General features: G+C 44.6%; 3 protein-coding genes across 7 annotated transcripts; 2 read left to right on the plus strand and 1 right to left on the minus strand.

Annotated features, from left to right (window-relative positions):
• Positions 1–2,301: 2,301 nt before the first annotated feature.
• ZNF639 (zinc finger protein 639) lies at positions 2,302–12,425 on the plus strand. 4 transcript variants are annotated; one of them, XM_081862670.1, is made up of 4 exons: positions 2,302–2,389; positions 10,092–10,160; positions 10,967–11,074; positions 11,274–12,425. In XM_081862670.1, the coding sequence occupies exons 2-4, from the start codon at positions 10,103–10,105 to the stop codon at positions 12,422–12,424; spliced, it is 1,317 nt and encodes a 438-aa protein (XP_081718796.1). In that variant the 5' UTR covers positions 2,302–2,389; positions 10,092–10,102; the 3' UTR covers position 12,425. The 4 variants fall into 4 exon arrangements, with proteins under 4 accessions (XP_081718796.1, XP_081718797.1, XP_081718798.1 ...); XM_081862671.1 differs by having other exon boundaries at positions 2,368–2,417; XM_081862672.1 differs by lacking the exon at positions 2,302–2,389 and adding an exon at positions 2,612–2,745.
• Positions 12,426–18,459: 6,034 nt separating this feature from the next.
• On the plus strand, positions 18,460–52,340 carry MFN1 (mitofusin 1). Its single transcript, XM_081862371.1, has 18 exons — positions 18,460–18,618; positions 22,034–22,155; positions 23,988–24,123; positions 25,402–25,564; positions 27,595–27,719; positions 29,311–29,419; positions 31,647–31,754; positions 33,791–33,944; positions 34,201–34,268; positions 38,859–38,980; positions 41,443–41,569; positions 42,262–42,366; positions 44,057–44,159; positions 44,775–45,004; positions 46,208–46,363; positions 47,877–48,073; positions 48,903–49,037; positions 50,131–52,340. The coding sequence occupies exons 1-18, from the start codon at positions 18,488–18,490 to the stop codon at positions 50,198–50,200; spliced, it is 2,361 nt and encodes a 786-aa protein (XP_081718497.1). The 5' UTR covers positions 18,460–18,487; the 3' UTR covers positions 50,201–52,340.
• A 4,785-nt stretch (positions 52,341–57,125) lies between these two features.
• On the minus strand, positions 57,126–97,220 carry GNB4 (G protein subunit beta 4). Of its 2 annotated transcripts, none has more exons than XM_081862773.1 (10): positions 96,877–97,220; positions 73,054–73,161; positions 72,289–72,327; positions 70,769–70,875; positions 69,661–69,724; positions 67,145–67,307; positions 63,265–63,331; positions 62,968–63,169; positions 61,660–61,876; positions 57,126–60,013 (listed from the first exon to the last, which is right to left on the minus strand). In XM_081862773.1, the coding sequence occupies exons 2-10, from the start codon at positions 73,108–73,110 to the stop codon at positions 59,907–59,909; spliced, it is 1,023 nt and encodes a 340-aa protein (XP_081718899.1). In that variant the 5' UTR covers positions 73,111–73,161; positions 96,877–97,220; the 3' UTR covers positions 57,126–59,906. The 2 variants fall into 2 exon arrangements, with proteins under 2 accessions (XP_081718899.1, XP_081718900.1); XM_081862774.1 differs by lacking the exon at positions 96,877–97,220 and adding an exon at positions 90,027–90,049.
• Positions 97,221–119,646: the final 22,426 nt, after the last annotated feature.

Here is a 119,646-nt window from a genome sequence, read left to right on the forward strand (position 1 = left end):
GTAAAATTAAAAGGTAAAGGTACCCCTGCCCGTACGGGCCAGTCTTGACAGACTCTGGGGTTGTGCGCCCATCTCACTTAAGAGGCCGGGGGCCAGCGCTGTCTGGAGACACTTCCAGGTCACGTGGCCAGCGTGACATCGCTGCATCTGGCGTTTACCTTCCCGCCAGTAAGCGGTCCCTATTTATCTACTTGCACCCGGGGGTGCTTTCGAACTGCTAGGTTGGCAGGCGCTGGGACCGAGCAGCGGGAGCGCACCCCGCCGCAGGGATTCGAACCGCCGACCTTTCGATCGGCAAGTCCTAGGCGCTGAGGCTTTAACCCACAGCGCCACCTGCGTCCCATTGTAAAATTATTGAAAGTTAAATTGATGTTGGACTGAAACAAAGCGGTTTTAGCAACAAGGTTAAAATGAATCTGTAAAAATAGATTGATAACAGATGAAAATATAAAGTTATAAGGTGTTAAGATATTGGATTAAGATTAAAACAAAGAGGGAAAGGATTTGCTGAACTAAATAATGTGAATTGGAATACAGAAAAGGGAGGTGTGAGGGAGTCAGGGAAATAAGTAAAGGAAGTATAAGACAAAGAAAAGATGGATTTATTTGTAAGCGTTTTTTCTTTTTTCTTTTGTATTTTGAAATTTTTCCGGTGTATCTTTGTATTTCTTTTATCTTGTTATTTTTCTTTATTAACCTTTTTTGTTCTGTAAAACCTTAATAAATATATTTTTTAAAAAAAGAGAGAGAAATGGCTATTAATGTATTGACAGCTACCCATATTATAACCTGTCATAATTGGGGAGAAATATAAGGTCCCCAACAATGTAAGAATGGGTGATCAAAACCTGAGAAATAGTAAAGTTTGTTTGTTTGTTGCATTTGCCAAAAAAGGCTCCCAGAGTGACTTACAGTCCAACATGGCCAAAGTGGAAAGAGGAAAATCTAAACTTGGGCACCAATTTCTAGACTGTTGTTCCTATATTGGCCAGCTGACACAGTTCTAAGACAGGAAGTGCATGATGGAACTGGATCTCCAACAAAGCTGGTGAAATGAGGCTGGTTTCTTATCTTTCTCATTGAGTCCGATGGAACGGCTGCCCCCCCCCCCCCGGTAACAGTTGAGGGGAGAGAAGGCTTGAGGGAAGTCTGTCACCGCACAGCTGATGGAGTGAGCTCTGCTTTTCGGCTCTCCAACTGCTGGAATTTTAAATATAGGCAACAACCGTTTTGCGTGGGGCTTACATTCCTGACCACCACCACCACCACCCCACGGGTTTGCAGAGCTGCAACCTGCCCCTTTTCCCAAGTTGCTGTGATGTGCGCATGTGCAGTCGAACACATATTGGACAAGCGTAAGACGGTCGTTGCCTGTATGATAAAATTTCACAAACCTCATCAGAGTATGAGAAGGGCGGTAATGTAGCACAGTAGCTGATTTATGGAAAAGTGGAATATGTTCAAAACGCATTGGTGCAACACAGTACAGGAAAATGCAAATATACAGGCCCTCAGGCATGTTGGAAGTCACTTATTTTTTTAATATATAAATACACTGATTGGATAAAACAGCAATATTGGAACATATTTGCACTTCTCATCAGATTTTAAAAAACCCTTAGAATAAGCAATCATTTAAATAAGTAAACATTGATAGAATTAAAACTATATACCGGTAGTTGATATATAGTTTATATATAGAGCTGGGGGTGCTCGTGTAATCTCACTGTATACAAGTTGTACAAATGACAATAAAGTATTTCAATATAACTACAGAACTCGCTCATACCGTTTCATTTTCAGCACGTGGGCAAAACAGGAACAAAACAGCTAAAGGCTTAAAAGGACTGCGATTAAGGATCACAGTTAACCCCGCTGCTGAAAATAAAAGCGTATAGGCGAGTTCGCCTAAAGGTGTGAAGAGGAGGGCAAGGGACGTCACCCTGCCTTTCCCACATTTCTCAGAATGAGGCGGCGAGAGTCCCGGCAGGTGCCTAGAATGGACTGTACCACTTCGGAGAGCAGCTGGGGGTGAGGATTTTTTTAAAAAAAAAAAATCAATGTAACATAATCAACAACAGAGAAACACAAAAACCCTCCCGCCTCCTGATGCAAGCGCCTATTTTCACCTGCAAAGAGTTGCTGTCGACACTAACCCCCGGCATCCTAGGACACCCCTCCCTTGCCTGGGCGTGTTAGAACGGCCGGTCTTACCGCGAGGCCCTCAGGGATCGGGGAGGCGCGGCGCATGCGCCCAGCTGCGTCGGGGGCGGGGCAACACGGCGCGCGAGCGCCTCTCCTCCGCCCCTCCCTCCCCTCCCCATCTTCCGTTGCGGCGGCGGCGGCGGCGTCGCGCGTGTGAGGCGCCGCTTGCGGCCTGCTGCTCAAGGTGAGTCCTGTGGCGGGGAAGGCGTGAGGTAGGTGCGGGGAGGGAAGGAAGGTTCGGCCTCCTTTTTCTTCCAAACGTCTTCCTGCCACTGGAAGGGAAGAAGGAAATACCGCTATTTATTCTTCTTCTTATTATTATTCTTATCCGTGGCGCCCCCCCCCCCAGCCACCCGCCGCAAACTCTGAGGCAACTCGGGCGCCTCAATTCTCTTCAGCTTTGTGGGGTTGTAGGAGGCTGGCTAGCTCCACACACACCCTCATCATCATCTTCATCCCAGGCTTGATTACGTTCAGACCCGTTTATTATCTCTTGTCAGAGGATCCATCCCGTTACGAACGCGCCTCTCCCCTTCTGAGGTGGGTAGCCAGTTATGGGGGGGGTGGAGGAGAGAGAGGGAGGGAGCAACCTGTGTCTTTATGTGAAACCGGCATACATTGCTACCTCGGGTTACATACGCTTCAGGTTACACACTCTGCTAACCCAGAAATAGTGCTTCAGGTTTAGAATTTTGCTTCAGGATAAGAACAGAAATCGGGCTCCGGCGGCACAGCAGCAGCAGGAGGCCCCGTTAGCTAAAGTGGTGCTTCAGGTTAAGAACAGTTTCAGGTGAAGAACGGACCTCCAGAACAAATTAAGTACTTAACCTGAGGTACCACTGTAAAGGGTAAAGGGACCCCTGACCACTAGGTCCAGTCGTGACCGACTCTGGGGTTGCGTCGCTCATCTCGCTTTATTGGCCAAGGGAGTACAGCTTCTGGGTCATGTGGCCAGCATGACTAAGCCACTTCTGGCTAACCAGAGCAGCGCACGGAAACGCCGTTTACCTTCCCACCGGAATGGTACCTATTTATCTACTTGCACTTTGACATGCTTTCGAACTGATAGGTTGGTAGGAGCAGGGACCGAGCAACGGGAGCTCACCCCGTCGCGGGGATTCAAACCGCCGACCTTCTGATTCGCAAGTCCTAGGCTCTGTGGTTTAACCCACAGCGCCATCCGCGTCCCTTGAAACCACATAGGAGCCCAGTTAATTGATGAATGGTAAATGGCAGCAGCGCGCAAGGCATCCTAATTCATGCCTGCACGCTTTATGCACCCAGGAGCGACTTAGAGAGCCGCCCCAGTGGAGCTTTTGCGTCCGATTCGGCAGGTTGCGAGGAGGCGGGCGCAGCTCGCAACCATGTAAAAAACACAAACATAGGATGGGGTGCCTGGAGGGACAACGTGGTTTGAAAGTAGCGGGGACGGGGTTTGCTGCTTTTAGGGGTGGAGATTCATTGAGGCTGGGTTTCTATAGCATTCAGTTGGGCTCTACCCATTCCTCGTAGAAATATGAGAGAAGACCTGTTTTCTGGGATTTGGGATAGGTTTATTTGGAATAATGAAAGGGCACCCATTCTAGAATCTTTTGCTTCCTTGTAACACTTGCAAGAGGATTCTTGTGCAGCATATATATCTTCAAAGCATATTAGGTGGTACTGACATGGAGAAAACTGTATCTTTTCAGATATCAAGTCATGATTGATGGACACTTTTTTTTAAAAAAAAGTTATATCTTTTAAAAAATGCTACCTGTACTGTAAGTAGATATTTAGTTCACTGTGCTAAAACACTTATCCTTGATTTAAATTTTACTTGACAGGAGACTTTTATTTTGAGAAACATTTTTTAAAAATAGTAGTCCCCCTCTGTTATTTGAGATGGAATGCTCCATTCCATTTCCTGGGATTCTAACAACCTCATTCTGCTTAATGTGTTGTCCAGATGTGCAGGTATCGATAGCAGTGTTCGAAACTCCCATTGTTTTAGCACATTTTGCGATGCAATTTCATTAGCACGAGCAGTTTCTGAACTCTGGGCACTGTACTGTGCCTAGGATTTCAGAATAAAACTGCAGAGTGGAAGGAAAGGATGACCTTTTTCTGCCTCCCCACTTCCAGCTACTCTCTGAAGACTGGAGAAGAAGAATATTAGGGGGGTGGGCAGGGGAAGGTCTAGACCATGTGAAATCAAACAAAATATTTTAGCTGAAGTTCATTCATTTTCAGCTTTGTATTCTTGTTATTAAAAAGTATGCCTAGACATTCTGTTGTTGCTCCCATAACCTGGGTTTAAGGTGCCATTTAGCGCCTAGTTTTCGTATCTCAGTTTCTAACGCTGATTGATAGGGAGGGTAATAGTCACATATCCTCCAAAACTGCTCCCCTCCACTGAGAGGGAGCTTTTGGCAATTGGGAGGGAAAACTGTCAGTCACATTTACAAGTTCCATTGAAATACAGTGGTACCTCAGGTTACAGCCACTTCAGGTTACAGACTCCGCTAAGCCAGAAATAGTACCTTGAGTTAAGAACTTTGCCTCAGGATGAGAACAGAAATCGCACAGCGGTGGTAGGAGGCCCCATTAGCTAAAGTGGTACCTCAGGTTAAGAACAGTTTCAGGTTAAGAACAGAGCTCCAGAACGAATTAAGTTCTTAACCCGACGTACCACTGTATAGCATATGGAAATATATCTGTTTTGGGAAAGAAACTAAAATTTCAATCCTCGGGAGCAAGTGCTGTTCTTATTTTCTGTTTTCTTAATTGTTTATATTTCTCATACAATCAATCTCATTCCCATTCTTTTTAAATACTGGTGCTCTGTTATTTTTAGGTCTGGTTCACACATCAGACTAAGTCAAACCATGGCTTAATATGAATGCATGAGCTCCCAGAGAGAAGAGCCACTCCTCCCCAGTTGTTTCACTGCTGCACTGAGCTAAACCATAGTTTGGACTAGATGATCCTTGGGGTCCCTGCCAACGCTACAATTATATGAATTAAACTCCTTTTTGGACTTAAACATAATATTCTTAACAACAAATGCAAAAGAAAGATAAAGAAAAGCAAAATAATTTTTCACTTGACTGATTCACTACTTGTCTGATATGTGTGCATCTTGCCATTAAATCTTCAACAGGTTTCTAAAAAAAAAGTTCACAAGATATTAAAAAGGTGGCTTGCTCTAATTTAAATAATTCGGTAGTGGCATTTATGAGTATGTATTTCATTGATCAACATCCCCTTACAACCTACTGTTCATGGAGTGGGACATGAAATCCAAGTTCAGTCAGCCATTAAGTAGATGAAAAATCTCTTGCATAGACCTATTTGGTTGGCACACATTATTCTTAAATCGGTATTTTAATTGAGTGCTGTTGTAGTCGTAGGAGAGGTACAAGCTGGAAGGAATGGAAAGCCAGCCAGAGTACAAAGATCTGCCCATTTTCACATACTGCTTACATAGTTTCGAATTTATCTTCTCAACAACGACTGTTGCTCTGTGATGAAAATTTGTGCTTTTAAAGATAAAACTGAATTTTCTGAAATTCAGATTGTGGGACAAAGGAGTCTTGGCCTAACTCTTGCAGTAGGCCCTGATCCCTGAACTTGGTGATCTAGGACCCTTTTGAGGAACACTCTCTTCATGTCTCTCTAGGCAACAGGACAGAGAGCTTTTACAGAGATGCTGTGCTCCAGAATGCATCCCTTACTTTCAAGTGAATAACCTCCAGCTGACTGGTTATTTCTGGGTTCGCCAGAGGCAACACTCTCGCAACTGTATTATCTCACGGAAATTATTCCAGTCAGCCAAAGGTCAGACATTTGAGCTGGAATGGTGCATGAGGCCATATGAGTCAACTAGTACTTGATCAGGAAGCCTGTGTTTATAAGCAGTTTCAGAGTACATTGAGTATATTGGGAAAGATCCAGGAATATGTAGGTTGTTTTTCTCCTGGGACAGCCCCTAGTGAGCATTGCAATCCAGATGTACATGCTACCACCCACCCACCCCTTTTGCAGATCCAGTGCTGCACTGTGTCAACATTGTCAATTGATGAGAAGCCAGTGCAGGTGTAAATACTGTATATCTCTACAGCAACATGAATTTTCAAACTTAATCCCCAAATTAGTTTTGTCTGGTCCTAGTTCTCCCCTTGATTAATGCCTTATGCTGATGACTAATGTGAATATGATTATAGCTGAAGTTCAGGGAACAATACTTTGGGTGGAGCAATGCCACATTTCAAAAAATACATATTATTGACTACATTGGCTTAAGAGTTACTGCAGTTAGACACATCAAGATATGCTTTCTGTTTTCAATTTTTAAAAATGTTGAATAGTGCACACTTGGTTATTTAGGACTTCAGGCATGGTAAAGTCAAGAGCAGGATTAGTAATTTGAAAATCTTACTACTACTGACTTCCCTCAGACCACCTAGTGACATGTTGGCAGGGGTGATATTTAAAACAGGCACTTTGTGAATCACTTGATCTCCTAGTTACTATACAATACCAGCTTGCATGTCACATAAGAGATAATCTCTGTGATTGAACAGAAATTCCCTGTTGAAAATATTTCCATATTCAAGAATATCCTAATTTGACTCTCGGCTCTTTTTATGAACTGTGTTGTGCTCAGCTGCTGTTGAAGTTGTTCTCCAGTGAACTTACACCCATTCACAAAGTGCCCTGGTAATATTTCTCATTTGTGAACTGGGAATGTGAAATGCATTTTTGTCTGCTGTAAGGACGATCAGCTTCAGAGAAACTCAGTTAAAACTGACCTATGTCAGGACAGACAGGGGAAGTGTGTCCTTGTTAATTCTCCCCTGCTTCTCAGTGGCTTTTGATACCATTGACCATGGTATCCTTCTGGAGCAGTTGTCCAGGTTAGGGGTGGGTGGCACCACTTTGCAATGGTTCCTGTCCTACTTGGATGGTCGTTCCCAGAGGGTGATGCTGCAGGAGTGCTCTTCTGCCCCATGATGCCTTCATTGTGGAGTTTCTCAGGGTTTGATTTTATTCTCCATGCTTTTTAACATCTGCATGAAATCACTAAGTGAGATCATTTAGAGTTTTGGAGCATATTGTCAGCAGTATGGTACTGAGACACAGCTCTGATTCTCCTTTACATCTGCAGGTGTGGCAGTGAATGTACTGAACTGATGTCTTGCCTCCGTGATGGACTGGATGAGAGCCAATCAATGGAAGCTCAATCCAGATAAGACTGAGGCACTGTTAGTGTGTTCTCTGGATCAGATGGATGGGAAATGGCTTGCTGTTGATGTGGTTCGCTTCCTCTGAAGGAGCAAGTCCACAGCTTAGGGGTGCTTCTGGATCTGTTGCTGTTGCTTGAGGCTCAGGTAGCCTCTGTGGCCCAGCTGTGCCCCTATCTGGTCTGGTATAGCCTAACTTCTGTCATTTATGCTCTGGTAACCTCTAGGCTAGATTACTGCAACATGTTATACATGATGTGCCTCTGAAGACAGTTCAGAATCTTCAGCTGGTGCAGAAGTGGCTGCTGATTAATAAACAGTGGCTGCTGGTTATTTTTCAGGCCCAGTTCAAAGTGCTGACTTTGACTTAAAATTTCTATAGTGTTAAACAGCTCTGGACCATAATAATTCAAGGACCACCTCTCCTCTAACCCAGACCCTGCAATCACAGTCTGAGGTCCTTCTTCATGTGCTTCCTCCACAGAGGATGACACCATGAGAACAGCCCTTTTCTGTGGTGGCCCCCCGCGTGTGGAATGCTTTCCCCAGGGAGGCTCTCCAGGTGCCTTTGTTACATATTTTTGTTACAACTCCCATAATCCTGGACAATCAACTGTGCCGGTTGGGGCTGATGAAAATTTTGAGTGCAATATGATGGTACCTTGTGTTCCGGACAGGATCCGTTCTAGAGACCCATCTGTAACATGACATGCCTGCAACTCGAAGTGCTGTGTCTGCGCAGGCGCGCGGCGTTATTTGGCGCTTATGCCACAATTTAGCGCTTCTGCGCAGGCGTGAGCAGCGAAACCCGGAAGTAACCCGTTCCAGTACTTCTGGGTTGCCGCGGGACGTAACGCGAAAAGACGCAACATGAAGCAGACGCAACACGAGGTATAACTGTATCTGAAAGGCCAGAGGTTATCCACACCTGGTGTGTATTATACAAGGGAGCACCTCTTCTTTAAATCTCTGCCTATGTGACTGATTAATATTTCAAAGCAAGGAGATCCTAGTCCTCAAATTGTTGTTAATTAATTCATTTGTCTCCTCCCACATGTGTCTCAAGGTAATTTACAAACAGATCATAAGAATAGTTTGTGCTTTGCATAGTTACTCTAAACTGATTAGGTTTCTTTTGCTGTTTGATTTATTTCTTCCTTCAGATGTTTCCTCTGTTGTAAGAAGTTGTGTAGTTGACAGTTCTTCAGCTTCTAATGAAGAGTCAGTCTAGTTATTTGGAAGTCCCAGTTCTTTTCCTCACATTTTATTATGTAAACCCAGGGAGGAACAATATCTAATATCTAATTAAGTCCAATTTGAAAATAACACAAGAATACACCCTTGGTTGTAAAATGTCATTCAGCAGTTTATCAAAGGCTGAAATGGTGAGAGAACTGCCTCATCTTTTTCTGTTCAGTCATATCACTTTCGATTACAAAGGTGAGATTAAAATTGTTTGACGTTGCAATGAACGTTTCATTTCTTTTCCTTCAGGGGAGGGCAGCATCAATGACAAACATGCATTTTGACTAGCTACAAAACTAAGCAAAATGTGTTGATTCCTGAGAAAGGAAATCCTTCTGTTGTGACGTGGGGTTTGTGATTTCAGCTCTCTTGACATAATATGCTGGAGACAGTTCTCTAGTAACACTTCTTTTGCTAAAGCAACAAGACTGAGACTTGAGGAGGGGAGAGCTACATTTACAGGGACAGGGAACTAGCTAGAAAGGATACATTTTGGAGGGAACAATATCAGGCAATCACAGTCCTGCCTTTTGGAGGAAACCAATAAGACAGAGGATCCAAATACAGCAGCTTAAATGAACCAATAGTAGCTGTACCCTCTGGAACCAAAAGGCAGTTACTTTACCTTAATGCAAATACAGACAATAATAATACAGATATAAAATCCTTTGACTCAATACACAACACCTTCAACAGCAAAGCAGCCACAGTGGATTCACATCTATGTTCCCCTGTTGTTCTTCCGACTTTGATCCATAGATAGTATCCTCACCAGTGTTTTCAAATAGCACAAGTGCTGCTGGCCCAAGATCTCTCAGTCTGGTTTCAGGCAATTTCCCCCCTCACACTGCAGTTGTGTGCAACACAGCCCACACGGTTCAGGAGCGGGGCCCAACCCTATGGAGAGTGTTTTTTCAAGGGAGGAAGAGAAAAGAAAGATTGGTTATTCAAGTTGCCTTGCTTGTGCAACTAGTGGATAAAACCCTTTATTTTCATTGCTAAGCTAAACTATACTAATGCCCAATTTGGGCACCTACAAATAATAAAGGCATACAACAAGGAATACCCAACAGTTCAGATAAATTACATTTAAAAATTAATTGCAGCAATCTAACACCTACAACCAGCACAAGCTAATCTAAATAGATGGGCCTTTTACCCTGAAAAATCCTGTTGTGACTGACAGGAGTCACAAGTCTTCCAGTGACACACAATCTCTAGTTTGTGGAATGATTTGTTACTTAGAGCTTTAAGACTTGGCAAATATCATCTTGCTGATCACATTGATGCACAGCAGGGGTGGTTAAATTATTGACTTGTGTTGTGCATATATATCTTCCCATCTAACTCACTGTAAAGGAGCTTCAACAAGTTTATCGTTTTTCTTTCTGTTCTTTTTTATTTCAATTTGTTTAGACTGAAGCAAAATGAATGAACATCCAAAGAAGAGGAAAAGGAAGACTCTACACCCCTCACGCTATTCAGGTAGATTAATATGTTTACCTATTTCATTTACAGAAAGCTATTAGTTATCTTGTGAACAAAGCCGGTAAATAGTCGCAAGATACATTTTGAAATGGGTGGGTAAAGAATAGCTTATTTTTCAAAACTAAGCATCAACTAGGACATATATCTTTCCCTATTCCTGTTTAATTAAAATGTACCAGTTTATTGAATATGCAAAGCATGTCTTTATGCATATAATATATGTAGTTATAATGTTGTACGTTCAGTATAAAAGCTGCAAACCTTTATGGTTCTCGATTACAGTATGACTGAAATAGAAGTTTGTCCAGGAACTATAGTGTTGTGTACAACACACAGTAATGCTCATTGGTGTCTGAAGTAGCACCGCTGCTGTCACCATAGTATCAAATAAGGAGCAAAAGGATTTCTGTACGCTTTGTTAGCATTGTTGCTTCTAAGAGAAATATGCTAAATAATTTGTTGTCTAGGCTATTCTGAGAAAAGGCAAAGTGATGGGATTGAGGAGTCAGAGCCCTCTGTCCTATAAAGCCATAACTGCCACTGAAATACCATCCATTTACAGTATTTCTGGATTCCTTTGTTAACCTTGATAATTTATTTACTGCAGGGAATTGAGCATAAGAACACAGTGTCCTTGATACTGTCATACTTTGGAAATAAGCATTGCTATATAAGTTCTAAATACTATTTTCAGCATTGGTCATCAGTACAAAGTATATCAGTTGTAGTTTCTGTACATTGCATCAGAAAGCAGCAAAATAAGTGTGTCAAGCTAACACTTGCCTTTCCTTCTAAATGTCTAGATTCTTCAGGCGTCCCAAAATACATAGACAATAGCGGCATATTTTCAGACCACTGCTACAGTGTGTGTTCTATGAAACAGCTAGACTTGAAGGCTCCTGATAATCGAGGTAAGGTTTAGCATCTTGCTTTTTAATTCACATATGTGATCTCCTTGTCCATAACTCATTAGAACTTGGATTGGTTCTAAAAACTAATATTTCTATCCATTTTACTTTGATACATTTTTGTCAGGATCATTAAAATGGCTAAAGAAAATACCTGTGCATCTGATTTTCATCCTGCATATCTTTTATTCCCTTTTTGCAGATAAACCTGCCAATAATGGGATTTTTAAAGACACATGTGAGTCTCCTATCTTCAATGACAGCTTAACTGAAGAGGAGAAACCACTGGATATTCAGACTGTAGAAATTTCTACTACTGAAGTCCAGGCTGTTGAAGTTCATGACATAGAAACTCAAACTATTTCCCCGGAGAAGCTTGAAGCGGAGGAAACGGAGGAAATCCCAGTTGAAAGCTGCAAAGTGCTTGAGAAAAACCTTCCCTTGAATGTCACCATTCAGCCAAAATGGCCTCTCTTACGGGCCAACAGCAGTGGCTTATACAAATGTGAGCGCTGCGCATTTAACAGCAAGTACTTTTCAGATTTGAAGCAGCATCTTGTCCTGAAGCACAAGGCATGTCCTGAGGGCAACATCTGCCGGGTATGTAAAGAAACGTTCTCCTCTAAAAAAGTGCTTATTGAACACTTAAAAATCCACGAGGAAGATCCCTACATTTGCAAATACTGTGACTACAAAACAGTAATGTTTGAGAACTTGAGCCAGCATATAGCAGACACACACTTCAGCGACCACCTTTACTGGTGTGAGCAATGCGACGTCCAGTTCTCCTCCAGCAGTGAGCTGTATCTCCATTTCCAGGAGCACAGCTGTGATGAACAGTACCTGTGCCAGTTTTGTGAGCATGAGACAAGTGACCCCGAGGACTTGCACAGCCATGTGGTGAATGAGCATGCAGGCCGGCTGATTGAGCTGAGCGACAGCTACCACAGCAGGCAGCAGCAAGGCCAGTACAGCCTAGTCAACAAAATCAGCTTTGACAAATGCAAGAACTTCTTTGTGTGCCAAGTATGTGGCTTCCGCAGCAGGCTTCATACCAATGTCAACCGGCATGTGGCAATTGAGCACACCAAAATATTCCCCCATGTTTGTGATGACTGCGGGAAGGGGTTTTCAGGCATGCTGGAATATTGCAAACATTTGAACACTCACATGTCGGAAGGGATTTACTTGTGTCAATATTGTGAATATTCGACAGGGCAGATTGGAGACCTCAAAATTCACTTGGACTTCAGGCATTCGGCTGAATTGCCTCACAAGTGCACTGATTGCTTGATGAGATTTGGAAATGAAAAAGACCTTTTAAGCCATCTTCAAATTCATGAAATTGCTTGATTGTTGTTGTTGTTGTTGTTGTTGTTGTTGTTGTTGTTGTGTGTCCCTGTGTCAGAATCTAGCTCAGAATATTAGAATTTAAACATGTTTTCCACATATGCTATCCTTGAATGAACTTCAAATGAATCTACTCCTATGTCACTAGGAAAGAATCACTATAGGCAGAGGCCTACTTGTGATGTAGCCCTACTTGTGTTCAATAATAAATCCTGGCTCTAATGGAAACCAGGGCTTTGAACTCGCAGCCCTGTAGGGTGAGCTGGCTGCAGACCCAACCCACCAGTTTTCTTTACACACACTATGCAGATTGCACATCAGTGAAAACAGCTGTTGAGTTGGCTTGGGAGGGGGAAGTTGTGTGTGTCAGTGAACCTGTTAATGCATAATAGCATGTGCAGTTGGTGTATGAAGATAACATAGTATAAAGTTGTTTTGTACCTATGGGGGGGGGGACAAAAATAAATACTCAGATATGTGTATGTCATTTGTGTTCCGTACTATTATCATCAAGTGGCAGGTAGATTCGTACAGGACGCCATGAAAAGTTCCACTTTGTGAGCAGAGAATATTTATATGATTGAAAAACTGTCACTTAAAATCAGGCAAGGGGAAGATTTAAGGTGATAGCATGAATATATACCTATATCTAGAGGGGGATCTGCTCATAACAGTATAGGCATTAAGTGGCAATATCTGTGTTTGAACCAAAGTGGTCTCACATTGAGATCAGGAGAAAATGTAGAAGTACTGAAGTTGAGAGCTGACTTGAAAGTTTGCTCTTGTTTTGGAAACTATGTCGATGTCAGTAAGTTGGAAAAACAGCTTCTACGCAAGTCCTCCATTTGCCACTTTCATGTTTCATCTCCTTGTTCTGCTACCATCACTCCCAAGTGAGAGTCATACACATATAGCTGAGTGTGTCTCACACCAGTGATGTGGGATAGCAGATTTTCCAGTGCTTTATTTTTATGCGGAAAACCTGTTCCATGCCACTTGCAAATAAATATTATGTAAGCCCCAGTACAGTGTAGTGGAGGGGAAGTTGTTCTGTCGGGCAAGTAGAAAGATTTGCACTGATGGAACGCTCTCCTTAGCACTACTTTAAATACGACCCAATATACACCTACAGGCTGTCCGAAAGCCTCTATAAATACATAACAGGGTAAAAAGGACTATAAAACTAAATTCTGCTCTGTGTAGACCCATTAAAATTAATGGACATTAGTGAAGACCTTCAGCGAGTGTACTGAGTTTGACTAATGTTGGATGCAACCTAAAACAACAATCTTAAAAGCCATCACAGTAGCAAATGAAACCAGCAAATAATGCAAGTGTAAAAGTAGATAGCAAAAAATACCAATTTAATTGTGTTAATGATTTGATTGTTTCTTTGATTGTCCCTGAATCTTCCCACCACACTTGCCATCCTCTCCTGCCATACCCTTTGAGAAACCCTGATGTAAGGGGTCTTCCACACTGATCTTGGAGAAGTAAAATTATGCATGCTTCAAAAACGGTGCTGTGTATATGAAAAGTAGATATATATTCACATGGGGTTAGTAATTCTCAATAGAATTGCTTTCTGGAAGCAGAGAAAGTGTTTCCTGCTGCTTGAGGAAGCGCTCTGGGACCATGGACCATTAAAGTGCAATGTAGCTCTTTGAATTCTGGACCTACTGTGATAAGACTGATGAAAGCACCATGTATCCAGTGTTCGAAACTCCCATTGTTCTAGGTGCGTTTTATGATAGGGAATTTCATTAGCGCGAGCAGTTTCTGATCCCTGGGTGCAGTACTGCACCTAAGATTTCAGATTAAAACTGCAGAGTGGAAGGAAAGGACCTTTTTCTGCCTCCCCACTTCCAGGTACTCTCTGAAGACTGGAGAAGAGACCCTCTTGAGAATATTAGGGCGTGGGCAGGAAAAGGACTAGACCATGTGAAAAACGAACATATTTTAGTTGCAGTTCATTCATTTCCAGCTTTGTATTCCATTACATTCCATTGTTGCGTCCATAACCTAGGTTTAAGGTCCATTTAGCTTCTAGCTTTCATATTTCAGTTTCTAACAGCATGTATCACCATGGGAGTTGCTGTTAATTTCTATCTTCTTAAATTATTCAGGTTTATTATGTGACCTATAAATGTTTTATATACCCAAGCGATAAATCTATAAAATTATATCCACTACGCTATTGTACCAACAGCTCTGGTAGTCTAGCAAGGTTCCATGTGGCACAGTTTGCCACTGGGCAGAAACTATTCTGCTCTGCTCAGCTCAGCTGCTTGCTAGCAGTGCAAAGCTATGCATACCTATGCAGAAGGAAATTCCATTGAGCACAATGGGACTTGCTTGGGAGTCAGTGTTTACAGTAGTGTTTAGGTTATAATGCTTTCCTGACCTGAGAGCAGCCATTCCACTGCTTCAGTGGGGAAGATGGAAAACACAGCTCACTTGCATTAGCTGAAAGATCAGCTTGATCAGGCACTTTGTGCCCCAGGAATTGTGCCAGCTGGTCATTATATGAGCAACTTAGTGCCTGGGTTTGATTCTTCCCTTTGTATCCTTTTTCCTTCACGTGCCATGTTTTTCTTATATCATAAACCTGCAGGCAGGGACTGTCTTCTTTTGATCGTATGTGAACCACTCAGGGAGCTGAAGAGCAGGGTACAAATGCACCAAATAGTTCACATTTCACATTTATCGGGTCTTTGCTGCAACATTTTTTTAAAGGCTAAGCAATGGAGAGGTCCTTGAAGAACGCAGATTGCTAGGCTGCAGCCCTATACACCATTAACCTGGGAGTAAGTCCCATCAAACTCCGAAGGACTTAACTTCTGGCATTGCACTGTTAACCACCTAATCTAGTGTAGAGTAGTGGCTAACTGTGCTATCTTTGTCTCCTCAGAAGGAAGTCCTGTTGAGTTCAAGGGACTTACTCTCAGGTTAAGTGTGCATAGAGGACTGCAGCCTTAGGGCAGCTGTCGCCAGTGTGGTGCCCTCCAAATTTTTTGGACTATAAGTCCCACCAGCATGTGGCATTATAAATTTACTAAGTCATTAAGGCTCCCAAAGACTCTTGTTGTTTTACTGCTGAGCAAACAGGCACAAGTCTATACCCTATTAATCTCAGGGTAATGGGGTCAAGCCCCACATTGGGCAAAAGATTCCTGCATTGCAGGGGGTTGGACCAGATCAGTGTTTCCCAACCTTTTTTGGGCAAAGGCACACTTGTTTTATGAAAAAAATCTCGAGGCACACCACCATTAGAAAATGTTTAAAAAATTAACTCTGTGCCTATATTGACTATATATAAAGTAACTCTCTTTAATAGGAATCAAATAAACACAAAGAAAGTATTTTATAATTACTTTATTATGAAATAGTAAGTAAACAGAAATATGAAAAATTATAAAATACTTTATTCAGTGCGCAACCTGGGCCTGTTTGGCTGAACACAAAGCTGATATTCTGGCTGGAATCGAAGAAAGACACACACGTAGCTCTTCGTCAACAGCTCTCAGTCTCTCTCTGTATTTAGTTTTTATAGCAATCATGCTTGAAAAGCTCAACTCACAGAGATATGTAGTGGAAAATGGGAGCAATGTCAAAATAGCTTTGTTTGCCAGAAGGGGGAACTCCTTGGCAGTTTCCAACCAAAAACTGTCCAAAGGTAGATCAGCAAATCTTAGCTTGAAACCACGATTTTGTCTCAGTTCAGTTAGTTCCTCCTGCTCCTGTAAAGTCATGTCCTTTCCACCAACTGATGCTGAGCTATAAGGGTCCCTAACCCAGTCAAGGCATTCAGTGGAGACTGAAGAGAAATAAAATGACAACTTCCCCTCGAGAGTTTTTAAATGTTTACCTATTATCTCACACAGTGCAGCAGTGTGAACACCTTGCCATTGCTTGGTGAGTGTGAACATTTCAAGATTGCCACTTTCCACGTGTTGATGCCAGAGTGTGAGCTGTGAGCTAAGGAGTGCTGGAGATTTTTGCACTCTTGCTCAGTTCAGCACTGTGCACACCCAACAAGTGCAGGCACTTATGGCAAGTCACAACTGACCGAGATGTGGAAGGATTTGTGTTCATGTATGGTCTGGGAATGTCGTATGAGGAACTCCAACCTGAGCGAAAACAGGCATATGTGGTTGGTATGTTTGTATTTGCTTGCAAGCTAGACCGCAGCTTGACTGTGTATGCGGCTCTACATCAGTAAAAGCACTTGGCGGAACAATCTGGCCATTGACTCTCAGCTTAACTAACCTCGCATGGCAGTTGTGCGAGGATGAAGCGGGGAGCAGAGAACTGACTCTGCAGGTAGAACATCTTTGTGCACAGGTGACACGCCACGTTAGGAAGGAAGAAGCGCTCGCTCACATCCACCTTCCTGCAAAAACCACCCAACGAGCGCCACAGGTATCTTCATTCACACGTTCAGGCGAAGCACCGCTCTCGCGCGTCGCTGGCGAAAACTCCCCCGCAGCAGCAGTAGCCACGCGCGTGCAGGGCGCGTGGCGAGTCTGGGGACGGGGGTGGGAGGATCTTGCATGCTGATAAGGTGCGCGTGTGCGTCCGTCCGCGCGGAGGGGGTGGGCTGGAGCGCTCACTGGCACCTCGCCACCTTCCCTCAGCGAGCAAGAGAGCGAGCGAGCAAGCAAGCTGCGGCTCCCTCAGCCGCGGTAGCGCCGAGAGGAAATCCGGCAAAGAGCTCCCTCAGCCAGTCGAAAAGAAGCGAAGCCGCTCGCTCTTTCTCTCTCTCTCTCTCTCAGGGAGCTGCCGCCGCCGGCGCGCTTCGAGTCCCAAAGTCGACCCGAAGTGGAGAAACGCGCGGGAAAGGCGAGCGGCGGCGACCCTTTGGCCCGCCTGTCCCTTCCGCCACCCAGGGCAGCATGAGGAGGGGCTGCTTGCCTGCTGCTGCCGCTGCCGCTGCTTCCAGCATCGGAGAAGGAGCGCAGGGATGCCGCCGAAGCCGAAGGAGAGGTGGGGAAGGCGCACCTAGGAGGCAGCTCGCTCGTGGCCCCGCCGCGCTCTGAGGGGACGCCGCTCGTCGCCTTTTCTCCTCGCCACCCGACTCGCCCGCCTCCCTCCCACGGCACACCAGGCAACGTCTCGCGGCACACTAGTGTGCCGCGGAACACCGGTTGGGAAACACTGGACCAGATGACCCTCATGGTCCCTTCCAACTCTACAATTCTATGATTGCATGAGTGTGTTTTGGAGGGGAATCTCTGTTGTTTAGTCGTGTCCGACTCTTTGTGACCCCATGGACCAGAGTATGCCAGGCACTCCTGTCTTCCACTGCCTCCCACAATTTGGTCAAACTCACGCTGGTAGCTTTGAGAACACTGTCCAACCATCTCGTCCTCTGTCGTCCCCTTCTCCTCGTGCCCTCAATCTTTCCCAACATCAGGGTCTTTTCCAGGGAGTCTTCTCATGAGGTGGCCAAAGTATTGGAGCCTCAGCTTCAGGATCTGTCCTTGCAGTGAGCACTCAGGGCTGATTTCCTTCAGAATGGAGAGGTTTGATCTTCTTGCAGTCCATGGGACTCTCAAGAGTCTCCTCCAGCACCATAATTCAAAAGCATCAATTCTTCGGCGATCAGCCTTCCTTATGGTCCAGCTCTCACTTCCATACATCACAACTGGGGAAACCATAGCTTTAACTATACGGACCTTTGTTGGCAAGGTGATGTCTCTGCTTTTTAAGATGCCTTACTAAACCAGTGTGGTACAGGGGTTAGATTGCTGGACTAGAACCTGGGAAACCAGGGTTCAAATACCCACACTCAGCCAAGAAGCTCAACATATGAATAAAACAAACAACGAAGCCTACCCCTGGAGGTCGACTTGCACCTCTGCTCCCTCGACCACTCCCGCTCTTTCCTATCTCTATGCAACGAGCCCGGGCTGAACCGAAAGGCTTTCCAACGTCCGCAGGGAAGAGACGGCACGGTGGTTGGTGGGAGGGGGTAAAGGCGGAGTTAACCGCTGCGCACGCGCAGAGGGAGTCTCTGACGCCGGCTGGCCCCGTTGCCCTGACCAGCGATGGCGGAGCGCGTGGATGGTGGGAGGAAGGCGCTCGAGAGGCGGCGGAAGTGATACCTGCCTCCTCTGGGTTGGGCGAGAACGAGGGGCGGAAGACGCCGGCGAGGCTGAGCGCGGGAGGGGGGCGAGCCTTGCTCCCGTTGCCAGGCAGGTAAAAGGAGCACGGGGGGGGGGGGGCAAGTGACCTTTGGACTTTTTTGGGGGGGGTTGACCTTTCGTCCCCCATTTGAGTTGCGGGGCTTGTTCTGTGAGGTTTTGCTTCAGGCCGGCTTATGTAATGCCAAACTGAACTTGGTCCCAGGCATTGGGCTACCTCATGGCTGACCTCCTCGGACACGTTTCTTTTATTTACATTTATTTACATTTATTTACTGCATCGAGGTTTTTTTTTAAGTAGCTGTTGTAAATCTTCTAGCTGTGGGACAGGCAGGTCGCTCGCCCCCAGTCAAGACACTTGCTCCTGGGGTGCCCTACCGAACCCCCCCCCCCAAAAAAAACCCCCAACAGAATTGGGTGCAACAGACAAATTAAAAGGCTCTTGTGCTGTAGTCGACTTGGAGCAAACCCAAAGTACGTTGGGCGCAGCTGCCAAGCCCCTCTCTTTCCTCTTCCTTTTTTTCCTAATCTCTCCTTGGGAATCTTCATTTAGGAAAGGTCAGTTGCGAACATGGTTGTTGTTGTTGTTTGTTCCTGCCAGCCTGGAATCCTGGCTCGGAAGAATGCAGCTCAGACAGGATCAGGTTGGGCCCCACCAACTCTTCTGAATCTTTCAGGGAGCTTGTTTCAGCAAAAGCACCTAATAAGACCCTCAGACTGAAATCAGCAAAGAAGTTTCGACAAGCCGCCAACTTAGAATTAATAGGGAAATTTGCACTTCCAAACTCGGTCTTAGTGATGATTTCATTTCACTTTTAAATTGTATAACCTACCACGTTTCTGTATTACACAAGGCGATTTGGGATTGGCTAACTCCCTCTTTGAGTTATCTTTCTTTTTGTCAGTTCATTCCCAGGTGGGAGTGTTTCGTGTCTCCTCTGGTTGGATCTTTTATACTTTGTCTGGATCTCATTTTAAGTCACACTCTGAACAGGAATGTGGTGTATCTTGCATTGTGGGGGAGAGGGTTTCTGGCCACGCTTCGGACAAATGCACATTTGCCAGTTAAGGCTGGGCTTCATAGAATCGTAGAGTTGGAAGGGACCCCAAGGCAGCTGTCCCATACGGGGATCAAACATGCAACCCTTCACTGCGGAACTAGGGTGGTATTCAACTAAGCTTTACTCAGAGTAGACCCAAATAAAAAAAGGTTTTCAAAAAGTGAAAAATATCCTCTAGATCTGTCACCAGTATTGCATCGGAGGGTATGCTCCCTGGCCTGTAAACGCTTGTATTTCCAATAAACATATTATTGTTGAAGATTCCATGGAGTTCTCTGCTATTTGAGGTGTATTCATTATGCAGAATAGAAAGTCTTTCATCACACTGCATTTCTGCCAAAGTGCATGCTCCATATATTGCATGGAGCTGACAGTTCCAGCAGCTCAGAGATACACACCCAGTGTTTTTCTAGGTCAGTATGGCACAGTTGAGGTGGGACTGTTATGGTTTCCTCCCTCTCTGGAGAAGCTAGTCACAGTCTGGCTACTAGTCCATTTCACTTGAGTTTGACACACTAACTTGCAAGTCACAGAGAAAAATGTGAGCCTTCACTACAAAGCACTTGAAGGCTGCAGGCACTTTATAAGACTTTCAAGAGATCATTTGTTTTATGAATATTGCCTATAAGGATCTGCACTGAAGGAAAATAGTACTGATTTTTCTAATCCGGAGAAATTAACATTTGGACAGGGGGATAAATGGAATGCATAAAATTTAATGCAACATCTGATTGGCCACTGTGAAAACAGGATTCCTGCTTTACTAATCTAATTTGCTATTTTGTCTCTATCATTTGATTAAATTTAACAGTCTAATTTCATAATAATACATATTATTTCTTATCTTTATTTTAGCAATGGTGAATTGTATGGGAAATGGTTTTTTCTGTCTCTAGGATTATACCAGCTAGTCATAAAAACACTTCATCCTGGAGTATGATTGAAATATTGTATGGCAGAATTGAATTACACTTTTTGAACATGGATACAAAAGGCGCAGAAGTTCAAAAGGCTTAAATATACACATGTTAATTGTGGATATCATGATCTTTTGATGATTGGGTTTCTCTGCAACAAACAAGGAAGCAAAGCTTGATAATGATGGTTATTTATTACATTATATTGTAAGTCACTTTGAGCTTACACATTGTGAAAAAGAGACTAATAAGTCCTGTGAATAACAGTAAAATATTAATATTTAATTTATTAGTTGCCCCTTACAAAATTTTAAGCGTATAAAGTGTAAAATTATAAAGTGTATAAAGTACCAAATAAGAACAAACAATGCCTTACAATAAAATTTGTACAAAATAGACTTAATTAAACAGCAAAAACTTATAACCCACAAACAGCAAAAACATCTTAATCCATCATGTCTCTGGGGAAAGAAATAAGTTTTTCCCTGTCGCCAAAAGGATGTTAAAGATATCACCATCCAGACCTCACTGGGGATAGCATTCCACAAGTAGGGAGCCACAACTGAAAAGGCCCTATTCCCTGTTGAGACACTTTAAACCTTCCTCAGAGGGTGTACCTGAAGGAGGGGCTAAGATGAAGATTGAAGAGTTTGAGCAGTTTCATATTGGAAGAGATACAAAACCTCAAAAATATTGGTCCGTAAAGCCATACAAAGCTTTGTAGACCAAACTCATCACACTGAATTAGGCTCAGAAATGTGCTTGGTGTTGGAAATCCAGCCTTCTGTAAAGGTACACTTAGTAGTACGGTGGTACCTCGGGTTAAGTACTTAATTCGTTCTGGAGGTCCGTTCTTAACCTGAAACTGTTCTTATCCTGAAGCACCACTTTAGCTAATGGGACCTGCCGCGCCGCCGGAACACGATTTCTGTTCTCATCCTGAAGCAAAGTTCTTAACCTGAGGTACTATTTCTGGGTTAGCAGAGTCTGTAACCTGAAGCATCTGTAACCTGAGGTACCACTGTAGTGCTAGTAGTAGAAATAATTTGCAGATACCTACAGTAAATATCCCTACTATTGGATCCTTACCTAGTACTTTGAAATTCTTGCAGTATTTTTGAACAAGCATATGGAAATTCATTTCCCACAGTACAGTACCACTGGGAAAGGCAGCAGTGGAGTATCTTTCTCAGCTGTCATATCTCCAGCTGTCAGCGCCTCCATTGACTGCCAAGAGAAGGTACCTTGGATGCTCTTGTGTGGAATGCAAAGCATTGTGGGAACATCTGGAATCCCTTCTCTCTGTGGAGGGGCCTATGCCCAGGAACGTTCATTTCCATTTGTGGTGAGAGTTGGTGAGGGGAATAAAACTCTCCTTGCAAATGACACCATTGATGTATTGCCTTGGTTGCTGAATGCATTTAGACTTGCTTGGATTGGGAGTTAAATTTCACTTTCTCTTAACTTCTGTACCATTTACTCTTTCAGTTGCATAATGGCAGACACTAATCCCTCCCCCCTGAAACACTTTGTGCTGGCTAAGAAGACGATTACTGCCATTTTTGAAGAGCTCCTGGATTATGTTACAGAAGGAACGCATTTTGTTGAAGGTTAGTTTTTAGTTGGAGAGGGGCAGGGAATATATGTTTTTGCAGGAGCAGGAAAACACTGAGAACCATTCCTTCTGTCACACAGCATGTGTAGGTAGTATCTAAGAATGCTTCACTGTAATCTGTTGATGGCAGGTTTGGTTAGAGTCCGTTTTGATTCTGCCTGGCTTGAAATACAATCGAGTTACTGTTAGCATGGTAAACTTGGGAGTGAAGAAGTTGGCAAAAATGATGATTTGTAAAACTAGAAAAGGGTTTAGCGGTTTGTTCTGCCAGTTAACTATGAAATTTGGCCCCACAAGGTGCAATGATGGCTATCAACCTGGGTGGTTTTAAAAGAGGATTAGACAGGTTCACTGAGGATAAGGCTTTCAGTGGCTACTAGACACTTTGGCTATGTTCTATCTCCACTGGAAGAGTCAGCGTGCCTCTGAATACCAGTTGCTGGAAATCACCAGTGGAGAGGGCATTGCTGCACGTGGGTCTTGCTTGTGGGCTTTATATAAAGGTAAAGGGACCCCTGACCATTAGGTCCAGTCGTGGCCGACTCTGGGGTTGCGGCGCTCATCTCGCTTTATTGGCTGAGGGAGCCGGCGTACAGCTTCCAGGTCATGTGGCCAGCATGACTAAGCTGCTTCTCGCGAACCAGAGCAGCACACGGAAACGACATTTATCTTCCCGCTGGAGCGATACCTATTTATCTACTTTCACTGGCGTGCTTTCGAACTGCTAGGTGGGCAGAAGCGGGGACCGAGCAACGGGAGCTCACCCTGTGACGGTGATTCGAACTGCTGACCTTCTGATCGGCAAGTCCTAGGCTCTGTGGTTTAACCCACAGCGCCACCCACTTTACCTTTTTTGGTTTGGTCCCATAGGGCTCATGACTTCCCTACCTGCTTTGCCTCGCTTGATTCAATTGGCTCAGCTGCTCTGATGGGCCTGGGCAAGCAGCAGTTTGCAGCCCTTCTGACAACTGTTAGTTAGCTACTTTGACACCACAGAAGAGCTTGAGCTGCCTAGGGGGCATGCAGTTGAGTACCAAGGATTTCTTTGGCAACCCATTCAGATTCTGAGATCCCTGAACAGCATCTGGTAAATGAAAACTTCCCTGAGTGCTACCTATGCTCAGTGCACTTTCAAATGTTGGTGTAAACTGCCTGATTATTTGGAGCCTTCCAAGGGCTTGCAGGAGGAAGACCTATGCTGCTTATTTAATAGGGGAAGAGTGTTGGGTCATGTAACTTTGGTAAAGATACGAAAAGGAAACAGAAATCCTTAAATGTTTTCCTATTTGGAGAACAGAAATCTAGAATCAAATCCAGTAATCAAGAAGGAACTTTTTGACATGCCTTGATTTTTGGCCATCTAGTTAGAAATGATTAGAGTAGAAATGCCTTCCTTCGTTCATGGGTGCAGGAAAATAATGTTCCTGGGGGTATTGAGATGAGGAAGAATGAAGAAGAAAAGTGGCCCTACCATTTCTATACTGTGCTGGGAAGTGGGGTTAAGGAGAGAGAAAATAAGCAGTAGCAGATGTTGGATATGGAGTTGGAAGTACTTAGAATTATAGAATTGTAGAGTTACATATGACCACATGTAGGTCTGTGATTTAATGGGTCAAGACTAATCTGCTAATCTCTGAAATATTTGGACCAGGTCACCAGGTTGCTGGCAATGAGTCTAGGGAGATAAGGCAACGCTAGAGTCGGCACAAGGGATCAAGTACTGGGTCTTGATCCCTCATTGCACTAATTTGTCCCATTGGATTAAGGAAGCACTGCTGTGCATAGTAGCCAGTTGTGTCATTGTGACATTGTCCCATTTAATGGCAGAAACTTACAAAAACCCGCAACTTGAAGATATAGCCACCAAGGATGAACTGGCAAAAATAGAGGAGTACAAGAAGAAGCTGGAAGTCATTGGTGGGGTACTCGCACGAAGACACATGAAAGTAGCTTTTTTTGGCAGGTAAGCGTTAAATGGCTCTTATTTGGGATCAGTGTGTAAAATTACGGTTGCAATCTGCCAGGAGCCTCTTCTGACCAAGTCTCATGGAAATGAGTGGTGCAAGAAGCACTGAAGCGTTCCACTGTCTCATCAGTCCCTAAAGCAACCTTGCAAGGCCGTTCAGAATCATTCATACCCATATTGCAGATAGGTTGAGTAAGGCTGAGAGATTGTGAGTTTCGCAACTACTGAGCTCAGCGGAGATGACAGTTTAGGTGCAGACCTCCTGGTTCACAGTTCACCTTTATTTTAATGCTGTTTATGGGTGGTCTTTGTTTTTAGGTCTTCTCCTCCTCTCCCCTTTCTCATTGTTTGGGAAAGTTTCAGTGGGGAGGCAATCAGGCTGCTAACACTATTTGTCCCCTCTCCCCAAGAGCTGCTCTTGCTTTGAATCAGAATTGAGATTCAGAATCTGACTTCCCGTAAGTTGTGTCTTGAACAACCTGGGAGCGGAGTTTGGATTTGATATCCCACATTTCACTCCCCTTCAGGAGTCTCAAAGCGGCTAACATTCTCCTTTCCCTTCCTCCCCCACAACAAACACTCTGTGAGGTGAGTGGGGCTGAGAGACTTCAAAGAAGTGTGACTGCCCAAGGTCACCCAGCAGCTGCATGTGGAGGAGCGGGGAAGCGAACCCGGTTCCCCAGATTACGAGACTACCGCTCTTAACCACTACACCACACTGGCTCTTTGGGAGAACAAAAGCAAAGTAAAGCAGCCTTGGGAAGTTTCCCAGAGCTGGAGAACAAGAAGGATATTTGAACAGTGGACTCAAAGAAAGACCCTTTGTCTAATGATTCCACCAGAATATAGAAGAAAACACAGTGTGCTAGTAGGTATATAATTCAGTTTCCAGAGAGGCTCTGTTTTCCTTTAAGCATAAAATCATCTTTCTGTCTGCAATGTTTGCAAAACAATACTTTAAAGCCTGTAGCTGATGCTTGGCTAGATCTCTGAAGAGTCGAATAAATGTCCAAAGTTTTATGGCTTCATTTCTCTGCCTTGTTCAACGCCCCTCCCTGAATGAATTATGTGGAATAACGCAAAACTTATGGGTGTGGGCTATGAATCGTGCCAACGTACTCAGTTGTCTTAACCTTTGCATGTCATAATTAAGCTTTAAAAATTTAAAAAAAAGAGATGTTTTGATTTCTTGGGCTAGATTTTTAATTTAGCATGGAGTGTTCTCACTCGGTTTTAAACCTGGCAGTTTAACACTGCGCTTGCCCTCCTTTGCAGAACCAGCAGCGGAAAGAGTTCTGTCATCAATGCCATGCTGTGGGACAGAGTGCTCCCCAGTGGCATCGGGCACACAACCAACTGTTTCCTCAGCGTGGAAGGAACAGATGGCGATAAGGCTTACCTCATGACTGAGGGCTCGGATGAAAAGAAAAGTGTGAAGGTACGGATTCTTGTGGCTTATAAACCGGTGTCCAGAAACCTTATTAAAAGGACTACACATGTACACTTGTTTCTTACCTGTCATCCTTTATGTTTCCCTCTGCCACTCAGAAGAATGTGTTCCAAGTTTTAAGAAGTAGTTGTCCTATGCCAGTTTTTTTCAGAATTTATTCTCTACTGCACAGAACAATAAGGGCAAAGATCTTTTAAAAAAAAATCTAAAACAGCAAGGCTTGTGTCCTCGGACTACAACGCCCATCAGCTGCATGTGCCGGCTGCTCCTGATGGGAGTTGTAGTCCAAAACATCTGGAGGGCGCCATTTTGGCAAAGGCTGATGGAGAAGACGCTAAAAATGAGGCATTTGGGAGGACAGGAGTTAACGCAGAGATTTGGAAAGTCCAATTTCTGTTACAGAAGACAAACACAAATGTCCTTACATACTTGTTAATTTCTTTCGCTTTCATTTATTTCAAGATATTTGTGTCCTGCTTTTCATGCAAACTTCACATAGCTGTTTGCATTAAAATACTAAAGTCATAAGCATCAATTAAATATGTATAATAAAACAGCAAATACAAGTTACAGTGGGGGCGAGAATCTTTTTAAAAATAAGAGTTCTCTCCTCAGAGCAAGATGGTTCTTGAGGAGCCTTGTGAGTGGCAGTCAGGGGAGGAAGAGGGGTCCAGCTGGACTACTGGAGGCTGTCAGAAGCTCGTCCTACTCTCAAGTAGGACCCTGGCAGAGACATGTTCTCTCCCTCCTGGTCGATCGTTTGGGAGCTTCAAAAGCTTTCTTCAGCCCAAACATCACAGCAACCAATGCCAACAGACATCGGCACACTTAGGGATCCGAGATTCTTCGCAGCTTGTGGAACAGACCTCAGCAACTCAGCATTTTGCCTAACCTACTTTATTTACATATAAACACACACAGAGCACTGCAACATGGCTCTCTCTCTCTCTCTAGCATCAGACAGCAAAGAGAGAAAGAACTAAGGACAATAGTCCCACTTCACGGAACACAGTAACACAAACTTCCTGTCTCCGTCACTTCCCACGCTGCTCTGTGGAGTCAAAACCTACACCGTCATGTGGAAGACAACAATCCCATGACTGCAATCATGGAGCAGGAATTCTAACAGAGGCTACATGGTGGACACCTCACTTGCCTGTTATCCAGTATGTGTTTCTGGATTTTGGGGGAAGTGCCTTAGGACCAGCGTGGGAAAGGTGTGTCCCTCCAGATGCTGCTGAACTACAACTGTCATCATCCCCAAGCTATTGGTCATGCTGGCTGGGGCTGATGGGAGTTGTGGTTCAGCAACATCTGGAGGGCCATTCATCTCCCATGCCTGCTTTGGAAGGAAGGTAAGAACGTGTGGAGCAAATGACGACAATTTGAATTTTCAAAGTAAGAGGTTATGGGTTGGTGAATCACTGAATACACACAGAGAAACGTAACTGAGGAGAGACCAAACCTCTATTATATGAAAGAGTTCTTCACTTATAGGTGAAAAGACCTAATAATAATATTTATATCCCGCCCATCTGGCTGGGTTTCCCCAGCCACTCTGGGCAGCTTACAGCCCATTAAAAAATGCAAAAATCAGACATTTTAAAATTCCCGATACAAGGCAGCCTTTAGATGTTTTCTAAAAGTCAGATAGTTATTTATTTCCTTGACATCTGATGGGAGGGTGGGCGCCACTACTGAGAAGGCCCTCTGCCTGGTTCCCTGTTACTTCACTTCTCGCAGCAAGGGAACCACAAGAAGGCCCTTGGAGCTGGACCTCAGTGTCCAGGCTGAACAATGGGGGTCGAGACGCTCCTTCAGGTATACTGAGGCCGTTTAGGGCTTTAAAGGTCAACACCAACACTTTGAATTGTGCTCGGAAACGTACTGGGAGCCAATGTAGGTCTTTCAGGACTGGTGTAACCTCCCAACACCTTATTTAGGAATGCTGGTCCTTCAATTACCATGCCAGCATAAGAGGCACCGGTCTCTTCCTAACCTGTTGATTTCTTTTACAGACTGTTAATCAGCTTGCGCATGCCCTTCATATGGATAAAGACTTAGAGGCTGGCTGCTTGGTCCACGTCTTTTGGCCAAAGGCTAAGTGTGCCCTCTTGAGAGACGACTTGGTGTTAGTGGACAGGTACAGCTCTTGAATTTTGTTGGGCATAGAAAGTTGCCGTGAGAAAATGCACCGTTCTTTTGCAACGCCCCAGGCTCTCCCTTGGCTGCACTTCCTTCTTTGCTAAGCCTCTGCACACAGGTTGGCTTGGTTTCAGCTGAAACAAGAGGAAGTCTCATGACTGGAGCTTTAAAAGGGAATCGAGCACTTGGCTGAATTTTAAGTGTCCTTGCGAAACTAAGCCCAGCACAAGTGCAGAAATGTCCCCTTTCACTTTCAGGTTATCCATTTTTTTCTTTTAAAATGCAGAGGACCTGGAAGTTGGACTTCCTGAGAGAGGTTTAACAAACAAACAAAAAACTGGGGAAAGTGATGCTTTTCAGATGGGCAGCTGTGCTGGTCTGCTGTAGTTTGCAAGTCCAGAAAATTTATTGTGTGAATTTAGAGGTCATTGCTGTTGGTTTGATCTTAATCTAGGCTTGTGTTGCTTACTTAATAGAGCATTTTCCTAGTAGTTTGTATTATGGCACTTCTTTGGTATGTCACTGGAAATCATGCGAACACACAATCATAAGTATGCTGCTTACAAGGACCGATTAGGAGAATAGGTAGCTATGTATAGATGAGTACAGATGCAAAGAAAATCTGAAATTTTACAATGGAGCCAAAGGTCAAGGGGAGTGAATGAAAAATTGTGTGTCACTGGACAGTGCAGGCAAATTTCAAGATGCCTTCAGAACAGGGATGTGTTTCCTGCTTCAATCATATATTCACAAATGATATGTTACAGTGTGGGGGAACCTGCAGCGGACCACTGTATGAGGGCTGCATCAAGACCAGGACCCCAGGGAGAGTAGTTTTACCCCTTCCCTGCCCCCTGCATGCCACAGCCCCAGTGAAAACTGAGACCCTCTCTGTCCTACCCTCCAAGCTATTTGCTCTGGAAGTGATGCTTCCAATGGAAACTTCCTTTCTGAGTCTAATAGGAACTCAGCTCAGGTGGTTGTGTTGGGATTTTATCAGAGCTGTGTAATGGGGGGGGAGAGCTAATATTGCTTTGTCCCTGTTGTCTAAAGTGGGTTCATGTAGCAACATCTTCCCTAATTATCCCCTCTTCAAACATTAACTGCATTCATTCACCACTACCCCATGCCAGCATTGCTCACCTCTGTTCATTTCAACACTCCTTCATTTCTCCCTCCATACAACTTGCCAGTCAAATGAGGAAATCTTCTATTCGCCACAGTTTCCTGTTTCATCCAAACCAGGAAACTATGGTTTAGCACCCTCGGGAAAAGGCAGCTTGGGAACAAGCCAGGATATTAAACCCTGGTTTTGAATTGATTAGAATATCTTCACTTCTTCCAAAGCTGTTAAGCATAGCTCCTTGGTTTAGGCAGACTGAGCAGCAACAGTTAACGGAAAATTTCCTGGTTTGCTGACTTGCATTAAGGAAGGAAGGCAGCACCTGTGGGGGAGTGGCCAAAAGGCTAGTTCATATCTTGGATTATTAAGGCAAAATGTGATTGGACTTTCCCTCTTCTGTATTCTTATTTCTGAATGGGAATAACTTCTTCAGGTTGCTGAGTAACTCTCTGACTTCATTCCACAGCCCTGGCACAGATGTCACCACAGAGCTAGACACCTGGATCGACAAATTCTGTTTGGATGCCGATGTCTTTGTTTTAGTCGCAAATTCAGAGTCAACCCTCATGAACACAGTAAGGCTTGTTTAAACCTGCTACTTCATTTGCCTCATTTGCAACACACCTTTCCTTGGGTCAGCAGACAAGGGCTTGAGATATTGTGCAGATTCTTGGTGGAATAGCAATATCTGAGTTTTTAAAATTAAGTCTGTTGCAGAGCATTTTCTTTATTTTTTTAATAATAATATCTTTATTGTCATTGCCCCCTCTCGGGGACAACGAAATTACTTAATTTATTACTTAAAAATTAATTTATTGGACAAACAAGCAAGGGGAAGATGGGAAGTTGAGTTTGATTGCAGCTTCTTCTGAATTTTGGATCTCCGCCCAAAATCTATAACTGCTTGGGTTTGTGAGGCTGTATGTGTCAATTAAAAAACAAACAGCAGTCTTTGCTTCAATTTAAAAGGCCAAAGGTGGCTTGGCATTCTTTTATTATATTCTTTTATTTGGGTAAAAAAATGTTTTAATGACTGTGCAGACTTCATGCTGGTGAGCATGTTGCCTTCTCAAGAGACACTGGGACACAGCCAAACCCTATGGATAATCTCCCCCCCCCAAAAAAAAAAAAAAAACTACTTTAAGGCTCTTAGATCAGCCTTCCTTCCAGTCACCCTCCTGGAGCATGAGACTGTTTCCTGTAGTAATTAAATATTATGGCAGGCAGATGACCAAACCCCAGAGATACTGTTCAGATGGCATTCCTTTGGTGAAGCTGATGTGTGCAATAGATCTTCTGTATCACAGGACAGGGAAAGCATGTGTGCCCCCCAGGTCCCATCAGCCCTAACCAGTAAAACCAGCAGCTGGGACTTATGGGTGTTGTAGTCCTGCATCATGTGGAGGGCCATAAATTCCCCAGCTCCACTGCATCAGGTTAATAGTGGATAGTTACCAATACCTCCTAAGAAAGCGACTTAAAGCTCTAAATGGGATTTTAAGTGCCCTTTGCTATGTGGTCCACACTGTATGGGCATCCCAGGGCACTGTCTGTAATATTGCAAATTTACCAACATTATAAATGTGTGAATCAGATCAGTACCTGGATGGGAGACTGCCTGGGAATCACATGTAGAAAGGTGGGATTTGAAGGAAATTGCCATGTGGCAGAACCAAAATCGAAACGAGGGGTCTAGACTGAAACCCAGGTTTTGGCCCAGGTGCTATTTTTGGGGGCAGTTGATGAAGATGAAGATAAATGAATAAATAAATATTTCATAAAGATAGGTATCTAATAAACATAAAAATCAGCATTTTATCTGAACTGAGAGCAGATGTGGTATAATGACGGTACAACGGAGCTGTGAATGAAAAAAATTACGGGTTCAGTTCTCACCTCTCTTGTGAACTCGGCTTTATCGAGCTGCTCTCTCTTAGCCTCAGCCCCACACCAGCACATAGCTGTCAACCGTCCCTTATTTGGCGGGAAAGTCCCTTATCCCAGCGCCGTGTCCCGCTGCTGTCCCTTATTGATGATGTCCCTTAAATTTCCTGGGTTTCAAAGGAAGCAGCTCCTCTCCCTCCCTCCCTGCCGGCCAGGGAGGAGGGAGGCTCCAACTGTGTTGCTTGGCTGTGTTGCTCACCCAATAAGGAGTCTAAGAACAACTGGGGGGTGGAGCTTGCATGCCTTGTGCCGATCAAATTGGCCGTGTTGCCTGGGGACTCACATTTGCTCAGCGCTTCCCAGCGGAGAGGTGATGGTAGTTTTCCTGCATCCCCTTTGCCGGGTTGCTGCGCTGTGGGAACCACCGCTTGAGGCTTTGTTTGGCTGCTGGCTGGGCTTTCTGCCTTTGGCTCGGAGGGGCTCAGAAGTTGAACATACCTGTGCTCTGAAAATCCCTTATTTTGGCTGCTGATCCCTTATTTTCGAGGCTGCTGGTCCCTTATTTTCAAATCTGTAAGTTGACAGCTATGCACCAGCAACATAGAGCAACAGTAGTCACTTGCCTTTAAGTTGTCTGGGGCTGATGGCAGGTGCAGTTCAAAACATCTGGAGGATGCCAGGTTGGGAAAGCCTTCAAGCAGGTGTGGGGAATCTCCAGATGTTGCTGAACTTCACCTTCCATCATCCCTGGCCATGAAACACTTTAACTCACCATAGAAATTTTGCAGATTTATTTTTACATTTGCTTTTAACGTGCTGCATGAAGACCTCACAATTAACACATGTTCACACTCCATGTTTCAGAGTTTAAAGGCTTAAATTTTCTCTCCCCCCCCCAACCTTTTTTTTTTTTAATAGGAAAAGCATTTTTTCCACAAAGTAAATGAAAAGCTTTCTAAACCAAACATCTTCATCCTGAATAATCGGTGGGACGCTTCTGCATCAGAGCCGGAATACATGGAGGATGTGAGTTCTTGAATTGTATTGAAGGGGCTCTGTGGGTGTGTTAGATTGGTATTTAAGAAAAACTGTGTATTTAAGCTGTCAAGAGGTTGAAGTGAGTTCAGGGATCATCATCCCAGGATATGCAACAGGGTGGCTTAGATCACACCAAAAATAAAGCAAAATATGATCCAAGACCTCTGTAGTGCGTAGTTTAAAATTTCTTAACTAAAGAGAAAGAACTGTAGTGGGAACCAACAAGAATTTCCAAGAGTTTTTATTCCCTCCAACTAAAAGTGACATTTGAGGTGCAAATGAATTGTTTCGTCCTGAGGAGTGTGTATGGATGTTTTGCACTGCTATCTTCAAAGGAAAGTAATCCTTTCCCTGATTAGTACTTTTGACTCTGGGAACACATTAAGGCCATTTTTGTGACACGGTTGTAGGAAATAAATAAATAAAAGCTCTCCCTTTTCTGTTGTTGGTTTTTTTGTTTATGTTCTGGTGTAGCCTCTTGCTTGCCTGAATGGACAGATCGGGGGGGCGGGAGGACTGTGAAAACATGTTTAAAAGCATATAGAATGTTAGTCAGCCAAAGACCTGGTTGAAGAGGGACATTTTTGCCTGGTGCCTAAGATGTATAATGAAGGCGCCAGGCAAGCCTCACTGGGGAGAGCATTCCACAGACAGGGAGCCACTGCAGAGAGGGCCTGACAGAACAGGAAGGTTTTCAGCAGGTGTTTAGAAGTTGGAACAGAAGGCGATGGCTGATTCTCTGTTGGCAGAGAATTATTATTTCATTTACCGTATTTTTCGCTCTATAAGACGCACTTTCCCCCTCTGTTGGGTTGAAATAACGACAGACGAGTGGTGAGTGTCATATGGGAGGCATCTCTCGAGCAAGTCTCGAGGAGTCTCTTTTATTGAATATTACAGCATTGCCACGTATGTGCTTATTGCTGATTGGTTAACACAAGTACAAAGCAAAGGTTGCATATAGGCATTAATCACCAATAGATTAAAGGCTGGGAAAGGGAGCACAGAACTAGACAGGCATGAAAACCTCCTAATTAAACTTTTACTAGTGATTGATACAGCATTCATCCGTAGATGTGGTCAACTATGCATTAAGAACAGGTCAGGGTACGAACTCAATGTGAACTGAACATTCTAGGAATGTTTCAGCTTAGAACGGTTTGCGCAGCATCATATGCAGAAGCGAAGCTTAGAAGCAAGACTTCCCATCAGGCCACAGTCATGTGCAGAAGCAAGGCTTTCCTTCACCCCTCCTAAAAAGTAAGGGGAAGTGTGTGTGTGTGTGTGTGTGTGTGTGTTATGGAGCGAATGCAGGCGGGAGGCTCTGCTCAGCGCTCCATTTTCCTCTTGGAGGAGCCTTAGCCGCGCGCAGCCTCTCCCAGGCAGGGGATGAAGGCTCCCCTTGCCCGGGAGAGGCTTTGCGCGGCCAAACAAGAAGCCAGGACAGCCAGCGGGATCGCTGCGCTGCAATCCCGCTGGCTGTCTTGGCTTCTTGCTTAGCCGTGCGCAGCCTCCCCGGCCCGGAGAGACTGCCCCTTGCTGTCCTGGCTTCTGGGATTCAGAATATTTTTTCCTCTTCCAAAAACTAGGTGCATCTTATGGTCTGGTGCGTCTTATAGAGCGAAAAATACGGTATATACTGCTTTGTTTTTTTAAGAAAAATCTCAAAGTGGTTTACAGAATATTAAAACATCAATAAAACAATTCTACAGGACTGGACCAATGACGCTAAAGGCTCTTATTTCTTACTGTCAAATGAGCCTCGCCAACCTTGGGAATGATCAGCGATGCTCCTACAGATGATCTCAGCAAATGAACTGGGATATAAGGGTTTAGGCATCCATGAAGTATCCTAAATCTTTGTTGTTCAGGGCTTTGCAAGTTAATATAAAGAACCTTGAACCTGGCTTGGTAGTCGATGGGACAATGCAGATGCGGTCCCACCCAGAGAGGCTGTTTGTATAGCGCTCAGTTTATCAGCTGGTTGAAGACTGCCCTGATGTGCTGCTGCTCTCTTTCTTTAGGTGCGCAAGCAGCACATGGAGCGGTGCCTGACGTTCTTGGTAGATGAGCTCAAGGTCGTGGATCCCTCCGAAGCCCAGAACCGAATCTTCTTCGTTTCAGCAAAAGAAGTCCTCAGCGCCAGGAAACAGAGAGCCCAGGGCATGCCTGAGGGAGGTGTGTATTGAATGTGGGATCCTGCAATGTAATGTTCCTTTGAAAGCACAGCTTTTCAAAGAAGCCTTGGTAAAAACGAGGCTTTTGGTGTGTGGTCTTGGAAAACTTGAATAATTGAATCAGGGACTTCCAAGTAACCTAGTCCAACTCCCAAGCCAATTCAGGAAATCAGCTGCTACAGCATTGCTGGTAGGAGGCCATCCATGTTTATAAACCTCTCAGATCAAACCTCATCAGCTGCTTTGTGCTTTTCCAGGTGGGGCACTGGCCGACGGATTTCAGACACGCTTCCAAGAATTTCAGCAATTTGAGAAAATGTTTGAGGTAAACTTCCTGAGAGTCTAAAACAATTGTGCTTGGGTTTTTAATATACTGCATAGTGGTACCTTGCTTTAAGAACAGCTTAGTTTATGAACAACTTGGATTAAGAACGCTGCAAACCCGGAAGTAGGTGTTTTGGTTTGTGAACTTTGCCTTGGAATAAGAACACCTTCCGCTTGCTCTCGAGGGTGTTCCATTTGTAGATTGAGTCCCCTGCTGCTTTGGTAAAGCACGCCTCAGTTTAAGAACGCTTTGGTTTAAGAACAGACTTCCGGAACGGATTAAGTTCATAAACCAAGGTACCACTGTATATACTTACGCAGCAGCAACATTTTTCTAGGAAGGCTAGTTTGAAATGTTGCAGCTTTTATCTGGTAGAGCGTGAGACACTTAATCTCAAGGTCGTTGGTTTGAGCCGCATGTTTGATGAAAGATTCTTGCATGTCGACTCTTGTGGCCCCTTCCAACTCTACAATTCTGTGATTCATATGCAACCAGCCATTTGGCAATGTTACTCCTGCCACATGCAACAGGGTGCACTTTTTGGTGGCATCCACCCAGAGGCTGCAAGGCGGCCTTCGCAAACCTGATGCCCTCCAGGTATTTCGGACTGCAACTCCCATTCTCACCTCAAAGAGGGAAGCAGAAAGGGGAATCATCCTCACCTTCCTTATCTCCTCCTCATGAGTGCCAGTGCACAAATGTCCAGCTCTCTTCTAGGCCTTTAGATTGGAAGCATACTCTTTGACAGGTAAGGTAAAGGGACCCCTGACCATTAGGTCCAGTCGTGACCAACTCTGGGGTTGTGGCGCTCATCTCGCTTTATTGGCTGAGGGAGCCGGCGTACAGCTTCCGGGTCATGTGGCCAGCATGACTAAGCCGCTTCTGGTGAACCAGAGCAGCGCATAGAAATGCCGTTTACCTTCCCGCCGGAGCGGTACCTATTTATCTATTTGCACTTTGAGGTGCTTTCGAACTGCTAGGTTGGCAGGAGCTGGGACCGAGCAATGGGAGCTCACCCCGTCACGGGGATTCAAACCACCGACCTTCTGATCGGCAAGTCCTAGGCTCTGTGGTTTAACCCACAGTGCCACCCACGTCCCACTCATTGACAGGTAATTCCTGTCAAATGTTTGGGGAAGGGCCATAGTTTGGCTGTTGGGCATCTGTTTTGACTGCAGAAGGTCCTAGGTTCATTCCCAAGGTGGGGCTGGGAATGTCATCTGGTTTGCTGCCAATCGGTGTACACTATACTGAGTTAGAATAATTCAAATTCTTTTCAAATTCTCTTTATATAAGTCAATAAGTAACGCACATCTGTTCTCACCCCCACCCCCAATGTATTGATCGACTTTTCTTTGTTAAAGGCATTCAGAATGTGAAATTTTGGCAAGAAGTATGTGTAGTTGCTATATAACAGCTGCTGCAACAAAATGATTTGATGTTAAGCCTCTCATAACCTGCGTACATTTGATTGCCTTTGTTAGAATGCAATTCGAAAGCACGTCAAAGTGCAAGTAGATAAATACCTTTTCTGGCAGGAAGGTAAATGGCATTTCTGTGCGCTGCTCTGGTTTGCCAGAAGCGGCTTAGTCATGCTGGCCACATGACCCGGAAGCTGTACGCCGGCTCCCTCAGCCAATAAAGCAAGATGAGCACCGCAACCCCAGAGTCGTCTGCAACTGGACTTAATGGTCAGGGGTCCCTTTACCTTTTACTGCATCTCTTAGACGGCAACATGTGTTGGCAGGACAAATCAGGCAAGAAGCTTTGCAACTGTCACAAAATGGGGTGAGGGGAGAGAAAAGGGAGACACCCATTTAAATTACGTTCTCCTGTTTAGGATGGCGGTTTCAGTGATGGAATTAACATGTGCTGAACTTCACTTCGCAAGTGTCCTGAGTTCCAAAACAATATTCGCGGCAAGGAATTTCACTTGCAACCACCCCAGCAATATATAATGCCGTCTTCCCCAACCTAATGTTTACCTCTAAGCATTCTTGGAGTGCAGCTCCCATCATCCCTGATCACTGGCCATGCACCTCATAGCCCAGAAGGGCACCAGGCTGAGGAATGCCTTTCCAACAAACTTGCCGTTGTGCTTGAACTGCAAGGCAGCTATTTATAAAATGACTGGATTGAGCCATGCCCCCTCCCCGCAGCCATCAGCTCAGTAGCTGAGTGCATGCATTACATGTGGAATGTCCTAGGTGCTCATTGCCTGACATCTGACTTGGTTGGTACCCATAATACTAATTATATTGTTATTTGTACCACACACAAACATCCATCTGGTTGGGTTGCCCCAGCTACTCTGATCCATAGTCTCATGTAGGGTTTTCCCCAGTCTCTCTCCTGCCCCAGATCCTTTTAATTTCAGATGCCTGAAATTGAACCCAGGATGTTTTGCATGCAAAACTTGTCTATTTTGTATTGTTTTAAAACTCATCTTCTGTTGTCAAAAGCAATTATTATTGTTATTGTTGTTGTTACTATTGCAAAGCATGTGCTCTACCACTGAGTTATTGTTGGGAGGAGACCAGGTTTCAAGACAGTAATTCAGTTTGCTCGAATAATGTTGGTGTGTGAACGTGTTTGAATTGTGTACTCCTTTATCATTTCTGAGGTTGTTTGTTGTTGTTTTTGCTGCGGTATTACTAACTTTTGTACTTCTTATAGTTTTCTGCTGTGGATTTTCTGGTTGCATAGTGCACAGGATGGGATTATAACCCTTTCGCCTCCTTCCTATTTGCCTGTCTGGAATCTGACTCTCCTCCACGTCTTGTCTAGCTCTAACAATGTGCTGTTACATGCCAGCCTCTTGCATTTTCATTGCTGATTTCTAGATCTGCTTCATCGAGGATCAAGGAACTCTCCTTATATATTCTTTTCCCTTTTTCTTTCTCCTTCCATTTTTAAAAAATTATTGTTCTGTCACCTGCTGTGATCTAAAATGTCCTAAGTGCAAGTAAACCTAGATACAAGAAAATGTAATTTTCCACTGTTCCCAGAGGGCAAGTCCCATTGTTTGCCACATGTTTGTAATTGCACAGGCTGCATTCACATGTCTTGTGAGCCATAAACTGTGGGTTGCAATAAGCCATAAACCATGGCTTGCTTTGCTGCTCGCACTGGGAGCATTCAGACCACAGTCACTGGCTTTTCTCTTGTGAACATGGTTTATTTCCTTCCACTGCATGCGACAATGATCAAAACAGCCCATTCAAGCCTGATTGTGGCAAACCATGGTTTATCACGATAGGTGAACTGAACAACAGATTCTTCACACGAATGACTTGAGCTACGAGAGAATTCTGTTTGTTTCTTACATTTATATGGCATTTGGCACATACACAGGATTTCTGTCTTGATCTAGTCACCAGACTTGGATCAGCTTAGGTTCTGTGCAATGGCTGCATCAGCCTGCCTTCAGAGATGCCTGCATTACCACTGTGGGTATCTCAAAGATGTGCAAGGTCAGGATTGTGGGCTATGCGTGAATACAGAAAGCCTGATTCATTTGCATGTCTCATATTTGTGCATATTTGGGGAGCGATAGAGCGTATGCCTGCGGAAAGTCCCAATCGAGAGAACCCTAGTCAATGCGAGAGACCTCTTCCAAGGCTCAAGAAAGCTGTTACCAGTCAAAGCAGGCAATTCTGGGCTTGACGGACAAATCTGGGGAGTGATAGGGCAGCTCTATATCAGTTGGCACCCAAAGCCACTAGATTCTTGAAGGGCACTAGGGTCATACCCCTAATAATAATAATAATAATAATAATAATAATAATTTATAATTTATACCCCGCCCATCTGGCTGGGTTTCCCCAGCCACTCTGGGTGGCTTCCAACAGAATATTAAAATACAATAATCTATTAAGCATTAAAAGCTTCCCTAAACAGGGCTGCCTTCAGATGTCTATATTAGCCAGAGGCAAGCCTGAATTCACCGTGGAGCCTACATTCAAAATGGAGCTGCATCTGATCGCAGCTCAGTAACCGGAGTACCTGTAGGATAGGTATGTTCACCACATTCACGTGTTCAGTTTTTAGCAATACACCTATAACCTGTCGTGTGCACTGTGACTCTTTGCAAGAAGGAGCAGCAGCAGCAGCAACTTCCTTCTGAATGAATGGCCAATGCCAAATGTCTTGACATTCCTCGTTGCTCCTCTTTTGCTTTTCATTTGACCATTGCACATTACTGTGGCTCAGGGTGGGGATACCTTGGCTCTCCAGAGATTGTTTGACTTGCATCTCCCATCATCCCTGACCCCATGGCCCATGTTTGCTGGGGATGGTGGGAGTCCCAAGAACATCTGGAGGGCACTACGGTCCCGATTTCTGCTGCAGCTACACCATCAATGTCAGCACTAACTTCCTGCTATTGACTTGTGATTTTTGTTTTCAATCTTCCTTTGTTCTTTTTTGCTTCTATTGTGTGTTTTTTACTTTAAATGTGTGGTTTTTTTAAAGATATAATTTGCTTTAGGATTTAAGTTTTACTACATAGCAGCACAATGCCTTTGTGAAATTCCAGCGTGTGTTGGTGATGGAATTGCAGTAATGTGTTGTGGCTTGGGCCCCTCGCAGGAGTGTATCTCGCAGTCAGCAGTGAAAACCAAGTTTGAGCAGCACACTATCAGAGCTAAACAGATCCTAGACACAGTGAAAAACATTATGGACTCCATAAACGTGGCAGCAGCCAATCAAAGGTAGGCCTCTCCTATCATATTCACCTTGCTCAGCTAAGCAGGGAAAGAGCCACCGGGTGGCGCTGACCTTTCTTCCCCTTATCAGGAGATAGCGCAGCCCTTAGGCCACTGCTGGCAAGAGGTGAGTAAGGGGTTGCTCTGGTCACTTGGCCTCCACATTCGTTGGGTTGTCCCTTCAAATGCATGAAAGATGGTCTGGCCACCGTACTGCATACTTTCAGATTGGACTACTGCAACACTTTCTGCATGGGGCTGCCCTTGAAGACAACTCAGGTCTCAGTGCATCCAGTGTATCCAAAATACTGAAGCCCAGACTATTGGCTGGCGTCCCATTTAGATATAATGTAGTCCCTGTTTCAAAAGGGACGCGGGTGGCGCTGTGGGTTAAACCACAGAGCCTAGGACTTGCCAATCAGAAGGTCGGCGGTTCGAATCCCCACGACGGGGTAAGCTCCCATTGCTCGGTCCCTGCTCCTGCCAACCTAGCAGTTCGAAAGCACGTCAAAGTGCAAGTAGATAAATAGGTACCTCTCTGGCAGGAAGGTAAACGGCGTTTCCGTGTGCTGTTTTGGTTCGCCAGAAGCGGCTTAGTCATGCTGGCCACATGACCCGGAAGCTGTACGCCAGCTCCCTCGGCCAATAAAGCGAGATGAGCGCCGCAACCCCAGAGTCGTTCACGACTGGACCTAATGGTCAGGGGTCCCTTTACCTTTACCTAGTCCCTGTTTCAAAGCAGTTGCTTTGGTTGCCAGTTGGTTTGGGGGGCCCAATTCAAAGTGCTCACATTAGTGTTTAAAGCCCGAAACCTCAGGCTTGGGAGCCACTTTATCTGGTCCTCTGGACTCTCCTAAACCACACCCCCTACTGGTCCCAGTTCATCCCCACCTTGAGTGTTGTTTTTCTAAAAAAAACCCTGTCTTTGAACCCTGATAATGCCTCTTGCTCTCTTGGAGGAGTGTGGGTGTTGAAACTAGTCTTCTGTATAAGGGTAAAACCTACCCTTCTGTCATAGTTTCTTAAGTTGAGATACCTGCATTGCAGTGGGTTGGACTAGATGGTCGCCGGGGTCCCTTCCAGGCCTTCGAGTCTGTAATTCTGTGACCCCTGGCATGCAGCTCCCAGAAGGTTCTCCAGAAGAGAATGCAGCCCTCAGGCTGGAAAAGGCTCCCTGCCGTTAAGGACTTAGGCCCCAAATATCTGAAAGATGGCCTCCTTCCCTACAGACTCTCTTGGGTGTTCAGATCAGCAAAGCCCACCCCCCTACCCAAGCTGCCTTAATAGTTCCTCTGCCCTGAGAAATTTAGGCAGGAGAGGGCATTCTCTGTGGCAGACCCTAAGCTGGCACCTTGATTGTATAGCTTTCATCATATGTCAAAGATACATCTTTGTGCCCTTGATTTAGGACTGACCCTAATAAATCTAATATGGTCGAGTAATAAATTGAAGGAAGGAAGGAAGGAAGGAAGGAAGGAAGGAAGGAAGGAAGGATGGATTTGGGCTTTCCCCCCAATGACACTGGTTTTTGCCCTTGCTAAAATTGTGGAATCCCAAGTCCATGTTTGGGGAAAATGACAAGTGCCCAAATTTCCTCTAAAGCAGGGCTATTTGTTGCCTGCCTGCCAAAAATCCAAGCACTAGCACTTGGAAAAATAGATGATAAAATAGATCTGCTCTGCGTTAAAGAGGAACATACCGTATTTTTCTGTGTGTAAGACGATGATTTTTGCTTTTAAAAAATTAGTCAAAAATTGGGGGTCATGGAAAAATATGATATTTCTCCATATAGCTTGGGAACTAGAGTAATGTAATCGCTGGGAACTGGAGACTTATCTGATTAAAAATCACTCCTCTGCAATGAATGTGCTAGATTGCCTTAGTGAGTCTCACTCACTGGCTCCCTTTCCTCCCCGCACCCCCAGTCTATCTGCAGTAGAATGATAATACTGGCCTGCCTTAACGGAGTTATTGTAAGAGTATTGCAAAATAATCCCTAGGCAGCATATGGTCACACAGCGTGAGTGTATAATAAAGTGTAACGACAAACGGTAAAAACAGCAGATGAAAAGCAGAGGGTAAAAATGTTAAGCATAAGGTGTTGAAACCCAATGGTAGGTAAAAGACAATTGGCTAAGGCTCCAATAGAGTTCAGAAGTTCTCCTGAGCATGTGAGAGCAAGACAGACTTTGCCAGGTGTCTAAACATTGAGGGCACCAGGCCAATGTGGCTAGGGAGCGAGTTCCAGAGTTTGGGAGCCACCACTGGGAAGGCCCTTCTCCCAAGGGGTTGGGGCCTTTCTTTAACTGGCGAGCTGCCATTCTCGCCCGTGTCCTTGGGTGTAGTTTTGCGTCAAGCCTACCTAGACAGGGAAAGGCAGCAGCACTTAGGTGCTTGGTTTTTCTCCCGCGCCGGGACATTGTGTGTACAGTCGGGGTTGATGGCTGCATTTCCGCTACTTACCTTAGAGTCCATTCAATGGAAGAGCGAGAAGATCAGAAGGACAGACTGGAATTTGTCCGCGATCAGCTCAACCTTTTGACAGACGACATCAAGAAGAAAATCAAAGGAGTCACAGAGGAGGTAGCGAACAAGGTATGTTGCGGTAACCAGCCTGGAGCATGCCGATCATGGCTGTTCACAGACCTTTGGGGGGCTTTTATGGGCTTCTGGTGCTGGAACAATGGCTAGCGAAGACAGAAAGTGCCCAGCAACTTCAAATATATTGAAAGGGGTTGTTAGGAACATCAGCTGGGAGGTGGAATTCACTGAGTGACCTTAGCCAGGCCTTTCCCAATCTCTCCTGCTGAGTGTCTCCTTCCATCTGTGATAAGGAAACTATTACTGGCCTGCCTTGCAGAGTTGTAAGGTAGGTGGGAGGCCATAGCTAAGGGGGTTGGTTTGCATGCGGAAGCGCCTAGGATCCCTTTCTGACATCCTCTGTTCAGTCTGGCACAGCGCGGCTGGGAACGGATCCTGATTGTGAAGCTAGAGAGCAGCAACTTGCGGGAGAACATGATAAATAGCCTGAAGTCCGCTTGCTCCTGGGCTAGTTGATGGATCAGTGGCCTGACATGGAATAAGGAAGCTTCAGTGTCATTGAGATAACAAGGGCATGTGATGGGCTTTGAATGCTTGCAGCGTGAGTTTTAATCCCAAGGTTGTACTGGAAGTTAAAGCTGCCCTGAGCATCAATTTGCAAAGAATTTAGAATAACCACCCCGCTTGCATTTCGTAAAAAGGCTCCTCATGCTGTTCTTGTCCTTTGTGCATCCCGTCTTTTCCAGGTATCTTCAGCCATGACTGATGAAATTTGTCGGCTTTCTGTTTTGGTAGATGAGTTTTCCTCCGATTTCCACCCATCCCCACAAGTTTTGAAACTATATAAGAGTGTAAGTTCTGCCCTAGGCGGAAATGGTTTAGGTTTTGTCCAGTTTTGCTTTGTTGGGGTTCTGCGATGGGTCTTTTTGTGCTTACATGACCAACACGTAAGGTAAAGGTAAAGGGACTCCTGACCGTTAGGTCCAGTCGTGGCCGACTCTGGGGTAGCGGCGCTCATCTCGCTTTATTGGCCGAGGGAGCTGGCATACAGCTTCCGGGTCATGTGGCCAGCATGACTAAGCTGCTTCTGGTGAACCAGAGCAGCACACGGAAACGCCGTTTACCTTCCCGCCAGAGTGGTACCTATTTATCTACTTGCACTTTGACGTGCTTTCGAACTGCTAGGTTGGCAGGAGCTGAGACAGAGCAACGGGAGCTCACCCCGTCGCAGGGATTTGAACTGCCAACCTTCTGATCAGCAAGTCCTAGGCTCTGTGGTTTAACCCACAGCACCACCCGCGTCCCAGACCAACACATAGAACGTCTCAGATACATCAGTTTGTTTGAGTTTAATGTGAAGTGTTCAGATCTGATCAAAATGGCAGAGGGAGGGATGAATTAAAAGGACTCAGTTCTGGCACCTCTGAAATGGGTGCCATTGCCATTATTCAAGAACAATGGAGGCATTTGTGGTGAGCTCCGGCACCTCTTTTTCTAGGAAAATAGCACTGCTCCTGACCCCTCCCAAGGATCAAAAAGATCACACACTTAAAAAAAACCTTATTTGGCAAAATGTTGCCACCGCCCCTCAGGATCTTGCTGAAGCTAATGTGTTTGAGAAACTCTGTGACTGAAGAGAGAGTCATGCCAACTGTAATTAGAAAGTTCATTTTTAATGAATGGATTATCTCTTTTTGGGGTGGGTGGGATAAAATTAAAATATTCCTCCCATTCCCCCTGCATCTCTGTGTATGTGTGTACTCCTTGGAAAGTGTTGAATTTCGGAGAGAGAGAGTTTGAAATTGCCTTGACTTGCATGGTGCTAGTGAAATCAGTTAGAGGGCAATAGTGTTTGTTACCCGCAAAAAATGGAGTCTGTATGTTTTGCAGCCAGTCCAAATGTTCTTAAAATATGGGGATGCAACTCATTACATCAGGATAGCGCTTGCAGTGTAACACAGTGGCATATTTTTAATCGTGGTGTGTGTGTGTGTGTGTGTTTTAAAAGCATTGTTAGGGAAACTGTAGATAGTTTAATGACAAGCTGCTAGCAAGCTGCCCATTAAATTGTGAAGAGTGTTAACATTCCAACCATTGCCCGGTGTGCCATGTAGAGACTCAAAGTCTCAAGTATGCAAAGAGGAGAGAGGGCAGAGGCCTCTGATTGGTCTGCTGATTGCTCCTAAGTCTGTACTGGGGGAGCCTTTGACTGACATGTCCTGGAAGGCAGGTGGGGCCTTTGGGAGGCTGTCCCCAAGGTGGCAGGTGCCCCCCGCAGCTTTCTCTGTCCTGCCCATGCAGATGAAGAAGCTCAGGAGGTGAGCAGTTTCTTCACAGGCAGCTAGGATACTAAAAGTTAACTGTGTTGCACAGCTATTCATGTTTTGAGAGGCGTTTGCAAAGGTGGTGGCTCAGAAGTAGCAATAAGAATGCCCTCGAGCACGTCATTTGCTTGCCCTCTGCTGCCTCATTGTGGCTTTTCAGACCCTACAGCTTGGCCAGGTCACCTGCTGACTCTTTGCTTTCTCTGTGAAATGTCAGGAGCTCAACAAGCACCTAGAAGAGGGCTTGGGAAGGAACCTGGCGGACCGTTGCTCCAGTGAAGTCAACAAGTCTATGTGTCAGTCGCAGCAGGAAATGATAGGTAAGATTTCTTATTCACCTCCCTCCCCCAAGAAACTCTTGTATATCTATTTGAACAGAGATTTACGGACTAGTCTTTCATATCCAAAGTTTGTGCACCAGCAGGGTTACCCCATTAGTTTATCCTTCCTTCCTTTTATCCTTCCTTCCTTTTATCCTTCCTTCCTTCCTTCCTTCCTTCCTTCCTTCCTTCCTTCCTTCCTTCCTTCCTTCCTTCCTTCCTTTTGCTAGTCCCCTTCCTGATAAGCAGCTATTTATCTTTGCCACTTGGGTGTCAGCTGTATGGGGCTCATGAGAGAGTGCGGTGTAATGGTTAGAGTACTCGACTCTGACCTGGGTGAGCAGGGTTCGAATCCTCAGTCAGCCATGAAGCTCGCTGGGTGGCCTTAGACCAATCACTATCTCTCGGCCTTAACCTACCTCACAGGATTGTTTTGAGGATGAAATGGGGGGGGGGGGAGAGAACCATGTACACTACCTTGAGATCCTTGGAAGATAAAAGGTGGCCTATAAATGGAACAGATAGATAGGAGTTGTAGTCAAAAGCAACTGGAGGGCACCAGGTGGGGGCAGTCTGCTTTGAGCTCTGCTTTCACCCCTCTCCTTTCTTTCCCAGAAAGCCTGCAGGCCCTGCTGCCTTCTGACGTCCAGAGCAAGCTCCACTTGCTGATTCCGTGCAGGAAGTTTGACCTCAGCTACGACCTGAATTGCAACAGCCTGTGCTCCGACTTCCAAGAGGACATCACTTTCCGGTTCTCGCTGGGCTGGACAGCCCTCGTCAGCCGGTACCTGGGCCCCAAAAACGCTCACCGGGTGCTGCTGGGCGTGGCAGAGCCGGTTCTTGCAGTGAGTGCTTCGCAGGGTTTTTCTAGGGGGCTTCAGTTTGTGCAGAAGGATCCCGATCCATCGGGTGCAAGTAGCATCTCCAGTGTGACTATGGAAGCCTATGGCTTCTGTCTCTGCTCTCTTAATTAGCGGGGCAGCTGCCTGCATGTGTGTGTTCAAAACAGCATCAAACAGCAACAGTGGGCCCTTTTCCTGCTCCTAAGTGCCAATGTGCAACTCCCTTGCAGGCCTTTAGAGCAGAGTTATACCGTTTGACAGGTGATTCCTGCCAGACCTTTGGGGAAGGGCCCAGCTCAGTGATAGATCATATGCTCTGAATGCAGAAGGTCCCATGATCAATCTCTGGCATTTTTCAGGCAAGGTTGGGATTGTCACCTGGTCTGAAACCCTGGAGAGCTGTTGCCGTTTCAGTGGAGAAAATGCTGATCTTGATGAATCAATGGTCTGACGCGGAATGAGCCAGCTTCCTCTGTTCTTATATTCCAGGGCAGGTTTTGGCCTCCTCCCCTAGCCCAGACCCTGTGTGCGAAGTTATGATCCATGCAAGTCAAATGGGCCTGTTTTTCCAAGAGGGCAGGAAAAACAGGGAACGTGGTACTCAACACGGAATCCAACTTTTTTCTGAGTCTCTCTATTGCATCTCAGTTTGCAAAGCAAGCTTGTAGTCCCCGTGACAGCGAAGATGTGCTTGAAGTTGGGTGGGAAGCACTTGCTGGAACCTCTGCATTGAGCGGGTGGCCAGATAAACTGGGGCTGCAGTACACTGCAGAGCCCCTAGTTCTGCCCCATAACCTGCAGAATTTCTGAGGCCTCAGCTTGCACTCCTTCTGGAAATAGCGCAAGATTTATTTATCATAAGTTAAAACTGGCTTTTGAGATATATTGGTACTTGCCCAGTGCCATCGGGATCAGCTGTGTCCAGTTATGTAAGCAGCAGAGCTACATGTACAAAATAACGTAGGTAGGTTGCAGAATTCTGCTTTCTTGGTGCAGAATTTGGACTGCCTGGCTGCAGAATATGCTTGCCCTTTGCTGAAGCTATTTGAAACCCCCTTTTAAGGCTGATGCTCCACCATTAAATAGTTTCATCCAACCCACCGTAGCTCACAAACACACTAATTGTGAGCTGTTTATTTAAAGCGTATTGCTCCCCGTTCTAGTCTCCTGGGAAGATGGATCTCAGTTTGTGCTCTTCGCCCCTAGATCCCTCGTTCTCTTGCCTCCACCCCTTGTGCGCCCGCTGCTCCTGCTCTGACCCCAGAGAATGCATCACAGGAGGAGCTAATGGTCTCATTGGTTACCAACTTGGCGTCGCTGACCTCCCGGACCTCCATGACCGTCATCATTGTCGGAGGACTTGTGAGTACCCTGCGCAACTCTGACGTAGTGAGAAATCCCGGGAAAGGATCAGACCTAGGGATGGGCAGAATGTGGCAATGGATTAATTGCCTGTCTAAGGCACCCTTTGTGCCATGGGGGGCTGTTAACCAGGGGAGCAGTGCTAAGGTGTGCAGCACCGCACAGTGGCCCAGATCACATGCTGCACTGAACTATTGTTTAAAGCCAAACCTGTCTCTCCAACTGTTTTTGAGCTACAGCTCCCATCATCCCTAGCTAGCAGGACCAGTGAGTAGGGATGATGGGGAATTGCAGTCTAAAAACAGCTTGGGAAACCCAAGTTTGGGAAACCCTGGTTTAAAGCAAACTATGGTTTCACCTTGCCAACAAAGGTCCGTATAGTTAAAGCCATGGTTTTCCCAGTAGTGATGTATGGAAGTGAGAGCTGGACCATAAAGAAGGCTGATCGCCGAAGAATTGATGCTTTTGAATTATGGTGCTGGAGGAGACTCTTGAGAGTCCCATGGACTGCAAGAAGATCACACCTATCCATTCTGAAGGAAATCAGCCCTGAGTGCTCACTGGAAGGACAGATTGTGAAGCTGAGGCTCCAGTACTTTGGTCACCTCATTAGAAGAGAAGACTCCCTGGAAAAGACCCTGATGTTGGGAAAGATGGAGGGCACAAGGAGAAGGGGACGAGAGAGGACGAGATGGTTGGACAGTGTTCTCGAAGATACAAACATAAGTTTGACCAAATTGTGGGAGGCAGTGAAAGACAGGAGGGCCTGGCGTGCTCTGGTCCAGGGGGTCACGAAGAGTTGGACACGACTAAATGACTAAACAACAACATGGTTTAGATCCTTGGGTTTATTTTGGGTGGAATTCTGTGTCGGGCTCTTACAAACGTACCATCTCCACAAGCATCATAGCTTGCCAGGTGGAACGATCCTCACTCTCTGTGCCGTTCAGCGGGTTCTCCCTACAGCCCACAAGCCAATTTTGGAGGGCACATCAGGGGGGAAGGTGGGGAAACCCCATTGCACAAGTGAAAGTCCTTGTGCAGGGCTTTTGATGATGGGTCCTATAAGTGACTCCTACCCTTTGTTTTTAACCGTATTTTATCGCTGGTGCACATGTCTTCCTGGGCTCCTGTGAGTAGCAAGGGCAGAATATAAATGTTATGGATAAATTTATAATACTGTGAATGAAAAGTCTCTTCTGCTGCCATGCCACAGACAAAGCAAGGCAAAGCCTGGTTTTTCCTGTCTGTAGCTTCCAAACAGTCTTCAGGGGCAGCCCCTCTTGTAGAGCGCATTGCAGTAGTCTAGTCTGCACGCGTTAGATCAGTGTTTCTCAAACATGGGTCTTCAGCTGCTGTTGGACTACAACGCCCATCATCCCTAGCTAGCAAGACCAGCCGTCAGGGATGATGGGAGTTGTAGCCCAACAGCAGCTGGGGACCCACGTTTGAGGAAACACTGCATTATTAGACAGATCCTGCTCAAATTCTGACCCTGGTGTTCCTCTTCCAGGTTTGGAGAACGGTTGGCTGGAAGGTCATCTCCCTCTCCCTGAGTTTGTATGGGCTGCTGTATCTCTACGAGAGGCTCACTTGGACGACCAAAGCCAAAGAGCGAGCCTTCAAGCAGCAGTTTGTCAACTACGCCACGGAGAAGCTTCAGATGATCGTCAGCTTCACCAGCGCAAACTGCAGCCATCAGGTGCAACAGTACGTCTTGCCTGTTTCCGTAACTTGGGCTTCTGATCCAGAGGAGCAAAGTTGTAGGGCCGTCTCAGCTGTTTACTCAAAGGGGATCACTGTAAAGCAACTGGAAGGGGTGGCCGGGTGTTGCAATGCAAAGGACTGAGTGGATTGAACTGAGAAACTTCTGTTAGGTCTCTGAAAGAGCCTGGGACTCAGCTTTGCTTAGGGAAGTTTTTAATGTCTGATGTTTTATTGTATTTTTAATATTTTGTTGGAAGCCGCCCAGAGTGGCTGGGGAAACCCAGCCAGATGAGCGGGGTATTATAATTAATTAATTAATTCCCACCTGCCCTATCCTGAAAGTTCCAGGATGAAGCTACTTCCTTCTCCATGGCTCATCCCAACTCATTTCTCATCCTCTCCACAGTTATCCCTTGGTAAAGAGACCTTTCAGCATGTGATTAAATTGATCCAGTGGTACCAGCTTTTCAAAATCTGATACTAATTCACACCTTCAAACCCCCTGCCCACCCGCCCCCTTTGCCCCTTAGCATCCCTCTAGGTAATTCCACCTCCAGAACCCCAGGGGGCAGTACTTCTCACTTTGGGAACTACTGGTTGAAAGTGGCATGTTGGCAGGACCAAAATGGGAGCCACATTTCAGGGTTTCCCTGTTCTTCTGTATAACATATGTCATAAAAAAAGAGGTAGGGTCTCCCCTTGGGCGCTTGGTCATCCATGCATATGGCAGGAAATTGGGCCAGGGATGGGGACATCTCATTGCCGTTTCCCCCTCGGAGCCTCCAGGGTTGAACAAATCGGCAGACCTGGGCTTTCCGGGTTTCTCTTTCAGGGAAATGGCCATGACTTTTGCTCGCCTGTGCCAGCAAGTTGACATCACGGAGAGGAACCTGGAAGAAGAGATTGCAAGGTTGTCCAAAGAGATTGCTCAGCTGGAGAAAATCCAGAACCACTCAAAACATCTACGGTAAATGGCCACGGGGGGGCTGCTTCTGCAGCTATCGAAATGAGCAGCCGTGAGATGAAATGACTGCTTCACTTTGGCCTTGAGGGGCGTCATAATCTCATGGCTGTGTCTTGAAGCAATATTGGCGATAGGTCTAGAGCAGGCACGTACAAGTCTATAGAGACTGCGATCTACTCCCAGTATTATAAAACTGGGAATGATCTACCCCATGGGTAGGCAAACTAAAACCCGGTGTCTGGATCCGGCCCAATCGCCTTCTAAATCCAGCCCATGGACGGTCCAGGAATCAGTGTGTTTTTACATGAGTGGAATGTGTCCTTTTATTTAAAATGTATCTCTGGGTTATTTGTGGGGCATAGGAATTCATTCATCCCCCCCCCAAAAAAAAATATAGTCCGGTCCACCACAAGGTCTGAGTGACAGTGGACCAGCCCCCTGCTGAAAAAGTTTGCTGATTCCTGATCTACCCATTGCACATAGTTGTTGAGCTTTTTTTGGGGGGGGGGGGTTACCAGGAGGGTCTTTTTTACTTTTTGAAAAACTTGTGAGTAAAGCTTAGTTGAATACCACCCTAGTTGTTCAGTGAAGGGTTGCACATTTGATTCCCATATTCTTGCATTGCAGAGGGTTGGACTAGATCCTTAGGGTCTCTTCCAACTCTATGATACTATTCTATTTGGATCAGGCCAGTGGCCCATCTAGTCCAGCACCTGTGGACTCATCTACACAGCTGCAAATAAAACATTTTAAATGTGAAGTGCAATATACAAATTTGACACTAGATGGGCTAAGCTAAATTCAATGTATTTTTCAAAATGTTTTTTTTAAAAAAAGCTTTTTCACAGCGTTTTTTTTAATGTGTGTGTATATTCCACCCTATACTCACAGTGGCCAAATAGATGCATATGGGAAGCACGAATTTGGGCGTAGGGTTCTTGATTTTAAGTTTTTACATTGTGCTGCGTGTGCAGTATGTGTTAACTTTAGTAAGCTACTGTGAATACTCTTTCAGTGGAACGGAGTAAATATCCTCAGAAATGGTTTTTGAAAAGTAATGTGCTGCCACACGTATTTTCCCTCCTTTTTTTCGTAGGAAAAAAGCTGTCCGCCTTGAAGATGAGTTTGACTGTTTTACAAAGGATTTTCTCCATAAAAAGAAATGAAGAGAAGGCCTCGTGCTTTTTGGCTGCTCCAGGTGGAATTTACAAGATGACACTATTTCCCATCCCTGCAAAGTCACATGAATTTTTCAAGCCCCCTTTATTCTACTTTCCCAGTTGCTGCCTGGCTCTTTTGATGCTTAGAAAATGAACTCTGCCTGAGAGCTAGAGGAGTGAAACAGTATTACCACTGATTGAATCGTTTTGCATCTTTTCTTAGAAAGACAAATAATTTATATTTACTGGTGCGTACAGAAAATTATTTGGCAGTGTAAAAATAATAAAACTAGCAGACCTATCTAGTATTTTGTATTAGTGTTTGCCTAAAGGACAGCCCCCCTCTTTCTGGCATCCAGGAAGAGAATAGAGCGAATTCACCCCTAATCCTGTGTCAAAGTCTTGTATTAGCTGGAATTCTCTGTGGGAATGTGTGCTGCTGGCTTTTTCCAGGACTCTTGTTACAGAGCTGAAGTATTGTGGTGACAGATTTCCAAAGGGATTTACGAAGTTTGAGTGCAGAGACAATCACTATGGCTGAGCATTAGGCATAACTCTGGATTTCCCATTCTGTTGAAAGGGACTGTCAAATTTTATTTGTCATGCTCTTAAAGTTTTAATGCCCTGGTAATTAGACCTTCTCAGTCAAGATTAGCTAGCAACCTTGTTTATAGAGAAGAACATGGCTTAGCTCAGAGAACTGTTATGGAGAAACACCCTTTTCACTGATGGCATACGTCCTTTTGACCCAATGGTAGTTCTTGAAAACCAAAGTGATGCTATGCGTATGAAGCTAGAAGAAAGTCCAAAATTCATTTTATTTGCCTGGCCCAGGCCAAGCATTTAATTTCAGGCTGCATGCCCCAAATTAACGCTCTTTTAAGACCCTGAAAAGCATCAAGACTATTCTGTTAAGGTGGCAACTGCATAAGCAGAGCGGTCTTTATTGCACACGGACTCTTTTGCTGATGGTGGTTCAGTTATGACCTCAATGATGGTCTGCATCAGGACCTACAACCTGATGTTGCCTCCAGCTCAGGCTTCCTCAATCTCGGCCCTCCAATGTTTTTGGCCTACAACTCCCATGATTCCTAGCTAACAGAACCAGTGGTCAGGGATTATGGGAATTGTAGTCCCAAAACATCTGGAGGTCCGAGTTTGGCTATGCCTGCTCCAGCCGCTTCAATCTACCATGGTTGCACTGAGTGATGCGAGTTGCTTACCCAAAGCATCTAGAGAGGGGGGCACCAGGTTAGGGATGTCTCATCTGCATAATCAAGGGGCTCTCCTGCTTTTTGATACCCGTCTTCCCATGACAATTTTCGGTCAGTGCATTTTACAAAAAAAGAAATGCAGAAGTTTCAGTTGCTCCTACAAGTGATCTTTGAGTAATGCGTTTGAAACTGATGAATTGATTAATTATTATGAGTGAAGCTGGCGCGTTAGTTTTTTTTCTTTTAGGTACAGCTACAAAATATGCATGTTATTTTAAAACCAAAATGAGAACTTAGTTGTAAAAGAGCCCGTGTTTTTGTAGTGTTGCTTGAACACGAAAATCCACTGCTCAGGAAGGGCTAATAAAACTGCTGGGTTGGTAGAGACTTTTGTTTAGCAAAAAAAAATGGAGGTTCACTCTTGTATTTTTACTCTGGCGCACTGAAATGTCTGATGCGATTCTCCTGCTTGAAGTGGGTGGTGGGTGGGTGTGTTTCATTGTGAATGCAGCCAGTAGGATTTTTAACATTTGATGAATGTGAAACTAAAACAACACCATGAACTGTACAGATTGCAGCTATTTAAGGTCTACGATTCTCTAAAAACAACGGATAGACTTATACACATCTTTTGTTATGGCACATTTTTGTAGGTATTTATATTGGCCAAGGAACACAACGAATTTGAAAGCTACTCACTCAGTAGTCATTTATGAGCTGCTTTATTCATTCACTGTTGTCATACATGTTGTTCCATGTTTCTTTGCTGGCTGTATGTATGAAGATATGACACGTTGGGAGAATTCTACTCTCTAAACTGCGAAGGCTCGAAGGGGAAATTAAAAACCTCACAGCAATTGGTATTTTCCTCCCAAGATTATCACTTTATTGTTGGAAGTCCTAACTAAATAAACTTCTAGACTTCTTTGGTAGTGAAGTGTCCTGAAATGATTTTAGCCCGCTGCAGTCAAGTGATAGCTCTCGCCCTCTGCTTCAGCTGGGGAAGCTAAACAATTTTCTTAATAGGATTTCTCCACTTGAATGAGGTGCCTCTTCCAGCAAGGTTTCAGCTATTGCAGATCTAGATAAATGCAGGAACCACCAAACTGATTCTAGCATTTCACAATATGTAGTCCAGGCCCAAGCTTAATTGTTGCTGTAGCTAAAATTTAGCTGCTAAACTAAAGCTCATCTAATTCAGGGTCTAACCAAAAAGAATATTGCTTGATCCAAAGAGACTGTTCTTGTTAATAAGCTTTAATCTGTAATTTCTACTTCTTTAAGGGAAACTATACTTAATTCTAAGTAAAACAGAGTGGTCATATCGGTTGTCCTAAATAAAATGTGATGTTTAACATTTCTGCATCTTCCACACTTTCAAGTTAGTTTGTGATGGGAATTCAGGAGCACTGGTGACAGATTATTAGGATTTCACTTTACATTACTGCCCTGTTTAATTGCAGTGGTCATGTATCACAAAAGGATTTATGCTGGAGCCACAGGCAAAAAATTATAGAGTTTGATCACAGCCGAGATTGAGAAGGCATGTGGCAGGAAATGGCTAAGGTTTCTATAGAAGACAGTCTAGAACACACTTTTAAGACCTTACAGTGATTATTTAGTTTAAGCTGGGACTAACTTGTTTTAAAATGGAATTTGACGATTTCTAGAATGCTTGTTTCAAAATGTAGTATGCACACGTGCATAATTTATGTGGATATATATATATATATATATATATATATATATGCGCGCACACATTAATTCTTCCGTGTCTATTATTACAGTCAATTTATTACCTTCTAAACCACTATCTCAGGACAATTTAGATATCTAATATTTTGTGATACCAAAATTTCCTTTCCACCTTTTGCTGCCTTGAAGTGGTTTTTATACTAGGCAGCTAATAAATCAAGCAAACAATTTTGCTCATTGCATTTTAGCAGCCATATAGGCAAGATTGGAGGGGGGGGGGAATCACATATGAAAGGCAGCCTCCCTCAATTCTGGCAGTATCTCCCCTCTTTCCAGTGTCCCATACTGTTTCAGTGGGTCCCCTGGCAATGGCCTTTATGGAAACAGACAAGCTCCACTGTCTGAGCAAAGTTTACTCACACTTCTTTGCAGCTACCCCAGTATATATGGTAGTTATGTAATAGATCAGATGCTTAGGCATATAAAAAATGGTTCCGAACATAAAGAAAGAGATGTAAGTATTATACAGCCATGTCTCATATTAACTCATATTTCCAAAGAAGGAAGGGAGAAGAAAGGAAGGAAAATGAACCATTGCAGGCAGAGAAATCCTAGTTAAAAGCGGTTTATTGGTTACAATATCAAGTCAGGGTAACATCTTTCACGGAACCACTGTACAAATACAAAGGAAAGGTTTGTTATAGTGGGGAGGGGGAGGCAGGAATATAAACAATTCATAGCAAGTGATTATTTTATTTTTTAATCCACAGGGAAGTCTTTATACAACAGCACTGTTAGAAGAACAAATGGCACAAGTCCCTGCACTCTTCTTTTTTAATTAGGTTAAATAAAATAATTTTTAAGACTTTCTGAATACACAATCCAAAAGAGTGCAGAATCACTTGGCACCTGGAAATGTTTTGGAAGGTTTTTTTTTCCTGAAAAGAAGCTGGCAGCAAGGTAAAAAGAGAGAACCACACACATACACCAAACCACTGTGCACACACCCTGGATGTGAAAAGGTTGAAGCAAGTCATTAGAGCGGGAAAACCCCATTCATTTCTGAAAACGGATGCAGTTCCTTTGGATGGCTATGCGAATATACACATGGCGAGATGCGTTGCCGTGAAGAGGAAAGAAAGAGCACCATTGTGTTGTAAAAGCAAAGGCTTGAACTGTCTCTTTAAGATGCCCACATTTAGTCAAAACCGAACGTCGTGTGGCACGAGAAAGGTCAGGCACATATAAAAAAATAATCATCATCATTTATAAGTCATTAGTAATACTGTTCACGTACTCACCGTAACATCATCGAGCATTTTTAACAGTCTTGCGTGTATTTTACAATCAGTAACTGACTTGAGAAAGAAAAAAGACCATGGCATGCAAGTGCCCCAAACATGGAAGAAGTTGTTTGGGCAGCATGCATGCCAGACCAAGATAGGAGGCGTAACACAGAGACCCTGAACTTCCAAGGTCAGAGACAGCCATTGGAACATTTCTACCTAAGGGATCCCAAAGAGGGAGCACTGGCTATTTTCCTTCCCAGCTGCAGCCAATGGCATTTAAGAGCCTTCTCCCAACCCAACATTCAGGGCTATCTGCCCAGTAGGGAGGGAGAACATTTAAGAAGCCCCACTGCAAATGCACGACTTTGGGTCCCACCCACAGACAGAGGATTTGGCTGGCTGTGGACCTTGTTCACATGGCAAGCCCTATTGCAGCCACAGAGAACTGGGAGTCACTCTGGGCCCTGGCTTGGCTTGCCCCATGACCAAAGCCTACGGATGCTTTCCGGGCAACTGGGGCCGCCGGACAGGATGGGATGTCTTTGAACTGTGGTTAAATGGTGGCCAGTTTTCATTTCATAGAATCATAGAATCATAGAGTTGGAAGAGACCACAAGGGCCATCGAGTCCAACCCCCTGCCAAGCAGGAAATACCATCAGAGCACTCCTGACATAGGGTTGTCAAGCCTCTGCTTAAAGACCTCCAAAGAAGGAGACTCCACCACACTCCTTGGCAGCAAATTCCACTGTCGAACAGCTCTTACTGTCAGGAAGTTCTTCCTAATGTTTAGGTGGAATCTTCTTTCTTGTAGTTTGGAACGATTGCTCCGTGTCCGCTTCTCTGGAGCAGCAGAAAACAACCTTTCTCCCTGTTGTTGGCACCCTTGATCCCAGCTGTGTTATTTCTACGGGCCATCTGTCATGGATGCTTTAGCTGAGATTCCTGCATTGCAAGGGGTTGGACTAGATGACCCCTGGAACCCTTCCAACTCTTAAGGTTTTATGATTCTATGAAATGCTACTGGCAGTCACTCTGATGCACAAACTCCTTGAAAGCAACAACTGAAAATGACCTAGTCACGCTGACATCTGAACAGCACATAAAGTCTAGTGCAGCGGTTCTCAACCTGTGGGTCCCCAGATGTTGTTGGACTACAACTCCCATCATCCCTGAGCTCTGGCCTTGCTAGCTAGGGGTGATGGGAGTTGTAGTTCAACAACATCTGGGGACCCGCAGGTTGAGAAAGGCTGGTCTAGTGGGAGATGGGGAGAAAGGGCAGAGGAAACACTCTCAGAACGCTTTGGCTGTGCTCTGAATTAATATGGAACTTTGCAGTGGGCTAAGACCAAGAGTGATTTTCATTTCATGCAGTGCAGCAGATGTTTCATATCAGGAAACATAACATTGCCAATTCACGGGCAACCTTTCTCTTCGGAGGAAAAACCGCTCAAACCCTTGACTCAACCTGGGATGCTCATATGAGCTAGACCCCCTTGGTTCTCTTAGAAGATGGAGGCTGGCTGAGTCACACAAACTGTGGCTCACCCCGAGGCTTGGTTCAATAGGTGGAAAGCGATTTCGCTTTTGAAATATAAACGCATGACAGCAGTTGGCATATCCACGTGGCAAATCGCTGCTCCGCTCCACATCATTTAGTGCAAGACATGCGAGTGGAGGCCACCATGGATGTAGCTGGCAGGTAAATTTGTGCAAGAAATTGCAGTAAGGAACAAGGGGTTGAAAAATCTGCCCTAGGGATGCTGATCCTCCTGCTAAAGTAAGCCACAGAACAGCCAAGAACACACGAGGCAAAAATGACGGACCCCTTGCAGGTAAGGATGTACTTCCAGTGTTCAGATGCCAAGTTCAGCTGGCAGTACTCAAATCATGAACTTGAACCCAAATAGGAATGCAAATATTTCAAATATACTACATTCCTTGTGTTGCTGGAAACCAGAGTAATCCTGTAATTGGCCTAGCAATAGCCTTTTGACAGATTAACATAGGCCACAGCTAGCAAACCCACGGCACGACTGCCCCTTTCTCTGAACAAGCCCCACTAAAACAAACAGAGGGAACTTTAGGAAACAGCTCTGCCTCTTGCCTATATTCTGTTCATTTCAAGCTGTGTCCAACCTGAATGGTGCTAGGACAATAGCGACTTGGGACATCTAGCTAAATCAATAGGGGTGGTCTATACCAACAAATGCCGTGTTCATTTTGTAAAGCGGATGTGAACACTCTCTGCAACCAAGTCCAAAACACTACAAATAAGGAAATTTCCCATCAAAACTCCACAGTTGTGCAGTTGCCTTCAGCCATGCACAATGTACACACATGCAAAAAGAAAAAAGTGCCCTTGGTATCAGCAACATTGAAGAACAGCAAAGCAATGCTTTTGTTACAAGTCAAGGGCACAGAAGGCAGCTCAGTTTCAACTTAAGATGAAACCATTTATATCTGTGGGGCAGCCTTGAGAAATCTGGTGCCATCCAGGTGTTTTGGAATATAAATCCCCATTAGTTCCAGGCAGATGGGAGTGGAAGCTTCTAAGAACCACATGCAAACCTGCAAAATACTCCACTGATCTGTAACTCTCACAAATTGTACTTGGGAAATCATGAGCACCACAAAATACTCATTTCACAGAAGAAAAACCAAGGATGCTCAGATCCACCCTGCCCGGCCCAATGACACAAAAAAGTAGGCAAGGGAAGAAAAATCATTTAAAATATAATATTTTTTGGGAGGGGTAAGGGTCCTTGGCAGGTACAAAGGGTTAGTGTACCATGATGCCCATGAGCACCATGTTGGGGACTCCAGGCATACAGCCTCATCTATAAACAAGACATTTCCATGGGTATCCATGCCCAGGGTCACTAATACATGCATTCTAATACATGGGTATAAACCGTCGCACCCCTTAACTGGCACAAAGCAGAAGCGGCTATGTAACAACATCTGCCAGCTTGCTTGGCTCACTGGCCCATCCATTCTCAATTTCAAAGTTTTTCTGGAGCTACTGTATTTCACTTTTCAATTCAAGGACTGCATTAGTTTTACAAGCGCAAGTCAGTCTTAAGGTCAATTCAAAAGGTGGCTTGTGTTTGTTGTAACAAGGGAGGTTTGTACACAGTTCAGAGTGACTGCCTGAGCATGGAAAGAAAAATAATATAAATCCTGAAACATTACTTGACCCCTATGCTCTCTGGTCCACATGAAAATACGAGTGCGCTTGTGAATTTGGTCCTACACAGACAATAGGTTTGTTAGTGTGCGGAGAAGCAAATTCCTGAAAAATCACAATGTAGTAGTGTATTTTTTACCCCTACTAAATCCACTATGCTTGGCACATGAATTGGCACTTTTACTGTTGTAAACCAGGGCAACTCGAAAGGCTGGAATGAGTGATTAAAAATTCAGCTGAAACTTGCCAAAATAGATGGCTCAGCTGCGAGACTGTTTTAATGTTGACAGCTCCTGATATTTGCCAACAGAATTGGGATTGTTTTAAAAGCTCCTCTTACCCCACACTTTGAGAAATGGGAGCGTAACAGCAATGTAAAATTGCATCTTCTGATACTGTGTGCGCAATGAGAAGACAACCAAGGATCCACCTCCCCTGTCCATTCTTTTAATATTTCCAGAAGAGTGTGATTCACTTAATTGATTATAAGCACAGGCACATTTTTTTTACCAGCACCATAAATTGATTCCAGTGATTTCTTTTTATTTTTAAAAGCTATTTCTAACCCTTTGTTGTATTTCAGCAAACAGGTCTTATGAGCTGTGACTGGGTGAACTTCATCTCACACACATTTAACTTTTTTAAGAGGCAGTGTGGCCAGTTTGTTAGGATGATCTTCCATAACACCTGGCTCCCAATTAAAGGCTGAATCTGTAGCAATTAATGGATCAGGATTAACTGGGATGAAATGTTCTAGAGAGAGAGATGAAGACAAAGGGAAATAAATGCCAAAGTTCAGGGAACCTGTGGACCTCCAGATATTCCTGGACTCCAACTCCCATCAAGAGCACCCGCCCAAAGAGCATTTAATGTCATGCCGTTTCTGGGACAGGCACACATAAAAGGCAACTCTGTTCTGCTGTGGAATGTCTGGGTAACTTGGCAGTATTAGAATGAGCTTTCAGCCTTTCCTAGAGCGGTGCAACTGAGCAGAAGGTTCTAAGAGCCAAGACTTATGCTAGCACACAAATCCCAAGGTTGGAAGAATGCTTGAATGCACTCCCGCTCTTATCATTTCTCCGCATGTGCAAAACATCAGGTGGGTGTTTTCTAGCTGACAAACAGATCAACCTGTGTGGATTGTACAGGAGAACGAGATTGAATGAGAGGAGCTGCCTTCAAAACAGCGTTATGCCCCCACATGGACTTGGAGTGGTACGATCCCATGAGAAACAGCATCTTTGCTAGAAAGTGGCTCAACCTTATACCAGACTGTACAGGCTGATAATTTTATAGCAGGTCAAAACTTCCCATTTACAACTGCTCCAATAAAAACAAACGATTAGCTCAGCAGTTTTTCAGCCTCAGTCCCTCAACTTACATGCTGATCCAAATTTTAGAGGCTGCTGGAAGGAAGCTCATATAGTCTGCAGACCAAAATATTTCAGTTCTTGTTTGTGAAATCTGTCTGATGACCTATTTAACCCCCTGGTGTTTAGAACCCTCCTGACTGCCAAAGGACTAGCCAGGGTCCACAGGCAAATAGGATCAAACCGCCTATTTAAACCAACTGGTCAACAAGCAAGTAAGGCGCTAGGTGTCGCAAGAAGTCGTCAGGGCCTTCTCTCCTGTTGTTGTTTTTTAAAACGGATAGAAACAAAGACAGATCAAGCAGTAATTCAAACACTTCCTGTTATAAAATCCACAAACAGCTCAGTAACTTCACACTTTATCTACAGTAAATTCACTTGGAGGGTGGGGAAATAAAAACATATCAAAACAGCAATCTAAGTTGATCCGCCGCAGAACTCAGGAGGAAAGAGACATCTCAGATTAAATGTAGAGCTATATAAATGCAGTTTCTTTAAAAAAATGGCGAACATTATTTCTTTACTTACAGACAAAATGTTACATGATTGGCTGCTATGTGTATATTCAGTTATGTACAAAAAAAAAAGTACAGAATTAGCCAGGATAGGCACAAACAGAAATCCCTCCAGGAAATATAGCCAAGCCAAGCACAAGATGGACTGGCTCTTTTAGCTTCTGTCAACCATAAACGTCATGTCCTGTTCCCCACCCCAAGTCACCAATTTCTCCCACCCATGACTTCGCTTGATTTTTTATATATATATATATATATATATATATATATATATATCATTTACAGAAAGCCTATTTATGCAATAAATCAGTGAGTAGAAAAATTTCACCTGTAAATACAAGGTAGAAATGTTATTTCACAGCAATAGGCTGCAGCATTGATCTCTCCAGATCTCGGTGGAGACGGTGTGCGTGTCTGTGAGTGTGTGTGTGGACTGCCAGATTAATTCCAGATTCTGAGAAAACTGTCCCAAGATCCTGTAGCTACAGCCATGCCATCATCAGTAACTCCTAAGCAACTGACTCTGTTGTCATGGCCAGCAAGGACGCCTGGGGAAGAAAACAAAAATAACATTAGGATGGGTGGCCCCAAAAGGAGGCTTATTATTTACCACATTTGTTATCTTGCCATCCTTCCAATACCTTAGCAGCAGCATACGTAACCATTTCAACAGCTTCAACAGTAGGATGGCAAAGACAGGAACAATGGCCCGACGCCGTTCAATACGCTTCACAGCTGGGCAGGAATTAAAACCCACATCTCCTGAGCTCAAGTCCAACACTTCATCCCATCATGTCACTTGAGGCTCTCCCGGAATTAATATGACCGAATGGACAAATTAGACATTGGTGTGAAAGTAAAAGGTAAAGGTAAAGGGACCCCTGACCCCTATATAAGAGTGTAAGTTCTGCCCTAGGCGGAAATGGTTTAGGTTTTGTCCAGTTTTGCTTTGTTGGGGTTCTGCGATGGGTCTTTTTGTGCTTACATGACCAACACGCAAGGTAAAGGTAAAGGGACCCCTGACCATTAGGTCCAGTCGTGGCCAACTCTGGGGTAGTGGCGCTCATCTCGCTTTATTGGCCGAGGGAGCTGGCGTACAGCTTCCGGGTCATGTGGCCAGCATGACTAAGCCGCTTGTGGTGAACCAGAGCAGTGCACGGAAACGCCGTTTACCTTCCCGCCAGAGCAGTACCTATTTATCTACTTGCACTTTGACGTGCTTTCGAACTGCTAGGTGGGCAGGAGCAGGGACCGAGCAGCGGGAGCTAACCCTGTCGCGGGGATTCAAACCACTGACCTTCTGATCGGCAAGTCCTAGGCTCTGTGGTTTAACCCACAGCGCCACCTGTGTGAAAGATCAAGGATCAAATCCTAAGCTTGACCACATATATGTCGCCAGGAAGCCTTAAACAACCTTGTTTCCTGCTTGGCAAGGGGTTGGACTCGATGGCCCTTGTGGTCTCTTCCAACTCTATGATTCTATGATTCTACCTGCTGCCCTTGTCTAAAGGTGCCATCATGTTCTGTCTGTGGTCTTTCTAGGAATTAAGTGACTGGATAGTACAGCTGTAAAATGTTCCCAATGGGACTCTAAATTAGTCTTGAAACCAACTTACCATCAAGCAGCATTGGTCGTTCTGATGATCTAGCGAACTCTCATGTTTGAGCATGTGTAAGGTAACCTGCACAGCTTTCATTCCTTTCAAGCTGAGGTTGTGCAAGAGAAGAAATTGCACCCAAAGCCACAAAAACATCCCTCCATTTCTTTAATCTGAACAGAATATTAAAGGTCTCAAAGAACCCAGAAAGCCGTGAGTTTATGACTGATTGGGGATACTGTGTCGCCCCATCACTGGGGTTCTTGGGTGAAGAGTTTCACCAATAAAATGGGGGTGAGGCTGCTGTGTTCATGGAAGAAGATTCAGCTGGAGCACCCAACTTGAGACTACTTTTTCCACCTCTCCTGGTATTGTACTTAAACCTCATATCTGGCAGGAATTGTTGGTGTTAGTGGAACCATCCTGATGTCTATTCTTATAAAATCGATGGACTAGCCAGGTCCTCCCACACAGCTCTTGGGGCTGTTGCCTCAAGCTGGGCAGCTTCCTTGGCTGCCAGTATGAGCTTCTGAACATGCAGGGAATTCCACAGAGGGAACCCTGAGCCATTCCTTTCTGTAAGCACGTCAACTAACCTGCACGCTCTCCCTTCAGGGAGTCCCAAACGTTGCAGTTGAAGTCATCGTAGCCCGCCAACAAGAGGCGGCCACTCTTCGAGAAAGCGACGGATGTGATCCCACAGATGATGTTGTCGTGAGAGTACATCATGAGTTCCTGGTCAGCTCGCAGGTCAAACAGCCGGCAGGTGGCATCATCAGAGCCAGTGGCAAAGGCATGGCCGTTGGGGAAGAACTGGGAAGTGAAACAAGATGGATCGTGGTGGAGAGAAACAAATAGGGCAACATCAGGAATTGTTTTCCAAAGGGACCAGGTGCCTTTACTAAACTAGCTTATTTCCAGAGTTGTTGGCATCTGTTTGTCTCGGAACACAATGAAGGAGTGCCCCTTTGAGGGCTGTAGGAAGGTTGCAGAGCCTGCTGTGGCCATAGAGGAAGAGGCAGGAGAGACAAGCTTTGTTGCAGCTGGGGCACATGAAGGCATCCATTTGTGTTGCTGCAGATGCACCGTGGATTTTCTTCTCTCTGCGCTCCTCCCAAAGGACATTTCAGAGTGGACAAATGTAATTTAAGGACTTGAGGTTTTAATTTACAATAGTGGAGATGGGGAACCTCAAGCCCAGGAGCTGAAGGGAGCCCCTCCAGTCCTCTGTCTGGCCCTTACAACTCTCCCCAGATCATTCCCCTCAGTGGCTCTCCGCGCATGTTTCTTGCCTAGCTGGGATGCAATTTTCTGTCTAAGGAGTCCCATCCATTTCTCTCCCCTTTTTGGCCTGTGGAGCCACCTAACACTGGCATGCGGCCCCTGGAAGATTCCCCACATGGAATGTGGCCCTTAGGTAGAAGGTTCATTGCTCCCGTTATATAGCATGCTGGCTTGAAACCTGACTTTAGCAGACACTTTTTTAAAAATGGCAAAAAAGTAAAATGAACCCCTGGTTTCTCTTCCCATCATTTAATTCTTGACGTTTTACAGCAGTTTTAAAAAAAAAGTTAATTTGATCATGTGAGAATCTCAGGGATCAGAACTGCTGGATCAGAAATACTGGCATTAACAGGGACTTCATGTTCTCCTGCTTCGCCAGTGCCTCTTCACCACAAACACACCATGGTTGATAAGAGGCTTTTCTTCTCCTGTGTCAAACTGACTTTTTTTGTGTGTATTTTCCTCACAGCAGCCAACCTGCCAATATTCCATGACCCACTCATCCACGTTTGACCACACTTGTGGCAGCTCCCTCAACACCCTGAAGTGCACATGCATGACAGCACCGTTTAAATTCATGATTTCCCTCTTGGTGCATTTGAGCATAGCTAGCCACTTACACAAACTGCATTGATGTCAGACACATGCCCTGTGAAAGACTGCCTGCACATTCCGTCTCGGATATCCCAGAGCTTGGATGAGGCGTCACAGGCACCCGAAACAAAGGTGCTCATGTCTGGGCTTAGAGAGAGACTCATTACATCACCGGTATGCCCAGTAAAAGCAGTAGTCTGCTGGCCAGTCTCAATGTCCCATAGAGCGCTGTGAGCAAAAGAAAAACATTTGAACACAGAAGGTTAAAACACGCAGTCCCAACAGTTCAAGGCATGTCACGAAAGAAAACCCAAGAAACTCACCAGGTGGTATCTCCTGAGCTTGTGACTATTTGGTTGTCGTCTAGAAAGCGACAACAAGACAAATACCCTAGAAATGTGAAACAGGAAACATGTCAGTGGCAAAACCCATCACTTAAGAAGAGATCCAAAATGCAGATTGTGTGCGTTATGTAATTGAAATCCAGTGCCCTGAAAATTTCAGCTTTTATTCATTTAAATTATTTTCAACCCTCAAGGCTGCAAAGGTTTGGTGTTAGGTGGGCATCTCAGGAGCTGGGAAGAAGCTGAACAGTTAAGTAGATGAGTAATTCTTCTCCAAATGAAGGGTGGTGTATAAATTCTAATTCTAATAACAACAGCACAGCAGCACCTAGGCCATATTGAGTCATACACTGGAATACGCTTCCAGGTGCCAACCTTAAATCTCCTATTCAGCTTCAGGCATAAAACGTCTCTCTGTCAGCAACCATGCAATAATTCACAAGGAGTCAGCACAGTGGGAGAGAACACTGCTCTCTGCCACTCCAGATTTGGCTGCAGCCTCTCCTCTGTCCAGCTGTAGGCAGGCCGCTGGAGCAGGGATAGAGCACGGAAACCAGGCAAGATAGAAATAAAAAATTAAAAATAGTGTGGCTCCCCAAAGGGGTTATCCCCAAAGGAATACAGCCCTAAATATAAAAGAGGTTCCCCACCGAACTTAAAACAGCCAGCCAAATGTCAGGGTGCCCAACAAAGCCATAGGGCCTTCCCCTTTCAGCTGTCCACTGTCCAGTGCGATCACATCTCAGGTGAGCAGGAATTCCCAAGGCCAGACTGTGTGTAGCTCTCAACACACTTCACTTGGAACAGTAAAATCATACATCTCAAACTATGTGCACCTGTTGAGATGTTTGCTTAAATGCATTCAGGTTGCAGATTCACCCCTTCTTGACTATTACCTTTTGACACCTTCACACAGAATTTGGACTAGGAACAATGGCTGCTCATTTGCAAGCCATTAGCAGAAATTTCAAGTCTCTCTCCCCCACCCTCCAAATTCTTTTATGGCCGCTATAGTACAGCACTGAGGACAGACCAGGTTGGACCGACCCGCAGGCTTGCAGGAGCTACTTTTTAAAAAAACCAACAATCCTCAGATTCAGAAACCTGGAGCCAGGATGGACATAAACTTGAACTTGAAAAAGCGCCTCTGGGCTTCCGGGTTGGCGCCTCCAGGCAATGGCGGAGTTCCTCCGATCGGGAGGAATTTGCTCCGTGGAAATTAGGGTCTGACCGTCACGGTGAAGGCGGAGACCCGTTGAAATCACAGGCGGGAGAAGCCTGTGAACTTGGGATTCGGCTGGCACCTTTTGCGCCTCCCCTACTCGCGGGGAAACCCTGATTTGGGGATCCGGAGCGAAGTGGGGTGAGCGGCGCGGTGCTTTGAATCGACTGCTTCTTTCACAGAGTGAAGCCGCATCGCTGTTGCCAGAGAGCGCTGACTTTTTCCTGTGGACAATTTGACTTTAAACAACTACCCGTGAGTAGAACGGAAAATTGGATCTTTAAGTTCATTAATTTGGCATCGAAGCGGGAAGGTTTTAAACAGGAAGTCCGCCTTCCTCTTTTGTAAATAGATTGAAGCAAAGACGTTGCAAGTTTCAGCCTTGGAAAGTATTTTGTAAAGGATTAAATCTCCATCGGTTAAAACTGTTAAAAAACCCCCTTGGAAGCAGGAGAAGAGGGGGGAAATTTTGGACTTAGTGAGCCTGCAAGAGAGTGAAAAATTAAATTACCACTGCTCTGAACCTGGAAAAGGGCTGCCAGCAGAATTAACGTTTTGGGAGAGTTCGTTGACTGTGAACGGATAGCATGTTGACAGATGGCTAAATAAGAGAAATATATTGTTTCCATTGTCTTCTTCTGCGTTCAAAAAGGAGGAAAAGTAATTGAAAATTGAAACTAACTTTATATTTTAAAATGCGCATGAAAGGATTGATACAAGTGGAGACTGTTTCCCTCTAGAGGGAGCTTTTGAAACTGTTACAAGAGTGGTTTTTTCCAGCTGCAAGATAAGAGCTGTGAGAATCAGAGATTGACCTTGGACTTTAAGAATGTTGACAGAAGGAGCTTTAGTGACTGTTTTATGTAAGATAAGCTACTCGCTGGAACAGCTTCACAAAAAGATGGATGTTATGAATTCCAAACTTGAGAACTTGGAATAAAAAGTGATAAATTTGGGACAAAAAGTGACCATTAATACAGAAATTGCTCAGGATTTGATACAGGAAACTACTTTGACAGAACAAACTGGGGAGAAGAAGGAGAAAGTTGTGGTTGTTGAACCTAAAGTAATACAAGTGGAAGCCCCAGCCTTTCAGAGGCAAGTCGAGGACTATAAGTGGAGGCCTCTTATGAATGAATATAGAAAAAGTCAGAATTTGAAGATTGGAGCCCTGCCTGCACTGGAGAAGGAAGGTTGGATAGACTCTTTCATGCAGGGATTTATTGACCTTTGGGTTCTGAATTTCGGTCAGGAGGTGACTGGAGTTGTGGGGGTCTTTGGATCTGGAGGAGTCTTGAAACATGATTTGAGATATTGTATGGACCTTGGTTCTAGCTGTGGAGAGTTGGCTGGCCTGTCGAGAGGGAATGGGGGCATGGCTGGGTTGGGGCCTCCCCGAGACTTGCTCTTCAGCATTTTCAGCATCAAAAAATATGAAGAAGAATTGCAGAAGGGACTTGGAAAAGATTTAAGAGCCTCGGACAGAAGATCTCCAGGTTGATGAACTATACGGAATGGACGGAAATGATTGGCAGAATCCGAGACCAGGGAGAAGAGATGGTGGTAGAAGATTGGGAAAGTCTAAAGTTTGTACATAGAAATATTGTAAAATTAATGAGTGTTTGAAAATTGTTGGAATGAAACTTTATGGCTTTAGCAGAAATGCTATAAGGAGTTAAGTATAAATAAGTATTTTAGTATTAATGGAAAATAAGGTTAAAAATATGTTAAGACATTCATAAGAGAAAGATGGAAAGGATTTGCTGAAACAAGTAACAGAAGTGGAATACAAAAAGGGAGGTGAGAGGAAGTCGATGAAATAAGGGAATGAAAAATAGACTAATGAAATGGTATGTTATATGTTTTTTAAATTGTTGTTGTTTTGTTTTGTTTAATTTAGTGTTAAGGTTGTGTTTTGTACTGTTTATTGTATTGTTTCTTCTTTTGTTCTTTTTTCTTGTGTGCTGTAAGTTTGAAAAGTAATAAAGATTATTTTAAAAAGAAAAAAGAAAAAGCGCCTCTGAGCTCATGCTCAGTGCAGGAATTTCAGTACCACAACAAAGTAGTACACAGTCCTTACTGAGAAATTCACCAGTTGATCATAATCTCTCTTCCCTATACCCACGGAATACAGCATTGGGTTTGGACAGAAGAACCTTAGGCCACAACTTGCGCAATCAAATTTTGGTTTAAAGCCTGGCTTGTTGGGAAGCTATTCATCATAGCTCCCCAGTTTGCATTTAATGGGAAGCTGCAATGAACGGTGGCTTCCTGGTTGGTTGTGCCACTGGTGCAAGGGAGAAGTGAAGCTGCAGCAAAAGGGTTGTGGGAGAATGAAGTCATAAGGTTAAAACACGGCTTGGCAATGACACTGGCTGATAAGACACATTAGCTCAGCAATTGGGAAATGTGGTTTTTTTTTGGGGGGGGGAGGGTTTGGCATTGAAAGTAGACAGGATAGAAGATGACCGGTTGTAGCAGAACAGTTTCTGCCACAACAAATCTATCTAGTTATGTATTCACTTTCGACTCCTCTGCTTTTAGGGAAGTTCAAATAAAGTCACAATTTAGGGAATTGCAGAAGTTCAAATAAAGTCACCATTTCATCGAAACAAATAGAAACAGAAGCCTGCTGACCAGTATGTCCGGGTAGTTCCCTGCTCACTCGTACATTGCCTTCTCGTGTCTTCAGGTTGTATATGGAGCAGATGTTGTCCAATCCACCACAGGCGACGTAATTGCCAGATGGGGCGTATGCACAGGTCATGACCCAGGAAGATCTTAAAGGAATGGCATGCATCTTCAGGGCGGAAGGGAGGGGAAAAAACACAGTTAGAAGGGAAAAGTTGCCCCCTGAGCATGAATAAACTTCTTCCAGAACCATATGCAGGCTTCGCCAGGGTTGCCTGAACTACCACTGCCACACTGAGAGATGCTGTTCATTCACAGAGCCTGCTCTCCAGATGACGAACCAAGATTTCATGGCGAATATTGAGAGAACAACATTATGAAGTGAGGGAATATATATATTTATGTTCTCAAATTGCAACTTCCCCAATTTTACTTGGATTTTCGTAAGGTCAGAACATTTTAAACAGGTGTTATGATATTCCCCTCAACAAGAAGCAAGCATCTCAGCAGGCTGCTCAATCACTGGGTCCTCAAAAAGAAGTCAGACAGTGTTTTTATTTCTCTGAGTCATTATTAAAATTTTATTTACTAACTGGAGTTACATATTCCTGTGACAAATTGACAGAGTATAGAATCACAATTAAAACACGTGGCACAGAACAGTCTAAAAGACAAACTGCTTTGTGTAAACCTCTTTTGAGGTTGGATTGTTGCTGGGGTGTTTGTTTGGTTTTTACAGCCAGGTATATAAATTTTATGAAATCGATAAAATTAAAATACAAGCAGAGGAGTGCTTTCAGACATTGTAAGCAAGTTTTAAAACAGGAGTCAATACACTTTGCCCAAACACTGAAAGCATTTGGCTTTGCTTTAGATTATGTTCCAATGTCTCCTACGTTTTCCTCAATTTACTGATAGCCTTCAGTAACCTGCCCTGTGGCATAACATAAAGGTAAAGGTAAAGGGACCCCTGACCATTAGGTCCAATTGCGGACGACTCTGGGTTGCGGCGCTTATCTCGCTTTATTGGCCAAGGGAGCCGGCGTACAGCTTCCAGGTCATGTGGCCAGCATGACTAAGCCGCTTCTGGCGAATCAGAGCAGCACAAGGAAACGCCGTTTACCTTCCTGCTGGAGCGGTACCTATTTATCTACTTGCACTTTGACGTGCTTTCGAACTGCTAGGTTGGCAGGAGCAGGGACCGAGCAACGGGAGCTCACCCCGTCACGGGGATTCGAACCGCCAACCTTCTGATCAGCAAGTCCTAGGCTCTGTGGTTTAACCCACAGCGCCACCCGCGTCCCTGTGGCATAACATATTGTATTATTATTATTATTATTATTATTATTATTATTATTAATAATGTTTAATTCATTAACTAAGCACTTTCCCTAGTCCTCCAAGCAAGCATGGAGAAAAGTGGATAGATCTGCCAAGTTCTGCTTGCCAAATTACAGCTACCCCTACTGCCCAACCTAGAAGTGTGTGGTTCCCAGGCTTCCCCTTTCTCAAAGAGCAGGATGCTGCCCTTGACCTTGTGCTACACCTCTGAAGTGCAGCATGAGGTTTGGGGTGGGGGAGAGAAGTGCCTGCTCTCTTTCCAGCTCTAAGCTTGGAGCTGAAGATTGGGGGTGGGCAGAAAATGGGCCTGCCCCCCAATAACTCAATGTATGCCATGGGGAAGAGTGCTTCTGCACTCCAAGAGTGCTTCTGCACTCCATGGGTGCTACAAATAACCCTCAAGCAGAGTGGCAAGTCCAAACACTTCTGCCACATTTCCAGCTCAGCACTGAAAGTTGCAGGGAGGCAGAGAGGTGCCTCTGTCTGTAACTCCAGGCTCATATTTCTCACCAGAGCACGGCTTTCTGGCTTCTCTCTGGCCATAGCAAACTGAACGAGTCCAAGTTTTTCAAACCTGGGATTTTTATGGTCCCAAGCAAGTCCAGAAGCAAACAGAGACCTCACTGGGAATCAGAGACAGCTGATTTTGCCGGCCACTAAGCAGATGCACAGATAGTCAACCAGACTAGACAAGATAAAGCTTCTGCTTTCTCATAGGGTAAATTTAAGAACTGGGCATATTTCAAAAAGCACCACCTTTTCAGATGGCAATGCAGCTGCTTTATATCAAAGAAACCTGCCATTCCGAAAAGATACCTGTAACCCCACATCAATAGATGACGCCCCCCCCCCTCAGAAATAGACAAGAGACCCAACGGTGTTTTGCCCAAGCAAGTGAGCCGCTGTTGTTAAGAGCAATGAGATGGAAGAGTCAATGAGAGGCTTGAGTAAGTAAGTTTAAAAAATAACAATAAACGAAAGCAGAGTTAGAATTCTTGGAGGGTGGAGAAAATAAAAAGCAAGAGTCAATAGAGGGGGGAAACAGAAAAAGTAGTACTTCAGGTAGAGAACAAAAAGAAAATAAAAATAGCAGTGGAAACAAAAAAGCAAGCCCACCAACAATAGGCACATAAAAAAAAAAGCCAAAACGAATTACTTTTTTTAAAAACCAAAAACTCTACCTTGTTTGTTGTGTAACTATCCCAAATAATTAATTTTCCATCTTGGGAAGCGCTCACTAGTAGCCTAAAGATAACCACAAAACACACATACACACACAAAAAAGACATTATCAAGTTAACTTTGTGCCTCCTTTGCTAGGTTTCAGATTTGGTAAGTGTCACGTGCATGCATCCAGCCGTTCACCAAGACCCTGATTTTGCCTTTTCCTCTTGCAAGACGCATGGCTTTGACGCATCAGCAGAGGACGTCTAGGCAACATGTTGCAAAGTCAATCGTGCTTTACTTTTACTGAACTCTAAACAAATGCCCGACATTCTAGCAGGGGTGGAGAGATGGGCAGAAAGGGTTCGTATACTGTTATCTCCCCTTAAGAGCAGGCCTGAGGACCCAGGGTCAGGTATGGCGGGTTCCCCAAGTGCAATGCTCTCATAGGAGTAATGCCAGCTGTTCATTTACGTAGAGGGAAAGGAAATATGTGTTCTCCAGACAGCTTTCAGGTAGGGAAAACTTAGCCTACCCCCCCCCCCATGATGATGGCAGTTTCTTGGTCATGGAGGAATTAAAGGTGCAGGTTTTGCATACCCTGAACAGTCTTGCTGATTGCAGCCTTATTAATTTTGGCATGTGGGCTTCCACAGAAACAATTAAAACCACTTCTACCTGTGTAACTCTTCCATCCCTTTTCTTGATGCAAGAGACAGAAAGAACTCTGGAACCAAAATATATATTGTTTAACCGCTAAAGGAGTTTCCAAGATTGTATGGTTTACTGAGGTCGAACAGGTTAAATGCTTCCATCTGTTTTTAAGTATTTTTTTAAAAAAACTTTTTTTTCAGTAGTATTTTCTTCTGGTACTTCTATATATTCAAATCTAGTATTTTATTAAGCTTGTCCATAGCATAGCTAAGCCTCCCTACCAAATGACTGGGCCTTTAAGGGGGATCAAGGGCTCCTTGAGCATGTAAATGTTTTGTTGCTGTTTGCTGTGCTTAATTTATGAATATATTTATAGCATGCAGGTGCTCATGTGGGGCTGTAGAGTGCACACGGCTTTCCCCCAACAATGGCAAGAATCCTCCGACATGCAAATCAGCTCTCTGTACAAACCTTGAATCGGATCCCCAATGCATGGCATATATTTTAGCTAGATGGCCTCTCAAGGTACGTCTTGTGCGCATCTGGATTCGGCCCACCGAGTCAAGGCTTGTGGTGATCTAGGCAGGAAAGGAGAAGAACATGCATTACTCCAAGCCTTCTCCTGGGCAGAGTAAGACTACAGAACATCTAAATACCCAGGACACTTTCACAGGTGAATCTTACAGCAGCATTTCCTTATTCGGAAAGGGACAGACCAACTGAGATCTGGCATCAACGTTATCAGGCTCCAGCTTCCAGACTGAATCTCTACGTGGAAACTCAGCATGTTGTAGAAGATTTCTGGTGCATATTTTAGGAGGCACTGCAGCAGATAGCTCCCAGAGTAAATATCTCATGTGTGAAGGAGCCCAAGTCTATAACCAGGAGGTACCAGGGCTTCTGATAATGAAGTAACCATTTAACGAGCATTATGCAATTAAGTAATAGGCACATTCCACAGTAACTCACTTTAATCAAGCCTGGTTGAAATCAAGTGAATGGGTTTTACACGGAAGTTATTACTTTATTAGCAGCCGAAGCTTCATCCATTTCGTTTATGAATTGAGACATCTCAAAGCAATTTAAAACTTATATAGAACAGTTTCATATATAAAAATTACACACACACACACACCAGTTTAAAAACAGCAGCAGCAGATACATAAAACCAATTCCAATCCACTACAGATATCAGCTGGGATAAATATCTCCATTTGTTGAAAGTGGAATATCTTTAGCAGACACTGAAAATGCAACAGATAAGCTGCCAGTCTGATATACCGTATTTTTCGCTCTATAAGATGCACCAGACCACAAGACGCACCTAGTTTTTGGAGGAGGAAAACAAGAAAAAAAAATGTTCTGAATCTCAGAAGCCAGACCAGCAAGAGGGATCGCTGCGCAGTGAAAGCAGCAATCCCTCTTGCTGTTCTGGCTTCTGGGATAGCTGTGCAGCCTGCATTCGCTCCATAAGACGCACACACATTTCCCCTTACTTTTTAGGAGGGAAAAAGTGAGTCTTATAGAGCAAAAAATACGGTATATTGTGGGGAGCTTCAAAGGGCAGGTGCTTCCACAGGAAAGGCCCAATTTTGACATCGTACAAATGGATCTTCTGAAACGATGGTAGCTGCACGATGCCCTTGGAGTTTAATGAGTATGTACTGGGTAAGGTGATATTTCAAGTTCCCCATGGATTGCATGAACTATACAAGGTGCATAGTTATTATTCGTCCACGTGAATAAAAATGAACTACTACTCAACTTTGTGTCCTAAACCTTTTAGCTACAGCAATATGCCCTCCCTTGAAATGCCCCACAGAAATTTCCCCACAGGCAAGAATGAACGTCTTTGTCTTTTAGTTTATCTGGTTGTTTCATGTTTCTGATACTGATTTTATTTCACCCTAACTGTTTATTTTATCGCAGTTAGCTGACTAGGGGGCTTCAGTCGGCAAGGTAGAATATTTGTTTAAAACACACATACATACCTGAGCAAGAGTTGTGTCACTACATGCTTTTCTAGCATCCTTTAAAATAAAACAAACAAATATCAATCTACACAGAAGCAATTGGAATTTGAAGAACAGTGTTATCATGGAGCTTGATTCTAGCTTCCTCCTTCTTGGCACAGTTAGCTTTCTATACACAGTGAGTTTTATCCTTGAAATGTGTGTTCAAACATGTCAAACACTACCTGAAGCTTAAAATAGCTCAGTCCTGTAGTGCAGTCAAAATCCTGCAAGACAGCTTTCTTTCTCAGTTGATGACAAGTGTGAAAAGAGATTATACTACCACACATTGGCTTGCTCAGCCTGACCCCTTAATCTCAGCCTTCAATCCTGAACCCATCATGGGCGATAATGGAACTCGGAATCAGGGTATAAACACTGGCTGTTTGTTCTTAGCCTGTGCTAGAGCATCACAGCCACAGGGGGGAAAGCTCACACATGCACCCGTTGACTCTGAATCTGTCACAGGAGCTGAGCAAGACAGCTCTGGAAACCTCTCAGGAATGAATGCTGATTTCATTCACACATGCAGTGAGGAGACCCTAAGGAGGCCCAGCACTGTATCCTAAGAGCTTTTAAAATACAGCACCAGCCCCCCAATGGCGCTTTGCCCACCAAGTGAAGAACTCACGGAGGGAAAGGTGTTAGGAAGGGATAGGAGGCAAACTCCATTTTTTTCTCCTCAAGATGTTCACGGATCCCAACTTATTTAGCATCAACAGCATCAAAAAAGAAACTCCTTACTCTGATTTGATTCCGGAGTTGTTCCGCCTCCTGCCGCAACTGCTCCAGTTCACTCATTCTCCTGAATGACTCTCTTTCCCACCTTCACTGTACTTTTGAAGAAGATGTCTGCCAACAAAGAGGGAGGAAATAAAGAAAATAATACCTTCTTCACCTCCCAACACATCACAAGAGACAAAAATACAACTTACTGAATTGACTGAAGTTTTTTTATTAGTGCCCTTCATCCCTTTCATCACCTCTACTCGGAATACGTTACAATACCACCACAACATTTGGCATTCATCAAATACATTTCAGGTGCATCATGTTTTGCACACATTGTCTCGGTAATCCTTACAGCAGCCCCGAACAAGGAAATCTGGATTGCCCTCCTGTTGGAGAAGGGAAGGTTGGGTGGGCTGGGGAAGTGGAAGAAGAGAATATTGGTCTGCCCAAGGCCACCCTGCAAGTTCAGGGCCAAGATGCTTTTTCAGCTAGGGAATCCCTTGCTCATAAACCTCAGTAAGGGAAAGACAAAGATGATGGGAAAGATACAAGCACTTCTCCTTCCTCAGTTCTAATGCACAAGACACAGGGCAGGTGCAACACAGTCAAATAAGGCAGCCATGCATCCTGAACAGGAAACAAGCAAAGATACTGGAAGCCCAAGGATAGCATTTTGGCCACAGGAACAGTATTTTTGCCCAATGAGTCCTTTCTTAGCAGGCTTAAAATACAAGTAACTTGTTGCCCCCAAAGAGGGCTTTTGCTGGCATTTCACATTTTGTGTTCTTAACAAGCAGCACAACATAACTTTTATTTCATTCTCTTTATATTATTTATATGTATCACGGATATCTCTGGAAACAGTAAATTGATGCGGCTCAAAGCTTTCAAAAGATGCTTCAGCCTCATTAGGCACCGAGGTGAAAATTTAATTACCTTAAAAGCAGCTCTTTATTCACTTAACAGTGCCATATTGCAGTGAATGCATTAGCTCCTTGAATGTGGAGAGATCTTTCCCAGGAAGGGAGGGAGCAAAGGGATGAAGTCAGATTCGCAAACATATCCACATGACACACACTGAAAAATAACGTATCTTGTGCTTCCTGAAAAGCACAAAATATAAAATACTTCCACACCCAATTCTTGTTTAAGGGATGCAAGGCCCCACTTTGCAGCATAATGGGAAAAGTTCCCATTAAAAGGTTTGAACAAAGTGAACACAACTCCAAGCTTTCAGTCTATGTCATCCTCAGCAATGATGAGTGTGGTAGAACTCAATTCATACTATTATCTACCCCAACCTATTGAAAGTAGCTCTTTGCTCTTCTAATGACTTCCTTGAGTTTCAGACGTGTGCCCAGGAAAGAGAGGAAGCAAAATTTTAATGTGCATAATGTGAAATGGAGGAAACCAAGATCATCCTGCGTTTTCTGCCATCATGTGGAGTTGTAGAATATATACATCCTGTGTTTAATAGAGATCGCCCTGTCAATGGTGGTTTACATGTACAGTGGTACCTCGGGTTAAGTACTTAATTTGTTCCGGAGGTCCATACTTAACCTGAAACTGTTCTTAACCTGAAGCACCACTTTAGCTAATGGGACCTCCTGCTGCTGCCGTACTGCCGGAGCACGATTTCTGTTCTCATCCTGAAGCAAAGTTCTTAACCTGAAGCACTATTTCTGGGTTAGCGGAGTCTGTAACCTGAAGCGTATGTAACCCAAGGTACCCCTGTATAGCACATAAAATACAAATATGAATGAGAAACATCCGTTTACAAAACTTTAACTCTATCGGTAATAAAAATTCAAATTTTCATACCATTATCTCACTACAGTGGTGGCTAGTCAGGTGCTTCTGAGAAGACCATGAGCAGGGATGAAGGCAAGAGCTATTTCCTGCAGTCATAGGGCGCTTATGAATATTAGTTAGGGGGCATGAGAACATGGGGGTTCCTTTAGGTCATCCTTATTGACAATGACAGACCCATCCTTCATGAATGTGTCAATCCCTTTTTAAAAGGCATCACCACACCTTGCAACAACCAAGCTACATATGCAATTATGTATTGCATATTATTATATTTTGCCTGCCCTTAGTGTATATGAGAACGGAAGAAAACATTTGTCTGTATCCAGTTTCTCCATACCAGTGTACCATTTTAGGAACCCTAACAAGTCCTCCCTTAATTGCCCTATCTTTTACACATAACCCTGCTTTTTAAAAATCTGCTTAGTTTCAGCAAAGACACTATTACTCTAATTACAAATTAAAATGGGGCAGGGGGAAGCAACTTAGGTCACATTTAAAAAATATTCTTAAAGATGTGTTTTTATCCTCCCCCAACTCAAAATGACGAAACTGTCCAAAGAAAGTGGTTGAATGTTTCACCAAAAGGTAGGCATATTAAAGCACAGGTAAGAATCAGGCTTAAATCAGCTTTCATTTACACACACACAAACACACAATACTTACCCTAAAATGGCATGGGGTATTCAAAGCAAATTACAGTGTTACCTTGGTTCTCGAACTCAATCCATTCTGGGAGTCCTTTCAACTCCCGAAACCGTTCAAAAACCAAGGCACAGCTTCCGATTGGCTGCAGGAGCTTCCTGCACTCAATTAGAAGCCATGGAAGCCACGTCGGACGTTCAGCTTCCGAAAAACGTTTGCAAACTGGAACACTTACTTCTGGGTTTGCGGTGTTAGGGAACAGATTTGTTTGACAACTAAGCCATTCTCTCAACAGTCACACATGATGCAAACCAGCACCAGCAGCATCAACAAGTAAAAAGAAATGTATATAGCTGCTGGAAGTACCACACACCTCATTTTCAGTATGATCCTAATGTTAATTAGACTAATTTGCAATTAATACAAGGTACAGATACTTCACTTATAGAGGTTGTTTACAACAAGTTGTGGTTGCTGCTGCGGTTTCCTATCAGTATCAGAATTCTAAACAAGCATTCCTACACAGCCAAAGTGTTAAAGAAATCTTTTATTGTTTCACAAGTCCTTTTGTTTCTTCAAAAAATAAGCACAGGAAACAGGCCTAGGTGTGTCCTTGATCTTCTAAGGTTGAAAACACTGTGCACATTTTCAAAAGGGTTCTGCGGCAACGTGTGCCATAGCAGATCTACTACAAAAGCACAGAAGGCTTTAACTCATATTGTAACAACCAAGCATCAGTGGAGGACTAGATTCTTTCACCCTATTCCACATCCCACCCACTGCATCCTGGGACAACACAGCCCATGATGCTTGAAAGGCCCACACAACCCTCTGAAGAGGATGCCAGGGAAAAGAGCCACAGCAGAAGCTTGCTTTCTGCTCACATACGATACAGCCAAGATCCAAGAGGTTGAGAAAGTAGAAATCAGAATGCTCAAGGACCTAAAACGTACCTTGCAGTAACTACAAGATCATCAGTCGTAGATTCCTGCTGTTGGGTACCCACACAAACACTCTGCCATTTTGACTCGAAATCTGGACGCAGTGTTCCCCAATCTCTTAAGTGTTTGATAAGAGAGCCTATCATGCTTATCTTCCGTGTGACTTGGGCAAAGCAACATTCTTGGGCAACTTGATTGGCAGGAATTTATTCAACAGTATGAGGCTCACAGCTGAAAGGGACAAGTGTGCAATATTGGTGCTATAGGCATTTTGTAAAAAGTATCAGCTTCATTGCTGATGCCCCTCAAAGCTTTCCTTGGCCAGCACAGCTCTGGCACTTAAAGAACACATTAAGACAGCTTGCATCATCACGCAGCTGTGACATTTAGTGCACAGCTGTAACATCTCAGAGAGCACAAAGAGGGATATAGAACCATTGCCTTTTTATACACCACTGATCACCCAAAAATAATTAACAGTCATTGCTCTCGGTGCTAACACTTAATTTGATACATCTTCCCAAAACGCAACCATGGTTGACTTCAAACTGGACTGCTTGTTTTTTATTAAAAAACCTTTTCAGTTAGAAGATACAACTTTATAATGACTGTACATCATTATCTTTATCATTAGATTTCTCACCCACCCTTCCAACATATGCTCCCATGGCAGATTACAACAATTTGAATATAGAATATTAAAAGGAGTTAAAACAATTTACTGATACTGATTTTTCCTCAGGATTTACTCCTCAAGTTGAGCACCATCTGCCCCTTATTTCCCTCTACAGCACATGAAGCAACCACCTTCTTGACCATTGGACCCACTATTGGTCTCATCTGCTCAATCCACCGGAGCCTGCCTTGGCATGTAGGGGAAGTCCCTAACTCATTGAGGGTTTCAGAGACCCATCACCTACCCTCACCTGAGTTAGCTGGCCAGTCAAAGGCATTTCCTGGGGTGTGGTCGCTGTCACATGCTGACAGCATCCAGGAGCCACAGGTGAGAGCTGAGTGCAGAGTAGGGACCAAAGGTGGACAAACTACCCCAGAAGGAACAAGACATGCCCCCTACCAGAGGTTCTACCCTTCCACTAACAACCCAAAGTATATTGTAGAATTCAATGAAAGTGAAACTGAATTGATATGACACCTACACAGACTCTAATGATGGTTTATACTATCCAGGTTCCTCTTAACCAGGATTTGCAAAACAGCTTTGGTGTTAAGACTGGTAGTGGTGATGCAGACATAATGTTAAATGAAGAGGAGAAGGGAAATTGTGCAGAAGTGGGGAAAAGTGCAAGCCTAACCAATGAAGACATTACACCTGCAGTGGGCCAATAATTTATTCTACCAAACGAAAAGAAAAAAATCAAATTGTTCTGGGAAATGGTCTTTTCAGACTGGTTTTTCAGATGTTTTAGCAGATATAAGCAAAATATTAACATTTACAAAGGGCACTGAACTGGAAGAGACAGCTTGCCCATTTAGAATACAATACTTCAAGGAGTGCCTCTCCCCATATCAACCGACCCGGACCCTGCAATCATAATCTGAGGCCCTTCCTCGTGTACCTCCTCCTCAAAAGGTCTGGAGGGCGGCAGCACAATAACAGGTCTCTTCTACAGTAGCTCCCCATCTGTGGAATGCTCTCCTTAGGGAGGCTTTCCTGGTGCCTTCATTACATATCTTTAGATAGGCAGAAATGTTTCTCAATAACTAGGCCTTTGGTTGATTAAACATTCTATGCCTTTTCAATTGTGTTTGTGGGAGAGGGCTTATTGGTTTGTTGATTTTATTTTATTACAAGCATCCCGCCCCCCTTACCTGAGATTGACACATGGGCGACTGCGTATACAGTGGTGCCCCGCAAGACGAATGCCTCGCAAGACGGAAAACTCGCTAGACGAAAGAGTTTTCCGTTTTGGAGGTGCTTCGCAAAACAAATTTCCTACGGGCTTGCTTCGCAAGACGAAAATGTCTTGCGAGTTCCTGCGGGTTTTTTCCCCTTTCCCCCCCTTTTTCTAAGCCGCTAAGCCGCTTATCCACTTATCCGCTAAGCCGCTAAAAGCCGCTAAACCGCTAATAGCGCTAATCTGCTAAGCCGTCAATGGGCTTGCTTCGCAAGACGAAAAAACCGCTAGACGAAGAGACTCGCGGAACGGATTCTTTTCGTCTTGCGAGACACCACTGCACTTGAGGCACCAGGAAATAGGCCCCCCCAAAAAAACTTATGTGCATTTTGTTAGGGGGGGCGGAATGTAACCCCTGCCTAAGTGAGGAGTTGCCTGTATTATGCATTTTGTGTTCTCTTTTTGTATTTTTATGTTGTGAACCACCCTCTGATCTTTGGGTGAAGGGCAGTAAGCAAATCTTCATCATCATCATCATCATCATCATCGAAACTCAAGAAGACAAGTGGATGCTATGTATCTTTCTATTTCCAGGTCTGTAAGTCATCTTCAAATGAATCACGGTTAAAACATGACAAGGAAAAAGTCTTACTGGTATAAACAGCAACATGACTCAAAGTTCTCCCAAGCCAGCTGAAGATAACAATAAAGTATCTAGTCAAGAGTTTGAACCCAACAGATTTTGTCACAAACACATATTCTATCTATGGGCCGAGGGCAGACACCAAGTCTGATAAACCTTCATGGTGCTGAATCATAACCACAATGTTATTGGATGGGAAAGACGCATGATATCAAATGGTACCATGACACTGAGGATGTATAAATGTTCAGACGCAGCACTTTGCATAAAGTGGCTGCAGGAGCTTCAAACGTTTGCTCCCTTAACAGCATTTCATATAGCAAACCTGTCCAGAAATCAAGAGGAGATTCAAAAGTTGTTTGTGTTATGGCATGGAAGTCTGATATCGAAAGGAACAAAGTAAAAAAGAAATATGTCTACTTGACATGCTGAAGCCTTTACACACACCTAAAGCAGAATCTGGACCATAAAGAAGGCTGATCGCCGAAGAATTGATGCTTTTGAATTCTGGTGCTGGAGGAGACTCTTGAGAGTCCCATGGACTGCAAGAAGATCAAACCTCTCCATTCTGAAGGAAATCAGCCCTGAGTGCTCACTGGAAGGACAGATTGTGAAGCTGAGGCTCCAGTACTTTGGCCACCTCATGAGAAGAGAAGACTCCCTGGAGAAGACCCTGATGTTGGGAAAGATGGAGGGCACAAGGAGAAGGGGGCGACAGAGGACGAGATGGTTGGATAGTGTTTTCGAGGTTACCAGCATGAGTTTGACCAAACTGCGGGAGGCAGTGGAGGACAGAGGTGCCTGGCGTTCTCTGGTCCATGGGGTCACGAAGAGTCGGACACGACTAAACAACTAAACAACAACAACAACAAAAGCAGAATCCCAGACTTTATATTAGTAAACAGTCTTATGATAGGTCAGTATTGTCGCCATATTACAGCTGGAGGCTGAGATAGCAGCCTGCCTAAGGCTGACACCTTGGCCCAGGCTTCCTCAACCTCGGCCCTCCAGATGTTTTGAGACTACAATTCCCATCATCCCTGACCACTGATCCTGCTAGCTAGGGATCATGGGAGTTGTAGGCCAAAAACATCTGGAGGTTGAGGAAGCCTGCCTTAGCCAATTTAAGTCTCATGACTGTTAAAGTGAACCAAGGATTTGGCCTCCATGCCCAACAATCACATGTACATTGTGGATTATGGCTGCAAGCCCTAGACATGACTTCTAGCAAAAATAGAACTACCAACAGAACTACCAAGACTATCACGGAGTAATTCAACATGATTATTTATTTCGCACAGCACACTTGCCACTGAAGTCACACAGCAAAACTTCCATTCCTTTAAATGGGACAGAACTGCATCAAAACTTATTTATCTACTTCAAAGGCTTCATTCTTTAGGAGGGGAAAGCAATCTGCTTCCTTTCGACAATACTCTGCAGGTTGCTTTTTGTTCTGATTCTACAAGGGCCACCTCTAAGCAATATCACGTGATCGTTCAAAGTAGTATAGGAATAAAGAGTCTTGTAGTGAATTTTAGACATGAGAGAATGAAAAATGCACTTCGCTTCCACGGACTGCCAAACTAATCATCCTCCAGATACTCAAGCAATCATCTGATTGGATGTCTTGCAGGTGCTGTAGATGAAATATACAATACGTAGATAAACACCGTACAATGCTAATTTGCAATACGGTGCTACCTCTGGTTATGAACTTAATTCGTTCCAGAGGTCCATTTTTAAGCTGAAACCGTTCTTATCCTGAGGAGTGCTTTTGCTAATGGGGCTTCCCGCTGCACACGGGCCTCTGGCGCACATTTCCATTCACATCCTGGGGCAAAGTTTGCAACCAGGAGCAGCTACTTCCAGGTTAGCGGAGCTCATAACATGAAGCGTTCGTAACTAGAGGTGCCACTGTAAAGCGCAGACATGCAGTACATTTTGACTAACAACACTTCTTCTATTATGGCTTCTTCAAACAGCAATACTCATTTTTCAAGGCTCAGTTTAGTCTTAAAGTGTATGAAGTCCAAACAACTGAAAAAATAAAAAGCTCCAGAGAGATAAAACTACACTGCTGTCCTGGCCTTAGAACACTCCAACAGCAGAAACTCCAAACAAAGCAAGATTCTGTTCCATGGAAAAGCACCTAAGATCAAGCTGTTCAAATGTGTACACTCGAACGTGTACAACAACAAGCACTGCCACCATCAATTTAACTGGCACAATTCCAACTAAAATTAATCTAAGTAGACTAGGGCTTTTCTTATATTCTTATTTTCTAACAGGTCATTATAATTAACCCTCATAATATTATTGTCAAGGAGGAAAGATACATGGATTGCTTCTTTTTTTTTAGCCAAGTTCATAACAAAGACATGCTGTGAACCAGACGTTTTCTAATACACAGCTGTCTCTTGAGCCACAAAGTTACACTGAAAATGATATTGGCATATGATAACCATGCATTTTCACAAGCATACATTTTTGCAAACATACTTAATATTTGGCACCTTCGTAAGAAAATATGAGACCATATGTCACTTTAGATGCCATTCAGAAACAATTTCAACTCCTTTAAAATGAACTGGCAACAACATGTAAGCTTTTCCCCCCAGCTCTGCCAATTACATTATACAGTACCATACTAATTTAAGTAACCCATACATTGTTTCATAACATCCCTTACTGGAGACCGGTTCCAGTATTTGAATATTCATTTATCTCTTTTCTTCTCTCATTTTCAGTCCATTCCCACTGATAAATTGAGCCCTGCTGTACCATAAACTGATTGGCAGGTAGCCACGGCAGAGCTACTGTACATAAATCTTCCCAATGAACCATGATTCCAGCAAACACTAAGAGATTTTTGCACCATTCCACAATATCTAATGGAGCGCTGTGACGAGCAGATGTTCCTTTTGTTATGCCTCTTTTGAAACTAGAGGGACCCTGCAGGAGCTTGTCTGGACACAGCAGGTCTGGCAAGAGGTTGAGTGTGGCAACACCAGGCAGCAAAAGACTCAACCAACTGAAGCCAAATATGTAACATGGGCTTATGAAGTGTGAGATAGATCTGGGAAGAGGAAGGGGGAGATCACATGCAATTAAAAACAACCTGTAACGAGAAAATATGTACCTTCACCGCAGAAAATCTTCGCCAACTCAACTGATTTAAGCTGAATCAGTTTAAAGGAGTGGAAGTTTAGACAAGCATAATTAGGACTATGGCCAATTCCCGTTTCATTCATTAAACCCCATTTCAAAGCAACCATATTAAGGCAACTCTCAGTGATCATGTGATTCCTACAATGTTCCATCAGAAAACACCAGAACATGTGGCTTCTTAAGGCATGGTTATTATTTTTTATGTAGAACCTTATATAAAGCAACAGTACAAGAAGAGCCTACAAGGAGGGGACTGGTACAGGAGCTGAAATTGTCTAATTTCAAGGCAAAGGGCAGAGGAGCCCCTTGGTTTTTTTGGTTTTGTTTTGTTTTTTAAATGTATTTTTATTAAAGATTTTCTTGATTTACAAAGGTATGTGCAATGTAGAGGAGCCCCTTGTTGATTTCAGCAGCAAGCCCTGTTAAAGAAACCAACAACAGACTCCTCCAGACTTTGCATTGAGATTAGTCTACCTCTTCGCTAATTGTCCTCTTTTAAAGTTGAGCACTAAGTTAGGACACCGTAATCGTGGAGGGCAGGGAGACGAAAGAGGTCAGAGCTGTGTTGCTTATTACAGGCAGTAACTATTCAGTAGACGCCTCTGACAATTGTGCAGCCTTGTTATAGCACTAAAAGTGCATTTTGCTAGCAGCAATATTATAGTTCTGGAAAAACAGTGGGATAACCCTGAAACTAAAGTGCTTATCTGAAAGACTTGCTGTGTAGTCTAGAAATGTTAAGGCATGTCCACAAAAAGATTTAAAAAAATAGTTACTAATCATGTCTCCCATGCAACAAAAAAGTCAAAATAAAACAAGCCAATCAGTAGTATACAAAGGTCATAGGAAAAGAAGGAAACCCTATCATTCTCACAAACAATGCAAAATAAGGACTACATCCAAGGACTACATCTCCATATTTCAATAACAATAAAAAAAGGAAATCTCACAACCTGCAGCTGGTAAGTTACTATGTTTTAGAATTTAGACAGTGGCACCTTTCTCCTCCATAAGGGGACGCGGGTGGCGCTGTGGTCTAAATCACTGAGCCTCTTCGGCTTGCCAATCAGAAGGCCAGCAGTTCAAATCTGTGCGACGGGGTGAGCTCCTGTTGCTCTGTTTCATCCTCTGCCAACCTAGCAGTTCGAAAGCATACCAGTGCAAGTAGATAAATAGGTATCGCTGAACTCTGGAACTCATCACGGTTCTCCATGCACCAGTAGCAATTTGTCATGCTGGCCACATGACCCAGAAAGCTGTCTGTGGACCAACACCGGCTCCCTTGTCCTGGAAAGCAAGATGAGCACCATACCCCATAGTCACCTTTGGCTGGACTTAATCATCCAGGGGTCCTTTACCTTTAACCCCTCCTCCATAATCTGATGGGGGAAAGAAGTCTCAGTTCACAAACTGCACACTCCCTTAAAGCTATCAACAATAGCATATCATGGACAAAGGGTCCCAAATCAATGAACTTGGGATTAGGTAGAAAGCACCAGATACCATGCACCATCATCCCACTGAGTGTCTAGATAACTACAAATCCTCTGCGTAAGCAAGGCTCATCCTACCTGTTCTCACTGGCAAGATGTGTTAGCTTAAAGTCAAGATAACTCACATCCACCACTCTCCTTAAAACATGTGCTATTCTGTTCTGAGTCAATATGGTTCCCATTCCCCTACCTATCCCCCCGTTCTGGACCGTTCTTCACTTCCCAGTTCCTGCTCCTGTATTCCTTGGATAGGCAGCTATTATCCTCAGCTTCACTCAACCCTATCTTTAGATCTCCCTTGAGTCGTCTCAACCCACTATGACTATTTTACTCTTTCCTCCTCCTAGTTTTCCATGACTATGTCCTTGTCCTTTTCTTCTGGCTGTCGTCCCAGGACTCATCAATACACCCCTCAGTTGCAAAGCATGTTTTCCACTAAGGTCCTGGTCCTATAAAGAGAAAGAGGTTTATCCCTAAACAGGGGGGATTCCCACTAAGATATACGCAGAAAAAATAAAATACAGGTAGTTTCATCTAAGAGAAATGAGTCCTTATTTGTACAGTATATGGTACTCCCAGATCACTCACTGTATCAAGGAGGACTCCTTAGATAAGGTATCTTAAGCCTTTTCAGATCCAGGACACACTTTTAACCAAAAAATGAATTTGGGGACCCATTTCTCAATCTTTTACAACGTATTTGCATGGTGGTTGTGCTTCTGTTGGACCCACCTGCGATCAGACCATGACCCATTAGCTGGTTCCAAGCCACCAGTTGAAGAACGGCGTCTTAGATGAAATTACCTGTATTTAAGGCCTTCTGGTGGGTTCTCCCAAAATTCTGAATGGAACAGTTGGTTACCTGGAACACCAGATGATGGTGGCTGTTGCAGTGCATGGCTGCATGTCTATAATGTTGAGGTTTCTGCCTTTTTGTGTGTCTTGTTTGTGACACTCAGTTGTCCTTTTTTATTCCTGCTTTAATTTGCAGGATGAATTTAAAATGTTTTGCTAGCTACCCTTATAGAACTAATAGATCCACATTTTAACTTAAAAAAAAGTTGAAGTCAAGCAGACATGTGTCCTGATTAATGCCTACACACAGAGAGAGAAACACCCTGGGGCAAATAAGCTAAGCCAAGTTTCCTTAAGGAAGGGCAATATTAGTAAATATTTTGTATCAACATTTACTGATAAACAACAATCTGTAGCTTCAGAAAGCCTTCACAGAAACATTGCTCTGCTGTGACTCACCATGGATGCGACACATGTTAGCAAGTCTGGGATTGTTGTTCTCTGCATGTACCATCAGTTCAGCATTACAAATATATATGCAGTCCAAGCTTTAAAATGCAAACCTGTGTCTGCATATTTAACCACTTGGTCATTTCTAACCCCCAAACAAAAAATTTTCAGTAAGCCATGACAGCACTAAGCATCAAACATACAGGATGCTAAAACCATGAGTAAATCACTGAGAAATCATGGAACCGATTGCCCTTGCCTTACCACAAGGTAAAAGTGCAATGTCTTTAAAATGGCACTCATGTCACAAATCCCACATATCTTAAAATATTAGCTTAGAAAACAACTAAATATACGAAGCAGAACTTTGCTCCAAATCAAGATATCTTATCACCCTTAGTTTTTACATACAAATAGATGGAAATAAATGGAAACTTCTTCAAAGGCTTTAGCCACATGATCAAAATTCCAGAAAAGGGACAGGCACAGTGGGGAATCTACTTTGCATGGCTCAACAGGTATAGCTACTAACAATTATAATTTTGCTAAATGCTTCATTTAGACTAAAATCTATACTATTGGCAACTCCCCACATAATCTCAATTTTCAAAGTGCTCCAGGTCACTAAGGTCAACTTCACACATGCTGCACTGAGATAATTCCCATGATCAGGGAAAATATGTGTGTTTGGGATCCATATGAAGACTCACTGCTGGGTGTAAGATTGAGAAGTGGCTACTTGCAGTTTCAATACTTTCAGTTTCTGAGCACCTACTGATCTCACACATGCGCGCATCATTGCAAGCCAAGATTCACATTAAGGTTCCAATGTGATATGCGGACAGTATTGCTCATCATCAGTGATGTCAGGGGTTTCTATTCAATAGGTTCAACATTTAGTCAGCCACATTCCAAGTAACACTCTGAATTCCTGTAAGACATTGTCCCAGCCTCTCTCTGTCTTTCTCTATATAACACATACAGGAATGCACCCAGACACACAAATGTACCCTAGGATAAGTGAAATTTCAGCAAAGTGAAATTAATGGGGCTTTGATTCCACAGTGGGGAATAAAGATAAACCTCTAACAAATACCCAACAAGGGTAGCGCTAGATTTATTCTAGTTCTGCTCCCCTTGGCTAGGTCAGTGTTAGAGAAGGATTCTTACTGCCAATCTGGTGGCTACACTAAATCCAGTGCTTTGCATAATTACCAACAAGCTACAGTTTCCCATTTCTTAAGTCCAACGGAACATGTGAAGAAATCCAGATATACGTATGCAAGGCCAACATTTTCAAGCCCTGACTACTGTTGTTCTCAGAACCTGGTGCAGAACAGCTTCCTCTCTTCGAATGGTTGACAGGTAGCCACTGTAGACTACTCTTACAGGCGAAACTAACAAAGTTACAACATGATAATAAAAAAAAATGCTACGGCCATCAGAGGTCAGATAAATTTGTTTAGAATAGGGGAAGTGGATCCAGGCTGTTGGCCTTTTCTCCTCCTCAGTATATTCTGAACTACAAGTAGGATGGTTCTGTACTTAGTTTTATCCTCATGTTCTTAACTATCAAGTTTTACATAAGAGTCACCAAATCTGGGCAAAACTGACCCTTTATTTTCTGCCCAGCTGATCAGTGCAATATATATCACTCACAACTAGTATTATCAGATGATGATTATTATTTCTTTTTAAAATTTCTATACTGCCCTTCATCTGGTTATCAGAATGCATGCATGTAAAGAGACAATTTAATTCACACCAAGTTCATGAGCTTAAATGTGAGCGACTTTTCCTATGGCAGGAATGGTTAACCATTTCCCAACAGTTACTCCTTTTCAAACTGTGACACCAACCATGCAGCATGGATAGCTAAACTGATGCCAAAAGTGATCTAAGCAGTAAGGTTTTGTGGCAGTCCAGGAAAGCATCAAGAGACTGTGGGCCGTACTGCACTATAATGGATTCCTGCTTGCCTCTCCTGAATTGCCAGCTCACTAAACTAGAGGAAATAAACTACCCCTAGCAAAGGGAAAACACACCCATTCAGTACCGGGGTGATGGAGGTGGGAGTAAGGAAAGGAATCATACGTAGTTTCATTCATGCATGGACCATCGACCGTAATATTATGCACCAGGCACACTTAAGGAAAGTACTGGCTTCCCAAAGAAATTAGCTACTACAACACTGAAATTTCAAAACCGATGTAAACACTAGAAATTTTGTACTATTTGTACTATTGCCCTATATGATGGCTTTGGATGATTTATAAAACCATGTGTTAATCGTAACTCATCATTTGCTACCCAGCATATACTCTTAAATCTATTAAGCACAATACCAAGCCATTACTAAATGTGTATACTAATTTCCCTCCTAACCCACCAGAGATCATGGGATTTTGTGAGACACCATATCCAGGATTTGATATGTCAACACCCCATGCCTATCCATTCCTCATGCTGAGTAACATCCTTTATGCCATCAGCCAGTTTTACCGCAAGTAAAAGGCAGCTTGCAATTGCCAACAATTACACCTCTTTATTATTTTTGTATTTATTAGTCTTTTCCACACACCCCAAAAATGAATCCCAAAGTAGCATATAAAAATTAATAGTAAAAACAAGTTTAAAACAAGCAAAAATACAGATGTAACATATACAGTGGTAACTTGGTTCTGGAACTTAATCTGTTCCGAGAGTCTGTTCGGCTCCCAAAACCGTTTGAAAATTAAGGCGTGAGTTCCAATTAGCTGCAGGAGCTTCTTGCACTCAATTAAGAGCCACGTCGGACGTTTGGCTTCCGAAAAACCTTCGTAAACTGGAAGACTCACTTCCGGGTTTGCAGCGTTTGGAAGACCATTTGTTCGGGAGCCAAGCCATTAGGAGTACCAAGGTACCACTGTATATAAAAAAATGATCCAATTTAACCTTTGCATCACAGATAGTGAGGGTGCCAGACACGCCTCCCTGGGGACAACATTCTATAAATGGGGAGCCACCACTGTGAAGGCCTGTTCTTGTGTTGCCACCCTTCTACCTCAGTCAGAGAGGACACAGGGAGAAGGGCCTCTGATGAAGAGCATAGGGTCCGGGTTGGTTCACATGACCTGACTTTCGACACCTTTTCTGCCTAGTAATCAGATGTCCTGTTTTGCAAAACTTTACACACCACCATCAACATATAAAACAAGTATTGTGAGAGATGTGTATTATCCCTCTCTCTTTTGCCTACACCTACTAATCTCAGGGTTGTGCGTTTGAGCCCCACATCAGGCAAAAGATTCCTGTATTGCAGGGGGTTGAACTACCGTAGATGTCCCTTGTGCTCCCCTCCAACTCTACAATTCTATGATACTTTTACTCTATTAAAAAAAAAGATCAGAGGTGAAAATTGCTTTTCTGCCTCCCACTAACATATGATGTACTTTTAATACACAAGTGTCTCATGCAACGGGCTTCCCTGCTTTTTGCAGTGACATGAGAAAACCAGAAGTTTTGACCAAGATAATCCCACTAGCCTTTTTAACATCAACTCTTCCACTCTCTTCTTCCCCATCTATCATCCAAGGATGCATGCTTAAAATCCTTTAGCTATCTTCTGAAACCCACTCTATCCACAGGTAACAAGTCTATAAACACTGGAAGAGAACATGGGAATCAAAAGACAGCAGTTATCCCAGATAGAATCTGAGCACAATCCTGTAGATGAGGCATGAAAGTGGTTAAAGAATAGTAAAGCAGGTTATTTTATTTTTTATTTTTTAACTCATCCTTTCCATATACACCCACACATGATTATGAATAAAATGAAGGTTCTAACCCATTCTTTAAATAAATAATAAATTGCTCACTCTGCTCACAAAAGTTGATAAGGCATCCAACAAAGGAATAAAAACAAAATGCTCTCAAAGAACACAATGTCTCAAAGCTGTATCAATGACGTGATATTTTAGTAGAAGTTGTCTTATAGCAACCAACAGCATAAGGCCAGCCAACAACCATTCCAGGACCACCGGGACAAGAGAGTCGCTCTCAGACCAACTACATCATACAAAGATAACTATAGGAGTGAATCCAGACCATTTGGAAGGCAGAATAGGCTCTTGCTTGGCACCAACATCCTAACCTTAACGTATGTTTTACTCAGATGTAAACCCCGCTGCATTCAATGAGGCTTACTAAGCATTTACACCCCGCCCCTTACACCTCACAACCACTCCATAAGGTAAGGTTAAAGCAAGAGCGACAAGCCAGTTTCGCCATTGAATAACAACCTGAACTGCTCCAAGGCAAACTAGCCACTAATATTTCCACACGGGCACTTCAATGCTGCAGAGCCCAGGTTCCAGAGGACTGAATGGGTTCGACTTCTGAGCAAACATGCACAGGGCGGGGCTGTAAGGCATGGAATGTGTGCAAACTAGAGGGAAAGGACTGGGAAGCTGTAAAAAAAAAAATGGAACAGCTCAGCTGGTAGAGCATGAGATCTCAGGGTTGTGGGTTCGAGCCCCACGATGAGCAGAAGATTCCTGCCTCGAAGGGGGTTGGACTAGGTCAGGCTTTCTCAACCTCAGCCCTCCAGATGTTTTTGGCCTACAAGTCCCACGATCCCTAGCTAGAAGGCGAGTGGTCAGGGATGATGGGAGTTGTAGTCTCAAAACATCTGGAGGGCCGAGGTTGAGGAAGCCTGGACTAGATCAGTGTTTCCCAACCTTGTGCCTCCAGCTGTTTTTGGACTACAATTCCCATCATCCCTTGCCACTGGTCTTGCTAGTCAGGGATGATGGGAGTTGTAGTTCAAAAACAGCTGGAGGCACAAGGTTGGGAAACACTGGACTAGATGACCCTCACAAGTCTATGAGCCCGTGTGGCCCTCCAGGCATTGCTGGGCGGCCCCAGGGGCTGATGGGAGTTGTAGTCCATCAGTACCTGGAGGGCAGGTAACACAGGTTTCCCAATGCCCACCCCTACCAGCCCTCAAGTATCCAGGGGGCTCTTTCTCCCCACAGCTTCTCCCATAGCGGGGGGGGGTCTTCTTCCTTCTCCCCCTACCCACCTCCAGCCCCAGACGCCAATCACTGAAAAGGGCGGGAAAGAGGAGCGCGCGGGGGGGGGGGTCTCGCCCTCACAGAGAAAACCCCGAAGCCGCGGAGGCAGACGGCCGCCGCACACCCACCTTCTTCTTTCCCCCCCACCCCGAGCCGGCGGAAGGAGACGACGAAGGGACAAGAGAGCCGGTCCGAACGCCGAAAGCTTGAGCGGGACCGAGCTGCGAGAGAAGGGGCGTGGCCAACGCGCTCCCGTCAGCCGCTCGCTCTTCCCCGGCCCCTTCGGACGGCGGAGCAGCCAATCAGGGCGCCGCCCGCGGCTATAAGTTTTCCAGGAGGCCACGCCCCGTTTCCTCCCTCCCCTCGCCCGCTTTTTTTCCCTTCCCCAATGTCTCGTCACGGCGATGCCCCTGTGGTAACCGCCCAAGTTTCCTTGTTCCGTTATCGGGAGGGCTTCCCTTCCTCCAACACCACCACCCCCGTCACAGTTCTAAATGGACCAGCCCACACGCTGGCTTGAGCGGGGCAAGGAAGGGGAAAGGAGCGGGCAACTTCGGGGAAGAGGGGTGCGCCCTCTCCCTGCTGCGAGCCCAGCTAACTCACACCCTCACATACGCGACTGTGGAGGTTTTTTGTTAACTAGGGAGTCTGCCTCATTCACCTCCCCGGGGCTTGCTTCTGAGTAAACACGCAACAGTTGAAGCGTGTTTTTTTAAAAAAAATGTATTGCGTCCAACAACCCTGTGAGGTAGGGCTGCGTTTAGCTGTAAGCCGCCTGGAGCCCTCAGCAGTGGGAAAGGCGTGCTATAGTAACAACAACAACAGAACAAAATAAAAAAAATCCTTCCAGTAGCACCTTAAAGACCAACTAAGTTAGTTCTAGGTATGAGCTTTAGTGTGCATGCACACAGTATCTGAAGAAGTGTGCATGCACACGAAAGCTCATACCTAGAACTAACTTAGTTGGTCTTTAAGGTGCTACTGGAAGGAATTTTTTTATTTTGTTTTGACAGTACACCATCTGTTTGCTGCGTTTTCCAGCCCAACCTAAAAGCACACCATATGCACGATTTGCAAGTACTGTAGGGTGAATAAAAAAAGCCCGGCTGGATCAGACCGAAGCAAAGGTCTTTTTTGTCCGGTTCCCCCATTGTGGCTGACTCATAGCTGTCAACCTTCCCTTTTTTTGCAGGAAATTCCCTTATTCCAGCGCTGTTTCCCGCTGCTATCCCAGATTGTTAGATATCCCGTAGACTGTCTCCGGGACAGGTGAGGCTGCTGATCCCTTATTTTTGAGGCTGCTGATCCCTTATTTTCAAATCTGAAAGTTGATAGCTATGGGCTGACTAGATGCCCACAAGCTGGGCAGGATGGCAGGGCCAGCCCAGCCATTAGGCAAAGTGAGGTTAGCACCTCAGGCAGTGGGATCTACGGGGACAGCAGATCCCAGTGTAGATCTTTACGTTTCTGAGCACAATTCAAAGTGTTGGTGCTGACCTTTAAAGCTCTAAACAGCCTCGGTCCAGTATATCTGAAGGAGCGTCTTCACCCCCATCGTTCTACCCAGACACTGAGGTCCAGCACTGAGGGCCTTCTGGCGGTTCCCTCACTGCGAGAAGCCAAGTTACAGGGAACCAGGCAGAGGGCCTTTTTGGTAGTGGCACCCGCCCTGTGGAACGCCCTCCCACCAGATGTCAAAGAGAAAAACTACTACCAGACTTTTAGAAGACATCTGAAGGCAGCTCTGTTTAGGGAAGCTTTTAATGTTTAATAGACTATTGTATTTTAATATTTTGTTGGCAGCCGCCCTGAGTGGCGGGGTATAAATAATAAATAATAATAATTTCTCCCCTTGTTCCCGATGTAAATCTTCATTCACCCCTTCTTCCCTTGCAGGGGATGGGCGACATTTTGTGGTTCGCCTCAGAGGCTAAAATGTCCTGGGCTAGCCCCACAGGATGGAAATGGCCCTTTCCTGTGACTGCTTCCCTCCTTCCCACAATCGATACAGAGCTACGCAGCTTCAGAATTTGATTCTATGCCTCCTTCCTTATGGGAGAGTAAGTGTCACTTTAGTCACTGGGTCTTACTTCTGAGAACAGCCACATCATTTGCAACACAATCCTATATGTTCAATGGGGATTCCTCCCAATGCACAGGTTTGCAGCCTTGGTAGATAAAACACTTCGATTGATGTGCTCTTGACCTCCCCCCATGGGCGTAGCCAAGACTTTTGTTAGGGGGGCAGAACCAACATGATTGCTCAGTTAAGTATTCCTATTGTTTGACTTGATCTGGAGGGGCAGCTGTCCCTCCCTGCCCCCCCCTTGACTACACCCATGCCTCCCGCCCCCCATTTATCTGGCAGCATATACAGTTTTAAATATAGGTACAAAAATAATTGCTATCAGAGAAAAGGCATTCCCTCCCCATGTGGGAGAGAAATAGAAAGGCATCTGTTAAGATGTCTGCCAAGGTCCATTCATCTCTCAATAAATATTTCCTGGATACCTTACAGAAAAAAAAATTTAAAAGACAGCATACTAATTAAAACCAACAAGAAGACAGAGAGAGAGAGAGAGAGAGAGAGAGAGAGAGAGAGAGAGAGAGAGAAACTTCATTACAACAGAGTCAGCATAAAACAATATACAGCCCAGACTTAAAGGTAAAGGGACCCCTGAACATTAGGTCCACTCATGACCGACTCTGGGGTTGCGGCGCTCATCTCGCTTTACTGGCCGAGGGAGACGGTGTATAGCTTCCGGGTCATGTGGCCAGCATGACTAATCCGCTTCTGGCGAACCAGAGCAGCGCATGGAAACGCCATTTGCCTTCCCACCGGAGTGGTACCTATTTATCTACTTGCACTTTGACGTGCTTTCGAACTGCTAGGTTGGCAGGAGCAGGGACCAAGCAACGGGAGCTCACCCCGTTGTGGGGATTCAAACCACCAACCTTCTGATCAGCAAGTCCTAGGCTCTGTGGTTTAACCAACAGCGCCACCCATGTCCCACAGCCCAGACTTAAAGGGCAATAAAAAAAAGCCCAAGTGAATAAAAATATCTTCATCTGGCACCAAAAAGTCTGTAAAGAAAGCACCAGGCAAGCCTCTCTGGGGAGACTATTCCATAGTCCAGGTGCCACTACTGAAAAGGCCCCGTCTGTAATGGCCACTCAGTGTGCTTCTTTTCCTTTAGAACCTTTTAAATATGCAAAGATACTTTGTTTCATACATTTTGTCAACTAAAACTTACACAATCAACTGAGATTTATTTCTCTATGTTCCCCCATACCCAGTAGTAAGGTTGTAAACTCTTATTTGGGAATAAGCCACATTAAATTTAATAGGTTTTACAACTTATGAGTAGGTACAAGTACCGATATTTATTTCAGTACCTATGAAGCTGCTTTACAGAGATTAACCCTCCCTAGCACTCAACATACTAAAAAATTATTCAAAATTATTCAATTATTCAAAATGTAAGTTATAAACCATAAAACCACCATATACAAAACATCTAAAAATATTTTTTCTTGTAAGCAAACATACATAGCGCTGGACTCCCCTGTACTTGAAGTAAGCCTTCCTGAAATGAAATGGGTCTTACTTCTAAGTAAGCAAAACTAGGATTGGGTTCTATACGGCATTTGAGCCGCATGTAAAATGTGGTCTTTGCATTGTGGATCTCTGAGTGCAGACGTGTTCAGAGAAGCCTACACATGTACAACACTGTGCACATAGTTTCCGCACGATATGCACAGAGGTGTACCAATGGGTATCCCCCTTTGCGGAGATCTGCACTCAGTGCGTAGAGGCAGAGACTAGGGATGACGCAATGTCCAACATGGAGGATGGAGCCAGTAAGCGCAGCAGTAAGCATATGCCCTAAGCCTGGAGCTACACATTAACAGGGTTGTAAGAGCATGCTGACGTTGAGTTATGCAGAGCCCTCACTGGCCAGGCAGAAAGTCAGCTACAATCAACTACAGAGAAAACAATTCTTTAATCAAAAATCATTACCCAGCACATGTTTGCATGGGGGAAGGTTCCACTCTATTCAAGGGAATGCAGTCCCAGAAAGCACACATATAGCTGACAAGTTGTGTGTGTGTGTTTTCCAAATAATGGCTAGTGTTGGGAAAGACTTGAGAAACCCAGCTTCAAATCCACACCAAAACATTATTTATCCTCCTCTAAAGGGTTGTTGTGAGCATAAAGAGAGGGTTCATGGATCAAATGCACTGCCCTAAGCTCCTTAAAGGAAGAGCAGAATGAATGTAATATATAATAATTATGTAATGGAAATAATAGAATAGCTAATAGAAGGTTAAATCACCAGAACTTCAAAGTAGTGTTAAAAAAAATGTGCCGGGTAAATCACAGCTAGGAGGAGGATTTTTATCAGGACTATAGCACATAAACTGCAAACTGCAATCCCACTCCTGATTCCCACCACCACCCCACAAAAAGCCACTATTTACACATTTGTAAAGATGAAAGCAGTTGCAAGTGCCGCATTTTAACAGCACATGCAGTTTAGTCCCAATGCATGCAATATGTGAACATGGAGAATGTTCATCCAAAGCACAGGGTTGCGTTTTCTATGGGAACTTTATAAGAGAAAGAAAAGATGAGGAGGAAGATTTACAAAATGTTTTTAAAGGGCTTCATGAGTGCTCCCACCATTCAGATTTGCAGCAGGGAATTACTCAGCTTCTAACAAAATAACAGAGCGAATAAATTTCTTCTTGCTAGAAAAAAAAAAGGAGGCATTATTATCTCCTGAGACAAGCAGGTTAACCCCCTATGTGAAATGTGTTTTGATGTCCCACAACAACTGCCTAACAACACAAGAATTGCCTCCTAAGGCCTTGATCCCGTGTTCAAAGAAGCCCACACATGTTCAACACTATGCACATACGCTATATATGGCACAGCAACAAATCCAGCAGAAGATGTCCCCTCGCCTTTCCTATGCCTGTACAGTGCAAAAGACCGCGCAACATTTTTCTTTTTTTACAGGAAATTTTCCAATAGAGAATTTAATAATTCCACCTCGCTTGCATTCTGTACTCACAGGAACCAATATGGTGGAAACTGTTTTTATCATGCTAGGAGTGACATGAGGTACTCATACAGCAGGGCACCTCTGCTGCAATGTACCTAGTTTGGTTGTAGTTTGGAGAACGGCACCATATTGTCTACGCATATCTCTGCATTTATTTATTTATTTATTTAGGTCTCCAGCATCTACAGGCAACAAGTCCCGTCTTCTTGCTAGACGCAGTGTGCAAACTTCATCCCTCATCTTTGAAGGCTACGCACCGACATTTAAATTAAAACACACCAAGAACATTTTCGTACCTGTGCTGGGTTTTTTAAACTCTTGCAGCAGGGAATGGGGGAAATCTACAGCAAAAGAGGATTTCCAGGTATAATTTTCACTGGAAACTAGAACAGGGTTCTCAGCCCCATCCATGCCAATAAATCGAAGAGATGCAACATCAGCTTACCTGAGACAAAATGCCCCAATTCTAAAGCATCACTTTGAACTAAGCCCCTTTCCCACGTAAGTACTCGCTTCCCACACAGTGGTCACAATCCACAGCCTTGCAGTGCATTCTAGCACCGCCACATCCATTGCACCTACCAAAGAGATTGCTGGCTCTGGTGGTGCCTATCAGAGATAGGAGGAGGAAAGAGGGTCCACATAACAGGGTGGCCACCCACTTGCAGACCTGACCCAGCCAAGATACTTGTTTGCAACAGCCCTTACGTGCGGCACCCGTTGGCGCATGAAGACCACATCCAGCAAAGGTAACCGGTTGCCTTGAAGAAACCTACAAAGATTGCCTTTTGCAAGGGTTTGGGTTCTTCAACGTTTAAAGATACAAGCGTAACGGGGTTTGAGATATGGGCATTGCTGCACAACAGCCTAGTTCACCAGAGGCATAAAACGGACTGAAAAAAGTAGTGTATTTATCAACGCAACATTAGCAAGACACAGCGGAGGATACGTCAAAGGGTCAAAATGAACAGTGGCATTAATGGTCATTATTACTATTATTTCTTGAACGCCTTTTGCCAGCTGAAAAGCTAAACCTAACAATTTCCTGGAGAATCAGGGCATGGATTCTAACCACTTGTTGTAGCAGGACGCACCAGCACACACAGTGGCAAAAGGGAGGCAATAAGCTCGTGTGAATGAATGAGCCGCCTACGGTATTGTTGTTGTTGTCGTTACAATGAGACATGCAAATTTGGTTTGTAAATTTAAAGCCCCCTCCCCATTTTTAACCAGGAAATAATATCGTGGGGGGGGGCAGTGAGAAGACACCAACAACATACAGTCTGGCCACAACCATTCATTGCGGCAGTGTGCCACTGTCACGCCCACATTTGTCTTCTGATCCGCCCCTGGGATTTCCGCGAAACCCGGGAGGTTGCAGAGAAAGTCCCGGGGTGGGAGGGAAATCATGGCTATCTGGGTGTGCCTTTAAAAAGCCGCCGCCACCTCCTTGAGTAACGAAGGCGCCTTTTTTTGCGCATTTGCAGTCAAAGAAGCCGCGCATCGCATGCATGCACGCACGCTAACAAAAAGCAAAACGCGGGCTGGATCGATATTCGCATTATTAATGCAGGGGGTTCCCCGTGGGGTGGGGTGGGGGGGAAACACGACACACACGGAATTGTCTTTCTTTACAAATGGGCGTCGCCACACTTTTTTGCAGCAGCAGCCTAAGCAATGCCTGAGCCTTTTGTTAGCTAGGGAACGGATGCGAATAGCCGCTTGCCCCCTTAATCCGGAGTGAATCCGGACTTCGGTTCCCCAGCCCCCGACTCCCGATGCAATGCACGCGATTCTTTCCAGCGACCCTGAGCAGCCGCTTTTTGCAGCCAGACAGCCGCTGCGATCGAGCGCGGTTCCAGCACCAATCAATCAATCAATCCAATTATCGACAAGGGGATCTACTCACAAGACTTGGCGAATTTCCCTCCCTGTGCGTCGCCGTCTGCGCCTCTGCTGCGTTTTTTCCTCCTTCTTTTCTGCTTCTTTTGTTTTCCCGCTTTCCCTTTTCTTTTCCGTTTAAGGCTCCACTCTGAATGTCACAAAATAAATGCGTCCATTGTGCATTGCAACCACCCTGAAGCCTCGCTTGAACTGGAGCGGTTCCTCTCCCACTTCCCCCTTTCCTCGTGTGCTCATCCAACGTGATGGACAGTTGCTATGGTTTCGCATCTCTGACGTCAACGACATTAAAGAGAAAGAGCTTTCCTTTGCTGCCTGGGATAACTCCCACCAAGGAGCACACACAAAAAAAGAGACAGACAGAAAGAGGATTTCTTGTGCAGTCGAGCCTGGCAGGGCGTAGTCGAGGCACCTCCCATTTCTTCCCACTGAGGCAGCTACCACTCAGTAATTACTGCAGAGATATTAGGATTATTAAGCCTTGCCAGGGATGCTGGCATACTGGGCTGGCACTACTATTAGGCAGACTGAGGCAGCCGGCTCAGGCGGCAAGGTGCTGGGGGGCAGGCGGCAAAGTGGTGGGTGATGTCGGCCAGCCCTGTGCCCCATAAGTCAGCCCGCCACCCTCTAGGGGCGGGGGTCGGTGTGGGGCAGCGTCTCAACACCCATAGTGAACTTAAGAGTCAACAGAAAGTCTGGTCAGCTTCTGAGTGTGGAAAGGTTGTTGGAGGCAGGGAAAATGCCTTGGACGCACAAATATTAACATGTACTTAATGCAATAAAGTTTGTTTCTCAATATACATAGTATTGTGTTCAGAAGTGGTTCTGTCTTAAAGGTAAAGGGACCCCTGACCATTAGGTCCAGTCGCGGACGACTCTGTGGTTGCGCACTCATCTCGCTCTATAGGCCGAGGGAGCCTGCGTTTGTCTGCAGACAGCTTCCGGGTCATGTGGCTAGCATGACTAAGTCACTTCTGGCGAACCAGAGCAGCACACGGAAACGCTGTTTACCTCCCCGCCAGAGCGGTACCTATTTATCTACTTGGATTTTGACGTGCTTTCAAACTGCTAGGTTGGCAGGAACAGGGACCAAGCAACGGGAGCTCACCCAGTCACGGGGATTCGAACCGCCGACCTTCTGATCGGCAAGTCCTAGGCTCTGTGGTTTAGACCACAGCACCACCCACGTTCTATCTTAGTGTTATCTTATTATTTAATTTTGTGTATATAATTACATACTGAGTGACATTGCCATCAGTGTGTTTTTTTTATTGCCCTGGCCTTTTTTATTGCCATAGCAGCAAAACAAATAAACAAACAAAGTGAATTAATTGATCCCCATGCAATTTACTGTCGGTTGATTGATGTCTGAATAGTTGTGGGTTTTTTTAAAAGTAGCTTTATCACTAACTGAGTGAATTCAGTTTTCAGGATATGGAAACTAAATACTGTATATCAAATTGCCCAAAGATCACAGAGCAGTATAGAAATAAGAACAATTATAAAATACTTGGCAAACAAAAATCCAAGTTGATGCAAAATGTTGACCCATAGGACAGGCCTCTGACCCAGAGGGCTAACACGATCAAAATGCGGGGGGGGGGGGGGTGAGGAACAGAATCCAGCCAGCTGTCTGGATCCTGACCTCCCTTAAACCTCTCAAGCTATTTTGACAGCTAGGAGCAGCCACCCATTTGCCCAATTCCTGATATAACCTTCCTACCAGGACAGTTATCTTTCCACAAGGGCCAACGTTGATGCTGAAATGCAGCATCGCCATAACTCTGCAAATGCAGCTTTCTCCTGATTGAAGTGCAGTGTGTTTAAGGACTGGGACATTTGCAGGGAAACCAAAATGCTTTTTTACAAAGCTATTGTACTGATGCACATAGAGCAGCAGTACTACCAACCTTACTGTATGCTTGTGAAACATGGACCACTTATAAACGCCATCTCCAACTCCTCGAAAGATTCCATCAATGGCGTCTCCGATAATTTTTACACATCACTTGGGAAGATAGCAAACTAATGCCAGTGTACTGGAAGCAAAGATCACCAGTGTGAACATCAACTTCGTTGGATCGGCCATGTTATATGGATGCCTGATTATCGTCTTCCAAAGTGACTACTCTATTCCAAACTTTAAAATGGAAAGTGTAATGCTGATGGTCAACAAAAGAGGTTTCTCAAGGCAAATCTTAATGGCATATCTTAAAAAATGTAGTATAAACACCGACAATTGGGAAACTGGCCTGCGAGCATTTCTATTGGAGAACAGTCTTTACCCAAGGTGTGATGGACTCTGAAGACTCTTGAACTCAGAACGAAAGGGAGAAATGTCCTAAGAGGAAGGCTTTTTGGCAAACCCTCACCATAATCAACCTGTGTCCCCACTGTGGAATGACATGTGGATCCAGAATTGGCCTCCACAGTCACCCACGGACACACGGTTAAGACCGTTTTCATGGAAGACAATCTTATTCGGCTACAAGTGTTCACCAAAGAAGAAGAAGAAAATCGGGTGAAGTGTTTTCCTTTGCCTGTGGGGTTCGAAATCAAACCCCCTAGGCACAGATGCAGGAGTTTGGAAATGCTGGTGACTGGTGGCACCCGCAAATCTCACTTTGGGCAAGGATCAGCTGCTCTGCTGGGGTGCTCCCAAGTTGGGGTTTGGCACCGCAATCTAAATGCCACTGAATACAAGCCCCACTTGAACAAGGAACAATCAGAAGTGCACTTTAATTTTCCCGATTGTTCCTTGGCAGCCGCATAATTTACTCACCCAACATCAGGTGTGAGGCAGGTGGGTATAGCTTTGAATAAACCATTTCATGGGCCAAATTAGGACCCCTGCCGGGTCTAATTAGACCCAGGGGCCAAAGATCCCCCACTGCTGACCTAGAAAATAGACATAAGAGAAATGACAGAGGAAAGCAGGGATGGAGGCTGTGGGTAGAACAGGTGAATAATTGATTATTACATTTCCTTAGGCTTAGTTGCAGTAGGACGATGGTGGAACTGATTGGGTGTTGTACCAAAGGCAGCACAGAAGACCGATGTCCTTATCTTTCCTTATCTCGTCAGCAGGCAACTATTTCTGGCTCCTTATTCCTCTCTTGCCAGCCTAGCCCTCTGGCTTCCCCAAGCTGAATGAACACAGGCACTGACACCCAAAACAAGAAGCGTGATTGTCACCAGAACGTCTCTGATTCAAAGAGGTCATTTGTTATTTGTTGCAGCTGCTGTTTATTCTGTTTCATCTGCTGTCTGGCCCATTAGCAATTAATACCTGTTTTAAGGAATAAGGAGCAACGTCTTTTTAAAAAAAACAGCAACAGTTTTCTTCACAGCATTCCGTGACGAGAACAGATACGTTAAACACATGACGCTCCATTTATTTCCCCTAATTATAATTTTTTCTTTTTTAAAAAAGAAAAAAAAAGCAGAACTTGACAGACTCTGGTTATTATTAGAGTGGAAGAAAATAGATAAGCAATGTGATCTTATCACCAAGTTATAGCAGCCTGGAGAGGGACAGAACTGAGATCAAGGCTGAGATCAGTGTTATGCCAGCACAATTAATGCATACTCCTTCCACAAATCTGTTTCCAAAAGCCACAGCTAGCATGGCCGATGGCTTTGGATTTGTTGAAAGGAATTGTCCAGTTTAATTTCCCTTCAAGAGTTCTACATGCTGCCCTGAGTTTCTTGCCGGGAGTGCAGAATAAAAATAATGTAACTTCTCAGTATAAACCAACTCTGCAGAGACCCAGTAGGAATAAATATTGTCTACACTACAGATCCCAGTCAGTAATGGAACCTTCTATCCCCGAAGGCATACCCTTATTACTATTGCTCTCTGTAGCTTATTCAACCCCATTTTGATGTGGGATAGGTAAGAAGGGGCAAATTGCAACAGTCTTTGCTTTAATATGAGGGACACATGTTGTTTTCGTGGGGGTCTGAGCTGAGGCCAGCAAAAAGAATTCATGGACATGGTAGAAGGTTTCAGTTAGTGAATACACAGGTTGGCTACGTAAGCCTCTCTCAAACCAATTTCAATTCCCAGAACTCCTCAGTTTCCGGTAGGATTGTCACAGGAAAAGTATTCTCATTTCCTACTTGCAATTGCCTTTGGAATATCCCTCAGACCATTGCCAAATAAAACTTCTCCCTTCCCTTGCCTGAACTTTTCACAGCTCTCAGTATTAGGACCCCTCTAATTACAGTCCTGAATCACAGGCATCTAAAGGGGAGTACCGGTATATATTTTATGGTCTATTTCTGTTATAGCTTATTATTTGTTAGGATTCAGGGTTGATGCACACTGTTCCTTCATATGCTCCCAGTAGATAACACATACACGTTCACAGAATATAGACCAGGGCAGTCCAACACACAGCCTGAGGGCCACTGGCGGCCCCCAATACCTTTTTTTGGTGTCTCTCAGCAGTATTTGATGTCCCTCCTGCCACAGCTTTCCCAAAGCCAAGAAAGTGAGGCGCTGGATGCGTGAGAGCTCTGACTGGGTCCTGTAGTCTTCCTCCCTCCTTCCCAAAGACTACTTAGAACTTTTCCAGCTTTGGGGGGAAAGGTGAGAGGGCTCTAGGACCCTGCCAGAGCCTCACATCTCCTTCCCAAAGCCCAGCGTCTTGCTTACCAGCTTTGGGAAGGTAGTGTGAGGGGGGCATTAAATTTTGGGTGTCCCCCCCCCACTGCACATGGCAAGGCAGCGTGAGGCGCACAGGTTCCATGTCAAATAATAATAATAATTTATTAAGTACTCTTGTGGCCCGTTTTGTGCAAGGATTCCATTCCTCCTCCTCCTCCCCCTCCATGCGCCGACAGAGTGCGCAGAAGCCCCCCAGAAGAGGACATTACAGGGGGCAGGTTTCTTCTGGGATGGGGGAGCCAGAACTTAACTTAATTAAGTACTGTACTTTCAATGCTTTTCAAAAATTATTGTGGATCCATGGTTATGTCCTGTTGTGTCCTCTTCCATCCCTGTTCTGCCCTCTTCCGGGTCCAGAAGGACCTGCACATCGATGTTCACACATCAGTTGGACACGCTAAAAATGGCCGCCGTCTGTATAGGCTCTGAGTGCCATGACAGCTAGCTAGCTAGAGCTAATTGCAAGGCAGTAAGTGCCAATGGCTATTTAGCCAAAGGACTCCTGTGAAACATAAATAGGTATCCACTTTCTCATGGGAACCATGACATTTGCAGAATATATATATATTTAACCACCACCTACGGGGAAGAGAAGAGAACTCAAAACAGTCTGAAGATGACCCAGTCCTCATGGGTCACATCCACGATATATGTTTAAAGGATGTATGGCTTCTGCCAAAGAATAGATTTTATTTGATTTGCTGAATTTCTATGCTGCTTTTGGTCCAAATGAATCCCAAAGTGGCTTATAAACAAAAAAAAAAAAAAAACAATAACAGAATAAAACAGAATAGAGCATCACAAATGCAACATGAATGATATACAATGTTTAACAAATAACCCATAGAACAATTACAAATAATCCGTAAAATAATTGCAAGTAATCAATAAAATTATTATTATTTAAACATGTTTTTCATTAAAGATTTATTGGTTTAATGGGTGATGTTCCAGGGGAATTAGTGGGGATGGGATTGGAGACAGTTTATCTATTTCTGCTTTCCATGCTTTAAGCATGGTTTGTGTGAACCTGTTTAGTGTTGTGGGAATTTTCCTTAGTTTGTTTGGGAGGAATGGGTATGCTGTGGTACATGTATTTTCAATTGTGTCCCTCTCCAGGTATACCCATTGTTTTGTCTCATCTTCTAGTATATACAGGATTATGTTGCGTACTTGGTTGGCGATGTAATATGCATCTATCTTGGGGATTCCCCATCCTCCCTCTGAGGAAGGGAGGTGCAGGTATTTGGGGCTTATTCTTGTTTTTTTTGTGTGAGAAGATAAATGAGTGTATGTAGTTTTTTCTGCCATTTGCGAAGTTGGGCTGGGGGAATCCAGATTGGGAGGGTTTGGAATAGGTAGGCTAGTTTTGGGAGGGTGATCATTTTGATCATGGCTATTTTGTCTGAGAGAGTGTAGTTGGTGTTGTTCGATCTCTTTAGATCTTTGTTTTTTTGTCGCCATAAGGGGCTGTAGTATAATTTGTTGTATAATTTGTAGTATAATATGTTTATTTGTCGCCATAAGGAGGTATAATTTGTCAAGGTTTCTTGTTATTTGTACCCCTTGGAATCTGAACTTGGTGCGTGAAATATACTCGGAGTTGAGAGTGGTTTTCATGTTCTTTATTCAGCTCATAGTGGTGAGGAGGAATGGAAGTTCCCCCAGAATGTCTGCTTTATATACTTTATTTACACAATGGGCCCCACGTGATTGGCTAATTCCGGGATTCACCTCTAGGCCAATCAGGTTGAGGATTCACTTCCACCTGGAGCTGGATTGGGTGGCTCCTGTGGACCAATCAGACAGCTGCATTCTGGACCCTATTGTTCTAGGACCATTCAGACTCCTGCATTCTGAATCCTATTGTTCTAGGACCAATCAGACTGCTGCATTCTGAATCCTATTATTCTATGACCAATCAGACTGCTGCCTTTTGGATCCTATTCAACTCAGTACATAACAGTGCGCCAAAGTTTTATCTTGGTGGTGTTGGCGAATTCTTTTGGAGTGCAAGGGGGAGTGCTGAAGCAGATAGCTTCTAACTTTGCAAAATTTACCTGTAGGCTCGACAACATTGCAAATGTGTTGAGTTCTCTGATTAGGGAGGTTGCTGTGTTTATGGAGTCTGGCATTGTGACCATTAGGTTGTCTGCAAAGAGCCCTAATTTATAGGTTCTGCCTTTTATTTCCACTCCCTTGATGTCTGTGGCTGCTCGGAACAGTAAAACAATTACAATCTGTAAAACACTATTAGAAAAAGCAGTAACTACAAAATAAGAGAAACAGCACAATTATAGCAGAAGAATCATGGGAACTGTAACTGATCACAATGGGACTACTATCTGGGTAAGCACTCATAAAGTCAACTTGCAACTTTCTTTGGATTGGGACTGCTGTCTTTAAAGGGACACTTCGAGATGGGTTTTTTATTGTGGGATCAGTACTACTCATGCCCAAAGGTTTTCATAGCATGCAATTTTTTTACAGCATCCCCACAATGCCATCGGCATCAAAACGCCAATCTAACCCCTCACAAAACTCAATTACGTAATTTGAATTTACCCTCTCTGGTGTGCTTAAGGAGGTAAAAAATAAAGTCACCAATCAGCAGTTTGAGATATGTGAATGTGTAGTTTTGCTGCGTATGCACTATACCTTTAAAGCACATTTTAATCACATTCTTCCTCTCAAAGAATTCTGGGCACTGTAGTTCACCCCTCACAGACTTACAATTCACAGCAATCCTTAACAATCTACAGTACCCATAATTCTTTGGGGGTCGGGAATGTGCTTCAAGTGTGCTTTAAAGGTATAGGTGGAATCTAGACACATAAAAAGCATTGTGAAAATGCTTTTTCTTTAAAGTTTTGAAAAATACAGCGAATTTGCCATAGCTCACCATCTCCATCTAGTGTCACATTTGCATAATGCACTTTGCAACACACTTAAAACATTTTATTTGTGTGTATGCAGCCTCAGTCCCCATCTGGAAGCAACTTGTAGAAAGAAGGTGAGGGAAAGTGATGAAAGCCAATGATCTGGTTATGTAATTACCGAGGACAGCAGTTTCACACATGGGTAGAGTTATGAAGCAAAAACTGTTGTGGTAATGCACATGAGGTTATGCACAAAACCAACCCGAAATGGGAGTGAGTGACTTTCAGGTCAGATGATGGTTGGGGTTGACAGGTAGGTCTAAACAAAGACATGACTGATAGATCCCTTTAGTTTAACTTCAGCAGGTGAAAACTGAAGGACTAAATGGTTTGATCCAAGCAAGGGAATAGCTTGCTTTTTTTTTTTTACTGCTGCTAAAAACCAACTTCTTAAATACTGAGTAACACTTTCCCTCCCCGCACTCCATCCTGTCATCCTGACAGTTACATTAACAAAAAACCCTGTTCCCTGACAACTTGATTATCATATGAAACACCGGAGGATATAACTGCTAATCTTTTGAGTTGAGCTGTAGAAGCTGAATTCTGAATATTAAGTTTTAGCCACATTTAATGATATTCTCAAAGCCTGCACATACATTAATTCCTCTGAAATCCACAGGGGGAAAAAATGTCAGCTCGGATTGAACACCGCCGTGTTAAAAGAGAAGTGCTCAGTGGATCGGTCATAGATAGGGCACCTTAGAAGCTTTCATTATGAGCTCCACAGTGCTGCCAAGATTGGGCTTGGACTGACAGGCACTGATGCAGGAGGAGGTGGAAGAGGAAGAAGATGAAGAAGAAATGGGGGGTGCTGAATTGCCAGAACATGGAACGGGGCTCTCCACTTTCCACCCTTATTTTAGGGGTGCTTTGGAAGCAGGAGTGGGGATGCTGGCTCTCTACGGTACTTGCAAAGGGGACAACCTCCGTGGAGGCTGGGAAGGATGTGAATGAATCAAGAGGTGTCGTGGACTGGCTGGAGGTAGAGGAGTGATGGGAGGCACCAGCTGGGGAACCCCCAAGGGAAACCCCCAGGGGAAAATGGCTCAGAGCCAGGGGAGAGGTGTGGGACAACCATGAGTGGTCAGAGGGAGAAGAAGGAACACACTGGGAGCTTAAGATGTTGGAAGCTGAAGAGGTAGCAGGGTTTAGTGAGCAGGAAGAGGCTGTGACAGAGAGCAGTCCAGAATCAGAGGCTGCAGCAGAGTCACGAGGCAGAGTGGAGGCAGGCTGGTGAAGAAGCCAGGGAATCTCCCCCTCCTGCTGCGACCAGCTCCCCACCCACCTGGTCTCCCAGAACACATAGAGCAGGCACCCCCAAACTCAGCCCTCCAGATGTTTTGGGACTACAATTCCCATCATCCCTGACCACTGGTCCTGTTAGCTAGGGATGGTGGGAGTTGTAGTCCCAAAAGAGCTGGAGGGCCGAGTTTGGGGATGCCTGACATAGAGAAATGAAGAGGGAGGAGCAATGAGAGACAAGACTACAGAGCCTTAGGCTGCTGGGTTAGGAACCAGGGGAGGCACCTTAGAGAGCGGTGGCAAGGCAGGGACCTTCAGTCATTGTCAACTGCCTCATTGGGGCAAGACCTACTGGGAAGAATGACTGCAATCACTAGGCCCGCACCATTTTGGTTTCTTTGGATAAAGAGTTAACTTCATTGACACTGGGTGTTTTATTGCTGACCTTGAAGTTGCCCATCAGGAGGGAGCTTCTTGGACAGCAAACTGCTCACAGTCATAGTCTTCCCCACTATGGAGAGATGTAGAATATGTAACTTCCATGCAGATACGTGTCCTCTTTTACCCTCTTGTTTTTTAATAGATGTGCTTTCTCTTTTTTTGGCAATGCATTAAGAGGTTGCCACGTTTGCCCTGGTGTTCTGAGGTCAGCTCATGTACCCCAAATCACGCTGACAAGAGCGGAGAGGATTTGCATTTTTATTTTTTAAAAAAAATAACTAGTCTTAATGAAGTTTGCTGTATAGTGCCAATGCTTTGTAGCACTGATTGGATTCTAAATGCCTGCTAAACAACCCAGCAAGGCTGCATGGCTTACTCACAGCTCTCTATAGCTCCATGCAAGCTAATTTGTGTTAGCTTGTGTACGTCCCCCAGGCAGGATACAATGTGTGTGTTGTTCATCTTCTTTCATGGTCAAATACTCTAAATCAATGGAAGGATGTTACTTAGTGACATGTGACTAGCAAGGGAGGCCAAATAGTTGCCTTTGCAAACACTTCCCATGAAGAAAATTCTACCCATAATTTCAGGACATTTGGTGTGATTTTAAAAGGAATACATTTTTTTATTTCTTTCTATTTTTGCATTAGGCTTAACTCAGTTGCAGGACTAAAGGAGCTCTCACTGTTTCAGCAGACGGGGATGGTAGCCTTCTTGGAACAATGGGGATAAGGCTGTGTGTACACGCCATAGATTTAAAGCAGCGTTTTTCAACCAGTGTGCCATAGTCAGGGGTGCCATGGGCTACACTGGCCTCTGCCCCTCTTTTCTTCCCTCCCTCCTCTGATGCCCTCTGTTATGTACTGAGTTGAATAGGGTCGAAAATGCAGCAGTCTGATTGGTCCTAGAACAATAGAATTCAGAATGCAGCAGTCTGATTGGTCCACAGGAGCCACCCAATCCAGCTCCAGGTGGAACTGAATCCACAACCTGATTGGCCTACAGGAGAATCCTGGAATTAGCCAATCACATGGGGCCCATTGTGTAAACAATGTATATAAAGCAGACATTCTGGGGGAACTTCCATTCCTCCCTCCTCACCACTATGAGCTGAATAAAGAGCATGAAATCCACTCTCGACTCCGAGTATATTTCACCCTTTCGTGTCTCTGCCTCCCAAAGGCTTGTGAGGCGCTTGTGAGGCAGTTTGTTGCAGCAGCCCCGGCTACAAGCTCCCCAGGCGAATGGTGCCTCTAGGGCTGGGGGTGCTGTTTGCCAGGAGCTGCGGTGGCCTCGGAATAAGGTGCTGGCATCAGGTTCACCTTTGACCAGTCTCTGTCGGACCACTAAGGCTGGGGGCATCCTCTTCCCAGGCCCCTGCGGGGTGGCGTAGGAAGGCACCTCTCTTTGGGGTGGGGGTGCTGCCCAGAGGACTCCCAAGGAGAGGGGAGAGGAGAGGAAGGAGGCAAAGGGAACACTCCACATGGGAGGGTTTTCAAAATGGGGTGAGGGGATGCTGGCTCTGCAAGCAAGGGGTGACATAACTGAACTTCTGAGGCTCAGGGTGCTTTTCCCCCCTGGGGAGCTGCAGAAATAATGTAGCTGGTCAAGCGAGCCATGGACTTAAAAAAGGCTGAAAACCTCTGATTTAAAGTACAGTGGTACCTCTGGTTACGAACTTAATTCGTTCCGGAGGTCCGTTCTTAACCTGAAACCGTTCTTAACCTGAGGTACCACTTTAGCTAATGGGGCCTTCTGCTGCCACTGTGCTGCCACCGTGTGATTTCTGTTCTCATCCTGAGGTAAAGTTCTTAACCCGAGGTACTACTTCCAGGTTAGCAGAGTCTGTAACCCGAGGTGTTTGTAACCCGAGGTAGCCATCTTCTTAGTCATACTGTTGCAGAGGCATTAATAGAATGTGAATTACTCTTCATCCTCTTGAGATTTGTTCTTCTTTTCTCTCCTTTCCACTGGATGCTTCCGTCCTTTCCCCATCTTTTCTCAAACCAGGTGAAACCTGACTCTGTTGCAGATTACTTTGAGACAATCTTCCACCTTGACCAATATTTACAGCTTCACTCATGTGCAGTGACGTAGTTTCACCATTTGGAACACATGCCTTTCCAGCTGATGCTATCTTATCAACCCGTGTGTTTTATCTGAATTGATCTTTTAATTAGCACTTAACACTTTCTTGACGATATATAAAACGTTAGTGCAATAGCACTCAGATGAAATCGTGTTATACTGCTAATTAAATACACAATATTTTCTTTTAAGAAAACACACCACTGCCTTTCCGGTCACAGATACCAAGAACCCCCATATATATATATATATATATATATATATATATATATATATGCATATGCCATTGGAATGATGTATTAATTTAAAAACTGCTATAATGCTTATTGTTGTTATTATGATTACAAAATGGCTGCTCAGGTTAATTGTACCTTCCCATCCTGAGCCCACAGCATTTGTGTGGATGGGACATAGAAGGATATATGTACTGCAAAAGTACAATTCTCCCAACAGCGTGGTGAGGTTAGTTGCAATTCCAAAAGGACAGGGGTTTGGATTTTTTAGCAAGCGCTGTAGGGGCCATGCTCTCTAGCCACTTCCAGCAGAATTAATCTGGAATACTATGTCCAGTTGCAGGGAATACAATTTAAGAAGGTGATTGATAAGCTGGAATATGCACAGAGGTAGGCAACCAAGTCAAGGGTCTGGAAACCAAGCCTTATGAGGAACGGCTGAAGGAGCTGGGTATGTTTAGCCTGGAAAAGAGGAGACAGAGAAGAAACAGGATAACTGAAGAAAGGGCTGTTACATGGAAGATGGCGCAAGCTTGTTTTCTCCTGCTCTGGAAGGTAGGATTCAAGAAAGGAGATTCCGATTAAACATCAGCAAAACCTTTCTGATGGTAAGAGCTGTTCAACAGTGGAATGGACTCCCTCAGAAGGTGGTGGACTCTCTCCTTCATCGGAGGTTTTTAAGCAGAGGTTGGATGGCTTTAGTTGAGACCCTGCATTGCAAGGGGTTAGACTTGATGAGCCTCAGGATTCCTTCTGACTCTATGATTCTATGAAATAGGTGAAAGCAATATCATTACAGCGGGATCTGTCGCAGCCATCCCTAAAGCTTCTATTTTCTTCTGCACTGTTAATGTCTTCCCAAACATTTCCTTTAAATGCACCTTAGCATCTGGAAGTGAAAAAGCAAGAACGTCTTCTGTTTGTCTTCCCCTTTAGTCCTTTTGTGCACCACTCTTGAGCTGAAGCAAGGAAAGGGTTCAGTTGCTCTGAACAGCAGGTAAGAGAGGAGGGAGAGGATGAAAGAATCAAGGAACACAGGAAGGCGCATTACTCATAGTCCTCTCACTGGTCCATCTTGCTTGGTATTGTGAATGGCAGTAGCTCTCCAGGCTTTCAGGCAGGGGTCATTCTCAGGAGATGCTGGGCATTGAGACCTTCTGCATGCAAACCAGATGCTCTACCACTGAGCTGCTGTCCAAAAACAGTAGCATTAGATGGGGGAAAGAAGCGGGAAGGAATAGCAGTCGCAAACCTGAGAACACATGCACACACAGAGAGAGATAACATGGGGCAACCTTCTTGTAACTCAGTATGTTATTATCCTTCCCTCCCATTTTATTTTATGTGGCCAAGTTGTGTGTGTGTGTGTGTGTGTGTGTGTGTGTGTGTCTGTGTCTGTGTCTGGGGTGGGGAGATTAAACTGACCATGAAAGGCTGTTTCAGAATAAAAATTAATGGCTTTTCAGAATTCCTATTCTTCTTTTGCACACTCACCTCCATGGAGGGGCCTCTCTCACCCCTCCGCTAACCTCTTGGACGCAACCTCTGAAGTGGTTAGGAAATGCCCAAATTATTCTCGCCGTTGGAAGTTTACATTTTGCAATGCAGCCCTTTTCCTGCAACAGGAAAGTGTGGGTGTGGGTGGGTGTCTGTACAAAGTGTGGGGGTGTGCCGGGGGGGGGGCGTTCAGGCAGACTACAGCGGTTGCCATAGTGAGTGGCTGGCTTTAAGACTTAAGTATAGGATTGTACGTGAAATATCCATGCAGTTAATGACGATGGTGTCTTGTGTTTCCCACTAGGGGTGTCATCTATGAGCAGCCTTCCCTCCCCTCCCCGTGGACTTAAACACTTGTTATTTCATTTATCTGTTTATTTACACTTCTGCATCTCTCCAGATGGCAAAACCATGCCCGTGAGTTGGCTAGCCATATTGCTTTCAGGGGAGCCGGGCTCGAATCCACCATCATCTTTGGGGGAAGGCAAAAGCAACCTCTCGCCGAAGAATTGATGCTTTTGAATTCTGGTGCTGGAGGAGACTCTTGAGAGTCCCATGGACTGCAAGAAGATCAAACCTATCCATTCTGAAGGAAATCAGCCCTGAGTGCTCACTGGAAGGACAGATCCAATACTTTGGCCACCTCATGAGAAGAGAAGACTCCCTGGAAAAGACCCTGATGTTGGGAAAGATGGAGAGCACAAGGAGAAGGGGACGACAGAGGACAAGATGGTTGGACAGTGTTCTTGAAGCTACAAACATGAGTCTGACCAAACTGCGGGAGGCAGTGGAAGACAGGAGTGCCTGGTCCAGGGGGTCACGAAGAGTCGGACACGACTAAACGACTAAACAACAAAAAGCACCCTCTGCAGAGAAAGGCAGATTGTGTTGTGCTGTGGTGGTCAGAGTGGCCAACTAGGGCCTGTGAGACCAGGGAGGAAGAAGAAGAAGAAGAGTTTGGATTTGATATCCCGCCTTTCACTCCCTTTAAGGAGTCTCAAAGCAGCTAACATTCTCCTTTCCCTTCCTCCCCCACAGCAAACACCCTGTGAGGTGAGTGGGGCTGAGAGACTTCAGAGAAGTGTGACTAGCCCAAGGTCACCCAGCAGCTGCATGTGGAGGAGCGGAAACGCGAACCTGGTTCCCCAGATTACGAGACTACCACTCTTAACCACTACACCAGGGATCAAATCCCCACTTGGCAAAGTAGCTCAGTGGGTGACCTTGAGCCAGTCACTGCCTCTCAGCCTAACACACCTTGCAGGGTTGGGTTTTTTTTCTGGGGCGGGGTTAAATGAGGAGTGGGGGAAGAACCATGTCTGCCACCTTGAACAGCTTGGAGAAAAAAACTGGGATAGAAATGCAGTAAGTCAGAATGTACCCTCTCCTCTCCTGGAACAAGCTGGGTGCCCCTTGGGCAAGATCTGTTCAATTTCCTCTCTCCCCGGAGTACACCCTTGCCCTCCCACACATTCTGCAATCGCCCCTTGGCTTGCAACTCCCTCTGCACCCGTCTGGCGCCAAATAAAATGCATGTGGCATCATGCAAATATTCCTGCTCATGGGAGACTAGATGTGCCTCTGGCTGGAAGTTCAGTAGGGTGCGGGCCTATTTGACCTTGACTAGAAGAGATGTAAGGCTTGTGGGTGGTGCTGTGGGTTAAACCACAGAGCCGAGGACTTGCCGATTAGAAGGTTCGCCAGAAGTGGCTTACGTCATGCTGGCCACATGACCTGGAAGCTGTACGCCGGCTCCCTCAGCCAGTAAAGCGAGATGAGCGCCGCAACCCCAGGCAGGTGGCACTGTGGTCTAAACCACTGGACCTCTTGGGCTTGCCAATCAGAAGGTTGGCAGTTTGAGTCCATGTGAGAGGGTGAGCTCCCTTTGCTCTGTCCCAGCTCCTGCCAACCTAGCAGTTTGAAAGCATGTCAAAGTGCAAGTAGGTAAATAGGTACTGCTGCAGCGGGAAGGTAAACAGCGTTTCTATGCGCTCTGGCAATCGTCATGATGTTCTGTTCCACCAGAAGCAGTTTAGTCATGCTGGCCACATGACCCAGAAAGCTGCCTGTGGACAAACACCAGCTCCCTCAGCCTGAAAGCAAGATGAGCACCGCAACCCCATAGTCGGCTTTGACTGGACTTAACCGTCCAGGCGTCCATAACCTTTCCCTTACCTAGAAGGGAGCTCCATAAAATCTGGTCCACAATATTGAACACATGGCTCCTAGTGGAATCATAGAGTTGGAAGTGACCCTGAGGATCTTCTGGTCCAACTCCCTACATTGCAGGAATATGCAGGAATAATATGAGGCTCAAACTTGCAACCTTGGCATTATCAGCGCCACACTCTAACCAACTGAGCTAGCCAAGAATCAAAGCCATGGGGGACCACAAACAGCCACTCTGCGAAATACCTCAGTGATAAGACAGGGAAATAAGGGTTCAAGCAGTCCTTGAGGTATGGCGGGCCCAAATTTTGAAGGACCTTGTAAATTAACACAATAGCCTTGAACCTGGCCCCTTCGCCAAATAGGACATGTTTGTCTTCACCCCTCCTGTTCCTGCCTCAGGCTTTCCCTAATTACTCTTCCTGAAGGCCGAAGGCATGTAAGACACAGCTGTGGCTCCTCTCAAAACTATTAACGTGTGGACGAAAAGGTCCCTTTCAAGCATCAAAGGAGGCATCCTCTTGAGAAGCCCACTGAGCTGCCAATCCCCTTGTCCTTTGATAAGCTATATCAGGAAGCCTTGCTTTTATCAGTCATGGAGAAAATAGCAAATGCTCCCCCAAAGGTGCATTGATGTCAAAGGATGGTTTGAAAGGGGTGGTTTGGGAGGCCCAAAAGCAAGTCCTGATTTGGGGTGGGGAGCACCCACATCGGGGGGGGGCAGTGAAAATGAATGGCAAAGTGCTGCCAGCTCTGAGGGTGGGGACCTGCTGCTCACTAAGGGGGGCCGCTTGAAAGAGGAACATGTTTTGAAACTGTCATGGCGCTGCTTCGCCATCAAAGACAACAAGGACTTCAAAACCAGGCGGAAAGGGCAAAAGGAAAATATGAACAGAACGCCGGGGGGGGGGCGGGGGCGGCACTTTTGTTCGACCAGGAGACTTGAAGGCTGGCAGCTGACTGTGGCTGACTGCCATTTACAAAGCAAGTTGATGCACACTTAGCCTGGAAGAGGAGTCCCATAATGTTCCATAAGAACGTCTGCCACATAAGGATTGCAGCTGAGGAGTGTGTTGCAATAACAGGAAGCAGCCTTAAACCAAGTCAGCCCATTGGTCCATCAAGCTCACTAGTGTCTATAACAGAGATGGGGATCCTTTGGCTCCCCTATGTTGTTAGCCTTCAAAACCCATTAGCTCAAACCACCATGGTCAACAGTCAGGTCCTTCTTGCTTTTGTAGGGAGCAGGTGACGCTGTAGTCCAAACCACTGAGCCTCTTGGGCTTGTTGATCAGAAGGTTGGTGGTTCAAAGCCCCGCGACAGGGTGAGCTCCCATTGCTCTGTCCCAGCTCCTGCAAACCTTGCAGTTCAAAAGCACACCAGTGCAAGTAGATAAATAGGTACTGCTGCAGCGGGAAGGCAAACGGCGTTTCCGTGCGCTCTGGTTTCCGTCACGGTGTCCCATTGCACCAGAAGTGGTTTAGTCCTGCTGGCCACATGACCCGGAAAGCTGTCTGTGGTCAAACGCCAGCTCCTTCGGCCTGAAAGCGAGATGAGTGCCACACCCCAGAGTCACCTTTGACTGGACTTCACCGCCCAGGGGTCCTTTACCTTTTTATCTTTACCTGCTTGCTTTTGAATGATCATATATATATATATATATATATGCAGGTTTTGGTGTCCTCGGGTGTCTTCCCGTGAAAAAGTTGGGGTGTCTAGGCGACGTTTCGACGAGGTCTCACTCGTCATCTTCAGGCTGGTGCTTTCGGCTTCTTGTTACTGGAACAGAGCAGGATCTCAGTGTTTGAGTTCCTATAAATACTGTAGAGGGGGTGTGGTGTATAGCCTCCAATGTTCTGGGCAGAGAGGAAGTTCCCAGGCTAGTGTGCACACTAGCCTGGGAACTTCCTCTCTGCCCAGAACATTGGAGGCTATACACCACACCCCCTCTACAGTATTTATAGGAACTCAAACACTGAGATCCTGCTCTGTTCCAGTAACAAGAAGCCGAAAGCACCAGCCTGAAGATGACGAGTGAGACCTCGTCGAAACGTCGCCTAGACACCCCAACTTTTACACGGGAAGACACCCGAGGACACCAAAACCTGCATTCCTGTACCCGTGAAAATCTACGAAAGCAAATATATATATATATATATATATATATATATATATATATATATATGGCAGATGTGGAGGAACTGCAAGAAAGGTGAGGTGTTTTTAACCCTTCCCTCTGCATAGCAGATTAATATATGCAAAAATAGAGATATATCACATCATCAATTTATTTTGGGTCACTTCTGGATGGTTCGTTTATTGAGCACTCATCCTGGTTTGTTTGCTTGGAGGTTATACAATGTCACATCAAGAAGTTGTTGTCCCACACTTGCCGATGCGGTTTCCTTACCGCAAAAAGGACCAACCTGGGGTGGAAATGACTCTGCTGCTCTGGTGTTCTAAAACCACCTTAATTGCACAACCTGCATTTTCTGGTATGCGTTTGAATTCTGCCCGCAAAGTAGCGATGTTGGGTTAGGAAGCGGCTTGAGCCATTATTTAACCACCAGCATTCAGAAATTCGACATTTCTATTCTTCTGAAGAAAATGCAATTGTTCATTCCTCCCAACACAGCACAACACACACACCACGTTCAGTGAGGAGCAAACTGCAACAATTTCAAAGAAATAGACTTTCACACTCGGCAGTCGTGACCTTTATCTGGCTTTATCCTTCTTTTGGGCACCATCTGCGATCATTACAGGGTTTAAAGGAAAAAGAAAATCTGCAGGCTTCAGGGGGTGAGATGAGAAACGGACTGAGCTGCTGTTGCTATATTAAGCTACATTTGAAGCTAAAAATAGCTTCTCGGCTTGTAGATGTAACGCTACTTGCATATCAATGGCCCATTTCTACTCCTCCTAGCAGATAACAATCTCTGCGCGCTTTGCTGCTGCTGCTGCAGATGTGGATGCCCATACAGATGGCATTTTAAAATAGCTTGATAAAAGCAAGGTGAATTTCTCTGCGAGGTTTACCAAAGGGAATTCTGTCTAAAGCGGGTTTCCCTGTGTAACAGCTCCCTGCCCAAATGGCCGGATCTAGACTGATCTTCTGCCGTTTCGGCAAAATATTGAGGGAGACACTCAAAACAGCTCCTGCCACTCAACTCAGCACACCGAGTTCTGCTAACTGGCAGCAAATATAGCCACAAAACTTCCACAACTGCTGCAAAGGTTAAGGGAGGTTGATCCTGGCTTTTGGAGAAGTTCCACAGCTTGGTGATAGAGCTGGTGATTTACATATGTTGTTGTTGTTTAGTCATGTCCGACTCTTCGTGACCCCATGGACCAGAGCACGCCAGGCACTCCTGTCTTCCACTGCCTCCCACAGTTTGGTCAAACTCATGCTGGTAGCTTCGAGAACACTGTTCAACCATCTTGTCCTCTGTCGTCCCCTTCTCCTTCTGCCCTCCATCTTTCCCAACATCAGGGTCTTTTCCAGGGAGTCTTCTCTTCTCAAGAGGTGGCCAAAGTATTGGAGCCTCAGCTTCAGGATCTGTCCTTCCAGTGAACACTCAGGGCTGATTTCCTTCACAATGGATAGGTTTGATCTTCTTGCAGTCCATGGGACTCTCAAGAGTCTCCATGGGACTCTCAAGAGGACTCTCAAGAGTCTCCTCCAGCACCATAATTCAAAAGCATTGAATTATGCTTCAGCGATCAGCCTTCTTTATGGTCCAGCTTTCACTTCCATACATCACTGCTGGGATAACAATGGCTTTAAGTATACGGACCTTTGTTGGCAAGGTGATGTCTCTGCTTTTCAAGATGCTGTCTAGGTTTGTCATTGCTTTTCTCCCAAGAAGCAGGCGTCAATTTACATACAGAAGGTCTCAAGTTCAATCCTTGCTTCTCTAAGTGAAACAGGCAGCAGGTGATGGAGGAGAAAGACCCTCAGCCGCTGCCATAGCATACAGTATGGCACTAGATAGGCTGACAGCCTGATCTGGTGAAATGGAAGCGTCACTGGAACACAGGAAGTCAGACCATTGGCCTGCCAAGCTCGGTATCATCCACTGATTGGTGGCAATGACTTTCCAGGGTTTCAGGCAGCTGGCATTCCTGGCCTCGCCTGGAGATGCTGTGGGCTGAATCTGGAACTGTGTGCATTGCAGGCAGTTGCTCTGCCATTGAGCTAATAGCCCTCTCTTAATGCTGCCATGCTCCTGAACCATCCGATTGTAGTATCCCTGTGGAGGGTGGGAAGGAAAAACCAGACTCAGAAAATAGGGCACCTTATGGGCACCTTATGGTGTACTGTCTCTGAGCCCAAACTGCCTTGGAATTGAAGAAAGGAAGGATATCTATCTATTATCTATCTATCTATCTATCTATCTATCTATCTATCTATCTATCATTTATCATCTATCATCTATCTATCTATCTATCATCATCATCTATCTATCTATCTATCTATCTATCTATCTATCTATCATCTATCTATCTATCTCCTATCATCTATCTATTATCTATCTATCATCTATCTATCATCTATCTATCTATCTATCTATCTATCTATCTATCTATCTATCATCTAATCTCTATCTATCTACCATCTATCTCTCTCTCTCATCTATCTATCTATCTATCTATCTATCTATCTATCTATCTATCATTTATCTATATCTATCTATCTATCTATCATTTATCTATATCTATCTATCTATCTATCTATCTATCTATCTATCTATCTATCTATCATCTATCTCTGTAGCTATCTATCATCTATCTATATCTATTTATCTATCTATCTATCTATCTATCTATCTATCTATCTATCTATCTATCATCTATCTATCTATCTATCTATCTATCTATCTATCTATCCAGTGGCGTAGCGTGGGGGGTGCAGGGGGGGCCGGCCGCACCGGGCGCAACATCTGGGGTTAGGGCAAATCCACGGGTTAGGGGGCGCAAATCCACGGGTTAGGGGGCGCAAATTACTTGCCTTGCCCCGGGTGCTGACAACCCACGCTACGCCACTGTATCTATCTATCTATCATCTATCTATCTATCTATCTATCTATCTATCATCTATCATCTATCATCTATCTATCATCTATCTATCATCATCTATCTATCTGTCTAATCTATAATCTATATCTATATCTATATCTATATCTATATCTATATCTATATCTATATCTATATCATCTATATCTATATCTATCTGTCTGCCTGCCTGCCTGCCTGCCTGTCTGTCTGTCTGTCTATCTATCTATCTATCTATCTATCTATCTATCTATCTATCTAATCGCACTAAGAGGTTTCTCTGGGAGCCACTGAAATCCCCTGGGGTCATCCTTGTGCAGAAATGTAGCTTAGACCAGATGGCAGCGCAGAAATGGGAAGTAGCTTGAATTGCTAAGTGCTCTGTTGCCACTTCTGCTTCTGGGAAAGCAAGTGGGATGGCTGCTGGGAAGCACACAGCAACCTCATTACAACACACAATAACCCATGTGGCTTCGGTGTTACCAAGTCTGTTCCACGCACACAAAAAATCACACTGGTTTCATGTAAGGAAAGCTTAACTGCTTCTTGGATAATTGATAAGATTGTCAAGTGGACAGGAAGAAAGACCCCATAAATAGTTCTTGGCCTGCTCCTTTCCTCTGAGCACGAGTTTGAGATGCAGAAACCAGCAGGAGAAGCAATTTATGGCATGGCACTACACGCGATCACTGGCTAATCAAACAGCGGGTACTGTTCTTAAAGGGACAATTATACAGACCAGTTGAAATGCTGGTAATATCTAGGTCAATTCTGTCAAGCAGAGATATTATGATCCAGAAAATGTATTTAGAGCACAATCCTACAGATGTTTCCTCGGATGTAAGTCTCACCATGTTCAGTGAGGCTTACTCCCTTGAGCGTGGTTTGGATTGCAGCCCTATGAGGTCTTTTACAATAATCAACATTTCAGCATTATCCAAAAGTCATAAAAACAAGTGTGTGCACGTGTAACAGAAAAATGCCAGACCCTCCTAATGTCCCTATTTTTCAGGGACATCCCTGATTTAGAGAAGCCATCCTGGTTTCTGATTTGATCCCGGAATGCCCCACTTTTCCTTAGGATGTCCCTATTTTCATTGGAGAAATGTTGGAGGGTATGGAGTCATCTGACCCTCAAGCTGTTTGAAGGCAATCCTGTATAGAGAAGTTGTTTTTTTAATGTTTAATGTTTTATTATGTTTTTATATATGTTGAAAGCTGGGCAACTCAGTAAGATGTGTGGGGTATAAATAGTAAAATTATCATTATGGAATGGGACATCCCCATTTTCATTGGAGAAATGTTGGAGGGTATGAAATGCTGCCCTGGGGCACAAATGGGGAATTCACAAAATTACAAACGAGAGATGTTCTGTTTGTGGAGGAAACATGTTTTTTAAAATGGGGCATTTTCCAGGAAGGGCTGACATATCCTTCAAAAGCTGTCTTTGTACCTAGATGTCCCAAAGCAAATATGGAAATCCACAGGAAAAATGAACAAGAGGTGAGATGTTAGCTAGGACAGTGGTGTAGCATGGCTTGCCAGCACCCAGGGCCATGCAGAAGGGGATGGGTGGGAAGGAAACGGACAGAGTACACATGCACATTCAACCGCCTAACAGCATCCCATCACCCAGGAGATCACAGTTAAGAAGAGTAGTTCCATTGTCTGGAGAAGCCACTTCCTGGTTCGCATAGAGAAGCCATTTTCAACAGAGCCCAGCGACAGACGTGTGCAGTTGTATTGAGGCAGCACTAGGTGTTGAAATTTTGCACCCTCTACCAATTTGCACCCTCTACCAACCGCCATTGTGGCCACTCATGTTATTGTTAGCATTTCACTCCTCCATTGCTGGATGTGTGATTGTTACATCCCATGTCAGTGTTTACTTTCTAGGCTTGGAAAGTGTGAGAACGGAAGTTCTCTTCCGCTGTACTGTACTTTTGTCCTTTCTCTCTCTCACTCTCCCTTGGAGAAGATGTGAGAGGACGCCATGATTGCTTTGTCCTGTATATATTGCTTAATAAATCACTTAGGATGCTACACTCATGCTCCATGGTCGTTTCTGCTATACTCTGCGGATAGAGTGTGCACGTGTCTTTAGATACGTGTCGCTGGTGCGCACTGGGACTGATTTGTGAACGTCCCGGGCTGCGCTTCATCATCAACATCAGAAGAGTTTAGATTTGATATCCCACTTTATCACTACCCAAAGGAGTCTGAAAGCAGCTAACATTCTCCTTTCCCTTCCTCCCCCACAACAAACACCCTGTGAGGTGAGTGAGGCTGAGAGATTTCAAAGAAGTGTGACTAGCCCAAGGTCACCCAGCAGCTGTATGTGGAGGAGCGGAGGCGCGAACCCGGTTCACCATATTATGAGACTACCTCTTTTAACCACTACACCACACAGGAAGACACCCAGAGAGGTCTGTCTCAT

Source organism: Podarcis erhardii, assembly GCF_964252035.2.
Source record: "Podarcis erhardii genome assembly, chromosome: 5".
NCBI lineage: Eukaryota > Metazoa > Chordata > Lepidosauria > Squamata > Lacertidae > Podarcis > Podarcis erhardii.

Coding starts and splice junctions, on each gene's coding strand:
- ZNF639 (XM_081862670.1), top strand. CDS start 10,103: ATGAATGAACATCCAAAGAAGAGGAAAAGGAAGACTCTACACCCCTCA. Junction 10,161..10,966: donor ACACCCCTCACGCTATTCAG/GTAGATTAATAT, acceptor CTAAATGTCTAG/ATTCTTCAGGCGTCCCAAAA. Junction 11,075..11,273: donor GAAGGCTCCTGATAATCGAG/GTAAGGTTTAGC, acceptor CCCTTTTTGCAG/ATAAACCTGCCAATAATGGG.
- MFN1 (XM_081862371.1), top strand. CDS start 18,488: ATGGTGGGAGGAAGGCGCTCGAGAGGCGGCGGAAGTGATACCTGCCTC. Junction 27,720..29,310: donor GACTTGGTGTTAGTGGACAG/GTACAGCTCTTG, acceptor TTCATTCCACAG/CCCTGGCACAGATGTCACCA. Junction 44,160..44,774: donor GTCGCAGCAGGAAATGATAG/GTAAGATTTCTT, acceptor TTTCTTTCCCAG/AAAGCCTGCAGGCCCTGCTG.
- GNB4 (XM_081862773.1), bottom strand. CDS start 73,110: ATGAGTGAACTGGAGCAGTTGCGGCAGGAGGCGGAACAACTCCGGAAT. Junction 72,328..73,053: donor AACTCCGGAATCAAATCAGA/GTAAGGAGTTTC, acceptor TTTATTTTAAAG/GATGCTAGAAAAGCATGTAG. Junction 60,014..61,659: donor CCTGAAGGGAGAGCGTGCAG/GTTAGTTGACGT, acceptor TTTCTTCCCCAG/GCGTCCTTGCTGGCCATGAC.